General features: G+C 40.2%; 4 protein-coding genes across 7 annotated transcripts; 1 reads left to right on the top strand and 3 right to left on the bottom strand.

Annotated features, from left to right (window-relative positions):
• Positions 1-35,335: 35,335 nt before the first annotated feature.
• On the top strand, positions 35,336-71,998 carry B4GALT6 (beta-1,4-galactosyltransferase 6). 4 transcript variants are annotated; one of them, XM_051610458.1, is made up of 9 exons: positions 35,336-35,703; positions 51,498-51,614; positions 51,958-52,071; positions 58,629-58,753; positions 59,367-59,450; positions 61,005-61,192; positions 63,621-63,743; positions 64,607-64,708; positions 67,344-71,998. In XM_051610458.1, the coding sequence occupies exons 1-9, from the start codon at positions 35,589-35,591 to the stop codon at positions 67,489-67,491; spliced, it is 1,116 nt and encodes a 371-aa protein (XP_051466418.1). In that variant the 5' UTR covers positions 35,336-35,588; the 3' UTR covers positions 67,492-71,998. The 4 variants fall into 4 exon arrangements, with proteins under 4 accessions (XP_051466418.1, XP_051466417.1, XP_051466421.1 ...); XM_051610457.1 differs by having other exon boundaries at positions 35,337-35,703; positions 59,334-59,450; XM_051610461.1 differs by having other exon boundaries at positions 35,337-35,703; positions 59,334-59,450; positions 64,607-64,686; positions 67,344-67,441.
• Positions 71,991-78,635, bottom strand: LOC127380875 (transthyretin-like). The gene is made up of 4 exons (XM_051610462.1): positions 78,517-78,635; positions 76,645-76,775; positions 73,922-74,057; positions 71,991-72,308 (listed from the first exon to the last, which is right to left on the bottom strand). Exons 1-4 carry the CDS (start codon positions 78,583-78,585, stop codon positions 72,201-72,203), a joined length of 444 nt encoding a protein of 147 aa, XP_051466422.1. The 5' UTR covers positions 78,586-78,635; the 3' UTR covers positions 71,991-72,200.
• Positions 78,636-79,990: 1,355 nt separating this feature from the next.
• On the bottom strand, positions 79,991-87,883 carry LOC127381777 (transthyretin). Its single transcript, XM_051612503.1, has 4 exons — positions 87,707-87,883; positions 86,791-86,930; positions 82,115-82,250; positions 79,991-80,268 (listed from the first exon to the last, which is right to left on the bottom strand). Exons 1-4 carry the CDS (start codon positions 87,773-87,775, stop codon positions 80,161-80,163), a joined length of 453 nt encoding a protein of 150 aa, XP_051468463.1. The 5' UTR covers positions 87,776-87,883; the 3' UTR covers positions 79,991-80,160.
• Positions 87,884-107,298: 19,415 nt separating this feature from the next.
• On the bottom strand, positions 107,299-124,628 carry LOC127380800 (desmoglein-2-like). Its single transcript, XM_051610281.1, has 15 exons — positions 124,566-124,628; positions 124,035-124,070; positions 122,957-123,091; positions 121,706-121,864; positions 121,297-121,441; positions 119,986-120,146; positions 119,023-119,157; positions 118,687-118,872; positions 117,479-117,738; positions 116,048-116,190; positions 115,391-115,618; positions 113,982-114,212; positions 112,832-112,960; positions 111,498-111,826; positions 107,299-109,439 (listed from the first exon to the last, which is right to left on the bottom strand). The coding sequence occupies exons 1-15, from the start codon at positions 124,626-124,628 to the stop codon at positions 108,417-108,419; spliced, it is 3,363 nt and encodes a 1,120-aa protein (XP_051466241.1). The 3' UTR covers positions 107,299-108,416.
• Positions 124,629-144,179: the final 19,551 nt, after the last annotated feature.

Genomic DNA, 144,179 nt, shown 5'->3' with positions numbered 1-144,179 from the left:
ATATATTACTTTTCCTTGTGAAAATGTCTTCAGGCTCCAGATGTCATATGTGTCTATTGGCAAGCATTTCTTTTGTTATGCCCACCAACTGTAACAGGCTTACTTGTGGATTAGCTGTGCCTCAGGTGTAAAATTAATTCAGGAGCACAGCCTGCTGTTCCAAACAAAATTGCAACAGAAGGAAATGTTGTTTTCAAGAGTTTGTCTTTTAAAGATTTGTAGAATTGGTTAATGCTGTTTTGTCTTTTTGGGTTTATTTTGAGACATTTAATCAATACTTTGTCATGTGTAACTTCTATTTTGTATTTTCAGTACATTGCGGTATACAAATGGCAAAGTCAGATGATCGTGTCTGCTAGTGTTCAAGGAACCAGAGATCCCTAATTAACTGATCTTATTGTGGTAGCAGTTTTAGCAATTAATTTTGAGCTACAGACCCATGAACCAAAGCCTTCTGTTTTCAGCTTTCTGGATTTAAGAAAAATAAGTTTTTGCAGAATAAATGTATATTTTCACTCTTTCCCCACTCACAGCTAAATATGGTTCAATGCCTAAAGTGGAGTGTGTGTGTGCAGGTGCTGCAGGCCTGGTTCTTTCATCAGTTTTTCTGCCTGACTGTAATGAGACCCCACAAGATGTGGGAAGATAGTTGACACTTTCTTTACGGATGGCTTCTTAATGCACCAGAGGTGACTTTCTGGAAACACTGAATTTGCCACCTGTTTATCAGGTATTGCTCTTGGCTGGAAAAGAGCAGTTCTCTGCCAAAGGCAATGAGGTGCCTTTCATCTGTACCTGGCTTTGTGAGCATCCTGAGATAAATTTGATGCAAAATCCAGGAAATGTGTTTAAAGCACTTCCAGCTCACCTAGCTGAACAGTTGGGTGCTCTGTGGACACCACCAGGCTGAAGCAACCTGTTGTAGCTGCAGCATTGATGGCCCCTAGTGTCTGGAGGCAGGTGGTCCTAGTCAGTCTGTGCACACAGTGTTTTTCCTTCAGCTGGGTGAGACCAGGCTGCTCAGCTGCACCACACCAGGGGGTGACAGACAGCAAACCCTGTCCTCCAGCTGAAGCAGTGGAAAGCTGGGCTTACAAAACAAACAAGACCGTTTTTTGTCACTGTTGATAGAGCTACTTTAGTGCTTCTTTAGTGCTGTAAACTGCTTCTTTCCTTTTCCTTCTGCCAGTGGTCAAACATGTTTCTCATGCAAGTTTCCAGGAAAACAGAAGACAAATGTTTTGCAAAGGTAAGTGGCTCCACTACGAGGGCTCGTCCTTTCACACTGTTATAAGGATTATTTTAAAATACATGGAAGGTAAATGAATTACACTTGGTTTTTGAGCTACTTCCCAACTATAATTTTCTTTCTTGTATACTTTCTTTTGTTTTCTTTATTTCCTTACATGGGTGCAGAGCTGAGGGGATTAAGAGCCAATCCTGAGTCATACCCTCCCTCCCTTCCTCACTTCCTCCTCTACCTCCCTCCCTCCCTTCCTTCTTTTCCTTCCCCTCCTTCCTCTCATTTTCTCATTATTTCTTTCATTCTTTTTTTCTCTCTATTTCTCTTTTTTTCCTCTCACTCTCTTTCGCTCTTTTTGTTCTTTTTTTTCTATTTCATACTTCTGTTCATTCCTCGTTCTGTCATTCTTTTAATCATTCATTTGCTCATTTTCTTGTTCCTTCATTCTTTTATTCATTCATTCGCTCATTTTCCCATTCCTTCATTCTTTTATTCTTTCCCTCATTTTCTCATTCCTTTGTTCTTTTATTCATTCATTCACTCATTTTCTCGTTCCTTCGTTCTTTTATTCATTCATTTGCTCATTTTCTCGTTCCTTCATTCTTTTATTTGTTCATTCTCTCATTTTCTCGTTCTTTCATTCTTTTATTTGTTCTTTGCCTCATTTTCTTATTCCTTCATTCTTTTATTCGTTCTTTGCCTGATTTTCTTGTTCCTTCATTCTTTTATGCATTTGTTTTTGCCTGATTTTCTCATTCCTTCGTTGTTTTATTCATTCTTTGCCTGATTTTCTCATTCTGTCATTCATTTGTTCATTGCCTATTTTCTCCTTCTGTCATTCTTTTATTCATTCATTCACTCATTTTCTTGTTCTCGTTCTTTTATTCGTTCTTTTCCTCATTTTCTCTTTTTCTCATTATTTTTTCATTCATTGCCTCATTTTCTCGTTCCTTCGTTCTTTCATCCTTTATGACAAACCCTTAATGCTGCACCCAAGCTATCAGTACAACTCCCTCTCTCTCCTTGCCATGTTCCTCTCACACAACTTCGGGCCAACAAAATGAAACTGATACTGAAACGCGCCCCGATCCCTTGTGCTGCAGCACTTCTGGAATGGTGCGGGTTCCAGGGCTCAGGGTCACTGAACAGCCGCATTCTGAGGTGAGTTATTAGAACTCATCGTCTTTTCCTGTGCTCGTTAATTACAAGGAACAAGAATGTTGGCAATTATACACGTAGCACAAGAGAGCGACAGGGTCGCAGGTTCACCAGAAGAAGATCAAACCCCCCAAAGCTTTCACACACCTGCACTCACATGCACTCTATGTAAAATACACGAGTGGAAACTTTTCTGTGCCCTCCAGTCTCCCTCAGGCCCTGGCACAATCTTTAAACCTCTTGGCAGAAATGAGTGTCACTTTATCTAATCAGCAGTGACAACGTGGCAACTTCTTGCCTATGACAAAGGCCTGAATTTCTGTTCTCAGGTTAAGGATTCTGGTGACATGGGTAAGTCTGCCAGGAGTGGAGAGAACTGGCACTTCTGTCTAACTTGCTCAGGTGGGGGTGGTGTTGACCTAAAGAGCTAAATGCATGAAAAATCTTTTGTTTGTTTTTTCTCTCTGCAAATATTGCATCTCCCCAACACAACAAGTCTTGGTTCAGCTACACCACAAGCATCTCTTTAACAGGGATGCAAAAATGGCTCAAATTAGAGAAATTAGGACATGTTGAAGCATCCCATGTGTATGTCAGAATGTCAGTTATGACCTTAGTTAGCTTTAACTGTATAGGTGGAAATAAAAAGTATTTTGCAGGTTTCTACAATTGTTAGACAGCTAAAGCCCTGAATTACATGAACAGAAAATCTCTCTTTCAGAAAAGAATGGAGTTTTTGTCTGTCCGTAGGTTGTGGTTATTGCTTGAAATTATTATTGTCTTTTTAAATAGCTCCCTGCAGATGGATTTTGTAAATTCAACATGTGGGATTTCTGAGCTACTTTCTATAAATTGCTGAGATTGAAGAGTCTGAGGTACAATCTTTTTGCTGCCAACATTATGTTGACCAAGGGTGACAAAAATGTAAAAATATGCAACAATTCTACTGTCTTTCATTGGATTATTATGTAATTCATGTCTTTGATTCCTGTTTATCTTCTGACAACTGTTGCTAGGAAGATAATTTAATCCCAGGAATTTTTCAATAAGATTATTAATATTGTCTCAAAGAGAAACTGTGACTTAGAAAGAATAATTTAAGGCAGTGAACTTTGCTGGTTTCAATCTGCGTTTGTGCAAGTCATATAGGTTAAGACAATGTGTCTCTATTTCTCATTGAAAGGTTAAGAGACAAAAAACCATTTCATTGTATTGGAAGGACTTCTTTTTCTACTTGGTAGTTCTTGCATTCAGACTTCCTGTTCCTTTTTTCCCTTAGCAAACAGCAAAAGAAACATTTTTATGTAATGGTACCTCATTTCCATAACTCTTCCAGCTGCAAATCTGAAATATTTCAGTGGTTTAAAGAAGACAATTTCATACACAACTGGGCATGGGCTATTCCTGACCAGTCTATTTTCTGGCATATGTAATGAAAATAATGATTAGACTTTTAAGAACATACCCTGCTCCCCCTGCCCTGCACAAAGAGCTGTGCCAGTTGGTATGGAGATGCCTCCTTCCAGAAGGGTTGGGTTCCACATCTGTACATCCTTTACATGCTGTTTTAGGAAATGTAGCACCTACCCAACGTGCACCAGAGGAAATCTGTGGCAGTGAACATGAGAGGAGACCTCATACTGCATTTTCAATCACTCTTAGCAACCTCTAACACTGTGCAGGTAGTTGAGGAGAATAATTGCTGTTGTCCAACAATATTTGGAAGTAGAAGTTCTTGAAATGAAGAAAGTCTTTGCCCCTCTCTGGCTTGAGACAAATCTGCCAGTGATATCTACCATTGACTTACCATCAACAACAAATTTGTGCTAATTCCTATTGTAAAAATTTAAGTACAACTCTTGAGTTTCTACATAAAATATTAATAGGCTAGAAACTCACCCTCCTTTACTGCAACACTATTTGTCCCTTCCCTTTCTTTATCATCTGTCAACAATATAATGCTCATGGGAAAGGAGTGGTTGCACAAATTAAGAACTGGACAGAAATGCAAATTGAAATTTTAAAATTATACTGATTCAGAGATTCCATATAAAATAGTATAAGCTTCATTCCTTTTATTAGGCATTCTTTTACATCTCTTCAGTCATCAGTTAGTACAACGTACATTCACTTGTACAATAATATCTTAGACATTGATTTTGGTGGCACAATTGTTTATGGTACTCTATGCACAGTTTAACATTTCTGCCACTCTTTCTTGTTACCATAGTCCATGGATTATGAAGAAGAAACATTTCATCTGTCATAAAACTGGCCATGAAAAAAAATTTTAAAAAGTTAAAAGAAAGCTCTAAGTATGTGAATGTGTCACTGTGCTTAGTTCAATTAACTTCTGGTGCCTGTAACAAGGTGGGCTTTCACTAGATGAAACTGAATTTTATCAATATTTTTTACATTAATTTTCTCTTAAAGTCTTTTTTCCTCCACATTTCCTGTCAACAGCTGTTCCCTTCAACAAAAATCAGATGGGTTTATTGAGATTTCTTTCATTGGTTAGTTGATTTAAAGTAACTGATTTTTATCATTATGGATTTAAGACTTACACATTTTCTTTGACTGAAAGGGGAACAGGGGGTAATTTCCAGGAAAGAGACACAAACAAGGGTGAGAATTTCTTCAGCAAATACATCAACTACTGATTTGTAAAAAGAGTATCCAGGAGGATGCAGGAGCTTAAAGTAATGCTTCACAGGAGGAAAACTTGAGGAATTTATTGACAGTTAAACTGAATAGATCTAGCTGGGAAACAGCCATCTTCTATCATGGGGACTTAAAAAGGAAATGAATGAGGATTGAAAAGCAAGGGCAAAAAGAAAAAAATAGGGGAAAAGATTATAACAATGGGCTGACTGTGTCCCTGTCTTCTTCCTCTTAAATGTTGAATTTGAGTACACACTGTCCTACCAATGTTAGGTGCATGTTGTAGGCCATCACGTCCCCACCAAAATAACAAGTAGAGGAAGAACCCTAAGGATCAAAGAGCAAAAGGAGACAGCGAGAATCCTCCTCCAGGCAGTTAAAAGTGGACACCCTCCTGAATTCCCTACTATCATGCCCCCGGCAGTGCTCAGTCCCCCTCCATCTGCAGAGCAGTGGCACCATGTAATGATGTTTAATTCTTCTGATATACATAATTTGAAAAGAGACGGAATTATCTTTTCTGGGAAAAAAAATAAATTAAAAAAAAAATGAAATCAGTTAGAGCATTGTTTCCTGTGATTAGTCACTGAAGTAACACAATGGTCACCAAAGCTGAATAACATTGCTTTTGTGCTTTCCTGGAATGGCTGATAAAATAATAACATATCATACATTTTCAGTAATAATTTTCAGACAATATTCAAACATGCTAGAATTTATGAAATCTTTGGAATTTTGGGAACTCACAGTTGCTGACTATTTAATGAGACTCAACAGACAACTCTGGGTAATGTATGAGTTCCTTGTCCTATTAATTACTTAGCTCCATCTTTTTTATAGATTTTTTTTTCAGAACATTGGAACACTGAATTAGCTGCAGCTGCAGTGAACAGAGATTGCAGTAGAGTAAGAATTTAGCTTTAAATCACAACACAAAAGATAGGTAGGTAGCATTTATGGTAGAAAAATGCCTAATTTCAAATAAATTATTTGGTGTGTTAGAATGACATCTAGTGACTGGTTCAGGTTCTAATGCTGAGTTATAAAAATAGAAACAAAAAATCTACTTCAATATTCTGATTCTTTCTTTGCTGCCCCCTAATGAAAGACATAAATATAAAGAACTGCAAACCATACGAAGAGACAAAACAAAAAATAAATTCAACTTAAATTACAGTTAAAGGTAAACAGTGCATTAGTTTAAGGGGAGAAAGCAATAAAATACTTAATGTTTCTGAGCCTCTGGGAACTCAAAATTAGGATTGCATCCCACTCTTCAATACAGATTTATTGTTCACAAAATAATCTATTTTATCTCTATTATACAGAATATAACCAGGGAAAAAAAAATGTTAAAAGTCCCTTAAAATAGGTTCCTGATCAGGAATGGAAATTCACCTACGTTCTGAAAACACAGTTGGACAGCGGTCCAAAGCCTGCCTTTTGAATGACCATCAGCATTCCTCTTCCATTCAACATAATCATCTTACTGACTCACAGAGTGGGGTGCAACAAGGGAAGAGTTCATAAGGTATCTCATGCATATTTAACATTAAGAGGAGAAAGTCTCTATTTGGTCAATCCTAACAAGGTGCAAACCTTTTTTTTTTTCTATGTCTGATACTGGAGAGAGTGCTACAAGTTCTTGAGAAAATAAATTTGAGAGAAAGATGGGATGGTACAGAGCAAAAAAGGCATTTATGTCTCTAAAAGTAGAGACAAACCCAATCTTAAATTTGTTTGAAGATTCAAATTATTTTCATTAAGTATATAATTCCATATATGGCTGAAAAAGATTGCACTGTGCTTTTCTCACTGAAAACCACAAGCTCATTCATTACATTAAAGATTTTTTCCAGTCACGATTCTTCCTCTGAACAGACATCAGACTAAGGTTCCTAAATAAGGAGAATACATCCTTTAAAGGATAGGACATGCACAGAGACAAAGATTGTTCTGATTCTCAGCTTCATTGCAAATGAAAAGCTGGCTCTCTGATTGCAATGTTTAAAAGCAAACTGTGAGAATATAACAAACATCTAATCATTACATGTTCATCTGCATAAATGTGTAGAGAACTGAAACAATAGTGATGAGGTACAAATGTCAGTCGTGATACGCTAAAAATCACTGTTAAGCATTTTAGTGCTCATCAAAGTATGGGGAAAAGAACATGTGAGGGAGGTGGTGTTTTCTGATACCTATACGTGGTGTACTTATGCCATAGTGAAAATGTTTTAGGGATAAATTTATAAGGCATAGGAAAATATGCTGAAGTTACGAGACTATGAGGATTGGTTTCATATTCCTCAGTTTCTCATAATTACAGGCAATGTTATACTATCCTTCAAGCTTTGAAGCACTCAAATATACAGCTACACCAGAGCATTTCACAGGTGCTAAGACTGAAACATAAGTTATTTGATGGCATTATAAAAGTTTTAGATTTAGTACTTTTCCCTGAAACTAATAATCTCTGTGGCATCTAAATTTTACCTGGGATCCTTCTTAGTAGGTAAAATATGTTTTTCTTTCTGGCTTTCCAAAGCCTTTTGATAACGCATCATTACTCTTGTTCTGTGATAAATCTCAATCTCTTGTTATTTATTTAACAATGTGGAGATATTACTAATCACTATAGTGGCACTGGTATTGGCACTCTTGGGGTCTGGGGTGCCTTGGTGATCAAGACTACTGTCTTGTCTGCTCAGCACTCTCTGGTTAGAGGAACACTTTGTGAAACAGCTGTACAAAATCCTTGGAGAAGCATTCAGTTTCTGAATCCCATTTTGTCTTAAGATCCTAGCTACTTGGCACTGGAAAGACTTGGATGGTGAAGTGAACTGCATGGTACAAACTTACTTATCTAGGGACTTCCTGTGTTTCCAGTGTGAGGCAACAAGAGTGGAGACTAAATAGTGCATGACACACCGATGCAGCTGCTAGAACAATCTGGTATTCCTTTAGTGGATCTAACCCTTACTCTTTCTATACTTCAGATCCCCTTTTCAGGGTAGAGGCAGTTGTAAAATGCAGGGGTATTACTGATAAATATGTTCAATATCACAATACACTTGCATACAGTAAGGCTGGAGAACCAATATGTGCTTCAGGTAGAAAGCATTCTGCATAGTCCATGCATGTGATTTTTGCTTTCACCTTCATTAATTTCCTAAGAAACAGCAATGAATACTACAACTTGTGAGAGACAAAGAATTTACAAATTAATAGGCAGGAACACAGACAATTAGATATGAACTGGAAGCCTGTAAGGTATACATTGGGATTGTCTGTATTTTAATGTTTGGTTTGATTGACTCTGTGTGGGCATTGCTTACAAAGACAATCAGCCACATAAAAGGTCAGAAAATGTCAGATACGGGATCTGATTCCCACAACATATTAAAATCTGGTGATACGGATACTGATAGGGAATCAAGAGTCTTCTAAATGCTCTTTTTAATGTTTACTACACACTGATGGCCAAATAATTTTTTTCTACAAAAGCCCAATTTGTCTACACAAATTCTAAAATGCGTGTTCAGCTGGGTATTTGCATGGACTGGCTGGCTTACGTAGGGGTTTCATTGCCATAATGAAACACAAAGAATCACAGAATCACAGAATGTCCCTGGCTGGAAGAGACCTCCAAGATCATCCAGTCCAGCCTTACACCTAACACTGCAAGCTCACCACTAAACCATGTCCCTAAGCATCAGGTCCACATGCCATTTAAATACCTCCAGAGATGGTGACTCCACCACTGCCCCGGGCAATCTATTCCAATGCCTGACAACCCTTTCAGTGAAGAAATGCTTCCTAATATCTAACCTAAACCTCCCCTGGTGCAGCTTGCATCCATTCCCTCTGGTCCTATCACACGTCACCAGGGAGAAGAGGCTGCCTCCCTCATCACTCCAGCCTCCTTTCAGGTAGCTGTGAAGAGCAGTGAGGTCTCCCCTCAGCCTCCTCTTCTCCAGACTGAACAACCCCAGCTCCCTCAGCTGCTCCTCACAGGACTTGTGCTCTAGGCCCTGCAGAAGCCTTGTTGCCCTTTTCTGGACATGCTCCAGCACTTCTATGTCCTTCTTATAGTGAGGAGCCCAGAACTGAACACAATACTCAAGCTGTGGCCTCACCAGCACTGAATACAGGGGGACGATCACCTCCCTATTCCTGCTGGCCACTGTGTTCCTAATACAGCCCAGGATGCCATTGGCCTTCTTAGCCACCTGTGTGCACTGATGGCTCATGTCTAGTTGACTGTCAATCAATACCCCCAGGTCCTTTTCCAACCTGCAGCTTTCCAACCACACATCACCAAGTCTGTAGCTTACCATGGGGCTGTTATGACCCAAGTGCAGGACCCAGCACTTGGCCTTGTTGAACCCCATACAATTAACCTTGGCTCACTGATCTAACCTGTCTAGATCCCACAGTAGAGCTTCCCTACCCTCTAGCAAATCAACACAACCAGCTAGCTTGGTGTCATCTGCAAGCTTACTGAGGGTGCACTCAATCCCCTCATCCAGATTGTTAATGAAGATATTAAAGAGAAAAGGCCCCAATACTGAACCCTGGGGAACAGCACTTGTGACCAGACGCCAGTGAGATTTAACTCTGTTAACTACCACCCTTTGGACCCAGCCATCTAACCGTTTTTTTATCCAGTGGAGCACCTCTGCTGTGAAGACAGGCTGAGAGAGTTGGAGCTGTTCAGCCTAGAGAAGAGAAGGCTCCTGGGAAACCTCATAATGGCCTTCAAGTACTTGAGGGGGGCCTACAGGAAAGCTGGGGAGCGGCTTTTAATCAGAGAAAGTAGTGATAGGACAAGGGGTAATGGTTTTAAACTCTTCACTCTAAGGGTGATGAGGAACTGGAATGGGTTGCCCAGGGAGGCTGTTGATGCCCCATCCCTGGAGGCTTTTAAGGCCAGGTTGGACGAGGTTTTGTGCAACCTGGTCTAGTGGTAGGGTTCCCTGCTCGTGGTAGGGTTCCCTGCTCATGGCAGGGGGGTTGGAACTAGATGATCTTTAAGGTCCCTTCCAACCTTAATAATTTTATGATTCTATGATTCTTTACAGCTTTTGGTGGTTTCATGGCCACTTCATCGCTACCCACCTGAAAGAACAAAAGCGGGTAGTAATCTGAAGGCCTCAGCAGGGTAGGAATATTCCTTGTGATGTCCTTTATCTGGGCCCCAGGGAGACAACAGACTTCCCTGTGAAGCAGCTTCAGTCTGCATGTTGGTCCCCCTGCGCCTCTCAGCAGGGAATCACCCACCACAACGACCCACCTGTTTTTCCTTCCAGCCTGAGCAGTGACAGCTGGTCTAGCCTGAACTGGCCTTGATGGCACTTCTGGCTTATGTGAGTTTTCCTCACCACCATCAGCTGCTTCCTCCTGCAGGGCCCCATACCTATTCTGGAAGGGCACTGTGGGCAGTGGGAGTCTCAAGGGAACATGCCTGCCCTGTTTGTGACCCTGGGCAGGGACCTGTTCCCATTGTCCCTCTTATCTATCTTGGGAGGGCTGGGAAGCTAGCTGAGATTGTAAGAAAACCTGTTCTCCACTGATGAGGTTTGCCTCCTGAGCTGTTTTCATGGAGATCAGGCTTTGAAAACAATCATCTAGCTCCTGCTCATTTTCCCCGATACTCATCAGTCTGCTCATTTTCTCCCTGAGCTCCATCACTTCGTTCTGCAGCTGTGCCACCCAGGAAAGCAGATCATCCACCTGCTCACACCAGTCACAGCCGTGGTCAGAACCAGCCCCTGCTGCAAGCGAAAGGCTGTGGCATTCCCAACAGTCTGTGGCCTGGATAGCCACCTCCTTCCATGGGGGCACCCTCTGGGTACCTACACCCATTTTGTTGGGTACTCGAGGCACAGTCTTTCTCTGCCTGGTAGACACCATTACTCCTGGACAAATCTGGCAGTTCACAGAGTCCCACCTGTGCCCACGAGCTGCCCCTGAACTGCTACAGAACCATGCGGTGGTGCTGTCACCTGCTGAGCAGCGCGGTGGCCGACCTCCACGGTGCTCAGCTACGAGAATGGAAGGCTCTCAGTGGTTTTCTCCACATTTAAATAGCCTTTGGTAGCTCCAGCATGCCCCCCTGCTTACGTAGGACAAGCGTAGACTACAAAAACACAGAGGTAAAATGACACCAAGCTGAAACTGAGGATGCAGTTTCTCATTTACCTACCTAATTGCTGGATACTCTGGCCCTTCCGCCCACTGCAGTGCCCAGCATTGCACTGATAGCCAACCTGACATTGTATCACACTCCATTTTACAGTACAAAAGATTTTAAATAAAAGTTAGATTTGGAAATATAGATATAATATTGAATATATATATATAATTGGTATAATGTCTTCTGAGGAATTAATCTCTAGCCAATCACCAACCATGGTAGCTGCACCTTGCTGCATGAAAGCAACAGATGGGCTATAACCCTGCACCCTGCTGCAGAGCAAAGAGGTAAGGTGCAGATGTGGTGGTGGTGGTAGTGGAAAACAGTATGGATATAGACAGACCAGTGAATCTCTCTTTAAGCTTGTGAAACCAGATAGGTCTTCAGCCGCCAGAGAAAACTGGCTATTTCTGTCATGATCCCTTGTCCTGGTTTGAGCCAGGATGAAGCCAATTTTCCTTTTTACGGTTTTTTTTTTCCTTCAGTAAGCTTTCTTTTAACTAGCAACAGTGTGTTCTTCTAAAGCTGATAAGACAGTGGAATGTTTTTCTAACTGCTGGAGCTCCAAGGTAGCACCTTCACTCTGGTGGCTCAGACACTACGGGGAAATCTATGACCACCCCATAAGAGGCTGAGTTAGACAGACAGCAAAACTGGCCAGAGATATTCCATTCCATATAGCTAAGTAAGCTCAGAGGAAGGTCAGAGATCACAGAAGACAACTTCCTTCCTGCTTCTTCTTCCCTTCTCTTCCGTCCATGGCCGGCATCCGGGGAGGACTCCGTCCATCCATCACCATCCACCCCCAGGCTCAAGCTCTCCTGACCCTCATCACTCTCCGCTTTTTCTAGCAGCAGCTCTGGAATTTCTCAGGACTGTTCCAGCTCAGGGGAGTGTGGTGGGAGTTGCTGGGGGTGGGGGGAGGCAAGAGGCTTTTGCTCATACCTGAACATATCTGTATATAATTGTATATATTTTCTTCTATCATTACTGTTTAATTAAAGCTGTGTAGTTCAGTTTTCAATCCAGCCAAGTCTCTCTCTTTTTCTCTCTCTCCTTCCCTACCTGGGTGGGAGGGGGAGGGGATCAAGATCATTGTTGTCGGACCTGAGTCAAACGGTGACATCCCTTCTTCAGCTAATACATATTTTTAAAAAAATATTCTGATACTAGTGTGGGAAACTGTTCTTTTCTTCCCCACAAGCAAGCACACACAGAAATGTGACTCATATAACAGGAGAGAGTCTCATGGGTTATTTTCCTTAATTATTCTAAATTTACCAGTTTTGTATGTTTATTTGTTTGTTTTCCTCAGACAGATGCAAATCACTGAGCTACTGAGAACTGGAGATAACAGAATATATGCAGAAGGTTCATGTTAATAAATAATGAGTTGACAATCTAGTGCTGGCATAATGGGTGGGTCTCTGCTCTCTGCAATGCCGTGCTGAGATAATCTAGACTCTGTGTGGGCATATAAAGCTAAAATTAGGGAGTTTTGACTGCCACAAAGAGCAAATGAGTGTGTTTGTCTGAGTTATCTCTAGATAGTTCACAATGAATATTTATTTCCTTCACCCAGAATCTGGGGTAAATCTATTATCTTGCCAGAAAATTTTCTGGCAGTTCAGGTCAAGTGCTGTTTTATTATATAATTTGATCTTGCATTGCTAGATTTTCTATATAATAACTGAAAGGAAATTAATGATCTGAACCCCTTTTATTCACTGACCATGGAAAACTCTTATTGCAAGAACATTACACTAAAGTAAAAGATTGCTAACATCCTGGGTTTATGATATATATTAAAGACATTTACATATTTTTCAGCTTTTTAAAAAGGAGAACAAGATCAGTTCCATACCACTGCAGTACTGCAAACCTATTCTGCTTGACCAGCGGGCAAGCTGCCCAGCTGCAGTTGTCTTAAATCATGACTTCCCACTTTTTTAACTCAGGTGGGAGCCATTTGAAAACCTTCAGAGAAGTTAGCAGCAACAAATCTTGTAATACACAGCACATGCTAAGCTGTACAGAATGTTCAGCACCACAGTTTGAAGCAATTCATAAGTGACTTTCTAGTTCCTGTGTCAAGTAAAAATACCACAATTGGATCTTAGAAAACATCTGTCTTTATGAAGTTCAGCCAGCAAATGCAGATTTGTCAATTAATTATAGGTATACCCTAATCAGACCCTGCATTGAGCTGCTCCCTGAGCTTCATCTAGTGTTCAGCTCTTGAGCCATGCCCAAGCATGGTTTTGGACAGGTTTTCTATGACTGAAATTCAGGGTTTCTCAGTATATTATATCTGGATCCACAACAAATGTGTAAAAGGAAGTTTAATTTCTGTCTTCTTTTTTCTCCCTCAACCTGCCCAGATATAATGCTGTGGCATTTCTTAACTGAAATACAGATGAAGAATGTGACACTCTCTATGAATAGTGATCATCTCTCTGTATCTGATTTTTAAGTCAGATTGTTTTATTAAAAAATAGTGGGGTTGAAAGTGACTGGGAAGTGAACATGTTTTATTCCCTTATAATGACTAAGAGCAATCCTTGCAGAAGACTGCAGCATTTAGATGTAATCAAAATCCATGAGCCAGCTTCTTGAAGACAATCACAGCTGGTAGCTTCCCTTAAATCTGATACTAGAATTAGCTCTCATACTTGCTTGGACTGGTGATGAGGACCAAATGAGAAAACTTTAGCTGACAGATATTGATTCTGTTGTGTACTATGCATGTAAGAAAGATAAAGCCAGATCTCTCTGCTTTGTAAGTGGGATGAATATGATGTTCCTGCTTTCCCTGGCAAACAGGAATATACAATTACTAAAACAAGCAGCACCTTGCACAGCTGTCTGTTTTTAATATTTCTGTAATTCCTATTAAAACTGAGTAACTCTATTGCAGGTATCTCATATCTACCTTGCAACGTTAAACAGAATTAGAAGATCTTTCCCCACAGAGCATAAGCAGAAGCACAGCTGCTCCTTGCTCTCTGCTCTAATGGAGAGGGCATGAAGGGGAGATGCATTCTTCTTTCATTTGAAATTGGGAGTAATTCCACAAAAATTAATGGAGCTCCCCAGCAAAAGATGGATGTGGAAGAAGAACCTGGCCCAGAGGTTATAAATTAAGTGTAAGTGAAATTCAGAGAGAGTGATTTGTGCAGCAAGAAGCTATATAAAAAGAAAATGTACTCTACTCGACTGGCTGAGAACAAAAATGAATCAAAATATTAATGAATACTGCAGACTAAGAAATAACTTCTGCTTCAGTGCCTCTTTGTCTTTCTTTCTTCTGCTAGTTTCACACTGCTTGAGGTTATTGACAAAGCTAACTGATATCTTCTCTTCACACAGAGGATTAAGAGAGCCACTTCAGACATAAATCATAATATCCCTGAACCTGAAAGGAAAGAATATACTAAATACTTATTTTAAATTAACTCTGAATTATGACTCTAACTCATTAAAAAGAAACCCCACCATTCTAAACATTCTTCTTTTTTTTTGAAAATTCCTAAGGTAATTACAGGTGATACTGTAACTTTGTTGTTGTGGTGTATGCCAGATATTATACTCCATTAATAACCAGTCATCTCAGCTTGCTGGGAACAGGGAAGCATAATAGGCTGTGAATCAGTGTTTCTAAAAATAGACCTAGCCATCCTCTTCCCCCTCAACAATAAGTATAAAAAGTTCAAAAGGATGAGGGTGATGAGGATAAAGGAAAAGTAGCTGAATGGAGAAAAGGGGCATTTGCCAAAACAGTGTGTTTTTTCTAGAAAGTGGTTCTTTCTTTTCTGCCTCTCTTGCCTGCATTAAAAGGAATGCCCTGTGCTGATATAATTGTTGAAGTGGTGTTGAGATGATAAGTTGTATAAACTAGAAAGACGCAGTAAAATACAGAAAATCAGAAAGTTTCTTCAGCTGGAATTGATTTTTATGGAACAATTTCTCTGCCGTGAACTGCTTCTAAAAGAACAAACAACCTGAGAAAATATGTGATGTACCATTTGCCAGACAAAATACCGAATTATTTTCTGGTTTATTTGATTTTAGCAGAGCTTTTCACCATGCTTTCCCCATTTGACTGTACAGTTTATCCACTTTTAAATTAACAAATAAGCTGTATCCTCTTTTCAGCTGAAATAAACTCATCCTTGTCAAACCCAAGCACACAGCCGCTATTCCAGAAAAAAATAACCTTGTCTTTCAGAGAAATAGAAAAGCATGTGAAAAATAGGGGGGTTATTTGCACTGCTACTGAATTTACCTTTAAATAACTCAGACACAACATGGAATAACAGACTCCAGAAATAAATTACAAATAAGCAAATTATCTGTATTTGGGGAATTTCCTCCAATTTCTTTGAGAGGGAAAAAAAAGCACAACCAATTTATATGAAAAAAGGGATTGTAGGTAAGCATTGAGAACAATCTACTTTGTCAGCTGATAGTACTTTTCTAAAACTTAAAAAAACAAGAATGAATTTATGGCTGGTCTATTTTTTTAACTTTATTTCATATTTGCATGTACCTGATTTTTCTATCTGTAATTTAGAAATAGTATTCCTATGTCTGGTTTTCAGTGGCTAACAATTGTGTTTTCTTCATGACATGACTTTGCTGAGAAAAATTTGAATGATGAAGAAAGAAGTTTTTAAAAAATCAGAAGACAGATATGAAAAAGCAAAGCACACTGTTTTATCTTTTTTACAGGGAAAAAGGTTGTCTAGAATATTTGGGATTTGGTTAACTTTATTTTTATATTTACGGAATCATAGAATAATTTTGGTTGGACGAGATCAACATGTCCAACACTGCCAAGTCTCCCAGTAAACTACATCCCTAAGCACCACATCTACATGTCAATTAAACACCTCTAGGGATGGTAACTCCACCACTTCCCTGGGCAACCTGTTCCAGTGCCTGACAACCATTTAAGTGAAGAAATTTTTCCTAATATTTAATCTAAACCTCCCCTGGCACAACTTGAGGCCATTGCCTCTGGTCCTGTTGCTTGTTATTTGTGAGAAGAGACCAACTCCCACCTCATTACAACCTCCTTTCAGGTAGTTGCAGAGAGCAAGAAGGCCTCCCCTCAGCTTCCTTTTCTCCAGGCTAAACAACCCCAGTTCACTCAGACATTCCTTACAAGGCTCATTCTCCAGACCCTTCACCAACTTTGTTGCCCTTCTCTGGACACACTCCAGCACCTCCATGTCCTTCTTGTAGTGAGTGGCCCAGAACTGAACACAGCACTCGAGGTGCACCTCACCTATGCCAAGTACAGGGGGACAATCATTGTCCCAGTGCTGCTGGCCACACTATTTCTGATATAAGCCAGGCTGCTGTTGGCCTTTTCGGCCACCTGGGCACACTGCTGGCTCATATTCAGACAGTTGTCAATGTCACCAGGTCCTTTTACTCTGGGGAGCTTTCCAGCCATTTTTCCCCACGCTTGTAGTGTTGCCTGGGGTTGTTTTGACCCAAGTTCAAGACCCAGCATTTGGCCTTGTTGAACCTCATACAAGTGCCCTCAGCCCATCAATGCGGCCTGCCCAGATTCCTCTGCAGAACCTTCCCTACCCTCAAGGAGTTCAACACTCCCACCCAACTTGGTGCCATCTGCAAACTTACTGAGGGTGCCAGTCAATTCCCTTGTCCAGATCATTGCTTAAGATATTAAAGAGAACTGACCAAAATACTGAGCCCTGGGGAACACCACTTGAAGGCAAAAATTCATACAAGGAAAACATACAAGGAAATTCTAGTTCCTGCACTGTGTATGAAAATTACTATCACAATGATATTTCAATTTCTGTTTGATAATAATGTGAGAAGTATAATAAGCCTGATAAATTTGTCTTTTGCTCTCTCAATACAGATTTGGGGCTAACTTAGTGAATTCAACCACATACTTAGTTCTGAGAGTACAAAGTATCTCCAGCTAAAAATCTTCACTAAAAATAAATACACGTGGGTGGATGTATAAGCATATTTTAATGCAATGATATCTAAATGACAAATAAACTAAGTATTCAAAAATCTCATGAAGATCCATGGAGTTAGGGTTAGCAACATGATTCTAATAAATGTTGATAAGAGAGAATTTTCTGGTCAGCTTGCAAGGCAACCTACTGCACTCTTCTGTAATTCAATTCAAATGGCCTCCTCACTTGCTGTCTTAATGTATTACAATATTTCAAAGAACTCTAATCTTCCAAACCATGTATCTGAGAATTTTAAAGAAAAAATCAGGCATATGTCTTAGTAATTATTACATAAAAAAAAAAAAAAAATCCTGCCATTTTTAATTATGATGTATCCATTATCTGCTAATAATTTTCTTTTGGGGAATGAATAGAAAGATATTTGACATACAACTAAAGTAGATGCTTCAAATTTGCAGGTCAGTTGCCTGTTATTGGAGTTTATAGTTAATTTTTAGTCTGGCTTATTACTAAAACCACCACCTTTCCGCTTCATTTTAAAGAGCTAGCATTTCTGTTATTGCAAATGTAATTAAAATGAGTTACCTAGGTTACAAGAGATCATGAATAGGTGAAATCTAGATGATACTTTGTGTTGGGCCATTAACAACTGGTGCTCGCTGCAAATAATTCCCATAAAGTGATTTTAGAGTCTTTTATGCTTTCAAGTGTGTCATGAGGTTATGACGTGTGACCTGTGACGATGAACTCAGTGTTCTTTCATGCAACTCTGCAACATTAAATTGGAATCCAACAAAATACATGTTGCAAATAAAACAGGCTTTTAGAAGTGGTACTGCAGTATGTTAACAGTAGGTGAGAAAGGCAAACTGAAAGCAATTGATGGATGTAATTGGATAAGAAGATGCTGCAAAAGAAAGTTCCCATTCTATTGATAGGACTGGCTCTAGAATGAATTTCAGTCAACATATAGCCATTCTCAGCTATCACATATACAATATATTTTGGTTGGTTTTAATTTTCTCTCATCCTTCCCTTAGTCTTTCCGAAGAATCTGATGTTCTATTAGGAAAGTAAAAAAATTACAGATGTGAAAATCCTAAGCTCAGAAGATGGGAATAAATGGCTAATGTTTAAACAAGTTGTCTAGGCTTTACAGTGAGTAGAAAGTCAGAGAGAGAAAAAATCCAAAGCACTTCTTGAAGGTTATTTATCGCATTCTAAGTTAGATATTTAAAGTATTTCAGAATTCTAAAGCAAGAAATATAAAAATTCATTCCCTTGTTCATGGAAGAAGCAAGTAACATAGGTATGTTTTGCATTTATGCAAGCTGAGTGTAAAGAATCTTTAATTTAAATACTTGTCTCTGTCTCCATGTGTTTCCTGTTGACCTACAAGGCATAAGGTATTGGAGTCAGGCTGCTGGTTTCACATTTATTATTTACCACTAAATAATTTCTAGTAGTTTGCCTCTTGGAGAAATGGGATACTTTTCTTTCCTTCAGCTCTCTTTTCAGCTCTCTAGTAACAGAAGGGTCATTTTTTATATTTTTTATGGTCATGATTTTGGTTTATGGTTTTGATGGCTTTGATGTACTATTCAGGCAATATTTTAATGTAAGGACCAAGTATATTTCTATAGATTGAAAGATGGCTATCCTATTTATCCTGATGTTTTGCAGAAAAAAATGTTCTATTTATTTCTGCTGGAAGCTACAATAGCATATAGCACAATGATGTTATTAAGGAGTTCACCCTTTTTGCCATACAGTACGTTCTTTTCCCCATTTTTTCTTCCTAATGTGTGTACTGTCTCTATCACAATTTTTCTTCTTTCTCACTGGGAAGCATTCTGTAATGACCATGATAAATTACACTCCTTCCCTCTTCTTATTTTTAAAGGCTATTCGCTTCTATTCAGACACCGTGACATTTCATTGTTTTATAAGCTGAGGCAGCAACAAATATTGACCCTTGGTAAAAAGTGGATTTCTGATTGTCTTCTATAATCTGCTGAATAGGCTGATGGATTTTTGGCTTACTGGAACTGTGACACTTCCCAGCAGCTGAGAGAGTTTCAAGTCTGATTTCTGGTTGTCTGTCAGAGCATTTAATGCTGCATCTAGGAAATGTCTCAAAATGCAGTATTTGCAGAAAATAATTCAACACTTACCATAGAACTTAGGAAATGACAGATAAACGTAATCCAATCAAACATTTAGAAATGGAAGCTAATATCATGCCTTTCCGTCTGAAGATCTCCATGTGCATTATGGCAGTGTCATGACGTCCATTTTGTAGGCCAGAAGCTAGTGGCCTGCAAAAGAAGCTGGTCAAGGCTGAACTACCCACTCAAGGATTGAATAACTTCCCTACAATTAGTGTCTGAAGAACAGATTTAAACTTTTATTGCATTATGAAGATGTGATAGTTATAACTCAGAGTTTGATGTGTACTTCCACAGCACTTTATGCTTACTTATGATGAACCCAAGTCCAGATTTCAGGTTTTTTTCTAGAAAAAAACCACCAACAAACCAAAACAAAAAACACTACTGTGTTATGGCTGGAATTTATTATAATAAAATTACAGTATTTTAATAAAATAAAGGGATGGTAGGAAAATCATTAAAGGAAAATCCTTAAGCTTTTACTAGTTGTGCAATTTTTTGTGAATAATTCTGGAATATCATTTATACCTGCTAACCTTGCTGATTTCACTGCACACATAAGACTGCATTCCTGGCAGGAGTAAGTTGATTAAATAGTAGGATTTAAAAAGAAAAAAATTTTATCAGATATAAATATGTTTGTTTCTTCCTCTCTCACAGTGCCTATTTAATGACAGAAATATAATCTTATTAGAGAACAACAACAAAAAAAATCTGAGACACTGTGATTGTTAGACACATTTCAACAGTTATATGATACCTAAAGTCTGTCCATTACAAGGGCAATGGACTAAATGAACACTCACTGTCACTTAACAGGTCTTGGAGCAACAAAGATTGTTTCCAAGAAAAAGGAAACTTAGTAATGCAAAGCACACGCACGAGAAAATCTGCTCCCTTGTTAGATCCTACAACTGAAACGTCCGAAGCTACCTGTCCTTCTCTTTCCTGGACAAGCCATCTGGAACAGAATAAGCAAGACTTGAATCACCGGCAAAGCTGATGTGCTCAGTTTGTACCCTGAAAAGAAGCTGACAATTCCAAGAATTATAAAGAAGCCTTTCTTGCCACTTTGTTTCAGTTGTTTCACCTCCACTTCTCATTTGCCTGTTAGTGTGGTGCAAGTCTACTTCATAGGTGTATACAGGAGGTTTTATAGCAAGAGATACCTGAGCAATGGTTTGGAAGTGTGGTCATGACTAATGGACATGCAGGAGGGGGAGAGACGAGTAAAGTAGAGGAAGGTGCTAATATGCCTGTGGCCCTTTCTTGTCTTTGGTGAAGGACAATCAGTTTGTTTGCGATACGGATATGGCAAACCACCTTACAGCACACTCTTCTAGCCATAGAACCTAAGCACAAACAGAAACATACTATCAAATGAGTCAGTAGAACCTCCTGAAATATAAAGTAGGCATTTAAAAACGTATTATTTTGTGTAGCTAGCACTTCTGTATTCAGATATGGGAAATTCCTGTGTTATCTTTTGAACATCTGGAAAACTAACCACAATTAGATGTGAAGTTATTGCACTTCCTCAACCTAAACCAAAAGATTGTTGTAACCTCATCATCTTAGCTAGGTAAGGATGAAACAGAATTGATGCCTAGATGCCATGTATGGATTCTTGCATCTGTCATGGTTTGACTCAGGATCAGCCATTAAACCAGCAACAACAATGCTCTTGATCCCCTCCTCCTCCCACCCAGGTAAGGAAAGGAGAGAGAGAAGGACAGAGACTTTCTGAATTGAAAACTAAACTAAACAGCTTTAATTAAACACTAATGACAAAAGAAAGTATGTACAATTATATAGAAGTATGTTCAGGAATGTGGAAACCCCTATCATTCCCCTCACCCCCAGCAACTCCCAGGGCATCTCCTGAGCTGTGAGCAGTTCTGAAATGTCCCGGAGCTGCTGGAGAGAGCGGCAGAGCAGAGAGGAGCTGAGGGCAGAGTGATGAGGGTCAGGAATGCACAGACCTAGGGATCAAAGGAGATGGAGAGATGGAGTCCTCCCCAGATGCCGGCCACGAATGGAAGAGAAGGGAAGAAGAAGCAGGAAGGAAGTTGTCTTCTGTGATCTCTGACCTTACACCGAGCTTACACAGATATATGTATGGAATATCTCTGGCTAATTTTGCTGTCTGTCTATTACACTCCTCCCCACGGGGGGTTGTAGAGACGACTCTTCTGCTCTAGGTAGCATCTATGCTGCAGATTCATGACGTAGAGCAAAGTGACCTTGATGTCTCAGCAATAACATGAACATTCCATTGTTATCAGTCCACTACCTGGAAAACATGCTACTAGTTAAAAGAGAGCTTACTGAAGGGAAAAAAAAAAAAAAATCAGTAAAAGGAAAACTGGCTTCATCCTTTCTCAAACCAGTACAGCATCCTATTTATTTTTTTGGTCTTCAGCAAGGTAATCAGGCAGACCCGCAAGCCCAGAGGAAAGAAGAGCCAGAGGATGGTCAAACTGCTTTCAGGGACTAGATGAGGCTGGTCTAAATGTGTTTGAAGTTATTACCTTTTGTATTGTTTTGTTATGTGTGCTGAGTATAATGGTTTGATCTGATCTTTAATCTCTATTATATTCAGTAAAGCTACAATAATTTTAGCCTTGGACAATACAGATTCTTATTTGCTGATTCTTTCAAATAAAAATATTTAAAAATGAACATGGGATTGATCTTATCACAGAAGTCACAGTATGGCTCATGGATTCCAAGAACACACATAATCATAGAATCATAGAATCGTAGACTGGTTTGGGTTGGAAGGGACCTTCAAGATCATCTAGTTCCAACCTTTCTGTCATGGGCAGGGACAACTCCCACTAGACCAGCTTTCTCAAAGCCCCATAATGTTTGTTAATACATTTGCAAGTTATTTAGTCCTGCTTCCAAATGTAAGACTTCATCCTTATTGCTCTGCTCTGGGGGCAGAGCTTCATATAACTTCCACTGAAACTTTGGCTCTCTCTATCCCAGATCTTTGAGCTTCATCATGTGGCTCCTGTATGTGCGACAGAACTTCTCTGTTATGCTAAAAGCAGTAAACGGTTCACAAATTTAGGCTCAGAGTTAAAATGTTATTCTACTGTGTTCCATTATCAGAGTGTTTATTTCCTTGATTAAACTGCTGTGATTCATCATAGTGTGAAATTTTAAAATGTCCGGAATGGTTGGGATTTAATTAGCTTAACTGTGCTGTAAGGACTAGGTCAAGAAATAAGGTGGATACATTTGCTTCTCTGTGTCAAAAAATTCCTCAGCTTCTGTGGTCAGCACATTGGGTGTTACTGGAAGCAGAAATTCAGACAGAACCACTGAGTCCATCAATAATTATTAAATGTATCATCTCCTGTGACTTTGGCTATTTTTTTCTCAAGCCAAATTAACATCAGCCCCCTACAACTCCCTGTGGCAGTGACCTCTAAAATTTAGTTTTGCATTGTATGAAAATATACTTCTTTCTACACATATTAAACTTGCAGCATGATCCTTTACTTGGAGAATTCCCAGTTTCTGTGTTTGAAGGAAAAAAATGAATAATTATTCACTAATTACCTTTTTTCTAGCAGTCAGATTCCTAGCTGCAGTGCCCTGACCCATTTTGTTTCCTTTTGTATGAAAGCCACTCTCTTTTTAACTTCTCCTTATACCCTTTTAAATGATACTGTCTGGAGGTGCAATGATCAGTACTGCAACCATGAATTTATCCATTGAAAAAAGAGAAGTTTTTTGATACAGTGCTTAAAAAAATACCTGCATGGACACAAACATTGCAAGGTTCCCTGCAGGACTGTAACAGTCTATTTTCTGGATATTTTCATCTCTACCTTTCTGCAGATCCCCTATGCAACTAGGATCATGAGAACAGTCATGGAAATTTGATAGTTCAGTGCTGTCTTTTAGAGCATTTGGGTCATTTACATTCTTTCTAGACTTAGCTGAACATAAGGAGCTCTAAAATCATCAGTTAAGAATTTTGAACTAAGCCACACCAAATATAGGAAATACCAAATACATTGAAAAACAAAACTAGGACCAAAAAAAGGAAAAGAAATAATTAGAGACTTGAACTAGCAGACCACATAGATCTTGGTAAACTGTGTCAGCATTGGTTGGTTGTTCTGTGCAGAGTTTCTGCAATGTAGTTTTTCCTGTGAGTTTGTGTTTGTTTTCCGCCGCAGTTGCATTTTTTTTTCCCCTAGGGAGTTTGAACTGAATTGGAATCTTTTATTCAGGCAATCAGCTGGAAACTACAGGGAGGGTACCCAGTGATGTGAAAAGCGTAGCTGCAGAAAACCTCACTACGAACAAAGTGGTAATTCCTAAGTAAATCGAATAAAGGTTATCCTAAGTTTAATACAAAAAAGGCAGAACAGAAGGACAAAAGGTATTAGTAACAGAAGTGGAAGGTATCATGAATGCAAAGAAGTTCTCTCCCTATCACAAAATATCTTTTCCAGATTGCCTGATTCTGACTGCATGTGCATTTGGTGCCATGTTACTAATCCTGAATTTAAATATAATTTCATACCCATTTTTTTGTCTGCTTGATTCTCTCTAAAAGTGTTCTGACATGTAGAATTTATTTCCCTTTTATACTTTAATTTTATCATCTTACCAGTTTGTATGGAAGTGCTTGCAATATCATTCTACCAAAAGATTTTGGGGAAAAAAAGTAGTAGCTCAGAAAATGTTCAGATTCAAAAATTTCTCTAAGATGCTGTTCTTACTTGAGCTTTTTTCAAAATCTTTATTCCTAAAAAAATTTAAATATATTTAAGACCTGGCTGTTGTTGGTTGTATTTGAGAAGACAGAAAACAGTAACCACAGCTCATAAGCATTTAATATCTTTATGGCTTTTAATGTGGGCACTTGGAAAAATTCATCTTGCCAAGTTTTTCCCTTGTGAAAAACTCTCTGGGCAACAATAAACAATTACTGCATCTAATCAGTTTTTGGCAGATTGATTTCCACAACAGTTTTCGGCTGTTCTTATAAAGCATATGGAGCTTCATGAACTTAATTTTTGCCGTTGTGTTTCAGATCAAGATAAATTACCAGCTTTGAAAAGTAGATGAAAAGACTTATATTTTTGAAAGCAGTAGATGTTAACATGTCTGTGTATCTATGTATAAGTACCTACAATGAAAGCATCAAACGCTGAATGTAGGACAGACATAAATTCCTGATGTGGGGTTTATTCACACTTTTTTCCATTTATACAGACCATACGACAATCTCTTCAGGGACTGGGACTTCAAGGCACCATTGCAATACCGATAATAAATAATGGGAATAGATGGCTGTCCTAAGACTGCCTTGGAGTTGTGTAGGAGACTTGTTCTTTGTTGTCCTTGGGGTAGGAAGCATAGCACTAGCAGAAAAAAAACACCCTGTAGTGAGCCATGGAGCCATCAAGAGAGTAGTATGGTCTTAGACAGGTCTCAGGTTGCTGTAGGTTATGCCAACGTCTATTTTAGCCTTTTTTGGCCTTGTTTCTTGTAACTGATGCTATGGCCTGGAGACTGAAAAGGAGGTCTCAAGGCATGATGCAGCAGATCACCAGTAATCTATAAGCAGTCAGACATACTTAGAAATGCACCGCATGGAAAGTTACCCACAGAAGTAAGGACTTTTAGCTAACTCTTACAGAGGTAAGCTAGAATTGTGAATCGAAATCTATTTTAAAACTAGACCTAAATATGATTTTAAACCAAAACAAAGTAAAAACCCTTCCAGTTTGGTATTCTTATGTTGTCTGGAACATTCACTGGAATTTGTAACTATTTCTAGATTTTCGAAGACCGGATGTATGTTATAATGTCATTTATAATAAATATAATTTATAATAAATATAGTATCCTTTCCCCCCAGAATGTCTTACTTCCCCAAGGAGTAACTGCAGTACTGTTCTAATCTTTAATTGTTTTGCCAAATACACTTTTATTGTCAGTTCCTGAAACTCTTGAGAGGTTGACACATACTTGGTGGGGGCAGTATCTTTAGAATTTCACTTGTTCTGAGAAAATAGCTGCATTTTTTTCAAATACTTACTATATGGCAATATTTGGGAAGAAGTTCATGCCTATGACTGAGAAAACAGATGGTATAAAAAGCCACTATTTCTCTTTCAGAATACAGATAATTTAAATTATGACCAAATGGTCTTGCTGTTTTTCCCTTGAAGAGCAAGAGAGATGAAGAGTTTTGGGGGTTTTTGTTTTCTGTTTATTCTACATAAAGAACTTCTTCCTAGGTTTGGGAGAAGTTCAACCTAGGAAAGACACTTTACACAGGACATTTTTATGTTAACAAATTAGGAGTTATTTACATTATAAGCAAATAATGGAGATTTTGTAGTGGGAAGTATAAGCAACAAAAATTCCAGTCAGCATCACCACCTCTACACAACTGTCAGTATATGACCCTCTGTGTAAATGAGACTGTATTAATGAAAATACCTTTATTCATTTTTAGCACTCCCTTTTTGCCTAGCATAATCAGAAAAGTAGCAAGATGACATTTTAGGAAATTAGACTCTATTATTTAGGCTTGCAGGACACCAAAGAGTTTTTCTAAGGACAGTAGCATTGTTTCAGCTCTTAAGAAGGTTCAAACTATTTAAACACTGTCTCTCAAACTAAATAAATCTGGTATTGAGAACTGAACAAAGAAGTGGAATTGCACAAACCATAACATTTGCTAAAGCTATCCATGACTTTTGCAATTTCTAAATGAGACCATGATAGAAAGCTTAATCAGAAAACATGTCTTCTAATATGTAAGACTCTGCATTCACTGAAGTCTGTTTAACAAATTCTGATTGCCTTTTTTTTTTTTCTAATTGCAGTAGAAAGAGTTGGACCAGATTGTTTCTATTTATATGTGCACAAGAATGGCAACTGAGGATAAGACTTTAGTCATGAAAAACAAAGCAAAGCAAAAGTTCTTCGCCTTCCACACTGCATGATTTAGTTTTGTACTCTGATTTTTTAAAGACTTGAATGACATTTTTAAAAGTGAGGTTAGGGAAGCAGTCCAAGAGCGTAAGCTTAGCCTGCAGTCTGCTCTTAGGATTTCTTAGTTGCACTCCTTTTCCAGAAATGTTTTAAGGAATAGCTATGACTCCAAATGTAGCAAATAGAGGTTTCAGACGAATTCTGATGTCAGTAATTCAGGCCATTTAAGTTCTGATTTCCTGAAAACTAGTATTTGATGTTCATTAGTGGTGATTTTGTCTCCTTTTGCATTTATTTTTCCCCTGCAGCAGTTGCAGTGGAATAACACTTGTGATACCCAAATAGTAACACTACATTTTAATCTCTCTCTTCACACTGCACTTCTACAGCAATAAAAATATTTTTACTGGCACATTACCCTTGCTATGTAGATTTCAAACAACTATGCAAGCACAATTTTAAAGGACTAACACAAGATGTCTAACACATGGTCTAACACAAGATACAGTATTTTCTACATGAGATGCTTACAATGATAGGTAGGCATAGCAAATAGTAATAGCCATGACACAGAAAAAAATACAAATTGCCTAATCTGAATACAATAATCCTAATTAGATTCACTCCTTTTAAGATATGTGACAGCACTGGTTAAGACGACAAATGTTTTCCCAGAGTAATGATAGATTATTCCTGTTTCTGGATATCTCATGTACCTCTGACAACGTGGTGAATAATCACACAGCCTAGTTAACTGACGCTTCTTATGCCAACAGCAGAGTCTCTAAAATGTAGACCAGGTGCTTTTTTCTCTCAGCTGATTATGTGAGAAAGTCTAAAGTGATGTGGTGGGATTATCCCCTCTATCTAATTGCACAGGTCTCTCTTTACTGTCTTTAACTAATACCAATAAAGGACTGCCTAAGAACATGTGTTCTGAGGCTCTGATCAGGGGGAAAGGCAGGAGGCATACTCAGCCACAGAGTTTGCTGATGTGTAATTATATGATAATGATTAATCTGATCATACGATACTCTGAAATGTCAATCCCCTGCTCCTACTGATTTTGGTGACAGACTGAACTGTAAACCCAAAGGTGCAAACGAATTATTTTATTTCTCCTTTTATTTGTCCCTGTCAGTACTACAGAATTTTGTTAGTGATAAAAACTTGCTGCTCTGAACTGACTCTGAGAAACTGATTGAACGACTGTGCTATATCATTGGAAAGATAAGGCAGCTAAGACTTCCTTATGATAGATTTAATCAAAGCATAAAAATGACAAGAGTTACAGGGCACCAAACTCTGAACACTGAGAGGCAAGAGGCTGCAAACATGCTCGTTTTGTAGTAAAATGAATGCACAGACATACAGACATTTGCCTGTTCCTGAAATTCAGCAATTGCCAAAGTGTTGCCTAGTGTCTCTCTGATACTCCCCTAAAATTAGGGATATATGGATTGACACAATCTGAAAGCAGATTCTGAACTTCAGACACGTTTTCCAAGAAAAGTTTCACCTAAGATGGTATGTTCCAATATTTTGGGTTTGATGAACTGTCCTTCTGCTGGCAGAAAATTTGTGAAAGGCTCGTCAATGGGAATATTTTAACTTCCATTTGTTGAGTTTGAAACTTCAAACCTCCTTAGTTACATGCTGTGTTTTATTTCATAAGATATTAATATGGCATGCAATATTTTATTATATATTCCTGTATCTTGACTTGATAAAACTCGGTGTTACAGCTTCACTGAGGAGTTTTGCATCTTTTATAGTTATTGGTAGATGGACATATATGAAGGCTAGTGAATTATTTTAATGGAAGTAGCTTTCTAACATTTAAAATTAAAATTTCAGATGCAACCCTCTCTTCCAAAACATTTTTTTCTCATTTAATTGTTACTGAGAAAAATTACTTTATTTTGGGTTATCTGTGGTGTTAGAACAACCTGAGATCCTAGGGTGAGCCTCTTCATGAAAACGAAGTTTTCCTCCTTCATGGATTAGCTCTAGAAGTGATTCATACATTGAAGATTAACATTAGAAAGTGTCACCTTTCTTTGAAGGTAATCTTTTCCAAAGTAGTAACTGAGGCTTTCTATAAGAAATGGCATCTGGATCTACTTCAAACCAAAAAAAGCAGTATCACCTAGAAAGGTAGAATGTGAATTGATATGTGAATCCAGTTATTACTTATTAACTTAACTAAAGATAAGAGTATGATTTTGCAAAATACCACAGCCTGGGAAACATGTGGAAAGAATGCTGGAAACAAAGAATACAGGGCCTTAACCAAATGTTTCATTTTTTTCTTTAGTCCACCTGTGAAAGAAAAAATTTTCACAACTGTTTTCGTTGGCTAATACTCTGTTATGGTAGTGACTAGAACACACTTGCAGACTTATTTTTGCATATAAAGTTCAAGAGACTGCAGTTATTCAAAGCGTTTCAGGTCCCAAGCTGTGCTACCAGAAAAGTCCAAAACATTCTCAAAATACTTCCAATTTGACATTCAATAATGGGATTAGAATTGATGTAATCAGATCAGGTCATATGACCCCAAACTTAAGTGTATTACTCTAGTTCTCAGTATTTATTTGGGTTTTATATAGTTATGTGCCACACTGAAGGACACTAAGCTTCCTTGCTAAACTACAATCTAGATCACCCTGACACAACTTGATTTAATCTTTAAAAATTGTAATCAATCTTCACCTTAATCTTAAAAAATATTAGTATTTTAAAATCTTACACAGACTGCATTTTCTTGGAACTGTTGGGCCTGATCTCCTGCTTCTTACCCTGAGCTTCTTACCTCAAGGCATTTCAACTCCTTGATCTCGCAAGGATTACGTACCAGTTATTGTACAAGATTCTGAAATACTGCTGCCCTACATTAAGAAAGTGTTATTAATAAAAATGAAGCTGCCAATACCAACAAAATAACTGCTACATGTAGGATTAATAGCGAAACCGCCTGGCGCTCATTTATTGATTTTTATTACTGCCATTTCAGAAAACAGAAAAGGCAAGGGAGAAAAACTAGAGCAGCAAAGGCAAAAGATTTTAGAAGCCAAACCATGGGGGAGATTTAATGGAATTCTTTGTGATGAGGATGAAGCTGATCATACACTTTTGCCTGTGGCTTGGGGGGTTGCTTTGAACCAAGGGAGGGTTTGTGGTTTTGCTGCAGTTCCCCAGGCTTGCTTGAGGAATAGATGGTGTGAGTGGGAGAGAGTTCTGGTAAAAAAATGTGAATGTGTTGTTCTGCTTGATGGGCTACTAACTGCAGCCGAAATAAGGCAGTTGGGTTGCTGAAAGTGAAGACAGAGTGACAGTTAGCAACCAGACAGCAAATAAACATTACTGTATTGGAATTTAAAGGTAGGGTGTAAGGAAGACACAATGATGTTGCTGTTAATTATTAAACTTGCAGGAAAAAAGAAGGCAATGCAAAAGTTGCAAGACTAAGGTGGTACCCTAGTACTTTATTGTTGATAAGAAGAGTTTTAAACAGATAAAAGAAAAGCTGTGACAGAGTCATGCAATCTTTCTGCCTCAACAGTACAGAATATGGAGGTAGAGAGATAAAACTTGGCAATGTGCACAGGCGTATTAATTGGAGGAAAGACAGACTCAAGGTAGATCATGACACAGAAGAGAATAAATAGCACTAGTTAAACAATAGTTTACTACACTTGATTCAGAGACTGGATATGAGGAATAAGAAATAACATATACATGCAGCTGTAAATGAGCTGGAAAACAAAATGTGGGATTTTAAATCAGTATTGCAGACTGTAAACCTGGATGTTGTATGGACAGCACATTCATACGTGTTTTGTTGTAACTCCCAACTCTAATAAATTATTTCAGCAGAATTCTACCTTCTGCTTCCTTGGTTAGTGGAACTTCTGACACAGCTTCAGTGATGCTTGTGTCAGGCTCAAGTTCTACACTTGGTGAGTACAGTAGTTTAAGATACTTTTGCTTCCCTCGAGATCTTCTGGTATTCCTTTGTGCCTGTTGTCTCACAGCACTTGCTGTCTGCAATTAAAAAGCCACAAATGGTTTGTGGTGTCATTCTTTCAAATAGATTCCAGAAGTGACCCAGATGAAAAATCATCATACCTGTCCGTCTTCTCCTATCCAAAAAATTGCTGTTGCTTTCCTCCAACAAATCAGTGCCCTGGTGCTGTTAACAGAACATCATCATACATAACTGTGCCAATGCAACATGGGATGCCAGTTAGCTTAGTTTCACGCGTGTACTTCCCATGGTAGCACTTGTTGGACTTGATGAAAAATGTGATCTTTTGGAATGATTGACAGATGTGCTGAAGAGGGCATTGATTATTGTAGCTTTGGAGACACTGATGGTTTTGCAGTTGTTGCTCTCCTAAGATCTTGATTTTGTGTTTGCTGATCCATAGAAAATTCACTTTTGGATGGTTAGACTGAAAAGAGGAAATAGGAATAAGTTTTTAAAGTATCATCTTTTTTCCAGAATAAGATATATTTATCTAAAACTTCTCCACATAATTCCATTGCAGGATGAAATACAGCAAAGAGAAATATACACTCAATGGATCTTCCTTTTTTTACAACAATAACTTGCAATATTGTGGCTTATACAAAGGACTTATTGTACAGTAATCTTTTTACTGACAAAAATAACATTTAAAGAATCATTGAATCATAGAACCATAGGATGGTTTATGTCAGAAGGGACCTTAAAGATCATCTAGTTCCAACCACCCTGCATGGGCAGGGACACTTCCCACTAGACCAGGTTGCTCAAAGCCTGATCCAGCCTGGCCTTGAACACTTCCAGGGATGAGGCATCCACATCTTCTCCGGGCAACCTGCTCCAGTGTCCCACCACCCTCACACTAAAGAATTTCTTCCTGTTATCTAATCTAAACCTACCCTCTTTCAGCTTAAAAGCCATTCCCCCTCTTTCTTTCACTACAAGCCCTTGTAAAAAGGCCCTGCCCACCTTTCCTGTAGCCCCATTCGGGTACTGGAAGGCTGCTCTAAGGTCTTCCCAGAGCCTACTCTTGTCCACGCTGAACAACCCCAGCTCTCTCAGCCTGTCTTCATAGGAGAGGTGCTCCAGTCCTCTAATCATTTTTGTCGCCCTCCTCTGGACTCACTCTAACAGCTCCATGTCCTTCCTGTGTCGGTGATTCCAGAACTGAACACAGCACTTCAGGTGGGGTCGCACGGGAGCAGAGTAGAGGGACAGAATCACCTCCCTTGACCTGCTGGCCATGCTTCTTTCAATGCAGCCCAGGATACAGTTGGCTTTCTGGGCTGCAAGTGCACACTGCTGGCTCATGTTGAGCTTCTCATCAACCAACACCCCCAAGTCCTTCTTCTCAGGGCTGTTCTCAATCCATACCCCACCCCACCTGTAACTGTGTTTGGGATTGCTCCAACCCAGGTGCAGCACCTAGCACTTGGTCTTATTGAACTTCATGAGGTTGGCATGGACATACTTCTCTGCAAATCAAAGAGGTGTCCTTTTTTTGGGGGAAAGAGAGGATTCAGGCCTGCCAACCCATCTGGATAGTTGGAGTTCTCTTCCTCCAAAACAAGGGATTCTAAAACCTATTTTATACCTATTGTCAAGGTGGGTCTAGGTCATAAATCATGTGTTGATTGGTTATTAGCTGGCTATTAATGCTTCTTAGTTAAGAGAGGCATAGGGGAAAGCCAGTGCTCTCTCTTGATGCAAATTTCTTCTCTGGTGTCATTGCTGACGTTTGATTTCAACTTATTGGCACAATCCCCGGCCACAGAACTTGCATTCTATTTCAGAAGTCACAGCAATTGCTGGCCTTAAAATTTGCGGTTGAGCCATTCCACTTCTGACACCCAGGTCACAGCTTAGCTTAGCTAAGCAACTGGACCATTCCTTCCACCCCTACTCCTTGCCTGGTGTAATGTAAGCCGACAGAACATCTTGCTGTCTTGTCCAAGCCTGTGTGCAAGATAAATGGCCTGCATCCATTCGTAGGAGGTAGGCACACTGATCAGCTTGCATTCTTGTTCAGTTACAGTTGCTCTTGAAAGAATCAAGGCATCTATTTTCTCACATACAGCTATCTTCTGAAATTCCATCTTGATACTCTTCCACAAATGTTGCTATTATTCCACAGATTTTCTCACGCTCATCACAGTAGCATTTAAAGTTTTACAGATGTGCACCTAAAGGTCTTAAGCAATTAAAAAAGAACCAATACTGTACAGCTGAAGACACAGCACTTGCTTTTTAGTTATGCAGACACAGTGATATGTACAGCACCATTTAATGTCCCTCCCCACAAAAATCAGGGCCTTTCTTAAGCTTTCACATAGCATGGATCTCACGTCTCTGACAAAATTCTACGAGTTGTCATTGTACTGATCTTCTAATGCTCTCTGTGTTCACAGCACAGTGCACATTTTTCTAAAACAGGATCAAAAACACTTATGAAAGTGGAATTCTGGAAAAGTATGTTTCAACAAATACTCAGTTACTGCAGTTAATATAGAAAATCAGTAGCTATGATATATAAAAATAAAGCATTAATAATACTGCACCAGATATAAAATAAATTTTACTTTAATGTGAGGCAGCAACAAGACATAAAGATACAGCACCTTTTTGCTTCATAAAACCAAGCTCATTTCCATAGGGACCATAATGCAGTCAGCTCAGGCTTTAAACTTAGCCATATATGTATACAGTAGTTCAAAGTTGTATTTTTATATGTAGTTTTACACACAGTAAAATAAACGACATATGTCAAGTTACATAGCCACTACTGGAAACTCAGAAACAATTTTGTAGACAAAATGCATCATACATAGACCCATCTATCTGATACCTATTGCAATGACACCCATCAGAATATTGCTGACTAATCTCTGTTTCAGAGCTGAAGAAGAATTTCCTTCTCTCCTATGGAAACCCTTACTGGGAAATTCTTGTGTCTATGCTCTGCATCAAAGTGACAATCAGGAAATGTCATGATGTGGCTACAGATTGTTACTGCATTCTACTCTACACAGAAATGCTCCTGTTCAACAAATAGCAAGACTGGAGGATAAAGGAACCTCTTTTTGACTGTTTAAGTAAAAGGTCTTGTAAGTAAGCGTGGTTTTGTTCTCTCGGTCACTTATTTGCATCACCACTTCACTGATTAGCCAGTAATTATGTAATTCTAGGTCAGACTTTTACATGCCAAGTGACTTAGGCTTTTTACAATTATGATTAAAAAAATACAGAAATGGAAGCCTGAACGGTGTTTGGAAGCTGTTTGCCTGTAACTGAAGAGAAGGATGTGATAAGGTCATCCCCTTGTCTTAAATGACTCTATTTGACCATGAGCTGTGGTGGGTAAAACAAACTGAAGCTATAAAAACCATAGGGCAAGCACAGTGACTGAGACCAAGTCGTATGTGAGGGAGAGAGGAAAGCCATTATCCACCTCCATTGTTTTTACCCTACATCTGAATAAACGGAACACACGCTAACGATACAGACCTGGACTATTAAACAACCAGATTCTGCCATCTCAGGTGCACTCAGGAACGTCCTGGCCAGCTGCCAACCCCCACGGCGTGCATCTTCTCATTGCCGACAGCATTCTGCAGAGGGATGGAGAGATCACCAACCTGATCCTATCACCTAGCAACTTGTGGTAGGCAAAGTTAGCTGCTGCAGCAAGCAAAGCCTAAGAGCAACCTGACGTGCTTGTTAACAGCGTTTAAAACACCTTTCCGTGCAGTAGGCACGGCAGCAAACTGCTGCCGAAGCGTGTAGATCGCCACGCATGAACTCAGCGAATTTGAAAGCACCGCTGTAGCCAAATCTTCAGGAAGTACTTTCTTATCCGCCCCGTGCCATGCCGCCGGAGCTGCCAGCCCCGGCTCAGCTTCCAACCGCTGCGCGCCGAGAGCGGCCGAGGCACCACACGACGCGGCCACCCCCGGCAGCAGGGGCAGCACCCCCGGCAGCAGGGGCAGCACCCCCGGCAGCAGGGGCAGCACCCCCGGCAGCAGCGGCAGCACCCGCAGCGCCACGCCTGAAACGCGGGCACGGCTGGAGCTCGCCGAGCTCGCGGGAGGCCCAGCGGCGGTCCCGCGCGCGGAACCCGGACCCTTCCCCGCCACGCCTCGCAGAAGGGCACGGCGCGGGGCACGGCGCGGGGCACGGCGCAGGTACCCTGGGGCAGACGGGCGGTCCCTGCAGCGACCCGCCCCGCCGCACCTCCTGCCCGCCCCGCCCCGCTCGCTCCTCCCAACGGCCCTTCCCGCCCCGCCCTCACGTGACAGCCACGCGGACCCTGCCGGACCCCAGCCGCCCCCCCCCCCGCTCCTCCCCGCAGAGCAGCCAATCGGGAGGGCGGGCTGGTCCTGGCCGGCCTCCCATTGGCCCGCAGCGCCGCCGCCGCCGCAGCCGCCGGGTGGCGGCGTCACCACCCACTTCCCCCCCCCCCCATCCCAGCCCAGGAGCCGGAGCGCGGGGCTGGCGCGCGGCCGCCGCTCTGCAGTCCGGCGCGCGGGGGGCTCGCGCACGCTCCAACCGCCGCAGTAGCGCGGGGCCCGCGGGGCGGGGCGGGGCGGGGCGGGGTCGGGCGGTCCGGCGGCCGCGCGCTCCCCGCCGGTGCGGCAGGAGCTGGGAGCGGCGGGGCCGGGCCGGGCTGCGCGCCGAGGTGACTGCCCGCCGGCAGCGGGGATGCTGGTGCTGCTGCCGCCGCCACCGCTGCCGCTGCTTGTGAGGGGGCAGCAGGCGGGAGAGCGGGCGGCCGCGGCGCTCGGCGCTATGAGCAGCGGCGGGAACGTCCCCCTCGGCCCGCGGCGGCGCTAGGCGCCCCCTCCCCGCTCCGGGCGCCACCTGCGAGCCGCGGCGGTCGGTGGGTTCAGCCCGCCCAGCGGCGCAGCGCCAAGGGAAGGGAAGCAAACCCCCTCCGTCCGCCCGTCCGCGGCAGGGGCAGCCGGGCCGGCCACAAAGCGCCGCCGCCGCCCGCCCTTCTGGACCCGCGGCGCTGCCCCTGCCGGCCCCCAGCGACCCGCCCGCTCCCGGGGAGGCGGCGGGAGGGAGCGAGCGGAGCCCCCTCGTCGCCCCGCTGCCCGATCCATGGGAGGAGCGGGCCGCCCCCCTCTTGGAGGCGCCGCCGCGGCTGGCCGGGACTGAGCGGGGCGGCCGGCGCGGAGGAAGGATGCCACTGCTGCGGAAGGTGCTGCGGGTCTCCAATCGCTCCATGCTCGCCTTCATCTTCTTTTTCTCCTTCTCCTCCTCCTGCCTCTACTTCATCTATGTGGCCCCCGGGATCGGTGAGTCGGGAGCCGCCCCCCTCGGAGGTGGGGGGGGGGTGGGTTGTGGTGTGTGTGTGTGAGGAGGGCAGGGGTGGGCGCCGCGGCCCGAGGGCAGGGGCGGCGGCGGGCGCTGTGGGGCGGCCTGGGCGCTGCGCACCCGCCTCGCCGGCCTGTCACGCCGGGCACCGAGGCTGGGAGGCTGCGGGCGGCTCTGGGCGAGGGGCGTCTTGGGTGTGGAAACGCCATCCCCTCTCCCGGCAGCTCGGGGACGCCGGGGCGCCGGGTAGCGTGTTAATCTCGCATCTCTGTTCCTGTTGATTTCAAATGATTTAGAGTATTTATCTGCCATCGCGAGGTAGATGATAAATGCAGGTCTTCCTTCCCAAGCCGGAAAAGTGAAGCAGAAAAGCAGCTCGCTGTTTCATCATGTTATAAATTAAGGGTAGAAACCAAGAAAGAACTCCAAAGCTGCCTGCTGGAGTCTCACCAATTTGAGTATTTGCTGTTTACTTCTGTCAGTGGGATCTCTTCACAGGTTTTACAGTTTGTTAACTTCTGCTTCTGACATAACCACTTCAGAAGGGAGATGAACAGTTTCTTTAAGAAAAGCGATGCAAAATAACTGCAATATGCTGTTTTCCTTGGTTAGCTCTTCTGCTGTTTCTGGGAGACCATCAGGTTTTTTTTTCTCACTGGATGAGCCTTTCAGAACTGGTTAGCTTTACCCCTGGTCCAAGGGAAGCAATAACCTGTGTGGTACCAGCTCTGTGGTGTTTAGCTGTGTTGAGTGTCTCTGTTGGCTGGGTAATGTTTCCTTTTTTTTCCAGGGAACATTGCCACTTTTCTCTGCTCTTCTTGCTTATTGGGTGCTGCCTAAATACTGGTAAAACTGTCTTTGTCCTCTATACTTAAAACTCCTCTCTACAATCATTACTACGAAATGTCCACCTTAATTTGACCACAGAATCTGCAGGAATTGTTTCCTGTTAACTGGTGTCTTTTTACTCTGTTTTCCTCTTGTTCACAATCTTTTATTTAGCTCATAAACCTTTTCAAGGTGCAATCACTTTTGCCATACTTACTTCATACAACGTTGACATACTTCTCAACTATTATTACAGTTCAAGTAAATATAAAAAAAATTAGGGAGCATATAATGGGTTGATGTCCTTGAGTTTCTTGTCTGTCAGTGTTTCCCCACTGAAAGGATGTAATTTAGTCTTTAGAGAGAATGCTGCTGCTAGGGTCCATTTAAACATCTTTGTTCTATGACACACTAGTGCAGCATCTGAGTACACTTTAATTAAAAGCAGTTGGGATATGATTTAGAAAGCAAAGTGCAGATTCCATATCTTTGTAAGTAAGTGAAACTATTAACATTTTACATAATGTATACAGCTGGATTTTTACTTCATTATTTATATGTTTCTTCTTCAACAGGTATCTTCTAGATACATCCTCTTCTTACTAAACAATGCTTATGCATTGTACCTTGTTCAGAATCACAGCATCTAGTGATGAAACGTTTCTTTCCTGACTTTACCTTGTTGCTCAGCTATTTGGGTTTACACGTTTGTTGAGTTTCCTTTTTACCAGGAGTGAAATGAAATCAGCAGTATGCACCAAAAGTGTTCCTGGGGTAGGCTATTTAGGTCTTGTCAGCCATAAGGGAAAAATTTTATACTCAAACTGTTTTCTTGCTATCTTAGATTTACATGCTGTGGTTAGCCCTCTCAAGCTGTTTTAATGTTACAAAAATCTTAAGTAGCTAAATGAGTTTGTGGATTTACAGCTCTTTCCAGCTACTGTTCAATGGTGTACTGCCATAACTGTGTGCAGTTATGTTGCCAACTCATTCAGTTTAAACAAATCAAAATCCTGATATTGGAGTTATTCTTTGTCTGTGGGACCTTTTGGATTCAGATTGAGATGCTACTGTGCTGGTCTTATTGGGGAAGGGAATATAGCAAATGGTAAAGGAAAGGCTAGTAGGACAGTCTGACACTGGTAATCTAAGCCTCTAATCTTGCAGACGTGATACTGATTTTCCTAGAATTTGCTTCTGGAAACGTTACTGTGTAAAGTGGAGAGAGAGAAGAACATTATCTTAAAACCAACAGGCATCCTGGGAGTATTCTTGGGGAAAACGTAAGTTGTAAGAGTGGAAGTTTTTTTAAAAAAACAAAACAATATGTGAGATAAAAGAATGGATAGTGAGATGGATTAAGAACTGGCTACACAATAGAGCCCAAAGAGTGGTGATCAGTGGTGCAGAATCCAGTTGGAGACCTGTAACTAGTGGAGTCCCTCAAGGATCAGTGCTGGGTCCAGTCCTGTTCAACATCTTTATCAATGAGCTTGATGATGGGACCGAGTGTCTTCTCAGCAAGTTTGCTGATGACATGAAGCTGGGAGGTTTGGCTGATTCACTGAAGGCTGTGCAGCCAATCAGGGAGATTTGGGCAGGCTGGAGAGCTGGGCAAAGAGGAATATAATGAGGTTCAACAAGAGCAAAGGCAGAGTCCTGCACCTGGGAAGGAACAACAAAATGCACCAGTACAGGTTAGCAGGTGATCTGCTAGAGAGCAGCTCTGTGGAGAAGGACCTTGGGAGTCCTGATAGACAACAAGTTAACCACGGGACAACAACGTGCCCTTGTGGCCAAGAAGGCCAGTGATATCTTGGGGTGCATTAAGCGGAGTGTCTCCAGCAAATCGAGGGAGGTTCTCCTCGCCCTCTACCTGGCCCTGGTGAGACCTCACTTGGAGTATTGTGTCCAGTTCTGGGCTCCCCAGTTCAAGAGGGACAGGGTTCTACTTGAGAGAGTCCAACGGCAGGCTACAGGCATGATTAAGGGACTGAAACATCTGCCTTACAAGGAAAGGCTAAGAGACCTGGGGCTTTTTCAGTTTAGAGAGGAGAAGACTGAGGGGAGTTTAATTAATGTCTATGAATAGATGAGGGCTGGGCATCAAGAGGACAGGGACAAGCTCTTTTCACTTGTGCCCTGTGACAGGACAAGGGGCAGTGGATTCAAACTCGACCACAGGAAGTTCCACCTCAACATGAGGAGTAATTTCTTTACTGTGAGGGTTACAGAGAACTGGAACAGGCTCCCCAGAGAGGTTGTGGAGACTCCTTCTCTGAAGACTTTCAGGGCATGTCTGGATGCCTTTCTGAGTGATCTGCCGTAGTTGGTGTTTTGGTTTTTTTTGGTCTTGCTCTGGCAGGGGTGTTGGACTCAATGATCTTTGGAGGTTCCTTCCAACTCCTAATATTCTGTGATTCTGTAATAACACACCACCCCTAAGTTTATAGGCAGATGATTAATCTAATAACCCTATGCTGTATGCTCATGCCAGTTGCATATTGCACTAGAACAGAGTATTTCAGTGTGCTTCCTCCTTTCCACTGAGTGTGATGAATGTATGTGTAGAGAGGAGGAGGACTTAAGATTGCTTATGGAAGTTCACCCTACCCAGCTTTTCATGAAATATGTTCTGCAGTTAAGTCATAAGTGGTTGGGATCTGTCATTATTTATGTATACAAGTATGTTTTAGTGAAGATACTTTGTTTCATCAAAACACTTTGGGTTGGAAGGGACTTTTAAAGGTCATCTAGTCCAACCCCTCTGCAGTGCACAGGGACCTCTTTAATAAGATCAGGTTGTTCAGAGCCTGATCAAGTCTGACCTTGGATGTCTTCAGGGGTGGTGCCTCCACCACGTCTCTGGGCAACCTGTTCCAGTGTTTCACCACCCTCATAGTAAGTAACTTCTTCCTAATGACTGATCTAAATCTACCCTGCCACCTTCATCTCGTGCTCCTTCTCTGGTACGTGAAATGAGAAGATACAAACTGAAGTTTGTGTCAGCATGGAAAAGAGAAGGCTCTGGGGAAACCTTCCAGCAGCCTTCCAGTACCCAAAGGAGGCTACAGGAAAGCTGGAATGGGTTGCCCAGAGGAGTTGTGGATGCCCCCTCCCTTGGTATGAGGGCATGAGGGGCTCTGAGCAACCTGGTCTAGTGGGAGGTGTCAGTGAAGGAGGCCTGTGGTTCTGTAGCTTCCCTGAAAGTTACAAGTACCAGTATGTTCTGAAGTTGGAGACTGAAAAAGCTAGCTGAGACCAGTAATATTTGTCACCCATAAGTTCTTTTTCAGTGTTGTAGGTAACTGTTGATAAGTAGTCAATGTCTGGTGCTGACAGCTGACACATATTAGGTTCAAGTTTGTGTCATGGAAAGGATCCAAAGATGAGCAGAATTAAGATCAAGTACAAGGCAATAGTGACGAAGAAAGAACATTTGCTAATTTTATTTCACTGCCAAGCCAATCTGAGTATTGCCAGAGGATTTTTTCTTTGCTTTTCCCATTTTCTGTCAGAATTGTAATGGAAATCACTTTGGACCACATAACTGGTCTCAGGAAATGATCTCTTACTCCTCACTGAGTTCTTCCTTTCTGCCTGACTTCAGTGGAGAGTCTTCACTAAACTGGGTGGGAGAGTACCTTGGAGCTCTCAGTATTGCAATCAATTGCAGTCTAACTTGGCCAGCTTGGACATGGTGACCTTTTTTCTTCTCATAAGAACTGGTTATGAAACAGCGCAGCAATAAGGGAAGATGCAGTCTGTCTTTGACATCAGTAATTAGAAATCCTGACCTGTGAAATCAGACTGAGGACAAAAAAAAAGCTCCTGTTTTCTTTCTTCTGGTCTTCTGCTCTTCTTATTAAAACTACTGCTTCTCAATCTACAATCCTAACCAAAGGGTAGCTGTGCAGGCTAAATGGAACTTGGGAACATCTCCTTGTTTCAGCTCACAATTTGATATCTGTTTCCTACTCTGTTATTAGGAAATTTTCCTAAAATGAAAGAGTAATACTATTCCTTTTTGAACTTGTGCAAAAATGGAGGAAAGGTCTGAAAATGCTAGGAGCAAGATAGATGGTTGCCAGCGCTTCCAGGTGCTGAGCCTATTGATGTGAACATAGTCTTTTTGCTAATATTCTTTGTTCCTGCCATCTGTGGTAGTTGTGGTTTTTCTAAAGACTTGCTCCTTTGATCATAGAATTAGACTGACCTCTGCAAGTCATCTGATCCAACCTCCTGCTGAAAGAAGATCCTACTAGATCGGATTGCTTAAGATTATATCCAGTTGAGTTTTGAATAACTCCAGGGATGGAGATTCTGCAGTCTCTCTGGGAAACCTGTTCCAGTGACAACTGTAAGAAATTTGTAATATGTAATAATGTTCTCCCATCTTTTCCCTTGTGTTCATTGCCTTGTATCTTTTCTCTGTGTGCCTCCAAGTGTTCAATTTAATCTTCTCTGTACACTTCTCCTGCATAGCTGAAGATAGAAGAAATGTTCATCCTTCCCTTAGCCATTTCTGCTGATGACTGAACAAAGTCAGTTCATACTCATTCGTCATCTGCTCTATCTTGGAATGTCGCTCTTCTACTGGGATCCCCAAACGGGACACAGTGCCCCAAATACAGTTTCACAAGTTGCTGACTAGAGAACGGTTGCTCCTATCTGCTGGTTTGCTGTTACCAATAATTGAGCCCAGGTCTTCAAGGCAATAGGTTTAATGCAACTTGAGGGCTGCATTGAAATAGAAATGATACAGCTAGCCTGTTTAAAACAAAACAAATTGTTTATTACTCTCCTCCTTTGGTGCTGTCTGGAATGGGTTTTGCAGTATGTGGTAGGTGTTGATGGGTTTTTTTGCTGCTATAATCTTCTTTTCTCCTTTCTAGAGGATTGTTCTCCAGGGTCTCTTACAGGTTTCCAGAGTGAATGAAACTTGTCTGTCCCTTTGTTTCACAATTTCTGCAGGGAAATGTTTGCGCTACAGACCTGGTTGTTATTTGGGAGCTATTTTCAGCTGTATTCCTTCATTAAAGTTCACCTGTTACTAAAGGCTTCATTTGGAGTCAAGAGTAATTTCATTAGCTGCACTGGTCTTTTGTTTGCTTGCATTGCAGTTTTTCACTTCAGTTCCACAAATCACAACCAAACCCTTTAACAGAAAAATTTTAACCAACTTTGTGATTAATATGATCTTCCCTTTTTTTCTTGTGTAAAGAAGCATATGAAGTTTACAGTTTTTTGTTGTGGTTCCTGGTCTCTCTCCTTTCTGGCTCGCCATTAATGTCCTGGTTTGGGACAACACGACAACAAAGGAACAGCCCTGTAGCCACTCACTCAACTTTCCCCCCCCAAACACACACACACACTCTGGGATGAGGAGGACAAAGCTCATGGCTTGAGACAAAGGACAAGGAGGGCTCTTCACCAATTAAGGTCCTGGGCAAAACAGACTCAACTTGGGGAAAAATAATAGTTTAATTTCACATCAATCAAACACACACAGGACACAGACAACACAAAGAGCAGGGCTTGCATATGTTACCCCACCCTCCCTTCTTCCCGCCCCCAAATCGCTTTGTTCCTGGTCGGTTTCTCTCCCTCCTTCCCCCCAGCAGCACAAGGGGACAGGGGATGGGGTTTAGAGTCAGTTCACAGGCTGGTGGTTCTTGCTGTGCCATCCTCCTCAAGAAGAAGGATTCCTTACAGTTCTTCCCTGCTTCCCCATGGGGTCCCTGCCATGGGAGAGAGTCCTCCACGAACCTCTCTTTCATGAGTCCTTCCCACAAGGTCTGGAGCAAGCTGCTCCAACGTGGTCTTGCCACAGTCATGGGCTCCTTCAGGAATAGCCAACTCCCCTGGTGCCCCTGGGGTCTTCCAAAGCTGCATAATGAGAGTCCACAGGCAGCAAATCCTCTGGCCACAAAATCCAACTTCACTGGCCAAGTTCACCCCTCCTGATGCCTTCAGGGAATGTTCCACCATGTTCCTCCATGAGTGCAGGGGTACAGCCTGCCATCTCGCCGTGGGTTGCAAGGAAACTTCTGCTTGGGCACCTTCTTCCCTTCCTCACCAACCACCAGCACCGCTCCTTCAGCACAACTCCTCCCTGAAGTGCCTCTCTGCTCAGGTGTTCTGTTGGTTCTTTTGTATGTTAGTCGCTGAGGCGCATCTATTGTCCCTCTAATGGCTCCTTGGCTGGGTTTTGGAGGAGGGTGAGCTTCTCAGCTTCTTACTGGAGCCACTCCTGTGGCCCTTCCCCTGCTACCAAAAACCCACCAAACCAGAACTATTTTTCTGCTTGATCACTGATTTCATGTGATCAGAAGTTCCTTGGTATTCTGATTAATAGCTTGACCTCATCATGAACTTAAGCAGTTTCATGGATAAGTTTTCTGCCTCATTCAGGGAGGTGGGAAAATTTTTCCAAAGTGTTGGTCCATCACAGTCATTCCTAGCACCTGGTACTGAATAAATTATTGCAGTTCAGTCATTCATTACTGTTTTTCACTTTTACCAACAGATAAGTTTTGACTATGTATTCATACTTCTTTCTGAATGAATTATTTTTTGTCTTTATCTGATAGTTTTCCTAAGGCCCTTAGGTATACTTAGTCAGGGAACTTGCCTGCATAAGATTTTGTGGAATATTCATTTAATGATAATGCTTTTAGCTAGAAAAGGGGGAAAAAAAATACGGGCACTTACGGTGCGCAGCTAACTTTCCAAGGGCAAAGTAATTATGAGACCTTATGTGAAAGGAGTTTTCACTTAAGCCAGACAGTTATTTTGAATGTGTTATTGTTTTGTGTTGAAAAAGAGAAACCGTATGCCCTGAAAACATTTATTTGAACTATGGTGCTTTACTGACATGGCCAAACCTTTAACCATTTCTACATAGATTCTTCTGAATAGAGTGCAAAGATTGGTTTCAGGACTTTCAGATACAAAAGATGCTTTTTTTGCAAGATATCCCCAATGATCAGTTCATTTCCTTAAATTTGCAGTGGTCCTTCTTTACCTTCATTGAATTATGTTTGCATTCTTTTTTAAATTTAAATTATGATGGTACTTAGAACATTTGGTTAACATATGCTACAGTTTTCTATTTTTCTCACTAACTGAACTCATTAAAACAAAATTCTGGAAGAACTGGCAAGGCTTAGGCTTAAAATGTCACTATAAAACCATTTCATTGTTGATGTCCAAAGTGGGCCTGCCTTGAACAGTCTTCATTGGACAAATGTATTGATGAAATTTAATTACAGGTTTTAAAGTTGAGGTTGAAGTTTTATGAAAACAGTAGGAATTTAAGGAAAATGTTTACTTTCCTTGTAGAATCTGCCTTGAGTGGAGGCAAAAAACCAAACAAAATGAATTCAAGTATTGTCATGTTGGTAGTTACAGCAATGCTGATCTTTTAATTTCTGTAGGATACTGTTTCAGAATTAGCTATTGAATTATTTCTGACTTATTATGTAATAAACTAATAGCCTGAGATTGGAGAATAGAATAATATTAAAAGTTAGAAATAGTATTGAATGTAGTATCATTTATCATGCTTAAAAATATTGCTAGAGAAAGAAATTTTTATGTGAATTTCTTTTTTTTTTTTTTTTCTTCACCTATAAATGAACACTTGATCAATGAGATTTCCTCTTGTACTGGCTTGAACAAATATGAACTGACATGTATTCAGTTCCTCAGACCTACAGTCAGAGGACTGATCCATTTGGCACATCCTTTGTGGCAGTGAGTATACAGAGATTGTCTAAAGTATTGAAGAAACACCACCACTAAACCCAGTTTTGAAGTGTCTTTATAGCTCATACCGATTCATCCATCTGCACCATATGAATGGTTCCTATTAAACTCCAGAAATAGTAGTAGTTTTTGGTATTTTCAGTAGATTGAGTTCATCTATATCTTTCTAATCTACTTTCCTTACTAAGGGGTATATATATGCAGACTCAAATGCCATGTCATAATCCCTGTGAAATAAGTTTGGATTTATTGTTAAATTACAAGTTCTGCAAAACTGGTATTAAGTATTCAACAACAAATCAAGTGAAAAAATGTTTTGAAGCATACTGATTTTTTGCATTTTTCATGTGTTTTAAAAACAACTTCTGATTAGCAACTAACATGTAAATATAAATAAAACTATGGAAGTTGAACACTTTCTATAGGATTTATCTATGCTTGCTGTAATTTTTGGATTGTGAATAGGAACCATGGGTATCATGCTTCACTACAAAATTGTTTAATTACTCTGTTTTACAGACTAAAGTCCCTATTCATGTAGTTGTGGAAATATTCCTAGCTCCTAGAATTGTGACTGAGCTCTACTCACATTTAGATTTATTTGTGGAATTTAATTTTTAACAAACGTGTGTTAATTTGCCATGCATGAACTCTGCCAATAGTGTATTTATAACTCATAGATATAACCTTGAGATGAGAAGATATCTGTGTGGGACTTGTTCTAGAAATGTCCCCAGGAGATTATTCCCTTTTTACAATTAGTAGTGGAGAACTTTCTTTTAACCCATTCAAATCCATGTCAATTTTAATGCAATGTGTTTGGACATGCTTTTCAGAAGTCCTGTCAAAACAGATATTGACTAGCAGATGAGGAACTTTAGGGGCAATTGTCATTTAGCAAGACCTATTTTCTGTAAAGCTCTGTTTATTGCATTTGAATTTTACAGTGTTTCTGGATTCTCTGTTAAGTATCTCCTATCTGAGCTTCTCAGAACCTTCCCCCCCCCCGGAAGATCAATGTATAATATTGCTACACTTGCTCTGATGATTTTTCATCTTGCTTTCCAAGTGTGTGGGATGTTAACTTTTTTTTGCTAATTGCCTTGAAAGCGTTCTTGAGATAATATTTTTTTCTTGTGTGTTTTTATTTTCAGGTTTGGGGTGGTTTTTTTGTATGATAAAAACTGCATTTTTAAATGAAATTTGTGATATCCAAGTCTGTTGATATTTTCTTTAGCATTTAAGAAATCACAGTTTCTAATCTAATTAATGCTTTTCTGACTATGTTGTTAAAATAGTCACAGTCCAAACGTCCTGCTGTTCTTCAGAATGTTAGCCATTGATCCAGTTTTAACTTCAGTTGTTCTGTTGTATACTTTACTACTTTGATTGCTTCTAAGTGCGTGGCATATTGGTTAGGTTTTGCTTTGGTGTATGAGTACAGGATGATAAATTACTAAGTTTCTATATAAAACTGAGTTTTGTGCTTTTTACGTGAAGCTAACGAGTGGTAAACTTCTGTTGTGAGAAATGGTTTATTTTTTGGGGTACTGCTCAGAAGGAACTTGGTTCCGTAATGGTGAGTGGTCTGTGAAAGAGTAATTTTTTTTTTTCTTTAAAAAAAGTGTATTTAGTCCTCAGGTAATAAATAGTGGGAAGCTACCTGATGTAGAACATTGAGCCATTTTAACAGGTATTCTTATGTTTTAACAATTAATACCTTTCCCCCCTAAATAGTCTTATTTTCAGTCTAACACATAAAACTATTAATAACTAGTGAGCTCTAAAAACTGGAGAGAAAAAAAAAATCTGATATTTTTAACATATTCTGAAATGCAGGATGATCCCTTTAATGCCCTAATATGCTTTATCTGAATGAGTTTTAAATAATGCCCTAAAACCAGGACTTTTGATGACTGATGTGTTGCTGTGTGTCTGTGATACAGATCTGGATCAATTGCCAGTGAAAATTTCCATCTGAATTAAATATGAGCTCATGCTCACATTGCAGATTTTTAGGTGGAACATTGAGTATGATATTTATTCCAAGGTGTCCTATATGTGTGTTGGTTTGTATCCTGCACTGCACTTCCTATTTGTTAAACTGTGTGACAGTCTGGATTCTATATGTTCCTTGAACCAGAAGTGCTGTTTCTTGCTGTAGACTGTATACAGCGAAGGAAAGAGAATATGAGGCTGTCATTCAGTACTGTGGCCTTTTTCATGTCCCCATCTCATTGAGCAATGGGTCCACATTTTTCCCAGACTTCTTTTTGTCACCTATGTAATTATAGAAACTGTTCTTGTTTTTGACATCCCTGGCCAGAATAATTTCCATTCATGCTTTAGCTTTCCTAACTACATTCCTGGATACTCTGAAATTGTTTCCGTATTTCTCCTGCATTATCTGTCCTGACTTCCTTCTTCTGCATACTTCCTTTTTATGTTTTGTATTTGTTCATCCATGCAGGCCTCCTGCCATTTTTGCCTGACTTCACATTCACTGGGATGGAGCTCTCTTGAGCTTGAAGGAAGTGATCTTTGAATATTATCCAGCTTTCTTGTCCCCCTCTTCCTTCAAGAGCCTTATCCCATGGGACTCTTCAAAGCAGATCTTTGAAGACGCCAGAGTCTGCTCTCTTGAAGTCTGGTGTTATATGCTCGCTTTTCCTTCTTTCTGCCCCTAGGTTCCTGAGTGCCAGCTTTTCATGGTTACTGCAGCCAAGACTGCATTTAATCTTCAAATCCCTAGTGAGCTCCTCCGTCTTGATGAATATGAGGTTCAGCAGACCACGTCCCTTCATTGGTTCCTCTATCACTTGAGTCAGGAAGTTACTGTCAATGCATTCCAGAAACCTCCTAGAATGCTTTTATCTGGCTGGGTTGTTCCTCCAGCAGATATTAGTGTGGTTGAAGGCCCCCATGAGGACCAGGGCCTGTGAATGTGAGGCTGGTTTTAGATCTGTCTGTTTGGGTCATTATCAACTTGTTTTTCCTGGTCAGGTGGACTATATTAGATGCCCACTATAATGTCACCTTTAATCCTAATTTATAAGCTCCCAGCTGGCTCCTTTTCCATCCCCAGGCAGAGCCCCTTGCACTCCAGTTGCTACCTCACGAAAAGAGTAACTATCCCTCCTTGTCTTCCCTTCCTGCCCTCCCTTTTATCCCTCCACTACAGCACTGCAATCATGGGAGGCATCCCACAATGTGTTGTGTAAAAGGGTATGCACCTGCAATGAGGCTGAGGAAGGCCCTCCTGTTGAGTCACAAAGTACAGAAAGGACCCCCTTGCTTTTTAAACTCCTTCTCAGAGAGCAGTCTGCATGCAGCTGGATCCAATCCTGGTCCTATGGCCTGTGTCAAAAGGATTAGGTGTGTGCAGCCACCTCTTATAATCAACGTTGCCTGTCTCAGAGGTTTGCAGAGGACTTGCTTGTGTGCTGATGGGTTCCTAGCAGGCTAATGGTGCTATTAATTAACGGTGGGGGAGGAAGTTGAACCAACACTTGCTCAGATGGAGCCTCCTTCTCAGCTATGTTGGCACAGCTCTGGCTATCATTCTTTGCCTCTGGTTATTGTTGGCTCAGCCATCTGGCTACAGGACCTTTGCTCTATCCCAGCAATGACATGAATTACCATGGTTGTAAATACTTCGAAACTGCCAAGTTACAGACATCTTCCAGCATCTGCACTGGAGAACCCATGGTTCATCTTTCAGCCCAGCTCATTGCCAGAAAGAGATAAGTACACTAAGTTAGCCTGCTTTCCTATCCCAAAGCTGACACAAGATAAGCACAACAATTTGAGACAACTCTGGCCACCTTTCCTGTACCATATGTCATCATAATCCTGGAACTGCACACAGATCCCTGAAGTCATCATGTTTATACCCCACAGTGCATGCGTTAGTAAACAGGCACTTGCAGGGCACCCAGTTTCATTAAGCGTCATATTCATGGCAGCATAGGTAAGGTTTGTGGAAAGCCATGCCAAGCTTAGGAAAGACTACCAATATTGAAGTACCAATGACAGCTTAACAGGGGATAGTCATCAGACTTCAGCCTTCCAGGGATTCTGCTGTCAGTCTTGTTCCCTCACTACAGTAACAGAAAAAATGTATTTCTCTGTTATGCTTCTGGCCATTGTGGATTATATCAGTTGCTTTGTTGCTGACACTTCTGGTTGATGTGACATGTGAACTGTGCTCTTTTTCACAGGTCTTTACTGACAAAGTTGTGCCAGTAGATGAGACCCAGGTAGCTGGGATAAAAAGTGCACAGAAAGAAAGATTTTCCGTTGTGTTTATGTGTTTGGGTAGAGCTGGATAATGAGTTAACAAACAGATCAGAAAGAAAGAGGACACGTTGGATTGGGGTAGACTCCAAGAATAGCTTGATGAAAATATGTCAAGGCTAGATCTTCCTGTTGGTAAAAGCAGCTCTTGAACACCTACGCCAAGGTAGCAGCAGACTTTGCCTGGTTGTTTTTTTTTTTAAATTCTGACTTTTAATGATATTTGCTTAAGAGAGAAATGCCTTTTCTAATTTTGTCCCTCACAAGGGCCTGGTGTATTTGTTGTAATTTTTCTCATCTTTGTCAAAAGAAGGAAGTTGTCCTTCAACAAAGTGGAGATGCAAATGGTTTTGCAGGAAATCTGTTTTATCAAGATTTATGTCTGCATTATCTGGGCAACAGTAAAGTTTCTTATGGGAATTGAGAACAGTTGTGGCCCTCCTGAGTTTCTTGTGAACTTGTTTGAAGGTTCTGGTCTCAGTTCTGTACTGGATCAAGTTCCCAAGACTGCACCAGTTACTTGTTTGAGTAGATTTTCCTAATATTCCTTGCAGTATCAGGAGCAATGCTTGCTGGCTGCACAGTATCCGTAATTTCTGTCACTGTTGTGTGTAGTGGCATCTGTCTAACAGCTGAATTGTTTGCAGTGTATGATTTGGTGGCAGCGAAAAAAACCTCCCAAGGCGGGTGAACATAGAAGAAAAAGCACTGATCTTGCTCATTGAGTAAAGTGGTGTCCTTCTTAGGAAGTCTGAAGATAGGGACTTGTAGTGTTGGTTGATGAAAAAGGAACAAGAAGCAGCTAATGAAATTATTATGGGTTATCAGGAAGAGGTCTAAGCATAGGTCTTTGGAGACACGTTTTGGTATTTGTGACCAAAACACTGTTGATAGATACAGTGTTTTAGCTGTTGCTGAACAGCACTTGCACAGCTTCAAGGCCTTTCTGTTTTCTACTCTGTCCCCCACAGTGAGTAGGCTGGGGCTTGGCAAGAGGTTGGGAGTGAATGTAGCTGGCATATCTGACATCTAGACCAAAGAGGTATTCCATACCACAGAATAAGGTTATACTTGTTCACAGAATTGTTTTTATTGTAAAAGACATCTAAGATCATCGAGTCCAGCCATAACCTAACTCTACCAACTGTTATCCTGACTTTGCCAAGTCCAGTGCTTAAACCATTCCTAAGCACCACATGTATAACTCTTTTAAACACCTTCAGGGATGGTGACTCAGCCACCTCCCTGGGCAGGTCTATTCCAGTATTTAATTACCCTTTCAGTGAACAATTTTTTTTTCTGATACCTAATCTAAACGTCCCCTGGAGCAACTTGAGGCCATTCCCCTCATTACATCCTCCTTTCAGGTAGTTGTAGAGAGTGATAAGGTCTCCCCTCAGCCTCTTTTTCTCCAGGCTAAACAACCCCAGTTCCCTCAGGTGCTCTTCATAAGACTTGTTCTCCAGACCCTTCACCAACTTTGTTGCCCTTCTCTGGACACGCTCCAGCACCTCCGTGTCCTCCTTGTAGCGAGGGGCCCAAAACTGAACGCAGCACTCAAGGTGCAGCCTCATCAGTGCCAAGTACAGGGGGACAACCACCTCCCTAGTCCTGCTGGACATACTATTTCTGATACAAGCCAGGCTGCTGTTGGCCTTTTTGGCCACCTGGTGACACAGCTGGCTCATATTCAGCCAGCTGTCAATCAATACCCCAAGGTTCTTTTTCACTGGACAGCTTTCCAGCCTTTTTTCCCCAAGCTTGTAGCATTGCCTGGGGTTGTGACCCAGGTGTAGGATCCAACACCTGGCCTGGGCCCATTGATCCACCCTGTCCAGGTCTCACTGTAGAGCCATCCTACTCTCAGGCGGATCAGCAGTCCCTACCAACTTGGTGTCATCTGCAGTCTTACTGAGGGTGCACTCAATCCCCTCATCCAGATAATTGATGAAGATATTAAAGAGAACTGGCCCCAACACTGAACCCTGGGGAACACCACTTGTGACCATCCACCAGCTGGATTTAATTCAGTTCACCGCAACTCTTTGGGCTTGGCCATCCAGCCAGTTTTTTACCCAGTGAAGAGTACACTGGTGTAAACCATGTTTAGTTAGTTTCTCCAGGAGAATGTTGTGGGAAATAGTGACAAATGCTTCACTAGAGTCCATATAAACAATTAGCCACAGCCTTTCCCTCATCTACTAAAAGGGTCACCTTGCCATAGAAGGAGATTAGGGTTGGTAAGCAGGACCTGCCTTTCATAAACCCATGCTGGCTGGGCCTGATCAGCTAGTTGTCCTGCATATGCTGCATAATCACACTCATGATGATCTGGTCGATAACCTTCTTTGACACCAAGGTCAGACTGACAGGCCTGTAGTTCCCTGCATCTAGTTCTATAGCGAAACAGCTGTTGGTGGTGAATGAGTAGAAGTGTATTTTCACTGAAAGTTTTGTTAATTAATGAGTAAAAAATGGACTGTTCTATGGGACTGAAGTATTTTCCGGACATTTTTTGTCCTATATTTCTATGTTGTATATGTAGATGCATGTATGATTGATATATCTACATGTGAAAACCTTTTTAGTGGTAAAACAAATTGTTTCTTGGCACTGTTGGTAGCTTTTTGTAAGTTAAAGAGAAATGAAAGCGTCATACGCAGTGTGTTAATGTTCTGTCACTTTGACTTTTTATATAGACCTTTTTGTTTTGAATCCATTTTATTCTTTTCTTAGTGTTAGGTTTCACTCTTTGTGGAACTTCATCTTGAAGAATTAGTCTTTGCTAGCCATGGATTCAGACATAGTAACAAATATTGAACCCATTATAAATGGATTTTAATATTTTAATTCAAATTCAAAATTGCTTTTGTTTTACCAGCAAACACGTATCTCTTTATGATGCAAGCTCGTGGTATAATGTTGAGAGAAAATGTAAAAACAATAGGACACATGATCAGATTGTACACTAACAAAAACACTACACTGAACGGCACAGGTAAGAATATTTCTTATTTGATTTTATTTTTAAAAAAGGCTTTGTGCGTGGGAAAAGTGTCAAGTCTTAATGATGTATCTTTATTATGAAAACCTAGACCCAAGTCCTACTTTTTTGTAACTAGTGTGAAGGCTAAAAAGTTACTGTTTATCAGTTCACTCTAGTAGGAAATATTTGTCATGGCTATAACAAAGATAATTTAATTATTGTTCCTTTAGTGCAGTAAAATGTTTGGAATGCTAGGAGTTTGTTACTTACAAAGTTAATCCTCTGACCTGCATGATGATATGTTACAAATTCAGTGCATAACAAGTTTTTACAAAAATCAATTCCTCTTTTTAAGATTATCCTGAAGGAAACAATTGTAGTGACTCTGTTGCTCAAACAACAATGTATCTTCCAGAAAACTTCACTTACTCTCCTTACCAGGCTTGTCCAGAGAAGCTGCCTTACATGAGTAAGTTCTAAACTGACCCTAATGTTTATCTAGTAAATTGGATTGTATTTAAAACAAAATACAATTTTATTGTAAAAGATAGTTGTAAGGAGTCCAAATGTAGAGCATAAAATAATTAATAAAACACAGCTGAGAACTGACAGTAGTGCTTAGCAGAATTATGCCTATAACTATTTTGTTCCTAAACCTTTTGGCCTCTTTACAAATCAACTAATGTGTTTTAAATTTTATTTACAAATAATTTTATTTTCTACAAATTCAATACTAAATGTTTTTGTTAGTATATGCTTTTAGAAAAAGTACCTGTTCAGCATTGCATATTTTGAGGGTATAGTCAAAAATTTCCTATCTGGTACTGGTATTCCTAATACAGAGACTTGTAAGTCAAAAGCTAGTCCTCAAATCTTCATCAGTTTATCACATTTATCTCAATATAGAGGAAACTGAACAAGATGCTGTAGTGAAGTGAGAATTAATGCAGGTAAGAAAGGGCGAATGCCCTGTCTTAATGAGGAATTAGTACTTACATAACAAGTGAACAGTTGTGATCCTCAATATCACAGGCTTTCAAACCCAGCTATTTAAAATCCCAAGCTATTAAATAGAACTTGATTAGGTAACCCTAACTTTATTTGTCTTTAAGCCTAGATTCTCAACCTATTTTGTTTGAAAGTGTTTAGTTGCAGAGGACTGTCATGCAGAAACAAGCTGAGTTGAGTACCTCAGCACCACTACACTTTGGTTTGTTGGGTTTTTATAAAATCTGTAATACCACAGCCATCTTAAGTAGCAGTATGCCAGTGTATGTAGAGGGTCTTATAAGCAAGTATTGCACAATTAAAGCAGTTATGCAGACTGAGATTGGAGGTATTATTTTATGTAATTCAGTGTCATAGAATCATAGGGGTTGTAAGGAACTTAAGACCATCAGTCTGATCCCTCTGCTGCAGCAGGATCACCTAAGACAGATCACACAGGAATGCGTCCAGAGGGGTCTTGAAAGTCTCCAGAGAAGAAGACTCCACAACCTCTCTGGGCCCCCTGTTGCAGTGCTCCATCAACCTAACAATAAATAAGTTTTTCCTCGTGTGGAGGTGGAACTTCCTGTGTTGCTGCTTGGTGCCATTTCCCCTTGTCCTGTCACAAGCACCACTGAAAAGAGACTGGCCCATTCTTGACATCCACCCTTCAGATATGTATAGACATAGTCCTTTACCTGATATAATAATGTGACTGAAAGGCTGTTGCCATGACTTGATCTTCTTTATGTAGACAAAGAATAGCTTTTTTAGGGAATATTCTTAAAATTTATTAAGAACTGTACATTTTCATGGGAATTTCCCTTTCCTGCAAACTTGCCATTTTTCAGATACAGATAAAATTCTGGGCATTGCTTACTATCCTCTACCTTGTAGACAAAGCAATCCTTAAAAGTCAAGAAGTGTTAGGTAGTTCAGTTTTGAATATAAAAAGAAAGAGGGAAATCACTTCTGGTGGTTACTGCTTTACCTTGACCTTCACCACTGATTGTTTGTTTGTTATTAGAGACAGTTCTTATATTTTAAAAAATTGCAGTCCCTTGGCTAAACCAAAATTCCTTCTTAGAAACCGCTATTGAGTTTTCAGCTTTTTTCTCCATGTTAGCAGTTGTTGTTAGATTATCAGAGTTGCTATAGGAAGCAAGGGATGATTAAGAATAAATATTTTTTGTGCTCTGCATTTGGAAGAAATCATAACTTGAGTCAGTAATCCATGGAATTACTTCAATTCTAGTAAATGTTTTGTAGACAGGCATTATTATTTTTTAGTGAAGAACCAATAGTAGCATTAGTATAGATCTCAAAAGTAATTAGTTAAAGGGAAATGTCTCATTTGTTGTCAGAACGTACCAACTCAGAGAAGAATTAATAATTCTCTGTAAATGAGTGTAAATATGTTGCTAGAAGTGACTGTTCATTAGCATCTGGCAGTATCTGTTATGCTAACTTTTTTTTTTACTTGCTATATTTAAAATAAAACAATTGAACTGCTGATTGGTAAGAGAAAATTTGAAATTTGTGACACCTTCAGACCTTCCAGAATTCTAACCTCATGCCTATTAGGCTAATACCTAACTTAAGCTGTGGGTTGTCATTCTGCATGAGCAAGAAGTATTTAACACTTACAGATCCAAACAACGTTGCTGACAGCCGTAATGAATTACTTGTCATTTTTTCTTTAAAGAAAAATAGTAGATATTTTTAGGCTAATCTAAATTCCATTGTAACTAGCTTTTTCATCTCAACAAAGTTTACCCAATGAAGAATACAGAAACAATGCTCATTATCTGTGTTTCTTTTCAAGGACTCAGAATTCTAAACTTTCTCTCTTACATTGTGAAGATACAGACATATAGCCAGAAGTATAAATCAGTTGCTTATGAATTTAAATCATGTAGAAAACTGTCTTAAGCCAGTAGCAATTAACCATGGTGTTATAGCCTTATTTCAATCTGTTTCCCTCCAGAAATAGGGTTTGACTTTCAGAATCATGTGGTCATTCTCTTCTGTAACATTGCAGATGTAAACAAATAAACTAAATGATTCCAATAGTACATATTGTATCTACGTTGGGAAACAAAAAATACAAATTTGAAAAATGTCAACTCTGGATAACCAGAGAAACAAGAATGATGATTATGCTGATTGAAAAATGCATATAAGTGCATATAAATTAGCATTTTTAATGAAGCTTTCAAGGGATCTTGCAGTTGAATTCTGCCAGATTAGTTAGTTCAAAACTGTATTGGCTTCTGCTACCTGTTCTCCTTGTGTATCAGTCTGCTGCCCAGGGATGGAGGGATGAGGCAAGCGAGAAGGTACTGAGGTACCTTAGTAGTAGGTGAGCCTGCTTGTAGTATGTTGTCTTATATCATTGATGCAGATTTGTTTGCACTGACAGTTATTTAGAGTTGCAAAAGTAGGGATGCATTCTACTCTGCCATCCTTGTTATCTGCCCCACAAGTTATATGTAATTCTACCAGAATGAGTCTATAGATCCCCTTATTGCTGTTCTCTTTTCCATCTTTTTTGTTAGTAATACGTTTGTGCTTGTCCTGTCCTCCTGAACTTAATAGAGAAATACTAATTTTAATAGACAATAGTTCACTGCATAAGTTACAGTTCAACGAAGAGACATACGTCTCACCTTTTGGTTTTCATGTATATCTTTTTGATCCCCATCTGTGTATTTAATTATAATCTAAATAAAACTTATCTGAATATTATTTAATTCAATGAAATGTTGTAGGTGATCCTCAGCCAGGGAAGAAGATTCTTGAATCACATATAATTTGACCTCATAGTAGTCTAAGTTTGTTCTAGAAGTCAAATAGTCTTCTTTACATCAACTTGCCAAATTTGTGTCATGGAAGTGTTATGTTAAAATAATGCTTTGTGCGAAGTACATATGCTCTTAAAATAGGACAAACTAGTGCCTTTTGTGTGTGAGTCAGTCTTTCAGGTTACAAACCACTGGCTGAGCACTGCTGTGCAAATTCATAAGCAAGACATCTGCTTTAAGATAGAAGCAGTACAAAAAAGTAATTAGCATAATTTTAATACTGACTTGCAAAGTAGATGAAAAGCAGGTCAGTTTTGCAGTTTTATGAAAGAAAACCCTTATGTTAAATTTTTTAGGCAGTCTGCTCAAGTCACTTCATGGTTTGTCTAAGAACTGGCACTTAATGAGCTATCAGAAATATCCAGATCTTCTGGTTACATCACACAGTACACTGGGGTTGAATATGCTTAAACTATTTAAAATAGTTATGAGAAAAATCTGTTTTATATTTTTTAAAAAAAGTTATGAGTGGAGGAAGTTCTACTGTCTCTAGAAGTAGTATCTTCTAGTATTCCAGCTACTGAATAGTTAAGCTTTTCCCAATACTCAGTTGATACTCAAAACTGTATTTGCTTTTTTCTTCCCTCCTGCAAGTTTATCAGATTTCTCCTTGCCCTTCTTGCTGCTTGGAAAAAAAGTTGCTTACCATCTATGTACCAAATTATTGTGTCCTGGAAAAGACTTATGTTTTTGTCAGTCTCTTCCTTTGTAGATGAACCAATACATTTAGTTTTTCTACACTGTATAGTTTCTTAAGCTCTTCTCATTCTTGATTTTTGTACAAAGTATACAATACTTTCTCGAATTCTGTATTCTTTTGAAGCTTCATAACCAGCTAAAACCCTGGTTATATAACAAACTAGTAAATACTTTCTCTGTCTTTCATACAACAGTAGTTAATGTATTCCAGAATGAGATTTGCCATTTTTGTACAATTGCATTAGAGTTTATTGTCTCATATTAATAGGTAATCCATTATAAACCTTCAAAAATACCGCAGCATAACCAGTTCTTTCCTGTTTTGTATATGTATGCTACATTTCTCCTTCAGTAACAACTCACACTTTTAAAAATTGATTTCATTCTGTTGATTTCAGTATGTGTCTGATTTGCTGAAATTACTTTTTCTGTTCAAAATACTTTCTGCTTCCTCAGCTTTCTTTGTGGTTTGCATAAATATATTTAACTGCAGCATGCTAGACAGTAATGGAGGTAGTGAATGCTAAGCCCAGGTATTTACTGAGATGCCTTTTCTTGCTCCCCACCAGTGACAGGGAAATACTGCTGATTTCTGTTTGCCCATCTCCTATGTACTTTTGATAGTATCAATATTTCAGGGTTTATTATAGCTATTTTTTAAATGGTGTGGAGGGAATTTCACCATGCCCCATAAAGTTAGAAGCACGTTATATAAGTACTGGTTTACCGTTCCTCCTTTTAAATTTTTTATTTATTTTTTTTTAATTTTAACTGTAAGCATCTGATCACATACAAACTTTTCTCAGGAGAAAAGCACCTGATTACTTTGCATTATGTTGTTTTCTTCCTTTTCTGGTGTAGTAACTGACCCTTTATTTATCTTCTTCCATTAGATTCTATAAATAGAATGAAAGGTTCTTGTTGCTTCTCTGTCTCTTCATAGTTGAAATTGATTTAGTGATTTATCTATTAATTTACTTAATTTGTACATGTTTATGTATACTGATCCTTTCTTGATTGCCATTGTTTCTACTTTCTTTAAAATTTCTTTTTCAGGCTACTGAAGAGTTTCAGATACAAGCATAATGATAATCTAAGCCTGTAATTTTTATTTAAAGCTCTGTAGGATTAGCTTGTTCTGGTGCATAGTTATACAGCTGTTTTTCAGCAGCTGTCAGGTTTCCTTTTTCTTCTAAAATAAGTAAATAAATGTGGGTTGGTTTAAATACACTCTTAAAAGATCTCCTTAGTGTGCTGTTCCTGGTCCTTTTCTTCTTATAGTTATCTTTATTTTATTTTTTTTTAAGTTTCCTTATACATCTATAAGTATTTCTACATTTAATAATTTCCAAAACTAAAGTAGCTCTTGTGTTATCTTCTGCTTTCTTCTGAAAACAATAGTTACTCTTAGTATGCTCCAAAATATCAATCTTTACAAAAGATTTAGAGCGCTAGTCAACTCAGTGTTATAACATAAAGCAATCTTTTGGACACAAATAGGATCTTTTGGCTATGGGCATAGGGCATAAAATGTTACTTCTTTCATTCACTTAAAAATCCAACTCTCACCAAGAGTTAAATTTTTAGACAAAAAAATTAAAATATGTTACGGTGTTTCTCAGATAATTATTGCAATATTTTTAGTTGATGATCTAGTGTAGTAATTGCTGAAGAACAGCTTGAATTTCTGGTTAATGAGCATTATACTACTCCCCAGATTTTCTTGACTCTTGTTTCTGCTTCTTAAGGGCATTTATTGTGAATCATTATTTCCAATTTTTAATATTATACACATACATAAGCTAACAACTGACAACTTTTAGCTATCAACTTAGTGTAAATATGTTCCCACAATAAATACTAACCTGATTTTTTTTCTACCTTACTGTTGCTATTATTCAGTGTCTTACTGAATTTCACTCTCATCAATAGCCGTTAGCAAATGCTTTTCCCGTTGGGCTAATTAGTTCTATCTGCAGGTAATTCTCAAATTCAGGTACTGGCTGGATGCATTCAGGGGTGAATTAGTGGATGAAAGCTGTATCTGGAATTTAAACTGAGGAAGTCTGTTGAGTGTAGTGATGATGCATTTTCTATTTTTGTGGAAGTGCATGTGAGAAGGTACTGAGAATTTGATCATAGGTTCAGTAGTGCAGGTGATGTGGAATTGTTAACAATGGCACTTGAAAGGTGACTGATTTTCTGGGATAGATATGGAATCAAATTACTTTGCTTGTTCTGTGTCCACTGGAGTAAGTATTTTGCTATAGAGTTTATAGAGGGAATGTTTATATTGGGAAATACTGAAATTAATTCTGTAAAAATTTAATATTAAAGGGATAATATACATTTTCTTTTTTATCTGTAGGTAGTGTAACTACAGTTTTCTGATGCTATTCGTTGTATACCTTATAGTGTTAGATCTGTTGTCATAACTAAAATTAACAAATTCATATTTTTTTTTTCCTCTATTTAGGAGGCCTTATTGATGTCAATGTGAGTGAAATTAGTTTTGATGAAATTCAGCAATTGTTTTCAAAAGATTTAGACATTAAGCCAGGAGGTCACTGGAAACCGAAAGACTGTAAGCCACGATGGAAGGTGAGATGTTGCTTTTCTTTTTTTTTTTTTTCCCTGTTGGTGTATAAGAACAGTTCACTGTTGCAAGCACTCAGTCTTTCACTGCTATGTATTTTATATAATATGTTATATGTTATATGTATTAGGCTTTCTGTGTTCAAGAACAGACTAAAGCTTGAAGAAAAACTTGAAAAGGATTGTAAAGAACTTGTAAAGGTTTATTAACTGTTGTTACAAAACTTTTTATATGGATGCAAACTTGTCCTATGTGTATGTTGCTTATAATTTATATATGCTTATAATATAAATTTATATATTTGTAATTAATATATGCTTATAATTAGAAGCAAGTGAACATAAAAGGAAAATCGTATTTATAGTTTCCCCAGATTTTTTATTTTTTAATAATTTGAGTAAAATTCTAATATGCTTTTGTACCAGGAATGGAAGTGTAAAACACTGAGCAAATTTAAATGTAAAAGTTGAAAAGCCTGTGTAAGCCATGGGAAACTTGATCTGTATTGAAACATTAAAATTTACAAGTGGTAATATAATAGGTATATATATATATATATATATATATATATATAATCTTTTTAAGGTGGCAATCCTTATTCCTTTTCGGAATCGCCAGGAGCATCTTCCAATTTTTTTCCGTCATCTGATACCTATGTTGCAGAAGCAGCGTCTGGAATTTGCCTTCTATGTTGTTGAACAGGTAACAGCATTTACTTGAAAAATAACTCTGTAAGATTCCTTACTAAAGAGGATTTGATATTGTTATCAAGATTTGGATTAATCCAGAATTTAAAACTTGTTACTCTGCTGTTCTAATCCTTTGAATGAAAAAGGAAACTTCAGCTTCATTCTCCAGTTTAAGCAGTGGCCAGATGCTTGTTGCTTTTCTTCAAATATGGGCTGATATTTTGTAGGTTGATAACACAGCCTCTGAAACTATTGCATTTAAGTTTTTAAGGACAAAAAAATGAGGCGTCTGTGTTCCTCAGGGGTCAATTCTAGGGCCAATGCTGTTCAATATAGTTATCAGTGATGTGAATCAAGGAGTTCAATGCACCATTAGCAAGTCGTTTGATGATACCAAACTGAGAGGTGCTGTTGACTCTCTCGAGTCTTGCTCAGATAGATTGGAGCTTTGGGCTCCAATTAATGGGGTGAAAATTAAAAAGGTGAAATGCTAGATTCTGTACCTACAGTGGAGTAAATCCAGGCACAAGTATGAATTGGTAGAGGAGTGGCTGGAGAACAGCCCTGCAGAAAGGGCTCTGGGGGTGCTGGTCAGCTGCAGGCTCAGTAGGAGCCAGAAGTGTGCCCTGGCAGCCAGGAGGGCAAGCCACACCCTGGGGCACACCAAACAGAGCATGAGCAGCCAGTCAAAAGAGGGTATTGTCTTGCTATGTTTAGTGTTGGTGGGACCTCAGCTTGAATACTGTGTACTGTTATGGGACCCATAGTTTAGGAAAGGATGTGAAGGTCCTTGAATGCATCCAGACGAGGGCAACAAAGCTGGTGCAAGTGCTGGAAGTCATGTCCTGTGAAGAGATGATAAAAGACTTTGGATTTGTCTAGTTTGGAGAAAAGAAGGATGAGGGGTGACCTCATTGCTCTCTACAGCTCTTGAGGAGGGGAAGTGGAGAGTGAGGTGCTGAGATCTTCTCCTGGGATTGAGTGATGGGATGCAGGGGAATAGTTCAAAGCTGCACCAGAGGAGGTTTAGACTGGACACTAGGAAGCATTTCTTTACCAAGAGGTTGGTCAAACACTGGAACAGGCTTCCTGGAAAGGTTGTTGAATTCCCTTAATATGCTTTAACTTTTGATCAGCCCTGAAGTGGTTAGGCAGTTGAACTAGATGATTGTTGTAGGTCCTTTCCAGCTGAAATTGTCTAGTCTATTCTGCACTGTTCTATTCTAGTTGACTCATTTAAGAAACAACAAAACATAATGTTACTTTAATTTGTATCAGTATTTCTTTAATTCATAATGTCATGCTATATTAATACAAACCACCTGTACTTTGATACCTCAGAGTTATTTGTGCTGTAAGTTGCTAGTGGTGTTTTGTGTAAGAGGGGAGAACATCTAGAAGTTTTAAATCACAAAATACAGTCGATGTATTGCTCTGCTTAGCTAGAGGAATAACTGGCATCTTTGTTGATACTTTTGGGTTTTTTTCTGGGGTAGAGGCTGTAATACTCATAGTATTGAAATTTTTTCTCCATTTTTACAGTGCTTCCTTTGTTTTCTTTTTGAAGACAGGAACACAACCTTTTAATCGTGCTATGCTCTTTAATGTCGGCTTCAAAGAGGCTATGAAGGATGCTGTTTGGGATTGCATAATATTTCATGATGTGGATCACTTACCTGAAAATGACCGAAATTATTACGGATGCGGAGAAATGCCACGCCATTTTGCAGCAAAGCTGGACAAGTACATGTACATGTAAGTAATTACCTATATTGCTGTTGGTTTTAAAGTCACAGAAACATTATTAAAGTGAGTGATTTTTGTGACAGTATGTACAGCAGATGATACCAATAAAACAGCCTCCTACTGTGCTATTCACATCAATAAATATCTAATTATTAACAGGAAGATTAAAGCTTATTCTCTATGTTTGATATGTTGCTAATTTGAAGATATTTTCAGTGTTGAACTTGTTGCAGTGAGGTTGACACTGAAACAAAAAAAAGGCTTTGTGTGTCAAGGGGAAGAACTTACCTTGCTTATTAGAAATCTTTTCTGGCTACAAAAATCTTTGTGATGGCTATTAACAAAGATACACAGATAATGTGTGGCACAGTACCACTGGAAGAAGTTTCTTCAGTTTCTCACAAATGTACAATTTGTTTTTGCTTTGTACTGCTTTTTAAGCAGAAGATTCCTTACTGCTAGTCCATTTTGTATCTTGTATTCAGTCTCTGTTGACATACAATGAATATAGTGGGTTTTGCAGTTGTGTTACCTTCTTTCTTTCTGCCATTTTACATTAATGGTGTTTTACTTGCTTTTCAACACTGTCACAGTTTGACTCAGGATCAGCAATTAAACCGATTATAATAATGCTCTCCATCTCCTCCCACTCCCACCCAGGTAGATTGAAAACTGAACCAGACAACTTTAACTAGATACTAACGATAAAAGAAAATATGTACAAGTATGTGTAGGAATGTGCAAAACCCTGTTGCCTCCCCCCACCCCCAGTAACTCCCAGGGCACTCTGCTTAGCTCTGGGCAGTTCCAAAAAGCTGTGGAGCACTGATGGAGAGAGCGCCAGAGCAGACAGGAGCTGAGGGGAGAGTTATGATGCTCAGGAATGCTCATTTGATCTAGGGATCAAATGAGATGTATAGATGGAGTCCTCCCTGGACACTGGCCACAAACAGAAGGGAAGAAGAGGGGTTTGACCTCTATGGTCCCTGAATTTATACTGAGTGCCACATATGTATGTAGATGGAATAATTTGTTTTGCAAATTTTGCCATCCATCTAGTCCACTGCTCCCTACAGCTCTTCTGCTTCTTTAGTGTCTGAAGCAGCAGATTCAAAAAGCAGAGCAAAGTGTCCTTGATCTCTCAGCAGTAACTATAAACATTCTGCTGTTATCAGTCCACTAGCTGAGAAACTTGCTGTTAATTTCAGCAAGTGTGCTGCTTAAAAGCGTTATCTGAGGAAAAAAATAAATAAATCAGTGAAAAGAAAATTGGCTTCATCCTGGCTCAAACCAGGACAAACTCAGCTGTTCTGTGACACTCTTCCAATCACTTTACAAAAAGTTGTAGCTCATTGCTTGCTACATGTATGTATTTGCCATCCTGAAATTTTATTTGTGAAGCTGATGAACTTGACAACCTGGTGAACCTGACAAATCAAAAGCAATGCATTGAAAACATGAATCTGTGTGTGTACTTCAGATTGTCAGCCAATTAGCAGTTAAACTTTCAAAGATCTTGTATGTATTTTAAAATATGCAAATAACCACACATAAATATATTTATTTAATCTATCTTTATATGTATCTATAAAATACTTTATCAAATATTTAAACATGCAATAACTTTTATAAAGGTATATAATTTTTTTTTAAAATGTAAGTGTGTAAAATAAATGTATATGTAAATGCATATTTATAAACCTTAAAAATAAATAAATGTTTGTATACAAAAAATCGCACGTGCACCACACACATACATACATATGAGTTAAAACATCAAACACTTCCATTAGCTGCCATATTACAGTTGTTTTTATTTTTGGTTGATGGTTGGTTTTAAGTTGTTGTTGGGTTTTTGTTGGTTATTTTTTTTGGCAGGTGTTTAGGGTTTTTTGGGTTTTTAGATCACCTGCTATTTCAGTTAAATGTTGAAAGGGATATATAGTAACAGCCTTCCCCAAAAGCTGCTAAAATTTGGTTGAATCCTGTGTTTCCACAGAGATCAGAAATTGCATTACTGTATTTCTTTCTTTCCCCTTGCATTCTGGAGTTATTTGTCCTTCAGTGTGGCATTTGTGTCCTAAAGAATGGTAAATCTTATTGTAGACAGTTCAAACTTGTTGAAGGTTCCAGATTTGGGAGCATCTCCTGAGAAATTCTAGATAGATTTTGATAGATTTTGTTTCATGTGCTGATACCAATTTGAGCTACAATTTAAGAGTACCCTTTATGCAACTCAGACACTACTGTGAATGTTTTGTTTAACTTCCATATCTGTTACTTAATGCCATTGCAATCAGTTTCTCTTATTGAATACATTAAGCACCTGTTCATGTTGTTAGTTTGGACTTCTTGGTTTTTTTGAAAGGTACTCTTCAAAGAGAGGGCTACCTATCTAAATTCAGCTAATAATACAGAATATGTCTCTTTTTTTCAGTCTTCCATACAATGAGTTCTTTGGTGGTGTAAGTGGCCTGACAGTGGAACAATTCAAGAAGATCAATGGGTTTCCAAATGCCTTTTGGGGATGGGGTGGAGAAGATGATGATCTTTGGAACAGGTAATGTTAAGTGCTTATGTCTTTCTCATTGTTCTGTGGTATCCACCCTTTGAGAGCAGTTAAGTGTTTTTCCTATCAGTTAATACCTTATTTCATTTGTTTTGAATGAACAAATTCTCATATTTTTAGACTTCACGGCAGAAGTATCAGAATGTGCCATTTGAAGGGACAAGTATGGTGTTCTTTTTTCTTGGCCAGGGGAGGGGCAGGGCGGGGCAGGACAGTTGACAGGCTTTTGAGAGATAAGTCTTGTAACAAATAGCGGCAGATAACAGAATTAAGCATGTTTAGTCTCATTCCTCCAAGTCTTCTGTGCATTGCTCTTTTATTTTAGTTTACATCTCTTCTTGGTGCTACCATCCCACAGATGCGTAAACATGAGTTTAAGTATCTTTCATATTTTAGGAGCAGTGTTTGAGAGAGGGCTTCATTTGTGACAATATTGGTATTTGCAAATTGGACAATGAATACAGTGGTCACTGTACTAATAACTGCTCACAGTAAGCAAGTTATTCAGTTAGAGCTGTTGAGACAAAGTGTTTACATGAGTTTATATGAGATTTATTATAAAGGAAGAGTTTGTGTTTTTATTATTTTTTCTTACTATTTTTGTATTTTTACTCTGTTGTGCTTTGAGAACAAAGCAGGAAATACTAAATATTAATTATTATTTCTCACTTTATTGGTTTTGCCAGCTTTTTTAGATGTTGGTTAGGAGTGTTTTGGGTTTTTTAGGGAGAGAACATAATTGAATCCAAAGACTTAGGTTTAAAAGTTTTTATGTGTATTTTTCACTTTTGCTGTGACTTGTAAAAACATCTTTTTAATACTCTTAGTACAAATATTTATTTATTACATGGCAGGGTTCACTATGCTGGATACAATGTAACAAGACCAGAGGGAGATTTGGGGAAGTACAAGTCCATTCCTCATCATCACAGAGGTGAAGTTCAGTTTTTAGGACGGTAAGAAAAACAGAGAACTCTTCAAATATTAGAGCTAAAGATGTTAACTTCTTTCTTACACACATACAATCTTCTTCACATGCTTACTCAGTACTTATCAGTGTTACCCCCTCTTCACTGCTAAACTTTATATTTTCTTATACACATTATGTTTGCTGTTCAAATATTCCTTATTTGACTGTGAGAGAGACTGAGTTTGTTTGTCAGAAGATGTTATTGTCATAATCTTTGATGCGGAAAGTTTTTGTTCCTTAATAGTTTGGGCATTAGTGCTGGCAGGGCTCCATTAGTTGGTTTAATTTGGATATTCTGCAAAAGGAAGTAGTACAGCTAGGGAAAATGACTCCAGCATGAAACAGACTTCAAGATCCTCAAGGATTGGTTTAACAGAATCACAGAATGTTAGAGGTTGGAAGGAACCTCCAAAGATCATTGAGTCCAACACCCCTGCCAGAGCAAGACCAAAAAACCAACCAACCAAAAATACCAGGGTAGATCACTCAGAAGGGTATCCAGACAGGTCTTGAAAGTCTCCAGAGAAGGAGTCTCCACAACCTCTCTGGGGAGCTTGTTCCAGTGCTCTGTAACCCTCACAGTAAAGAAATTACTCCTCATGTTGAGGTGGAATTTCCTGTGCTCGAGTGTGAATCCATTGCCCCTTGTCCTGTCACAGGGCACAAGTGAAAAGAGCTTGTCCCTGTCCTCTTGATGCCCAGCCCTCATCTATTTATAGACATTAAACTCCCCTCAGTCTTCTCCTCTCTAAACTGAAAAAGCCCCAGGTCTCTTAGCCTTTCCTTATAAGGCAGATGTTTCAGTCCCTTAATCATGCCTGTAGCCCTCCGTTGGACTCTCTCAAGTAGAACCCTGTCCCTCTTGAACTGGGGAGCCCAGAACTGGACACAATACTCCAAGTGAGGTCTCACCAGGGCCAAGTAGAGGGCGAGGAGAACCTCCCTCGATTTGCTGGAGACACTCCGCTTAATGCACCCCAAGATATCACTGGCCTTCTTGGCCACAAGGGCACGTTGTTGTCCCGCGGTTAACTTGTTGTCTATCAGGACTCCCAAGGTCCTTCTCCACAGAGCTGCTCTCTAGCAGATCACCTGCTAACCTGTACTGGTGCATTTTGTTGTTCCTTCCCAGGTGCAGGACTCTGCCTTTGCTCTTGTTGAACCTCATTATATTCCTCTTTGCCCAGCTCTCCAGCCTGCCCAAATCTCCCTGATTGGCTGCACAGCCTTCAGGTGAATCAGCCAAACCTCCCAGCTTTGTGTCATCAGCAAACTTGCTGAGAAGACACTCGGTCCCATCATCAAGCTCAACTTCTATTTTTGAAGAAGCTCTTTTTGTTCTCTTTTACTTCCTTTGCCAGTTTAAGTTCTCTGAGGGCTTTGGCCTTTCTTGTTACCTTCCTACATATCCTATCAATGTCCCTATAGTTCTCCCAAGTGACAAGTCCCTTTTCCCACAAACTGTAAAGGTCTTTATTCCATGAGACTTTCTTCAGAAGACCCTTGCTTATCCATGCATGTCATTTACAACCTTTATCTGATTTTTTACTTGAAGGAATGCACCTATCTTGGGCTTGGAGGAAGTGGTATTTAAAAATTGGCCAGCTTTCCTGGGCCGCCTTTCCTTCCAGAATCTTTTCCCATTGGATTCATGCAAGTAGATCTTTGAAGAGTCCAAAGTTAGCCCTCCGGAAGTCCAGAGCTGTAATCCTACTTATTACCCTACTTCTTCCTTGTAAAATACTGAACTCCACCATGATGGTTTCTTCCTTCATGTTTCATTCTTTCCTGAGATACAAGTATTATTTCCTGCTTACATTCACGTAAACTCTTTATTTTGGGGTTCCTTTCTTTTTCTATGAAGATGAAAAACAATAACTGGCCAGTAGGTTCTGGCTGCCCTAGATTGGAATAATAACCAGATAACAGCAGATGAGCTACACCTAGAAATTAGAATGTGAAATGCAAGATTAAAGGGTATATGGTATGTGTTTTCAGATAAATAGAAATACTGCTCGGTTCTGTTGGTAATGAGTGTCTCTTTCTGGGAACATCTTTCATTTCTGCTTAATTAATAATTTATAGTCACATACAGTAGGCATGCATAAATATGTGGTATGAATCTAAAATGTATGTATCTTGAGGAGGGGAACTATTTTTTTAATCACTTCAAATTTAGATGTTCGCAAATGCAGGAGTCTCACAAATGAATGGAAAACTGTTCCAAGATTTAAATGTAAAGTTATGATCAGTGAAGTTTGGTAACTCTTTTCTGAGCTCCATAGTTGAATTTTGTAGCAAAAGTGCATGAAGAAATTTAATGTTGGTTTAAAATCTGTTTAGTTTGGGACCATGAAAAGGTATACATATTACATTCTTTCTTTATTATTTAGTCTTAGTGTTAACTTGTGTATGTGAACATAAAATCCAAGTGTGTTAAAAAAATGAAGTGGCTTGCATTTAAAGCTCAGGTAGGTAATTTGGTAATTTCAAAGGACTGAGAACTAGTTTCTGAATTTGAAGCTGATTTCAAAATGAAATTACTGTTACAGTATCTAACATCAATTCAGTTGTTTCTTGCAAATCTTTCTCATGTTTTCTTCTTCCAACTCCCTCTGCAGATACAAACTTCTGAGGTATTCCAGAGAACGTCAGTATATTGATGGGTTGAACAACTTACAATATACTCCTAAAATACTTGTCAGTAGATTGTATAAAAATATAACTGTTAATCTCACACCAGAACTTGCTCCTGTTAGAGATTATTGATAGAAGTGGAATGAAAAGCTACCCTACCAGAATAAACTTTTAACATTGGAAGTTACTAATAGACACTAAAACAATACAAAACCAACAAACAGCAGCTTAGAATTAGAGATATTTTACCATGTGATGATGCATATTTGGGATGAGAAGTAAAATATTTATGTGTACATTTTGTTCTGAAAAACAAGCCAGCAGCTACCACTCAGATGTTTACAGCATGAGACTACTGTTCAAGCCTTCATTCTTCACATTCTCTTATCTTAACTACTCAACTAAATAAACTGCAGAAAACAGACTTGTAGGTTCCCTGGAAGTAGGGACAGAGGCCTCTTCCTCCAGGAATATTTTTATACTAAACTGTCCCTCCTCCCCTCCCCACACTGTATTTAAATGAATGCTTTTGTTTATTTTAAAATGTGTTTTGTAAATATGTGATGTAAATTAATGTGTGTATATATTGCTTTTAAATTGCTCAATATTTTAGGCTTCAGTATGCATTTGAGCATGTTCTTGTTTTGAGTTCTATAGGAATGTTTTCATTAGCATGAAAGAACAAGTGTAAAATCTAAGTATGCTTAAAAAAAGGTTATACCTTATGTGAAATGAAGGAAAAATTAATTGTTGGCCAGCTATGACTGTAAACTGTTATACTAGTTTTGAGCTCTAGGCCTCCTGCATATCAATATACAGAAACCAATTGTGTACATGAACTTGCTAGAAAGAAAGCTTTTAATTTTATTTATTGCCATCAAAATTGTATTATACCCTGCCATCTAAATCCTATTTATATGCATATTGCATGTGTATTATGGAAGAATCTTGCAGTTGTTGCGTATTATGATCTACAGGAACTCTGAGCTGTTTCCAGGTGTGCCACTGGTGTCCATGTCAGGGATTTTAATGCCTAAAACAATGTGTCTGAGTGCGTACAGTATTTTGGTATTGTTATTTTTTAAAAAAATCCTAGTAAACAGCACTTTTTTTTCCTCCAAAATCAGAAGAGCCAAAAATGTGTCTTCGTTGGAAGAATATTAAAGTTAGATTTTTAAGAAAATAATAAAACATAGTTCTTATAGTTCTAATGCTTGCAGTGTGAGAATTTCAGAACCATGGTGCTGGTCCGACTGTTCTGCTGATGATGACTGATGGCATAAGCGGAACTGAAAGCAGGCCAATACCAAGTGCTTTTTAAAATTCCACTCATTATATATTAATCAATATAGCTACTTAAGGGCCTATTCTGGTAGAGTGCTGAGTGCTTCTATGATGCACTGAGAATCCTCAAGTCTATGACTTTCAATGAGATAGAGGTTACACGGTCCCACGAGAACTGGTCCTGTCTGTTTCTCTGTTTTTTGTGGTGTTACATGTATGAGCAACTAGCCTGTTTCCTTGGCTTGTAATGAAAAATGTATCTTCTTATTTTCTGTTTGCTTGTAATGTTATGCTACCTAAAAGTATCCCACTGCTAAGCATTATTATTTTTTCCTAATATTTTTTTACATCCTTTATTAATACTAAGGAAAAGGACTGGATAATTTATTTTCTACGTTAATGCAAAGGTACTGACCAAGACGTACTAGACTGTTTTGTTTGTCATAGTTACTCAGCTCTTTAGGAACCAAAGACTGACTTCTGCTTCCATGAAGAATGGAAAGCAGAATATAATAAGGATTGTCTATCTATAGAGTGTTCTGTAAGAGTGTTGACAAAGAATACTAACTTTAACTCATTACTGTGTGTGCTGCCACAGATGGTGTGGTGCTTTGTGTATATGAGTTTGTTTGCCATAAACGTCTTTTATTTCTTTGACAACCCAGCAGCAACTTTTGCCATTAGCCATTTTTCAGTAAAGGTGTTAGCTTAGTTGTAGGCATCGCAAATATTTAGTAGATATGTAATGATTTAATTTAAGTAGTTGAGAACAATTGTAAGAGATACTTTAAGCTGTATAGGAATTACCCTAAAATCTACCAGTTAATATAATATACTTTAAGAATGACGTAATGTAATGTCAATAACAAGAAGTGAGTGAAAAGTCAACAAAACATCCTTCAAAAGCATGCTTAAGTGGTTTGATCACCTCCTGATATATTTTTTGAAAACTCAGTGTAAAGAATACTCTGAAGCATATGGATAAAGGCTAAATAGCTAGTACATTGTCTGAACAATTATATCTTCAAAATAAAATTATCCTTATTTCATAACAGACAAAGACAATTCTTTAAGGACTGTTGAATACATTTTTAAATCCCTGATGTAATTTTGAAGTGATTTCTGGTTTTCAGTACAAGTTCACCTGCAATTTAACATGTACTATTATGAGACATCCTTTGGTACCGTAGGTCTGTACTGTTTTCTGAAGCATGCTTTTGTGCCCATTTGTTAGGCATTCTGTGAAATTAACGTGCAGTTTTAAAAAATTCTAAAGCATATGTATGTGCATATACATACTATATTACACATATGCTGTGACTGAACTAATATAACTTTACAGCTCTCAGTGATTAATCATGTATAGTCTTAGAAAATTTTGATTTAAACCAGTATGTGAATGGATTATGACATATAGCTGAGTTCTTAAAAAGTTTACATTTTGGTGCTGCGAAGTGATGGATGTTGAAGTATGAGTTATTCACCAACACTTGTTTCTAAATACATTTTATCACTTTGGGAAGTTTTAAAAGTTGCCATCTTTAAATTTCATCAAAATAGTGTTTGTATACTACCTGCTTGAACTCAGTGCTATTCTGTAGTGAATTTTAACATAGACAGTGCCTTCAAACAAAATAAATGTGATGCAGAACTAAGAATTGTGCACATTCTGTTTTATATTTTCATGATTCTTGTAAAATGCAGAGAGAAGCTGATTGCGTTGGCTTTTGCATTGCTGACAAGGCAAGTTAAGGATGTTTTCTCTTCAATGAGTAAATATGGAGGGAGAAGAAAGAGGGAGTATTTTACAAGATTCTGAAGGTCTTGCAAATTAACAAGTGAAAAACATTACACAAATAATAAGAGTAGAATCTGGTTGCTAAGATACTCATAAGCCTATTTGCTGTATTTCAAATTTAAGCAGAATATAAGATAGAAAATTCATATTGCAATAGGCAGTTTATTGAAAAGCAGGTGCAAAATGTCCTTTTTCTTGGATCTTGCCAGTGTATTTTTCCATCATGTTTACTAATGACTGTGTTGCAGTGGGTTACTAATGAGCCAGTTACTTAAAAATATTGAAAGGATCCATTGCATATCAGCAAGAGGAAGTGTACTTAAGATTATTTTATTTGTAGAGGTATGTAAGATAGGCTTAATGAAAAATGCACTGAACCAAATGCTGGGAATTTCTTGTGTACTGTCATAGTTTTGATTTTTTGTTCATGAAAATGTTTGTACTTTTTTATCATTGTCTTTTATGAAATATAATGTTCTAAAAATTGTGTTGGCTTTTTTATTCTAAGGTTCTCTAGAGAAACATCCTTTGTGTTTTGTTTATAGGCAAAGTGTGTGTTTTTCTAATGCACAGTTCCTCAAAGTAACAAAAGGCACACCTGGCCAGCAAATACATCAGGTTAGACTGTGATAGGATCATGCATTAAGCTAACAAATTGTTTTCCCTTTATTGGTATTTATATGCATTCAGCTTTTGACTTGATTAGGCTAAATGACTCAATGATTTTGCGTACTTTTTCAAGATAGGATTGCTGTTCTGTTGAATCTCCTAATGGCTCCTCTGTATACTTAATTCTGTTTAGGAGTAATCCTCCTTATATATGCATTACAAATGAGAAATAGGATTCATTTTTATTGCTCCTGACATTAAATAGGGACCTGTTTTTCTTAGGAAATGTTAGTTGTTACTCATGTTTTTTTCTGTGTTTCTTACATTGATTACAAAAGTGTCCAATGGTTAGAGGTATGCAGGTAATTTTGGGGAGTACTTCAACTGGAGTCAAAGATACTTGCAGAATTTTATGAAAATACACAAATAAACTTCAGGTTTGTTTGATGGATAGGCTTTTCTGCAGCACTAGGTACAGACTCGCCTTGGAAGTGTTATGAGTTATATAATATATTGGAAAGCAGGAAAGTAGACATTTTAAATGTGTAGCCTCCTTAAATGTTATTCTGTGTTTTGTTGTGTTTAAGCTGCCTTTGCTTCTGTATGTTAAAAAACAGAATTGGGGGGTGAGTTTATCTCATGGTTATGTGGGGCCCTGGGTAGCAGTCCGATGTGACTTCATCTGTTGTGAATTTCAATAATAAAATAAAGATGAGGTGGGGGGTGGCTTGCATTTCCTGTGTACTTACTATTCATGAGACACTTTTCAGATTGTTTGGTTTGTTTCCTGTGCAAGAAGAAATGCAGTTTATTGACTTCATGAAATGCTTTGGTTTATTATCAGAATCCCAGTAATTATTTTCAATTATTTTTCTTTTTTTTTTTTCCTAAGACTAATGTGTTTTTTCAAACCCTAAACTTTTATTTAGAAGATCAGTACTTACAGAATACAGAGTACTTTTATTCAGAAGAGTATTTGAAAACAAAGACAATACACGTGCTTCCCAAAGTTAAGGAAGTGGATAAACAACTCTTACTGTTAGTGGTTCATTGTGAAATCTAAAGCTGTTGATACAGTCAGAAACCTAGATCTTATCATTTATGGAAATTTTAATTTACATGTCTAAATTTTCTTGCTTAATATCAGCTTCTATTCCACTGGCTCACTAACTACTGCTGTAGTTGAGTAAGAATAGGGACTGAGGAGAACAGCAATGAAGTAATGTCGATAACCAGAATCATTAGCTGTGAACACCACCTGGAAAAACAAAACAAATAAAAAGCAAATGAGAAGTGATTTCTAGATACAAGCCTAGATGGAATCATTGTTCTCATTTTCTCTAACTTTCCACAAAACTTTGGAAATACTTTCTCCATCACTGTTATCCATGACTGCCTGTCAAAGTTTTTCCACTTTAAATATGCTTCTAAGAAGCACCCATGTCACATGATTTAAATTTTATAAAATAAATACTTATTATACAAATTGGGGTTTCCTTGTTGGTTCTCAAATGGCAACAAGATAATTTCCTTATTGAAGATCTACATCACACCCCATTGAGTGTCTTTATTAAAAATAAATAAATAAATAAATCAGTCTCTCAAGTATTTTAATATTTTTGGTGCCTTTATGAAATCCTGAACTTCAAGGAACAGAGTAAACATAGTGCTACCAGAACTATCACCAGGCCATAATATGAAGCAATGGGTTTATTTTAATCCTGCTTACATATCTAGTAGATAGAGAAGGACTGCGTTAGTCCTTTGGTCACTGTGAGAATAACCTTACACATGAATGATTTACAACAGCCCTTTTAACATCTTCCCCATCAGCTCATGTCCTGTCCTTTGATTTCTCCCTCTATGTAGTAGATTATTTTGTGTTGTGCGACAATGTGTGTCAGCTTTTAAAATAGACAGAGGCTAATAACATTCTGTGATGCATAACTTGTGCTGCTTTCAGTGTTATTAAAAAACATGCATGTGAAACAACTGGTGAACTGAACAAAACATGATCCCTACTGAGGGTTATTGTTAAGAAAGTAGACTCCTGCACTCTGGATTAAATTAATTTCTAGTCTGGAATATAGACTTTAGATGTTACCTTGATGTTTAATTAGTGTATTTGCATGTTGTAAATCTTTCATCTTGCCTTTTTTATTTCAGTTACTACAGAAGGCATAGACAATCCAGCATTAACCTCCATTACTGTCTTGAATAAGAATATAATCTGTCATCCATTTCAGGGAGGCAGAAACAAAATTTAACTTGGGTGCTTGTCATCTATTCTCCAAGGAGATGAGGAAAAGGAAGTTCAACACATGCGTGCTACCAAGCTGGTGAAAGGTCTGGAGAATAAGCTTTAAGAGGAGAGGCTGAGGGAACTGGGATTTTTTAGTTTGAAGAAGAGGAGGCTGAGGGGAGACCTCACTGCTCTCTACAACTACCTGAAAGGAGGTTGTAGGAAGGTGGGTGTTGGTCTCTTCTCCCGAGTGAATAATGACAGGATGAGAGGAAATGGCCTGAAGATGTGCCACGGGAGGTTTAGACTGGATTTTGGAAAGAATGTCTTTAATGAAAGAGTGGTTGGACAGTGGAACCTGTTGCCCAGAGGGACGTGGTGGAGTCACCATTCTTGGAAGTGTTTAAAAGAAATATAGATACAGTACTTAGTGACATGATTTAAGCACTGAACAGGTAAATTAGATTATGGTAGAGGGATTTAGGTTATGGTTGGGCTTTTAATGATCTTCATGGTCCCTTCCAACTAGGATGATTCTATACTATGAATTGAAGCCTAGACATAAAAAGTATTTTTTTTTATTTGCAGCTAAAGTGCAGGGGAAAAAAAAAAATAAAAAAATTACTCACATCAGCATGGTGATGGAAGGGATTCAAGCCCATTTTCTTCCAATAAGTGGCTGTGTCAAGCTCAATCTTGTATATCCCTGTTGCAAATTTTTCTTTAGTTATGAGCTCACGGAACTCTCCATTGTCATTGGTTTGTCTGTGTGATGGCAGAAGAATGCACTTTTGGTTAAAAGTCCAAGAAGAATGCAGTTCGTAACAACTGAACTTGAGGGATGTTATGTAGCTGAAGTAATATGATTAATACTTCTATTGATCTGGAGTGGCTTATGTCCATCTGTATTATGGATGCTTCAGAGCTTATCTTGGCATTTATTACTTCCACAATCACCACAGCAGATGGCTGCCTGCCATGTTGCTACTCTGTGTGGTGTAGGGGTGAGCCAAAAACTGGCATTATTGTTCATAGACTGTTGGCAGAGTCTTGGAAGTTAATTAAACAAACCCACTCAGAAGGAAAACTTCACCACTGCTGTAAACACTATGGAAACTATGATGTACTTACTGTGCAAGTAAGTAGTGTCAACTCTCAGTTTTCCCATAGTTTTCTTTCTTATTTAAATACATTGGGTTGTTTTATCATACGTCAGGTTGTTCTGTTAGTATGGATATTTTTACAGTTGGCTATCTGAAGTTTGAGATCTGTTGTTTGAAGTGGCTGTAGGTCAACCAACAGCGTAAGCTTATGGAATTCCATGTTTTCTCTATTGATCAGTTGGTTTTCCACCCTCAACAAACAGATGGTTTTGTTTGATTTTAAGATGCTATCAGTGCTATCCAAGGCCATATAATGGCTTGAAACTATAGAACTTTGAACACCAACCATCCTGGGGCTCCAGAACCAATACTGAATGCTGTCTGTCAAGCATATCTCTTGGTTGAAATCTCTGAAATAAGTTCTATAATACTAGGTTTTTGATTGGGTAGGTTATCCACAAATAACAATGCTGGTAGTGCCTGATTTTAGTAATTGCACACCACTGTTTTGGATGCTAAATCTTTTTCTGAACATATTTTGTTCAAATTACGTGCAGAGAAAAATAATGTTTTTTATATCATTGTCCAGTGCATTACTTAGGAAGTCATAGAACTCCTTTTCTATCTTACAAGATACCCTGTAGTGAGTTACCAGAATTTTTTTATCTGTTCAAATGTTTCTATTTTTTCCTTGTTGTAGACTTGTCATTGTTAGAGAACTTCATTTATCTAATAAGCCTTCTCAGCTAAAAGCAAACGTATCTTTAACTGGGAACAGTTATTTCAGAATGTCTTGTAAACATTCAATTATGTATAAATTAACAAGGCTGTAGAGGTAGGCTGATTTAGTAGTATCATAACTTTTCTCGTACCTGGTCTTAGAGTTATTTTGTTCTTTTTTTCAAATGTTAAATTTGTTTTTAGGGCTTAAGTCAACATCTAGCTATTCATCTGAGTATCTTTATATAAGCCTCTAAGCTCAGATTTGAAAATAGGTAAATTGAACACCCTCTTAATGGAAAATGTCACACATTTCCAGAGACAGAGTATGTGTGAAGCTATCTTCTCACTTGAGGGGTAGGAGGCAATTTAAGTAGGACAACACGAATAGATTGTTCTTCCCCACCTTGTACAAATAAGTGTGGCCTTCACTGTAGCTGTATTTTTCAAGGACACATAGGAGAGCACTCTCGCTTCTGCCAGCCCACTGCTCTATTACACCAAAGGTCCACTTACATATAATTTCTTGTGGACTTTCTGGAAATGCCACTGAGTGTGGGTTCTCACTACTGAAATTCCTGCACTGTGTCAGCTTTAGCCCTCATGAGCCCTATATCACTTTTAAAAAGTAGTATAGACTATTAACAGACCTGGAAAGGTCTCAGGTGACACTTTGTAACTATTTTGAGAGAAGTGTGGAAGTGGAATGTTGTTTGTTGAATACAGAATGTTTATTCTCTGTACCCCCTAAGAATTTTTCTTCAATTTCATTTCGGGTTATACTTTAACTAAATATAGATTTTGAGTTTTTAAAGTGTTAGTATATACTATAACTGAGGGCAATTAAAAAAAACCAACTAATCTATTCCTGAAATTCTACAATAATATTTTTTTTTTAAGACTTGACAACATTTAAATATCTGGAAGATATTTTTCTTATTTTAGATACAATTATTTCTCTGTGGGGGAGTAGGTGGTAAAGCTTTATCCCCAAATTTTCTCCTTTCAGTTGAGACTTGAAGCAAAGAATGCTATCAAATACCATATGGTAGGTGTTCAAAACATTTCCATGTTTTCTTTTTAGAGCTGTGGTGCTAGTATGAAATTAAAATCCATTTAGAAAGAAGGAAAATAGCCAATAAGGGTAGGATTCTCAGCCAGTGTCTTGGCTGCAAACAAACTAAACAGAGTCTGCCTGAATCTTGGAGTAACAATGCAGCAATTCATTGCTGGGTACTAAAAAGTAACATAATCCTTTGTAATGAAATTGAAGAGAAGCGATGATTGAATTAAGGATAGTTAAAAATACTTTCTTGTGCTCACAGTAATTATAAACCATTATAAATCCATCTGGTAGTTGAAACTATAGTACAGTTAAAAGACAGTCTGCAGCAAATTAATTCAGTAGTATGTTATCTTTCCTCCGAGTAAAAAAAAACCTGTTAGAGAATATGAAACTGTTTTTTCCACTTTTTGGCCTCTTCCCAGTGCCTTTCCCTTCTTTCACTCATTATTTTGATATGACTTACATTGTATTTAACAGGTCCCAAGATCCGTCTGAAGCTTCTTTATATAACTTAACTGGAACATTTGGAGCTGGACTTCCTCGGACTGAATCCAGAATTTTTATAACAAGAGGATGCTTGGAGTCAGGAGAGTCCTTCAGATAGGAAGAGAAATTTTATATTGTAAGAAAGGTATGTGATGGTGCATAATAAAGCAGTAAGGTATATTATTCTTCAGGTCTTCAGAATATACCATCAATATACCATCAGAATATATTCCATCGCTCTATCCTGCAGAAATGTAGCCTGAAGCTTTCTGGGGGCTTTATATGGTGGAAGCAGGTAGGAAGCTATCAGGAGCTGTCAGGAGTGTAGCTGTGTGCACTGAGGAGGTGCTGTGCCTGTGTGTGAGAACACATTTCTGTTTTTTTTCTGTGACATGGCTTAGCTACACATCATCTCCAGCATGAAGATGTAACAAAATTGTGATCTCAACAGATACATTATCAAAGGTAGCAGGAATGTTTAAAAATCTGGCAAAGTCTTTCTCTGTATTGTGGAGCATGGCTTGCTTTATTTGAGAGTCTCTGATACCTTGTTGCCATAGACTTCATATAATTCTGCTGTAAACATTATAACTACCAGACACAGACTCTCTCCTAACACTGTAGTGGATCAGATTTGTCAGCCCTTGGCAGCTATGCAGGGATAGGAGAGGAAAACCTTTCAAAGATAGGATGGCTGTAGTTTCACTTCTGGCGTGTTCATCACAAGCAGTGGTCATGCCCTGATATTGTACCTGTTCAAAGGCAGAGTTGAATCAGGGCCTTGACCTTCCATTACCTAATTCTGTAGATGAGAAGTGAGAAAATGGAGCTTTGTGAAAGGTGCTAAGTGGGGATGATCTCAAAATAGCAATAATTGATCTCCATTTAATCATTGCAAACTGAATAACGATGTAGATGGTAAAAACTAAGAACTCTGGCTTACATCCCCTCCTACAGTCTGGGACATACTGAAAATTCTGTCATGCAGGAACCCTGCCCTATATCAGACCAATGTATCAGGATGCTTCTATACTGCCTGTATGGTCAGGCTCCCTTTCTAGAGGGCAGATGCTCTTCACTAGCATTTCTTCTGAGGCCTTGGCAGGGCGTTGAGCCTATTGTCACCTCGTGTGATCCTGGCTTTTGCACTATGGGAGTTCAATTAAAGTCTGCTTCCTCACAAAGGTTGGTCAGGTATTAATTTTCCCAAAGAACAGAGCTTGAGAGGAAGAATGAGTAGGGGTGAAAAAAGAGACAGGTCTGTTCTTGGAGAATTTCAGGCTGAAGCTCCGGCATCTCTGGCTTGCTTTGCTGCAATAAATGAGCCTTCTGGAAGTGGATCCTGGCTTTGGCTCTCTTCTTTGCTTACATTAATGATTGCTGAAATCCAGTCCTGCTTGCTGCAGGACTGAGCTGCGTTGAGTAGCTCAGTAAGGGAAAAGACTAGAGAAGGCATTTCTTCAAAATGGATCTCAAAACAGGAAAAAAAATGCCTCATGATTGTTCGTTGTGTTATAAGGACTTTTAGTTACTTTATAACAAGCCCAAGCCTTTTTTTGTAGTGAATATGCTATTTTTTCCCTTTCTTGTTTTAATTCATTTTTCATATAGTCACTGAGTAATGCTAAGTGCCGCTTTTCTAACTGTAAAGATCTCTCACTAATCCCGAGAGGAGAAAGAGTAGAGAAAGAGCAGTAGGAGATAACTATTGTCAATACATACCATATAATAAAAATAATTCCAACAAGATGTAATCCTCTATTTTTCACTTACACTAATTGAAGGATAAAAAAAAAAAAAAAGAAAAAAAGCTGGGACTACTAAGGAACCTCCACCCTGAGACACTTACCGATGGTGACGCTTCGGAGAAAAATGCCAGGCCAGCTAAGAAAACAAGAAATACAGAATGAAAAGCCATTTTGCCTACCACTAGGAAGTCTCAGTGTCAGCAAGTAGAAACTGATGGAATCTGTGATTTTTATATCAAGACCTCTGAACTGCAGTAACTTATCAGAAAATCCACAGGACTTTCAACATGCCAATTCATGCTATTTACTTGGTAAACAATGAGAAAATTAGTAACCCATACAAACATGACCCTTGTCTGCAAAAATAAGTATCTTCTATCATTGCCTGTGGAAATAGTTAATACTGCCTAGCTCCACAGCAGTGACCTGTTTTCTTGGAAATAATGTCTATTCTGTGTTATTTTTTTCTTTTTATTGAGGAATAGTGTTACACAGATCTCATATAGTTGAGAACAAATTTCTTGTCAAGTCAGTAATCCCAGGTTCAGTGAGAATTTCTCTGTGGTTATGGCTTGGCATAATTGACTTACCCATTTCTATCTGTTAAGAGATTTCTCACTTCTGAGAAAAAGATAGGTGGTTAATCTGTGGGCTATCTAGTTATCTTATGCATTCTCCTGAGGGAAAAATGTTACTCTTGGCTTCCAGTATGATGACCAGATACCTACACACCCATTTCTGAAGCATAGGTAAACAGTGTTGTAAGCCCTATCACTTCATTTGTCCATTAGATTCAGTACAAATTCAGGACTTTCCCTGTGCAACTGCAAGATTTAGCTCTGACCAGAAAGATCAGCTTCATTTTAGGGAGATGTTACTTCTTTAAATTAAACTTTGTCTTTCTGATCTTTGGTTAGACGTGTATGCACACTCTCTTACTAGGTTTATCCTGTCACCAGATGGATGACAAAATGCAGAGTAGTTTTTGGTTTGTAGTTTGTTTCAGGTTTTCTTAATAACTACACCTGTATGAACATATTTCTGTCCTATTTTGAGGTCTGGGCATAGCCCTCTGCAAATCAAAGCTACTGGTTTTTAAGCTCCAGGAATAGTAGGATCCCATGAAATCTGCATGCTTTAAGACAGGTGCTGTGTTTATACTATTTTTGCACTGCTTACAAGTGTTGTGTAACTACGGTAGTGTCCAGAAATCATGGAAAAAACTAACTAAATAGTGAAATGTTAATTGCTGACTTTTGAAACTTGTGAATTCACTTGGTATGCAGTCATCCCAGCAAGCTTGGTGTGTAGAGATAAACTTCAAGGTTGGTGGCAGATGAGTGCTGATGGTTTCTGAATGGCGTGATTTCAGTAATGTGTTTGGTCATATTTTTAAAGGCAGCACAACTCATTATTTTGAGCCCAATGCATTTGGTGAGGCATTTTAAGGTAGTGGAGATAGATAACAGAACATATCAAGTGCCGTGCCAGGCATGTTTTCCAGAGGTCCTTTGCACTTGAATGGAAATCATGACACCTTAGGACACAATAAAACTTCATCAGTAGAATCAAAACTGTTTTAAAGTAACATTTTATTGACTTAAGTTTGCCAGGGTACAAAATGAAAAAAAAACCACACACTAATGTAGCAAAAAGTTATGCATTAGCAGTAGGAAAAACCTTCCTCCTGAAAGCCTACTATAGTTCTAGCAGAGGAGGGTGTTTGTATAACGACACGTACATGCTTATTCCTGGGGATCACTGACGACAGCAGTGGTTGAGTAAGAGAAAGGACTGAGGAGGGCAGCAATGGTATAGTGGCGGTGACCGGAATCATTAGCAGTGAACACCACCTGGAAGAGAGAAAACTTATGATCATGATGAACAATGTATATTTGAGACTACCTTATTGAGAATTAGGGAGCACACTCCATTTCCTCTGCAGAAGACTTTGCCAGTTTTGTCCAGTGAATGATCTTCCTCTTCTCAAGGTTAGTGTTCCCTCTTACTTTGTGATGCTGAAGACTGAGAAACTATGAGATGTAGACCAAAATCCACAGAGTGCCTTGGCTGCGGTGAAGCTAGGTGGAGATACCTACACCTGAGTGAGGAAAACTAGTTTGTGAAGTGGGTTAGGAGGATGAGGGGGAGGTATCTCAAACAACTGATAAGAAAGACAGAGGTGAAATCCTATCTAGTGAACTTAAATACACCCTCTGTGTGAGGTGTCCAAGCAAAGTAGGCAGTTGGAGCCCAAAGTTGCTTTCTGTACTTCAATGCCTCACTCCTGTTTTTAACACATTTGGTGGTGGATCAGTTCTTGCATTAAGAACTGAGTGGCTAGACTTGTCAGAACAAGGAGAGATCCTTGTCCTAAGATGGTTAAAATTTGCTGCTTTCCAAATCAGTCCCTGGAATTTGGGACACCCATTTTTCAGGAAAGTATTGTCACATGGCTTACGCTCCCACTTTATTTGGCTTTCTTTAGCCTAATATTTGAGCTACTTTTTCTGAACTGTACTTTCTATAAGAGGACTATCGACTTTCCTCCTACATCCTGGTCCTGCCAAAGTCTGAGATTCTGGGACATGAGGACTGCAGCCTTCAGTTATCCTGTATTCAGCCAGTCATTAAATTCTGCTTGCTTCCCAGGCTAATTTGTTGACCTACAAGCTATTATGCCAAAGGAAAGCACTTAAATACCATAGCTGGAACAGTCTCAACCAGGTGCTATTATGCAAAAAAAATAAGCCCCTCCATAGGCCCCAGAAACTTTCAGACAACCAAATGGTTAGGGAATAATTTTGAGGATTGTTTGTTTAACCTAAATGGCCCAAGCTGCATCTCAGTCTTTTAGGGACCTGGGCCTTCAGCTATTTCTTGTAGTCTTCTATAGAGCTTCAGAAACTTGTGGCTTAGAATGTTCTACAACACAACCTATAGCCATTCCAGACTACTTAATTTGGGGAAACTTAAATTTAATGGCAAATTATGCCTGAAGAATTTAAACAAATATTTTTGAAGTGCTAAGTAAATGTGATAGAATAGGGTGCACAATAAATCAGTGTAGGGAGGCACAAGGCATGATTATTTTGCTGCATGGCTTGTGAAATTTGAGTATGGATTCCTTTGCCACTATGGTTATTTCTTTATAATTGTATGCCTTTTATTTTCTAATGCATATTTCAATACTGAGCATTATTTTTAAAAAAGGCACAGCAGAGCAGTTTCTTTTCCCTTGTAATTACAGGTCATGCCAGAATTCAGGGATTTGCAGGTAACTGATATGGGAAACATATCTCTGAATGAAGAATAGCTTTTTCCTATAAAATTAGGGTTTCCAAATTCCTGTATTCCTTCAGCAGTTTTTTTCATTAGTCTTTTTTTTTTTTTTTCCTTGTTTCTTTTTTAAATACTGTAATTTGAATAATGTAGCCCTTTTTGAACAAAGGTCCCTACTGGTCTGAATGGGTGAATGAGCACAGCTCAACTTTGAGCTGTGTCAGTATTTACAGGGAAGTTGGCTACTTCTTTTGTCTTAGCTGGCTATATACTGACTTTATTTGCCCAATGTAAAGTGCCAGTGACCCATTTCATTGAATGATGCTGCTCCTTCAGTAGTAAAACACTGTATTTGTTCTTTCCAGCTGATGCCAGTACAAAGCATATACGTTGTTAGGTATATTTGCAAATACTTACATCAGCATATTCATGGAAAGGGGAAAGGCCGAGTCCCTTCCAGTAAGAGCTGGTGTCAAACTCAATCCTGTATACTCCTTCTGCAAACTGTTCTTCTGTTGTAAGCTCGTGGATCTCCCCATACTCTGTGGTTTTCCTGTAAGGATAAGATATATACATTAATATTCTGTACTGTTGTTTAGATGCTAAACAGAAACAGTCGATGTAGAATATTAAATAGCAAAGATGCTACACAGCCAAACTCTACACTGAATGGTTTCTAAAAATTTGAAATAATTCCCTCCTTCTTTGTAGTGTATGTTTCCATATTGCAGAGCCTGTCTTTGCTACCAACTCATCCATATACATCACAAATCACAGCTGGCTGGCTTTTTTGTTATTTCTGTTGCTACAGCAGGGATTATAGTTAAGGCCCCTTTTTTCATATCATGTTTAACTTGTACCAAGTGCCCTCTGGAACCAAATGTTAGTGGCTTAGGAAAAGGATTGTCATGATGAAAGGCAAGATGCCAACTCTCAAATTATAATTAATGAGAGAAATTACTGGAAAATTATTTGTTCTCTAGTTATTAGCACTGAGGCTCTAGGTTTTACCCCTACACACTGATGCGATTTTATGTGACCCTGAATGATTGTCTCTTGGAAAAGCAATTTTGCCTCACAAGATTTTATTAATTTGAATTACAATGCCTTGGTCAAAGAACAGGGATCTCTTCCACTGGGTGCTGTTAAAATGTGCAATAAGAATTCCCAGCTCAGAGATATTATGTACTCAACTTGTAACAAAAAACTGTGGGTAAATTAAGTTCAGAAGCAAGAAGGAAATATAGCTGGCATTGCACCCTATTTGTCTGAAAAGGAGCAAGCTTTGTATGACAGTTCTTTATATACTCAGCTCCTAAACCCCATTTCTCTCTTTTCCTTCTTTTTATTTTATTCCTGATTTTTTTAAGCTATTTTGTGTTGTTGTTTTGTTTTGTTTTGTTTTGTTGTTGCTGTTTTTTTTCTGCTGAAAAGATTTATTTAATATTTATTACACTTCAAAGCCACATTATGTAATTGAAGAAAGCCTTGAGTTGAACAACTAATGGAACTTTCCTGCTGTGTGGCGAGGAGTAGTTGTCCAGGCAGAAAACAAAATCTCAAGGAGAAAGAGACAAAGGGGAGAAAACTGACGTGTTTCTTATCAGAGACATCATCATTTGTGCTATTGCCATTTTTCTTTGCCAGCTGTGGCCTCCTCCTTCATCTTATTTGTCATCTTTGGCTAAGGGTGGTGAACGAATAAAGCCTTAAAGACAGAACTATTACTTAAATTAAGTAAAAGGATTGAAAATCCCATTTTCAGATTTGCTTATAGTTTAGCACTTTGAAGACTGACAAGTGTCTTACTGGTCCAATACAAGTGAAATAAACTGTATCCAGGGCAGACCAAGCCTGCAGAGAATCCAAGGCCTGTTTGAAATGTGGCTCACAGGCAATTTCTGAAGTGTATGCAGCTTTTTTCCTTTGGTTTAATTAGTACTTCCTGACTTAACCTATATTGCCTTAATAAAAGGCAACAGATAAAAGAAGGAAGGATTCATTGGCAAATGTTCTTGAAGATGTACTGAGATCCTGCAAAAGTGTTCAGAGTACAAGTTAGCAATTCACATACATCTGTTTACAAGCTGGATAGTCCAGACACAAACCAGTTAAAAGGAAGAATGGTGTCTGCCTCAAAATCTTTGTTCAGGTAAACAAGTTTTAATTTGAGTAAAGTGTGGATGCATCATGAATGATGCTTTTCCTGATGGATGCTGACAGAGTTTCAGACATTAACCATCCACAGTGGTTGGGAAACTGGAACCTAGAGTTCACTTGGACAGTCTTGCCCATGATCGTAGGTTAATGGCACTTTCTTAATTTTAGTTATTAGGTAGCAGCCATTCAATGCAAGTGGTCTTACAAGGAAACCCTTCAGGATTACTCTGCATTGACAGCCAACAGGACAGTGTGTGAGTCAAAGCCTGGATGGGATTAGGAAAAAACAGAGGATGCCCTGCATTCAGCCAGTGTAGCAAAATGCTACAAGTGATTCCTTCTGAACAGCACTCATATTTCTGTTTGACTGGGGAAATAAATATAGTGTGGCTGCTTGTCCTTAATAGGATGTGGACTGCTAACATTTGCTGTAAGATGGACAGTTAAAAAGCCCTGGCTCCAGCCTAGACTGCAATCCCTGATCCTCTTTTTCACTGTCTGCACCTTAGTTGTATATTGTGACCAGGTTAAACCTACACTGTCTGTGCAGTGACCTTTATGAACACTTGGGACGTGCTGCACTGTGATAAATTCTGCCCTCTGATGCAGACTTCTGAGAAAACATCTCAGAAAAACAAATTGCTAGTTTGGAGCTGTGTTTGTTTGTTGTTGTTGTTGTTGTTTTTAAAAAAGGAGACTATAGAGAGCCACTCCAGTTATGCTGCGGGATTTTTTTGTTTGTTTGGGGTTTTTTTTTTGTTTCTTTTGTTTTGTTTTAGATGATTTTTGACCTAAACCACATGAAAATTATGTTTGGTGAATGCATGATAAGACCTAGATTTCCAAGAAAATATGAGGAGTGAGAAGGTCAAAGCTAGTCATAAGAGGCTTCAGTTATCTCTTCTTGCATATTTTTGGCTGGACTAATTTTGAAATGAGCCTCTTAATATCAGCTGTTCCTATGGTGTCTTCCTTCCTGCCTTTTAAATACTATTACTGAAAATTCAATAGTTGCTAGGTGCCTTTGCTTGATTCACTAAAACGTGTTAGCAAACTAGTTGCAAACAAACAAAAAGGTACAAAATCAACTTCTACAGACATAAACATAACTTTTTCATATGCACCTTCTAGGTGCTGTAACTTAAAAGTATTATTAACCTGACAGGAGTAGTTAGAGATTTGTGTTCCTTGACTGTTCAGATTTTCATCTGGTTTAACCAGAAGAAAAAGACAGAGAAACTCTGGTTTTCCCAAACAAAAAAAATTGCTACCACATGTGAAAAAACAGTTCAAACAAGTGTCCTCAGTTAAAGTCAATGGCATAATTGAAAGCATCTTTGGTTAAAATGCAAGCCAGGGAGAAGGTCAAAATATTTACCTACAATATGAATGGTGGTTTAGTGTTCCTCCATTGCCTTCCCCCAGCAAAATGCTTCTCACCTGCCTAAGGTCAATCTTCTCAATTTATATTTAAATATAAGTTATTAAATTTTCTCAAGGGTGTACTGACCTCAAGTATCAACAGAACTTGGCTGAGAACTGTGGGATTCAACTCCTTGGGCTTGTTGGGAGCAGCATTGCAAACTAAACAAGAAAATGCTGTCATGCCCAAAAAGTGAGAGCATTTAATGATGATGTTACATTTATCTTATTCTTCTGTAAATTATATTTTATATTACATGTTCAAGAAAACTTGACAAAACATTTTAAATTAATGGTTTTCCTAATAATGACAGAAATACTCACTATGGACAAGATACTATCCTTACCACCACTTCCCTTGAAAACAGCATGTAATTTTTAATGGGGTTTCTCTGTTCATTAAAGTAAATAAATGTGTTACCAGAGTAATTTTCTTACAGATTAAGATGCAGCATTTGGGAATGGAGGTGTTTGTTTCCCCTTCAGTCTCCTAACCTTTCTTGTTCCTTTTCAATAGGAAAAAGTATTTTTTGTTTTGAGGTTTGTAAAAAAAGAACCCAAAACCTTCAGATGGAGAGAAAGGTATCTCTCTCCTTGTAGTCTTCTGTGTTTCTTTTTGCAGCTTTTATTTAAATAATACTATAAAAATCCTAGTAAAAGACAGTTGGATGCTCTGGTGGCTCCTGCCCATGCTTGTGATTGTTGTTTTGTGCTTGAATATCCTGGTGTTACAAGAAGTTCCTTTTGATTTACTAAAAAATCTGACTCAGTGTTTTTTTACAATGAAACTTAAATGCCTGAATACCTCATTATTTAAATTTTAGTAAACTGTATCCCTCTGTTACCTTTTCCCACAGACTTAAAATAATAGTATTATTGCCTGCCTGCCCCTCGGTGATGTTCTGAGGATGCTTTGTATATATTAAGCTGTCATTCTTGCAGAAGTTACGCAGTTGTATAGAAATGACCACAAACAAATGCTGAAATGCTTCTGTGTTATGTTACAATGGGATTCTAAAACTTTTTGTTCAAGGAATTTCTTCCAGCCAGCACACCTGTTTCACAGGAGAAGACAACCCAATGTGCTTATTATTTGCATGTGTACTGACAAAGCTTACAGAGAGGATCTTGTATGTGACTGCTGCAAATAAAGCTCTATATTCATTACATTAAAAAATAGTAGGTTAGTCTGGATTGTCTACAAAAAATCTGATAAATAGGCTTTAATTTTTTTTTTCCTGAAGCTAGGAGAAAAATACATTATTAAACCTATTCCCTTACAAAGATAAGATGAGCATCTCAAAATATTTTTGCAAGTAGCATGTACTTCAGTCACGGATAATTTCCACTTCAATCTGATGGCTGTTAGACCAGAATTCATGTGCTGTTAACACAGTGTGACACATGCTAGAAAACATACTGCTTTTTAAAATCAAAGCTATATTCCCTTTACTTCTCAATTGTTTGCCCAAGATACCTTGAAAATGGCTCTACAAGACCACATAACTTACCCAGTAGCAAAATCCTGCCAGCTTCCATCTGCAGCCTTTTTGAAGACTTTAACAGCTACGTTAGCTGCAGGGCTTCCTCTGACTGCATCCAGCACTTTCACCATGAGGGGGCATTTGGAATCCACAGAGCCATGGGAGACCTTGGGGAAAACAGGAGAGGTTGTTTAGGAGCTGTTCACCAGCCCTGTAAAAACCTTTCAAAGAAAAGATGGATTGTTATTGCAGAATTAATGTTGACTTAAAAGCAAGTTCTTTGCCAAATGGTATTGGAAGTTAGTTAACAAACATTTTTCTTAAAGCAGAGTATCTTAGAGCTTTATACCAATAGTTTTATTACACACACAAACAAGTTGCTTAATAGATTCTTAAGAGTTGCATATGGCCCTGGGAAAGTGTTATAAAGGATATCTTTTCAATGAGGTCATAGATAAGAAAATAGTAAACTATTAGAATTGTAGGCAGAGTATATTAGCCTAGGAAACCAGCAAAGAAATACCTATGACATTCGTATTGCTAAAAGAATATGTATTTCTTAAGTTTCATTGTACTATAAGGAAGCCTTAGTCATACTTCAAAAGTATTTTTAGTGCTTTAGATAATCACTTGCCTGGTGAAGAAGATAAAGCTACCTCTATATTGAAGGTATGGATGTGAGTCACGAACTGACAAACAGACAGAAATGAAAGGTCACACCTTCTAGATTCTTGACCTTCTCAGAATGTGCTAAGAATATATGAGTAAATGGCAAAAAAGGTAAGTTTTAAGAATTCTGAAGAAGCTACTTAAAAAATGGTAAAATAATCCTCCAGCAAAGCCAAATGGTTATAGAATTTCATGGATGAGAAGGATGCTAATCATCTAGAAAGTCTAGATTATCATTCTTGTGATGATTGAGTTTGAATAAAAAGAGACTCACCAGTGGTGCAGCTTCGGAGAAAAATACCAGTCCAGCTAAGAAAACAAAGAACACAGAGTGAAAGGCCATTCTGTTTGCTGTTAGTGAGCCTTGGTGCCAGCAGCTAGAGGCTGAGGGGATTTGGGATTTTATAGCCAATCCTACAACAAAACAGGCTGCTTATTGGGTGCCCATATGACTCCAAATCTGCTGATTCTGATTATTTGCTTAGTAAACAGTCCAATCCTAGAGTCAGTCCATGGATAGCACTGCCATTGCAGTCAATGGAAGGACTACAGTATCACTAGGGCAAAGAGAATAAGTAACGGACACAAACATGACCCTTGCCTGGGGAGATTAGGCTTGTAGAAGCCCTCCACAAAATAATGCTAATGACCTTTGTTTGCCTAGAAATCCAATCAGTTCTAGGAGATCTTCTTTACCTTGCCCTCAGATTGTGTACAGCAATGGCCCCATGATTTCTCTGTGCCTGCTCCATGTTTCTTCTCACTGTACTCAGTACTTCCTGGAGACCACTTCCCACATACAGATGCAGACTCAGTTTGTTCTATGTCTACCTCAGGTAGTGCTAATGGTCCATGCTGGGAAACAAATTCCCAAGCAGTTCCCCTGCTTGTTGAAATGGAGCTGTGTTGCTTTTTGAAGTCTAATTTAGATAAGATCTGACATCTGCCTCTAACCAGAAGTTCCTAAGGATTCATCTTGCCCAATCTTCAGGTGGACTTTGAGGTTTCCTCTTAGTCACTGGGAAGACACCTGGAGGGATCTGTCCCCTTTGGAAGATAAAGGTCTTTTAAAAAAAGCTAAATGAGTCCTTTCTTACTCCAGTTGCCCCAGAAGGAGCCAAGGCAACTAGCATGGACTGTTAGCTTATATTAATATCTAGCTAACGTTCCAGTTGCCAAACTCTTATTATGCTGGAAGTGTTGTTGTTGTGCTTTGAAATGTACATTTAGGCAAGAGTTTTTTCAGGGGTGGACTAAGACCCAACCTAAGCTGGGAGATTTCAACTAGGCATGTTGGTGTAGCTGGGTTTCTCCAGGTGCATTTCATAAAAATTGCCCATACTATATACCCTGTGCAAGTTGAGAGTCAAAGAAACAGTCCTGCTTAGCATTTCCTTCTGCCCATGTCCTAGACAACCCCGAGTCTACACTTCTGTTCTGAGGAGCTGGCACATTTAGTTTTTACTGATTTCACAGTATTCTAACAAAAAGCAATTTTGCCTCTTTCATAGCATGATGATTAGGGTCTTAGAGAGAAGTCATGGATGGTGCTCCCCAATGGCTTCCATGCCTTCAGGCTGCTTTATGCAGATGTTCCCTTTTGGCAAAGTTGTTTTTTGGAAAAAAAAAAATCTATATTACAGTAATCTGAACTGGGATGAAAGTGCCCTTTGTACTTAGAGCAAAGGAGGCTGATACGTGGGTAGCATTCTACACTCACTTTGCATGCACATCAAAGTCAATGCAAGGTGCCCAGCAATCTGGTTCTTGTGGGATATATTCAGATCTTGGGAAGGTAAATGCTGCTCTTAGACCTGTGCATCGACACTTCATGATTTTGCTCCCATTGTAAGTATTTCTTTGAAGCAGTAAAGCTGTGTGTGTCATGGAAAGAGTGTATCTGTATTCTAGTGCAAGGTGACTGTCCTGTTATTTGCTATCAGCTGTTCTGCAAGGAAATAATGCCAAGCAGCTAATGGTATTGGCACCTGCCTTCATGTGAAATTGCTTTCCTATGGAAGAATTACTTAAAAAATAATTACTTCTCTTAGGTTTTCTTGCAAGGTAGGAGTCTCTGAAAAATCATGTCTACAGGGACAGTATGTTTCAGCTGTGCATATTATCTGTTTTATGTTCCTCTTTTAGAACATTAACTTTTTGGCAGCTGTTTTTAAAGTGCATAAGGAGCACAGAAAATTCTAACCCCAAACATGAATTTTTTTCTTGTCCTTCAGTTGCTGTTTTTTTCAACTCTTGCCATCCCAAACCTAATCTGGATAGGGATCCTTTGGCTGTTAGCAGGGGCACCATTCTGAAGGGAGGTAAGATTTTGGTTGTCTGTGAATCTCCATTCACATATTTTGCAGATGATTATTCCTGTAATTTCTACGATACAAATGAACTTAGTGAGAAGGTAAGAAAAAAAGGCTTTATCATTTATCTGATCTGGAAGGCCATGGAGTGTTGAGAATTTATACAGAATTCTATTAAAATCCAATGTGAGCTGAGCATCCAATATGTGCTAGTTGAGTGTTGTCTGCCTATTGTTACTAAACATTTTCTGTGCGATGGGGTTCTGAAGCTTATAAACTGAATAACTTATTCCAGATTAAAAAAAAATAAGATAGGGGAATGTGAAATGACAAGGGGCTGAGCACTAAGGAGTAAGTGGTGCTGGGAAAATCTAGGCCTTCTGAAGGAGAAGAGAAGCTGCCTTGAAGACCAGGAAACAGGGCAGCTCCCAGAGACTGCTAGCAGGATACATGCTGCAAGGAAAGTGATGCAACACAGAGTAATAAAAGAAAAGCCCTGCTGTAAGGAAAGAGTAAACAGAGTCACTGAAAACTCCTCAGAAGGAGATACTTAGGTATCCTGGTGTGGAAGAAGCAGTAGGGTTACATAGCAAATGCAGAGATAGCATAAGACTATTTGGGGGCTGAGGGACACACAAAACCCAGAAGAAGGGGTCATCACCCAGCACACAGGGTGATTAGGGGGCTGGAGAAGAGAATGGCAGAGAGTCCCTGGTATGCACAGTAACCTCAGCAATCTGGAAGCCAAGAAGTATGAGACCACCAGTTAAGGAAAAATTCAGATAATCCTTAAATATGTAAATGCCTTAAGGCTTATCTGAATTCCAAATCAGTTGAAGTTCATCTCTGAAGAATTAGAATTAATGCCTATTTTTAATGAAGGCATGTTCCCTGCTTGGAAGCAATACAGTGTTCAGGTCAAGAACAAACATGTCCCTCTAATACTCTTGTTTATGTCAAGAATTTTTCCCACTGTACCATGGTATTTTTTTCTCTCTTCCACGTAGTCTCACACATTTATGCATGTTTTGCATAGATAAGCTCCTTATTCTCTGCTCCATTCCCTTATATTTGATTTTATTTAGAAAGCCAATGGCTTCTACATGGCAAAATGCTCAGACAGGCTGGAATATCTGACTCTTACCATAAAAACCTGTAAGCTTCTCCTGTGACATGGGAGTGAAAGGGGCTGAGAGATGGTAAGCCACTCAGTAATCTGGATAGATTTCCCTAACACTTTCCAAAGAATTAATGAATTCCTGAACTCTGAAAAAATCCCTTCTAAAGTACAGAGACCTGAATGTGACACCTTCTTTCACTTTTCTGGAGTAACATTCCATGGGAGCTTATAGGAAAAGACCTGAGATTTACCTCTTAAAGAGGTTTGCCTGAATTTTCTGAACTACAATAATGAACTCCTTTGAGTTTCACTCCAGGTGACTGCCACTGAGTTGCTGTGGCAGAGCTCTGGCACATCAGTGAGTGCTCAGTGCAGTAACTGAAGCTGAAGTCAGTGAGAGATTTTCTGTTGATACCACTATTTGCTAATTATATAAGATTTTTCCTCTCTGCAAAGCCAGGGATAATGCTTTTCTAATTAAAAAGTGTGCTCAGCGAGGTTCATGATTAAGCTTGAATTTCAATTTGTAAAGAATTGCATTAAAAGATAGTGGCATTTCAGGTGTGTGTGGTGTGTGCATGTATTTCAGCCTGCTGCCCATTTTGATTTCCTATGAGGAGTATGGCTTTATGTAGAGCTTTAATGATCATTCTCAGATTTCTTTGTTCATAGAACTAACACTGGCTGTTTTAATGGGAAGTAGGGAAACACTACTGATCTTAGACAGAAAAATAAGAATATCATCTGTATCTTGTATCCCATATAAAATCCAGTTAATTTGGAAACAAGAAAATATAAACTGTAAACAAAATTATTTAGAAGACAGTGGATTGGTTTGGCCTTCAGATAGAAAATCACCTTTTTTGATCATTTCAAGGTTATGTCTAAACAGCATCCTAGGACATAGCCTGAAGTCCAAAAAAAGAACCATATAAATAGATTATTGTTGCTTTCGGGCATTTGTCATGTATGAGCTCACCTGGCACCTGCTCATCTCAGCAGGCTTGTGCTCTGAAGTGTTTAAACTCCAAGGTCACTGGGCACTGATTGCTATGAGGTAGTCACTTCACTAGCTACCCCTGTTGTCCCTGTCATCCCTCTAAAATAAACTTCTGTTCTTCAACTTTAATATGAATTCATGTCTATGTACTAATCCATCGCTCCAGACAAATGATTGGAAAAAACCTCCCAGATCATTTTATACACAAAACTAGCTGCATAACCTTGTGCCAGCCCTGATGCTTTAACATTTCCTGATGCTGAAAGATGCTTGGAGCGTGCCATGAGATCAATGTCTTCAATTTCTTTGTTAGCAAAATGATTAGGTTTTTTTGGTTGTAAATGTATTTTTGTCCACTTCTTACAGTTAAAGGTACACAGTAAACCTGCAACATGATGCAAATGTTTCTGACAGCAAAAAACATGAACAGAGGCCACTATTTTCATAGGGTCTTGGCTAGGCTCTTTTGGGAGTGTATGACATTTTTTAATGGGAATCTCCATAAATTCTCTATTTATTCTCAGCAGACTGCTGATGTCAAATGAATAATTAAATCAAGACATGACAATGAAAATCTTCCCCTAGCTATTATGACCATTAACAAGATTCTGTAGAGTTAAATTATAATCTTTTATTAGGTTAAATATATATTTGCTAAAGCTATTGCAGCTATGTACTTTGCTCAGCATCTTGCTGTTCAAGATTGTAAAATGCTGAGTCTAAGGCACTTCATTCTAGGACCTGAATACAAATAAGTGTGTGGAAATGCCTGTTTTTCCAGCATGCAGGGCCACCTGGGTATCCACTTCAAAAGCTTCTTCAAATTTGCAGAGGGGCCAAATTAGCCATTGGTTAATGGCTAATCATCCTACAATGGCATTTAAATTACTCGGTTCTTTCTTTAGTGGAGAATAATAGACATAGATCACCGCATGAATTCATCTGGATGCAGCTTGGATGTGAACTGTCACTGGAGTGTCCGTGAGTGCCTTTACGCTGTCATGTGTCCTTGGCTGCCCAGCTCCTATAACCCTCTCATTGATCTGCCCCACCTCAGAGTAAGATCTCCATCTACCATGGAATATATCCACCAGGCATGCTGTTGAGCAGGAAGCTGCCAAGTTACAATGACGGTCACATTTCTCTGCCTTTCTTTTTATTAATTGAACCAGTGCCTGCTTCCTGCCAAAAGCTCTGAGGAAATGCTGTACTAATCATTTTATCTCATAAACAGCATTCCTGTATCTACCATGAGCTTCAATGAACTTTTGCATCAGCTTCTGAGTAAATTTACCAGTGTCACTGGTCTGGCAAAAACAAACATGTACTGCATGAAAATGGATCTGAGAGGGAACAACCTTGTATCTTTTGAGAGTTAGAAAGAAAAGGGTATCCTAAAAGAGCAAGAACAGGGAAGATTATGACCCTTATGTACAATACAGTAGTAACATTAGGATTTCCTTTTTTTGTCTTTTTGCTCTTTCTCAACTTTAAGAACAAGGAGAAAGTATATGACAGTGTTTCAAGGAGAAAAACTGTTGAAGAAGAGCTAGACAATTCTGTGCTGGGGAACCAGCAGTGTCATGCATAAGCAGAAAAGTTAATAGCTATTGTAGACCAGGTACTGCTCTTAGACTAGTTTTTCTGAGCCAAAAGCTGATGTGGGTAATACCTGTAAGAGAAGTGAAAGCTAATCCTGTGAGCAAGGCAGAAAATAATGTGGTGAAGGCATAGTACAAAAAACATGAGTAGCTCTTAGAATCCTCGTGCTACTCACCACACTGCCAGGAAATTGAGCTAGTTTTGTGCTACATGGGACAGAAATCTTTCGTACACTTTGAAATGCTGTGGGCTACATGAGTTAACAGGAGATTAACTGGCAGTCCTAACTTGGTATATTGTAAGGTAAAATCTAGCTTGTGTATGTTTTCATAAATGTAAATACATAAACTCTCTAGTATGCATTCTGTATGAAGTGCTGTCTGCCTTACACATAATTGCAAACACGGATTGCTGCTTTAAAGGATAAAAAAAGGCAACATGTATACTTCCTGATTAAGCTTCTGTGTTTATAACTCCCTTTTACCTACTGCCAGCCAAGCAATTCTAATCATGTAACAGGTACATGCTCAGGTTTATAGAGTGCAAGCTTGTGAACAGTTCAGGGCAGCACTTGCAGAGGATAAAAATAGCAGTTTCTTTACTCACTATGTCTGAACTTGGTTCAGAACATCTCTTGTAGCACAAAAATAAAATGTGTATCAGCTAAGGCTGCAACTTATCTGTATGTATGGCAGTTGTGCCTCTGTTCTAGATCTACAATCAAAGAGATTATAAAATGTGCGTTTTGCACTTAGGGTAGGGATTTTATCCTTGTCTGGATGTGCATATGTTCTTCCTGAGGAGCAGATAGCTTCTCTTTCTTGGTCTGCATAATATGCGGGTCCACCACACACAACTGCTGAGAACCTGTTCGATCACAGGACTGTTCAGGACTTATTCTGCACTCAGGGATGCTTTATCAATAACAATAATGAAGCAGAAGCCTGCTGTGTGTTTAGGACAAACTCAAGGAGAACAACCACCACCTTATGCAACAGGCCGTCTATGTGTCATGCAGTATGTAGTGTCCAGGGGGTGAAACAGTAGCTGGCTTACAGCAGCTTCTCTCTGTCACTCAGATCTCTGCTATAGTTAGGGAAAAAGATGTATACCTGTACTCAACTCAGAGAGGCAGGAATTTTGACTTATTTACTCCAACAGCTTGTTTTACAAACCTGGAGTCCACATAGTGATTTTAAATATTGTGTAAAACTGTGCAAGTGGAGTGATCCACAGACCTGGATAAGCATGGAGCTACTGGGGAATTATTCCCACTGCTCGCTGTCATGAGGTGTGGAGGTCTCAAGTGTCTTTCTATGAAGGCTCATTTTCCTTCCTTGCAGCAATTCAAGTCGGTATCAGAGCTCCCCAAAGGATCCCTTGATGCTGGATGTTTGTCCACGGAATGCTACATACCAATGACTTAACTGCAATATAAGCCCACAGATCTTTCATATTCAGGCAATTAGTCTAACCTCTTCTCCTTTCTTTACTCTAAAATCTATAAATTCTGTAACACACATTATGTTGTAGAATGTGCCAATAAAACATGCCTAGATTGTGTTTTACCATTTGGGACATTTTTTTCCTCCAGAGATTGAATTTGGGTTTTTTGAGTCTCTGAGGAATTCAGTGTTGGCCAGCTAAAGTAATTCAAGAAAACCTGGAGTCCTTGTGGTATGAACTGTGGTTGTTGTACTGGGCCTTCTACCAACAGTTCACAGACCAGAGCTCAGGGACCACTCCTGCTCCTCATCACCCCAACGTTTGTGCAGAGCTGACCTGTGGGCTGCACGAGGCCTCGTGCCCAAAGGCACCTGCCAGGAAGTGGCCTCCCTGTCTGTAGGGCAGCACTGTGGTCCTTTTACTACTACACAGTGCAGTGCACAGCATCCTGTGTCTTTCTGAAACTGCATCACAGCCCATAATATTGGAGCCACTGGAAACCAGATTAGGGAAATATGTGCTGGTAAACTAAGTTTGTTTAATCCTCTTCATCTCTGTGATTTTCCCCTTCAAGCATGTTTCAAAGGTATTTTAATCTCCTTTCATGTAGGCCAGAGAAGGCACCAAGGCTTGCAGCTTGTCCACACTTAGCAGAAACAGTTACCACACTGTGTGTTCACACACTGCCTTAAATAACTCTCAAGTGTGGCCAAACAGACGAAGTCCTTAGGATTGCTTGAATTCCTCAAAATGCTTTGAAATGTCAGATCAAAATCCTTACGTAACCCTTGCTAATTAGCAGTCTCCCCCAATAGAGGACAAAAGACTTACACATTCTGGATGATTTTCTTTATTCTGCTTTCCCTCACACAATTTAAAAGATTCCCTCTCTCCTCAGTATTAGACTTCTCTGCTCTATTGGCTACTACTCTGTACCGATGCTTTCCCATGAGCTATTGGGCTCCTGGTGACAAGGAAGAAGTAAAAGCTTTTTTTTTTTTCTTTTTCTTTAGAGATGATATGCTTCAAGTAGGTGCTTTAGTCTCTGAAAAATGATAATAGAAGCATAGCTTGAGATGAGCAAAACCAGCAAATACCTCCAGCCCACGGCTATTGCTTGGGGGAATATTTAACTATAGAAAGAATTGTAGAACTTTTATTAGTATCAGCTTGATGAGTCTATTGAAGTTCCTCTGCAAGGTACAAAAAGTCCCATAAGAAGAAGAACATACAGTAATTTTGCTCCTTCTTTGTACCATGGTGTGAGGAAGGCTGTAAATAGCAGGAAAAGTGTAATTACTAGTCACACTCCTTTCTGTTGAGCAATTACCTTTTTATTGATTTTTAAAACTCAGGGGTGGGATGCAGAAGTTGGGAAAAACTAAGTGGTGAAAGCACTGAGCTGTACATGGTTTCTGATGCTTTTTTCCCTCTGAAGTGGCATGCACGGCCTCGTGCTGCATACATGCAAGTGGCTTGTGGATGATGGCCTTGTGTTCTCCAGAGGTCCAGAAGTACTTTAGTAATATGTGCCAACATGGGTGCAATTGCTTCTTGGCCTCTTTTGAAAGCCAGAACTCCTCCAGCTTTCCCTTCACCCAACCACCCAAACAAGTAGAGGAGAGGTAGTAGAGTGCCCTGTTCTGTCCCTCCCATTCTCCTTCCTGCCAGCTCCTTCCCAAGGGGACCCTGCCCCATGGCCCTCAGCAAGGCATCCAGCAATCATGGAGCTCTGCAACACCCTTGGCCAGACTCGTGCCACCTCAGTTGGTTTGGCCTGGAAATAAATGGCTCCAGCAACTCGAAGCAGAGTCATATCATGGTACAAAATGACTCTGCTAAACAAGGTTGATGGGTCTGGCAAAGGCAGGTCATGTCTGCTCAGTTTCAGAGCAAAATATCACTGTAAAAAAAAAAAAAAAAAAAAAGCCATGTCCTTGGCTGAAGATAAACAAACCCAGCAAAGCAAGGTTAATCCTTTTAAAATGTAAATATTAAATTAAACTTTCATTTTAATGACACCCTTGGGTCTGATGCCCTTTGCCTGGAATACCTCCCCTCTCTCCTCTGCTGCTGAGCTGGGATGGGAACCCATCCCTTCCACAGTATGGGGAACAAATTGTTCAAGGTGGGAGGAAGCTGTCGTAGCTGGATTCTTGTCTCTCAGGATGACTACACATGCAAAGAAAAAAGCATCTGAGCAGGACTATGGAGGAGAATCTGCTGATGGTTTGAACAGCAAGTGGGGCATGGAGTCTTAGCAGCTGCTCTGAGGTGCAGCTGAGCCTGGCTGTCAGGCAGCTTATAGCATGTCTGGGGGCCTCTCTGCCCCCAGAATCATAGCAACACTGCAAAAAGTCCGGCTACTCCAGACTTTTTAGTTAAAAAGCACAGGAGAAGCAAAAAAAGGTAAAAAGGAAGAAATGGTAAGAAGGAAGAAATGGTAAGAAGGAGACAAAAAATTAAAAAAAAAGAGGCTGAGATGTAAAGGCACATAAATCTAACACTTTCAGTGATGTTCATGAAACCAGCTGAACCTAGAAGAGGGCTGAGGTAGGCTGGCACTCTGTTGAGTCCAGAGTGTCCCTCAAAGTTATCATGATGAGGGCCAGTGGCTCTGGGTAGGGATACAACACTCCCTGAGCATCTCTGTGACATTAGGAATCCCCCAAAAGATGTGATGACTATTGTTTTTATTCACCAGTTAAGAGTAATTTCTAGTGCAGCAGTTTTGGCCCATTTGTTCCTTCTTCTACATTCCTCCTGCTTACAAAGTATGATCTTAATGCAGTCCATGGGTGTAGTTGTTTGGATTAACCTTGTGTTTCTATGAGTGAAGTTTGCTAATTCTTATAAACAATTTTATTTTCCCAGCTGAGCTGGACTTTGGACAACTTGAAATTCAGGTGTCTGCATAATAGTGCTGAAAAGCACAATATAACCAGTACCTGGGAAGCCTGTTATGCCTGCCCACAAAGGGACCTTTTCTCTTCTCTGCTCAGCAAAGAGAGGAATTTTAAGTCACCCTGCCTTTCCATCCTCGGTTTGTAATTCTGTTGCTAAGTGGCAACAAAAGAAGATTATCGGATCACAGATTAGCAGAAACCTCTATTCAGTGCTCTTGTGTAATTATACATTTCAGTTACTTATTTGATAACTGATTTTTAGCTGCCGTGCTCCTACCCTACCCTTACTCCTCCATAGACCTGTTATCCTCAGAGGCTGGTCAGGATCCTGAACAACTGGCCCTTCCTTTCCATGCTCACCCTCTGGACCCTGGGGTGGCTCTGAAAGGTAGCAGGGTACCCTGAGTGGCTTAGAAACTAATGTCCTACCCTAGTGTTTCTGAATATTTTGTTTTGGGTGAAAGCAGGAAAGAGTGTATAAAACAGTGTAGGGAATTCAGATCTTTCCGAGGTCACCCATTCACTTCCTTCATTGAGAAATTCCCTGTTTCTTTTTCTTTCTTGGCAGTCATTGCAGTTCCACTCTCTCAAGAAAGCAGCTGGTCAAGCAGCTTCAGAAAGTGGAGGAAGAAAAAGCCTGAGTGGCCAAGGTAGTTACTAAGTGTTAAGGGTGAACCTCTAGCAGAAGTTGCTTAGAGTGGGGTTTGAGAGGGAATCGGTGAAAAGGCACAGAAAAACCAGGAAATAGCACAACTGGCTGGTGTCAGGGATGTAGACAGACAGGGAGTCTGAGACCAGATGTCATTTGTCAGCTGGGAGGAGAGGATGGTTGTGCACAGCACAAAGCTTGAAGAGCAACGGCCTCCTCATGTAGGAAAGTGGTCAAAAATTGTTGTAGATGATTTTCAGTTGAAAAGCTGCACCAAGGAGAACCACAAGAGGAAGAGGAGATAGAAGGGCAGAGCTGGGCAGGGACCTGTCCCTGGGACTCAGAGGGAGGAAGAAACATGAGCTGAGCATTTAATAAGCACAAGGAAGGGGAGGAGGAGAATTGCTTGGCTAAAATGGAACTGAAAGGTAGGATTAGCAGAGGGAATGGTGAGAAACGGAAGCTGCAAAACAGCAGAAAGGAAGGATGTGTGGAGGGACAGAGGTAAGCAAAAGGATACACTTTGAGGAGTTGATGAACACAGAGTGTCATGGAAATAAAACATGGAAACTGGAAGTAGCAATGTATAGAAAAGCAATTATCTGGGCAGTTCAATAAATCTGCTTTCCAAGCAACTGGTATTTTCAATGTCTTTTATGCTTCAGTATCCCAGGGAAGCAGCAACTCAAGAAAAAGCAAGGCTGAAACAATATTTTTGGGGCAGTCTCTGTGTTTTAAACTATAGCTGGCATTAAATATGCTGTCCATGTGCCTACTCAAGGCCTTGTGTTTGATGGACATCCTGCTTTACAGAGCCCCTTGCAGAGGAGACTTTGGGCTTTTTTCTTTTTGTTTCAGCTTTTAGAAGGATACAATATGCACTGGTCTTTTTTCTGAAGAGCTTGTGTAATACTCCACTCTGTGTCACTCCACTCTGCCCTAGCGTTGCATGTAATTTCTCTTTGGAGGTAACATTGCTGTTTTCAAACAGGACACTGTGTATGCTAAGATCAGTTTTAGCTCAGTGTCCACACCAGGGTAGCTAGTGACTACAGTAGTGAGTCAAATAATGGAACTCTTGCTGGGATATGCTAATTCATCTGATCAAACACAAGACAAACACTCACTTTGCAATTCTTACCCCAGAACTTTAGTTCTTACCCCGTGTATGTTATGCATCTCCTTCAGACTGGAAGAAGAGCTCCTCATCCTTAGCAGCAAGCAGCAGGAGGTGTTTGGTGCCCTTGCAGCTCTTTTGTTTTGGCACAGCACCCTGGATGAGGACAGGAGGCTGCTTAATTTCTTTCCTTCCCATCTGAGTCCATCTGGATCTTCAGCTCTGAGACACTTTTTTTTTTTTTTTTTTTTTTTTTTTTTAATTTCAGTCTGAAAGGGTAGCATTCACTTCATCATGGCAGTGCCCAGGGACTGCTCCAGAAGTACAGGCCTGGGACAGCTGGCCATGAAGAGATGGTGGAAAGCAGAGAAGCAAACAGGCAAAGGGACCAGTGTGTACTTCTGAACAGTGATACACACAGCTTCTGCTTTTGACTGCTGCCCCCCTGAGCAGTCTGCTTTTGTTGAAAAAAAAAAAGGTTTTGACTAAGATCAGGTAGGGCCCTTCATCTGAAGTAATTCTGGAAGGAGGAAAAACATCATTCAAAAATAGAAACCATTCTGTTTTCACTCCTACAGACATCCATCCTACTGTCTTCATGATTACTCATCTGTGTTCTAAACTTCGTCTTTGACCAGAGTTGTCAAAAACGGAATTCCTTGCATCCATGAAAAATAAATGAGTAGGACCCTGGCAGCCTCGCTATTTGTCAGAATATCCAGTTACAATAAGGTGACTAATTTGTCCCTGACCTATGTATGTCCCTATATGACTGCTGTGATTAACATAGTAACTCCCATTAGAATTGCACTTGCCTCTCATGTCAGACTGAGTTCTGCTCAAAAGGAGGAGGAATTGCTGGACTCTCTTCTTGTGCCCTTGCCTAGATGCTGAGGAAAATACCAAATGAATGCTGAAGGAGCGAGCACAATAGTGCCCTCATAGCAAATAGGGTCTAGTCCTGACCCTAGGCCAAGTCTAGTTTCCTCTTACAATTCTTTCAGAATAGTGGGATGGAAAGGGTGAGCCTCTAAAGAAAGAAGCACTGATAGAAGAAAAGCAGCTTGCTGTGGAAAACCAACAAAGCAAGGACAGAGAAAAGGGTTGAAAATGCATACAGTGTTGCACAACACGTAACAAGCTTTCTGCTAGCTTTCTGAGGGAGGGAACCTCCTGTGCTGCTTTGTATAATTTTTTTCTCCAATCCCAACTTAGTTTTTGCTCCTCAAAAAAAAAAAAAAAAATCCATAATATCCATTCTAAAGATGTCACTGATCAGCTGTTCCCTTTGATTTACAGTGATGCAGAAACCATCACACAGTGAACTGAAGTGCTGGGATGTCTTTCCCCCCCCGCCCCCCTCACCCCCCATAGCTTGACTGATCACCTGTACAAACCTAGGACACAGGTAGAGCTGCCTCAGGTTAAAATCATGGAAAATTGAGAGGAAGAAGAATGAAGGAAAAGAGGATGGATATTCTGGAGATTTTGCTTGGGAATTACTCAATGATAAGACCAATAAGGAAACTTACTGCTCCCCAAGGACACCTTTTGTCAGCTGCACTTCTCTTTGTCAGGTTGAGTATTGTTTTTCTTTTCATTACAAAAAGTGTCAAAACTTCAGAAAGAAAAATGCCCTAAGTGCTTCCTAAGGGATTCATCCTTCAAGAAAAGTGTTGAGATGTTGCTAGAGAACATCTTACTTAAGACATCAATGACAAAGCTGGGAAACCATTATTTGGAAGGGATGTTTTACCTACATGAAACACTAGAAAAGGGAGCCTGTATTGCACTCCAGGACCTTGTTCTTTATTCTCGCTGGGTTTAATGAGCACAACTGGTTCCATTTGAGCACCAGTAAAGATAATTTTTGTTTCTAACCAAGCCAAAATTCTTTCAGATGCTCTGGAAAAGCCTCGCTGGCTGTCGAGGCATTTTTTGCCAGCCACTCTGCTGCCCATCCCTTGCAGAGGCGTCTGTAACGCCTCGTTTTTCGGGTACCTCCGTGCGCCCCGGCTAGTACTGCCCCTCTCAGCATCCCTCAAGTCTCGGGGCATTCTGGCGCGCCTGAGGCTGGGGACACCCGCGGTCTCCGGCTGCCACCTGGTGGCATCAGGCACCGCATGCTGTCACCTCCCAACCCTGCGTTTGGTTGGTTGGTTGTTGTTTTTTTTTTTTCCACCAACTCCAGGAAAATATCCTGCTGAAGGCAGGCAGGGATGCGAGCCTCACGCTTTCCAACTGCAGATGGAAAGAATTAATGGTTCTGCTTCGAGAAATGCGTAACACCCTTGGTGCCTCCAGGGAAGTAGCTGGTCATCTGCTGGTAATAAATATAAACCAGTTCTCTCCTCCGCCACACCAGGGAAAATGCCTGCCATTCCTCTGTCACTCTGATGCAGAAGCTTATCTGTAGTGGCAGACAGAGCCAGCCACAAAAAAAAACCCCAAACCTAACAATCATTCTGTCGCCAAGGTAAATCAAAAAAAGAAAATGCTGAAGGCAGTTTTCCCTTGTCTTGGAAAGTCTGGATTTCTTTTGTAATGCTCTGCGAAAAAAAAAAAAAACAAACAACAAACTTAATGCACTCAGATAGGTTAGATATTGTCAAACTCCAACTCCTTCAAACAAAAAAGCACCGAGTCTGCTGGATAAGTGGGTGGCACAGTGGAATATTTTGATTCCTGCTGATCCCTTAATCTGGCTATAGAACAGAGTGGGAAAAGGTAGATGTGGGAGAACAACACAGAGGGGTTATCTGAGGGGCAGGGTTTTTTGAAGGAAGCTCTCTCTGCAATGAACCGGGTGGTGCTAACTGCTAATTTATTTGTGGTACAAATTCCTTCCAGTGCAGCAAACATTCCTCACAGATTATTTCTCTCTAACACACAGCACATAATTTTGTAAGTTCAGACTGACTGGTACATTCAGCATATTGTTCCAGAAACAACTTTTAAAATAACAGCTTATCTCCTTCTTCCACACCATCGCATACTGTGTCATGTTGTCCTTTTCTGCTAATCAGCTGATGCAATAAATCAGCTTTCAGGAGCCTAAAATTATGTTTGCAGCAGAACCTCACTGCTCTGGAGCTTTCTACCTCAAATTATTTTCTTGCTACTCACACCAGATCACATCAAGAATGTTGCCATTCCATTCACGTGCTTCAAAAATGCTCTTCTTTTTGTTTTGTCATAGGGCAGAATACTCCTCCTCAGTGAAAAACCTGAACAGGATTTCTGAAAAACAAAGACATCCTGGGACAGCATCATGCTCTGCCCTTCTTGGATTTTGCACTGTGGGTGTAGTGTCCCAGCTGTATCCCCTCCCAACTTCTTGCCCACCCCCAGCCTCCTTGCAATGTGAGAAGCAGAAAAGGCCTGGATGCTCTGCAACCAGTGTTCAGCAGTATCTGATGCATCTCTGTGTTATCAACACTGTTTTTGTCACAAATCCAAAATGTAGCACCATAGGAGCTACTGTGAGGAAAATAAACTCTATCCCAGCCAAAACCAGTACAATGGGATACCAGATTGCACTAGAAGTTACCAGTGGAATTTGTAGGATGGGGATTACAAGAAAATGGTGAGATCTTCGGTAAATTATACACTGAAATATCTCTTGTAAATGGGCCTTGAATGCTCAGGATTTTTTTAAACAGAACTTTTGCTTATATATCTCCTTTAAAAGACTTAAATATCTCCTTAATCTTTGAACAGCCAACTATACTTCTAGACTCATCTGGATTAATTTACAAGTCCAATTTTACTGTGCTTGCTTTCCCAGCTCCTAATACTGTTTTATGCTCTATAGGTGCAAGTCTAATTTTAAACCAGTTTGCAGGAATTTCCTTGGATTTGAAAGGAGGAGAACATAATGGGAGGGGGTGAAGATTTAAAGGCAACTCAGAATATTTTATTTTTCTATAATAAAAAAAACATTATTCTGAATGATAAATGGCAAAATGGTGAGTGGCCCTGCACACAGGGCGAGTCTCTCCCTGCCAGCACAAGTTGTGTGTTGCCAGATGTGAGTTACATCAGGTGCAATGCATCATCTGGGAGATGTGACTCCATCTCAAAGCTGATGCCGTAAGTACATAATTCCTTCTACCTGGAAGCTCTGCTTTTAGTTTTCTTTTCAAGAAAGGATTAAAAAGAGTAGTTGGTAATGCAGACTAAAACAATAAATCTGCCTTACATTGGAGAGGAGTTTTTCTCTAGGGGAAGAAGGCAAGGGAAGCAAGGAAGGCACCAGCTTGACCAGTGTGGGCATCAGAAGGCAGAGAAGGCAACCCGCCAGGCTGGAGGTTGCCCAGAGAAGCTACTGCAGTCCTGCCCTTGGTACCCAGCCTGTGCCCTCCTGCTGCCCTGTGCCATGTGCCTGCCACCAAGCTGCTCCTAGCTGGTCAGTGTCCTCAATCATCCTGTGCTCCACAGCTATTCCCAGATACCGTCTCTAGCAGGAGAAGGGTAGTCAAGTGATTTGGGAGGTTGAATTCCAGGCCTGATGGAGACCTGTCAGTTGGTACCAGCACTGTCCTCTCAAATTCTGTGCTCCTCCAGGGTTTAAACTTTAGCCACACTCCAAAGACATTGGATAACCATTAGCCAGGGAATCAATCCATGTTGTTGCTTAATCACTGGGAGGTGATATGTCATCCCTAAGTTTTATTTGCTAGAGATAACAGATCTAAGAGAAATACTCTGACGAAACATCTGAATCATAGGTCAGAAACCACCTTGGATCTGAGGTGGGAGGGCTATAAACACTCCCTCCTCCCCCGCCTCAGGGCTCTGCAGAACAAAGAACACCAGGTTGGAAGGGACCTCAAGGATCATCTGGTCCAATCAAGGATCATCTGGTCCAATCTTTCTTAGCTAAAGCATGGTCTACATGAGATGGCCCAGCATCCTGCCCAGCTGAATCTTAAAAGCATGCTGTGTTGGGGAATCCACCACTTCCCTGGCAAGTTTATTTTAATGGCTGATGATTCTAATTGTGGGTAATTTTCCTTCTGTCCAACTGGACTCTCTGCAGGAGTAACTTTTGCCCATTACCCCTCATCTTTGCCACACAGTTTTCCTCTAGTGAATCCCCAGCACCTTCTGGAGGCATTCCCACTGTTTGGCTGGAGATACTTTTTGTTATATATTATAAGGAATAAAGTTTCAGGGCATTTTAAAACCAGTGCTATCACTTTGTATGCCCATTTCAGTAACTAAAAGAAAATAATAAAGTAACTAGAGGGAACATCTGCACAATGCGAATCCTTCTCTCCCTGGGCTTTCCCAGCCATTTCAAGGCAACAATGGAAGGGTATGTGTGCTTGCAAGCTGTGGCTCCTGGGCCGAGGCCTAAACAGGCTCAGGTAAACAGAAGCCATTCTTCTTCTTGTGCCAATAAATTCAGGTCTGGCAGGTCCTGCAGCTCAGCCTGTGCTGGCAAATTTGACATGAAGCACTGAGAACCTACAGAACCTCAGGTGCCCAGAAGCTGACTTTCCAAGTTTGTGTGTTTCAAGATAGGTTCACAAACGGCACCTCACTGGCACCCTGAGCCCCTGGGGAACTGTTCAGCCCAGTCTCACCTCCTCACGTGCAAAAGGAGTTTGCCACCGACTTCCACCCCCCCTCCTAATTTTGACCCAGGTTGGTTCACTCAAAGGAGTGTGTTCAAAAGCCCGTGCTGGTGTCAGGCAGAGGGCACCTCTCCTACCCACAGGGCAGGAAGAGCAGATGGTTTTCACTGTTTTTTTTTTCTCACGGGGAGCTCAAAGGCTACCAGAAGGGACAAGGAGCCAGTCAAGGAGATAACCAGAGCTCACAGCTCTGCTGCTATCACAATGAGGCAGAGGGAATGATACATTTTTGGGATGTCTCGGGGCCATAAACACTTACCATCACTCTCCTCAGGAGAACAACTGATTTATTTAACTGATTTATTGTTGATAACCCTGACAAGCTTTAAGCCTTTGATGGTGGATGATGGTCAAATGCCCAGGAAAGAACTGAGCCTGGAAGAGATCATCCTGTCTTGCAAAGTCTAGCCTGGCTCCCAGTACATGCTAAGGCACAACACTGAAAACACATTCTCATAGGTGCTCGGGAGGGGGGCTCCACTTGCCCTCCTGCTGGTTCACATTTGTGGGCACTGACGTAGTGAAGAGCCAAAGGAAAAACACATCAGGGAAGAGCTGTCACACTGGTATTTCAGTGTAACTGTGCTCTGTTACTTTTAGATAAGAAAATTACAGACTTTGTCTTTACTTTTGAAGTCAGAACAAGGTACCTCTCACAAGGATAAATGCCTAGGGGCAGTCCTGCTCTCAGGGTTATCTAGAGGTCAGATGCTAACCAGGCGTTTGCATTAGTTTGGGTCTCTACATTCTGCCCACCAGCCACCATCACTTAGAAAACACAGCTCCAGTAGTAGTGACTCGTTTAATCTGATGGACGTTCTGCCAGCATTAGCACATGCTGATAGCTTCTGAAGTCTTGGTACAAGACTAAGACAAATAATTATTCACTCTTAATTAATCTATTCAAATAGACTTCTTGCAGCACTAGCAAATATGTCATAAAAGTTTATACATGAACAATACACAGAAAAGTCAGGATTTCTGTGACAGTAATGACTCTTACATTGTCTTCTGGATATTAACAACTATATGTTTTAACAACTATAAAATTGAGACAATATTTTATACCATATTGTTTCTAAGTATAAACAGCTTATTAGCTTGACTCAAAGCCCAGCAAGTCTATGGATGGGTTGCTGTTGTCTTGCATCAAGCTCTCACAGAATTCAGTGTGCTAGCAGAATTTTTTCACAATCTTTAAGATAGCAGGACACCAACGTTTATTACATCTGTAACTTTCAGGTATTCCTTCAGGCTGTCTGGGAAATCCCAATCCTCATTATATCTTCAAACTTATCATTTGCAATAGGTAAGTTAGTGTTTTCACCAGGGAAATGAAGAATAAATTAAAAAATACAATAAATAAAATATACAGTAGAGATCTTTATTTTAAGATTGCATAAAACCCACAAAATACTCCATTAAAAAGAAATAAGTTCACTCTCTCTAACTGCAGGAAAAAGTGGTGATCACTTAAAACTGCATGCTTGCTTAAAAGTAAATAAAAAACTTTAAAAATTAAGTTTAAGAGATAAATAACCAAAAGGTCCATGCAACTAAGTAGTTTGATTTGCTTGGAAGCACTCCTCCTCAATTAAATGTAATGGCCCATCTGTCAAGACTCATCCTGCGGACAGTAACTATAGTTCCTACTTTTTATTATTATGTTTGGAATCAACTTTTACACTCTCTTCAGTAAAATGAAATACACTGAAAGCATTTCTAGTCAAAGGCAAAACATATCAGTGGAAACCATAACACTGCAGCTGCAGGAAAACTCCAGGAGAGATAGAGGCAAGCAGCAAGCTCTGCAGGTGCATGGGCTTTGCATTACCATATGGCCAGCTTGGCTGACTTTACAGGTATGAGATGAATAGAGTACCAATGTAAAATACTTTTTTCTACTCTGACAAGACACCTGAAGTGTATGGCTACAAAATTAATGTTAAAATGTTTCACACTGCATACAAATAAATATTTACATGTGCAGATATACTTAGTGTCCAGCAGTGTGCAGCACTCTCTTCTGCTTTTGCCACATAAAATTACTTTTATTTCCATGAAGCTTAAGTGTTGCAGATTTATAGGGACCCTTCTCTTTTCTTGTCAGAGCTAAGGCAAGCTGCCATACTACAGCAGGACAGAGGCCACCCAAGCTCTTGTACTGGAGCCAGCAGAACCTTATGCAAACACACTCATCAGGCTGCATTTATATGCTTGTACCTGTGAGTCCACAGACAGAATGAAAATCACTTGGCTAACTGCACTTGTGAACCAGGTCCTACAGATGTCTAGGGGCCATAAACTTTGCCAGCAAAGCCACTGACTGAATCTCTGGCTCTAAAGCTAAGATCAGTTTTGGTAGTTTCGCTGAAGGACAAATTAGGAGCCAGTGCAAATGCTTGGCTTGTCCATGTCAGCCTAGATCCAGCCCAAGTAATTAATTTTTACATTGAGGTACTAAAAAAAATAAATGCATTTTTCAGCTTTTTTTGCTACTTGCTGTTGTTAACCCCTGTGCTAATACACAAGTATTGATTGCTTAAGGTACAAACGCTGATAACCTGAAATTGTGACATCCCTCCAGGAGATCAACACACCACTGCCCTGAGGACATACCAGCTTAAGTGGCCAGTGATCTTCTCATGAAGGAGAAACTTCTTAGCAATTCACCACGGTGTGGAGATCTACAGCTGCAGCTCAGGGGGAGCTGCCCTGGCCTGCAAGGCAATAGATGGCAAACATGCCACAAGAAACTGCTGCCTCGTATGAGGGACTTCAGCACATACACTAAATAAGCAGTTCAGAAACTTAACTTGTGCTTTGCACACTACTGTCCAACACTAGATTTTAGACTTTTTTTATGCCTTCCCATAATTATGCAGCTGTGGTTAGACGGTATTATTACACTAACTGAATAATTAAAAGCAACAACAAAAACAGCAAACAAAGAAAAAAATGTATTTCCCATATCCTTCCACTTCAAAAGCATCACTGCCAATGTTGCCTAAGAACAACAGCAGATTTCCTTACTAGCTTCTTGGTCATAATCCTTATTTATACAAACTACTGAAAGCGAGTCCATGTCATTCTGAAAGCTCCAGCAAAGTTGAGTCTCAAGAAAAAGCCTGAGGTGAGACGCATGCATTGACAGGGGTGCTGGACACCATCTCCCCTGCAAGGGGCCAGGCTACGAGCGTGTGTACTGTACTGTGCTGTATTTGGTGACCCTGGAAGACTTGCTCGTCATGGCGCTGGCAGAAGGCGGCCCTTCTAAGTTGGAGCCTGCCTGGTTGAGCAGGGAATCTGTGATCAACACGTGCTCTTGCCTTCCTGGGGTGGCACCGGCTGCCTGTTCAGCTCTGCTCTGCACCCCTGAGGCTGTCACCATTCTCTCATTCACCACTACGCTGTGCTCCTCTGCCAACGTGGGGAAGCTGAGTGAGCCCGGCTCTGCAGCAGGCACAAGCACCCTCTCCCGCTCCCTCACCACCACGTACTGGGAGTCAGGGAGATCCTGAACTGTCAGGGCTCCTGGCCTGGAACCCTCTGACTTCACCATCCTCTCTGTAACCACCACATTACTTCCATGTGGCAAACTGGGGATTTCCACCATAGCCTGTAAGCTTGATGCGGGTGCCAGCACTCTCTCTGTCACCACTATGTTCTCCTTAAACTGGGGCTCTAGAAAGGTGGCGGCTGAGCGGGCAGGAGCTCCTGCAGAGTAGGACGTCTCTGCTACAGTCAAATTGGCCTCAGCATGGGCAGTGGGAAGGGGCCGGGCATGGTGCTGGCCAGAGTGGGATAAGTAGGTTGTTTCCGTGACCACCTCCTTGGACAAGGTGCCTTCTCCTGTGCCATCAGCTGCATGCACCAGTGAGGCGGGCTGGAAGCGGCTGCGGGAGGCAAAAGCTTCCTCAGAGCTGGAAGCATTTTGCTGATCTAAGAATCGTGAGTTTGCGTCATTAAGACCGAAACCTGATTCATTCCTGTAGCTACTGTCTTTCATGTTGATGTGTCTGCCTATGCATATTTCTGCTAGAGTCTTAAATTTGTCTCCTAAATCGTCAAGGAAGTGGTCGTCAAGATCACCCTCAATAAAGCTGCAGCAGCCAATGGAGCCATGGGGGGACTCTGACTCTCCCTGGGAATAAACCAGGAGACAGTCATTTGCAGCCTTGGCTTCATCTTCATCCGCAAAAGAGAAAGCTTTCTACAGACAGAAGACAAAAGCAAACAAAAGTTGATTAATGCCAGCTCTAGACATAATAAATCTGAGAATCAGTAATGCTTGGTCAAAATGGTTAAAATAAGAAAATTTAACGGAACCCACAAAAACAGTTAACCAAGTGAGGGCAGTAACTAAAAATACTTTTTGCTTTTTTGTAGTCTGAACTTGACAGTTTACTTCATGAGAAGAAAAATCTGAGATTAAATTGAAAACCTTGAGTACTATCACCACCTGCTGCTATTCCTACCAGGAATGTTGCCATTTGTGATACTGCTCCATTCTCACATACATCTATTGCTTTTATTTTGGTTCAGTGAATGAACTTTAGCTCTAAATAGGCGCTCATGGCAGAGTGCCAAAACCCTGTCTGAGAATATCCTAACATTTAAATGCACATTCAATGAGTACAAGATGACATGTTATCACCTGCTATTGCCCTTTTTACTAGCATAGCCTGCAAGAGCACGCCCAAGGAGCCCAACGGCAAACTAATCACAAAGTTAAATGGCTTGATAAGTATGGGAACATAGCCCAGCACATAAAATTTTGAACTCCATGCATGCCACTCTGCAACAAGGAGGGTTCACAGGTTCTGACTCCAGTTGTTCCACGGCCAGCTCAGTCTGAAAGCAGCATCTGCACTGGAACTGCTGCCAGTGCTTGTTCAAATATCCAGGTACATGCGCTCACCAGCTCCAGTTCCAGGAGCAAAGGCAGCCAAATCCTCTGGGCCTGCTGAACCAGCTTCACAGAATACAGCTGCTGGCTTGTGCACAGAACCACTTTCTGCCACATTTGAAGTTATACAGTACATATTAGCTCAGGCATCTGTGTAATTATGGTACACATCCAATTGACACTGTGTGTTTATCTGCATTTAATCCTGGAAGTAGGCACATTACCTGAGACACTTGTACAAAAACAGCACATACCTGAAACGATTTGGTTTGGTTACCTGAATTACTCCCCCCCTATAACTTGAGTTATTTTAGCCTAAAAGTTGTAAAGAGTACTGTAGTATGACCTTTACTAAGCTCTCCTGCAGGACTTCAGTAGGCAGCTATGCTTAAAGCATGTCTTAATATTATGAAGTGCAAAGAGTGGAAGGAAAGCAGAATTGCTACTGTTTCATCTGTTCACCCAAGCACTCAGGAGACATACAAGTATCTTAAGCTCAAATCCTTCCCTGGCCTGAGGAGGTGATTCAAACCTGCACAGTTATTCCCCTGCAGAACCCCATCAGCCATCTACAGGGTGTAAAGATGTTTTATTTGTACAGGTGATGCTCCATCTGTACACTCCCTGGAATATAGAAGTGAAACTTTCACTCTAAGGAGCTCACCAGCCAAAGGACTAATGATGTGCATTAGGCAAAGAGAATTAGCTGCAATGAGTAGGAATAGCCTCCTGATCAATGCTGAGGTCACCACAAAAAAAAAAAAAGCCAGAAAGGGGATTGCAACATGTGCCTCATACGCTGCTGATGAGTGGCCTTCTACCCAGGCTACTGAGCAAAGAGACAAGTCCAGCATCAGCTACTTCAACAGCTACTTTGAAAATACAGACCCACCCTCTACTGTTTGACATCTCTGTCTTATCTTTCAGAAACCTGCTCCAGTTTGTAGCTGTGACTCATGGTGAGTCAGAGGTACCTCCCTACAGGCCAGTTTAATGTGCTTAAGTCCCTGAGATTTATATCTCAATCTTTCTTATGGTTTCCTCCTGAGCAAGGGGCTCCTTGGTCATTGCTGAATATTCCGGATCCTATTCCCAAGTGCCTCCCTCAAAAGAAGGGTCTCGTTGTGGAAGAACTTGTAAGCACCCAATGCTATAAGACTGAGCATTGTTGTGCTCCAAGTCCCACATGTGAGCCTAATTCAAAACTCCTTAATGCCCCCAACTCCTCATGCACACATTTGCCATTGTATCAGGACCATGGATATACACATACCTACTCATCTGTGTTTGTAATAATATGAACATTTCCCAATGCTAAGTGTAAATACCAAAATACTGTTAAGTTTCATGTCATATGCTTACGTCATTGAAGTAGTCTCTTAAAAATTCTTCATTCATGGCTCCTGCAGCTCTCACTGAGACTCCTCCTCCAGCCACCACCATCTTGCTGTCTACACCTGCCATGCTTTCAGCCCCTCCAGCTGCCACGGCTCCACAGTCAGCACCAGAAAGGAGATGTCTTTGTTCTTCCCATCTTTCCTTGGTAATGGTGTTGCAATGCTCTCTTACTTGAGAGGCAGAGCTGCCTCCTCCTGTTGCAGTTTCCTCTCCACTCATTCCTACTGCTGTTGCTGCTCCGCTGGTCACTCCTTTTTGGTTCACCAGTAGAGTGGGTGGGATGAGGCTTAGAACTGGCTACATAAATAACATGAATTAGGATGTGACATGAAAGGTGTGCTATCTAGCACACAGAACTCACCAAACCAGCAGTGGGGCTGGGTGGGACCTGGGAGGGTGCTGTCTTACGACTTGTTCGAATTTGCACTTGTGCATGTTGCTGCAAAGAGTAAAGGGCTTCCTGAAATAGGGTGCAGCTTCCACAACTGCATTCCCAGAAAGGATCATGGAAATGTTTATCTAGGTCATTGTTTTCTTGAAACTCAAGGGGCTGGGAGTGAAAGCAGGAAAAAAAACAACCAAACAACAAAAACAAACCAAAAAACCCACCCAAAAAAGGTCTGAAAAACTCCAGGGAGCTCAGCTGTTCCAATACAGACTCTGCCCAGCTTTCCTAAACATGAAGTGGAGGAGTGTGCACTGCCCACTACCTCTGTGGTGCTGCCTGGCCCGTTCTTCTTTTCTAGCAGTTTGGCTTCCCTGACAATTCTTTTATCACAAATTTATTGTGAGCATTGGCTCACGATCAAAGTCTTTTACCCTACTTCTGTTTCTTTGTTGCTGTGCAAAAGCATGCCAGTGTTGTGCTCTTGTACTTTGAAAACTGGGTTTTGTAGCATAACAAGAATGGGCAACCTTCCCTTGGCATTCACAGTTCCTTCTGCAGATTTGCACTTTTTTTCTGCTTTTTTTCCTTTTTTTTTTTTCTTTAAAGAATTTACTCTGTTTAATAAGGCAAATACACAGGGAAGTAATTTAAAATGCCATCTGAAACTTTAACTAAAAGCTGAGCTTCATAACCCATTCTTTTCCTGCTTTACCATGCTCCCAAAGCACGGAATAGAGTTAATCTTCCATGCATCCTTCACCAAGCCTTACAGGGTTAATTTTAAGTAATGTTCATGTGTGGTTAAAATCTGCTCTACAGCCCTGAAACGTCAGCCTATCATGTGGGAGAGACAGTGAGTGCCAAACTGAACACCTGGATGGAAATCAAAGAGCAATGCTGTTAGGGATACATGCCTTCTCCTCAGGAGCTGCCCCTTCACTGTTCCACTGACGTAACATGGCTTCGCTGTAGTCCGGTATCGCAGCAAATCCCTTTGCTCCTGAGCCGCAGGGACACAGCAGCAGTAACAATGGAAGAACTATGGGGAAACACAAGTTTGCCATTAACCACGTGGTGATGAGGGTCAAAGCATGCTCACACAGCCTGTACCAAAAATCGGTCAGCTCTCATTCTGAAATGTATCTTTAGTGAGCTAGTGAACAGAATGAGGGCTGGTAAAGTCTCAAAACACGTTCCTAAATGTTCAAGGTACTTCTTAGGAACATACGGCTGGCTGGTTTCCTAGAGAGAAAACTGACAAATAGCCTGTCAGGGCCTCAATCCTGCAGATGACCATACAGCCATATAGCTAGACTGCTATCAAAGATCTTGTATACTAAAACCAAGCCCTAAACATCATTGTACAACCTTAGGACTTCTGACTCCTCCTGTTCTTTTACCACTAGATAATGATGTGCACTCCACCTCATCACTTCTGTGACACCTCTAGAGCATTGCCTGGGGAACTCACTACAAGCCAGTTTCAGGAGCAGAACATAATCTTGTGGCATGAACTTCGTTTTGCCACAGCTAGATTGCTACAAGCCCAAGCAGTAAACTATTGCCATTTTAAACACAGCACTGGTACACATGGCCATACCCTAACTACAAGCATTCTTCTCTTATTTTCAGGCTTCTATTACGTCTTGCCAAAGAAAAACTTCACGTGCTGCTCAGAGCAAGGCACCAGACTTGGGTCTGCAGTGCGGGAAAAGAGAGTGGAAAGCACACTGCAGTATGAGTGGAAAGAGTTAGGGTTCACACGGATAGGCATGGGAACACTGAAGATTCCTTACTGCTTCCCCACCTGTTATTTACAGCGCCATAAACAAATATTACAGCTGTACACACTAATTTTAAAACACACCGCTCGAAATCCTTAGAAGGTGAAATGCTGATGTTACCAAAATTAGTTGGGGATTTGCCATGACTTCACACAGGCTAGGAGTTGACACAGGATATATCAAGATTATAAAACCTGGGAGCTGGTTTGTTTCTTTCCTGATGCCATGCAGACCGTATTTACACTGCTTCTGAGATAACGTGAAACAATTACTTACGCAGCAAAAGTAAAAACGCCAAGATGATTAGCGCAATCGCTCCCGGTCCCAGGCCCACTGACTTGGCGCCAATTATTTTCTCTTTGCATACGCCTTCCTCCGCACAGTTACAAACAGTCAGTTGCAGAGACTGTGCTTGAGCACAGCTGAACCCTTGGAAATCCTTCACTAGGATGGGAACTTCAGTTCTGCCCAGCTTCAGGTTTTGCGGTACCAGCTGTATGCTGGTGTCTGAGGCAGAAGGGGTTAAAGGAAAAGAAAAGTCAAATAAGAAATTAGTGGAGAAAAAGTTGACTTCTGTAAAATCAGGGAAATAAAACCTTCACGGCTTCCCAACAAAGCCCCCTCCAGTTATGTCCAGTCAATGCAACGGAATTAATTTTAATTAGCTGCTGTTACATCAGATATGCTTTCACTTTTATCAAGTAATTCATGCTGGTAACAAAGCAACCGTGCTCACTTACAGCCTCAGAAGAGTTTCAAACCAGCAGAGAATTATCATGGAAGATAGCCCAATCACCTATACAGCATTAACCTTCATGTCATCTGGAGTGCTAAAGGCTGAATTCACAAAAAAACAGCTTCAGTCTTTGGAAGATTAATCTGTTGCAGACCACAGGCAGAGACCAGTGACCTATTTACACCTACTCCTATGGCTACCTCTTGTCTAGGACGCAGCTAGGTGTGAGAGGCCCAGGTGATGTTCCAAGCTGGAGAACACCACCCAATTTGGAAAACCTATGATCCCTACAACTACTGCTAGTCTGGCTGCTAGCAGGGTGAGTAAAGCTAAGATGTTTTCTGGTGCCTTGCATCTACCTGAAGCATCTTCTTCAAGCACTTTCCCTGGCTTATACGAACGGAAATGTAGGAAGAAAACACCCATCTCATTTTGAAATACTCACTAAAATGGTTTAGGACTTCTAACTTATTTTTGTTCTTAGCATGCTGGACAATCTTAGATGGGTGACACTGTATTTCCCCTATTCGAGGTCCACTGTGCAGACATATTTATTAATTTATTTTGTATGGTAGAGCAACTGCAGCCAGTAGCACCATTAGATCTCCAAGCTCTCAGTTTTAACAATGGGTATGCTTTTTGTGGGAAGACAGGAATGGTTTGATCCCAGCATTATCCATGAAATCCTGGTAAGCACAGACAGGCTGTCAAACTGGGCCAAGATGGTCCAACGGAGGGAAGGTGGCAGGCCCCAGAAGATATGACTGTGCTTTTACAGCCATTAAAAAGAAGGGAACAGAATGTGAGTGACGTGTCTTCATGTCTGACGCCATAGATTTTTGTTGTTTTTTTTTGTCTGGATCAGCCAAACTGTTAGTTGACTGGAATTAACAAATTACAACACTAGGGTTCCAAAGAACTAAAAGTGATTAAAAATGTATTTTCTTACCATTTCTGGATGCAATTTTCCATTTTTCTGCTGTCCCTTCTGGCTCATCAATGACAGTAAAGCTGAAGGGCTCACTGTTTGGGTAACCATCCAAATCATGAGCAGTAACATCAACTGATTTTGCATCTAAACACACAGTCTGCACAGGGTTCACAATAACTGGGCAGTTATCATTCTCATCTTTAACTTGAAGGACGACTGTGCCTGTGGCTGTTTTCTGAGGAAAATCTAAGATTTTAAAACACGAAAAATTTAATTAATTTGAAAAGTACAAAAAATTAATCTTAAAATAAATAACTCATTTTTTAGGATCTAGAACTCTGAAGTCTGCTGATTAGCTTAGATACTAGCAATTTCTACCTTGACAAGGGATGTTCCTATCAGACTTGGTCTTTGCAAAACTTTTACAGAAAGTTCACCTCCATCCAGTCTAAGAAGAGAAATGGGCACCTCAGGAACCCATTTCAAGGTTCATCCTATTTCAGTGAGTAGCCCGTATCTCTCCTCCAAATATAAAGCCTATGGGAAACTGCACTAGGTGCCTAACTTTTAGGCAGTTGGAGAAAGCAAGGTTAAAGCAACTGTATTTGTAGAAAGGCAAACTATTGCCTAAACAAACAAATTAACATGAAAAAACCCAACAACTTCCCAACTTACCAGTAGTTACACCTAATATGGTGAAAGTGTAGGTACCATTTACTACATGAGATGATTCGTAATCAAGTTTTTTGGCAAGTCGGATTTCACCTGTGGTAGGGTCTATTGTGATCAAATTTGCTGCATCTTTTCCTTTCATGTATCTGAATAAAATTTATATAAAGATGTATACATTTATAATGAGGAAAACAACCATCAGCAGAAAAAGCAGCTTCACAGTATTTTTCCTCTTCATTTAAAGCAGAGATCAAATCCATAGCTCTGAGGTCTGACACTCCTGCCACTGGGATTGGTTTCAACTATAAACCTAAGATTATAAATCACATGATTGTTTTGGTTGGAAAGGACCTTTAAGATTATCAAGTCCAACTGTTAACCTAGTCAAGTCCATCACAAAATCATGTCCCTAAGCACCACATCTGCATGCCTTTTAAATACCTCCAGGGAGGTATTTACTCAATTAACACAACCACTTCCTTCAACAGCCTGTTCCAGTGCCTGACAACCCTTTTAGTGAAGAATTTTTTCCTAATATCCAATCCAAACCTCCCCTCACACAACTTGAGGCCATTTCCTTTTGTTCTATTGCTTGTTTCTAGGGAGAAGAGACCAGCTTCCCCCTCACTACAACCTCATTTCAGGTAGTTGTAGAGAGCGATAAGGTCTCCCCTCAGCCTCCTTTTCTCCAGGCTAAACAACCCCAGTTCCCTCAGCTGCTCTTTATGCTCTAGACCCTTCACCAGCTTTGTGAACCCACCCCAAAAGCTGAAACTTGCTTTTCCCTCTAGAGCCAGGATTTAAGTGTGGAGGCATAATAAAAAGTCATCTCAGGCAGTGACACCAGATCAGGAGAGGGAGCTGTGCTGCCAGTCATGGTCTTCTTCCCCTTCATCCCTGCTCCCAGTGAAAGCTAAGCAGCAGCCACCCATGAGAGACTCTATTACAGGCACTGGGGAGAGGGGTCCACCACTGGGTATGTACCTCTTCTGGTCTGCACCATTTGTAAAAGCCACAGTGCTGATCCAACATTTTAGCTAAAGAGCCACAATTCACATTCTAAATACACACAGGGCCTTATCTAATTTACACCCAATCTGTCCAACTGCTAGATGCTTCTGCATATTTCTCCCTAACATTTCTGCAGATGATTAAGTCAGACGAGTAAACCTGCTCTCAAAAGCAGACAGGCATGACCAACAGCATGAAAGCACAGACAACGTCAGCCCAAACGCTCATCTCTCACCACAGACGACCAAACAAGCAGCATTTTCAAGTCAGCTGTTTTCTGCATAATGGAGTATTGACGATGACGTTGTTTTAGGTGTGAACTACACATATTAGAAAGCAACTGTCTTTGAAATTATTTCACTTCAATATACACAATTTTACAATCAGATGTGATTTCTGACATAGTTAGACAAAGAATCTTACGTAATTTGCTTTGCTGTTTTTCCAGTGTCTTCATCAATGGCTTGGTACTGTCCAATAACCTGTCTTAGCTGCATTGTCTCACTTGTTTCAATGACTTTTGTACCACCAGGGAATACAGGGCCTTCCCGCACGTCAATCACTTTAATTTTGATTGGAATTGTTTGTGCTTTAAAACTGTGTTTAATTGACTTGTGGAACTCTGCTTTGTTTGTAACAACAATGCCCAGGTTTAGGCTTTGCATTTTTTCATAATCCAGCTCCTAGAGCAATAAAGAAAAAAAAAAAAAAGATAAAATCACTCAGAATTTGACAGCATCTAATGTCTGGATAACATTAATGCATTTAATATTTAAATAATATTATTTCTTATTAGTGCAAAGAAGAACTGCTGGTTAACATATTAGTCTCAATAAACAATGTTTCAACTCTTTAAAAAGTACACAAAGAAGATTACTCTTATTTTTAATGGATGACAACATGCATGTGCCTTTGCATTACTGAATTCAAACTAATTTGAGTTTGGTGCAGAGTCCTACCCACATATTCTGTCTTTCAGCAAATCAGTGCTCTGCTACCTGGCTCCTTTATTTCTTTATAAAGCCCATTTATTTACTTAATAATGCTTATAAATTACTACAATTATCAGTTTTCAGATACGGAAACCAGAGCAGGAAAAAAAAAAAAGGAAAAAGAAAAAAAAAAAGGTACTTAAGGCAATATGCATCTTCAGTTCTTGTGAACTAAAGGGGAGTGAAATGAATAAAACAGAAATTTTCCTTTATGGAAAATATTTTCATAATTTCAATTTATCGAAGTTCACAGAATAGTCTGTACCCCATGGCTCATGGAGTATGTGTTGCCTGCAACATTATCTGTGGCCATGAGAAATAAAGAAATTTAAATGGAGATCAGAAACGAGAGCAAAAATATGGGAAAGTTTATAGATATGTCTTAGCACTGTTGCCTGACAAAGAAAGTTTGGGGACTTCTGCCTGACTTGATATTTTTGAGATCATACAGATTGTAAATGGTAAAGCTGGACAAAATTATTAATTGTTGAAGCCATCAGCAAAGAATATGACAAAGGAGCAGTGTCCACCATGTAAATTTACAGTTTACACACTGACTGAATATAAGTAATTTGTTTGCCAACTTAAAGGGATATTTACAGGGATATTTACAGCACACTCTCTAAAGAATATACTAACCTTCACAACAGTCAAAATTCCTTCATTTGTTTGTGTATCTGTTACTATACGAAAAAAGCCACCTTCATTTCCAGAAACAAATGAGAAGTTTGCCAGCCAGTTATCAGAAAATTCTTCATCTTTGTCAAACACTTTTATTCGCAGAATTTCCACGTTTGCTCGGTTTTCTTCAATGCTTCCTTCAAACTGCAATTGAAAAATACCCTTCCTTAAAAAGATGTCACACTTACCTTGTTTCACCAGCACAAGAAAGTTTGCACAACTTTGTATTAAGCAACGGGATACTGGCAGGTGTAAATTCCAAAATATGCCAATTATTGTGATAAATGTACTTACTGCATGACTTTCAACCACAGGCAGGTTGTCATTGACATCCAAAATCTTGATTTCTAAAGAACATGTTGCAGCATTCCCACCTATTTCACCACCACGGTCTTTCGCTTCCACCACCAAAGAATAGCTGCTTTCTGTCTGCCATGATAAGAAACAAATGTTTAAACCAGGATAATTTTTTTTTTCCTTTGCTGTACTCCCTTTATTACATTTTGGCAGTCCCTCTTGTGGCCAATTATAACTCATTTTCTCCCTAGCTACTAGTAAATCTCACACACAACTACCTTCACAGGCTCTGCTGGAGTAAAGCTGAGGCTTGAAAAGGATTTGGGACTCTGCATCTCCCCCACAGTTAGACTGTGCTTACATGGCAAATAAAAAAATATTAAAAGCTATACACAGAGACAGGAGCAGTAGTAACCTGCATATCAGGATTGGGCTAGAGATACTGCTCTCAGCCCCAGAGCTAACATCCAGATCACCATCTGCTGGCCACTGAAAATTCATACAAGCACAGGTAAAGTTGCTAGTAATACATGGCTTTCAATGCTGTTTCACATCAGCACCCATCCTAACTGTTTCCATCATGATTTGCATCGCAGGCTACAAAAATCTAGATGCAGTGAGAAGTTTTCTCACAGTGATCTGGGTTGTCTTTGCCATATGATCTCCAACACAGAGAAATGACCCCTTGCTGTCCTGGCCGCATGGGAGGGACAGAAAGTGACAGCCATCAGGCTGGTACTTGTGCAAGAGAGTTAAAAGGGGGAATACAACCTTGATCCTGTCACCCCCATCCCAATTCTTAAAAAACATGCATTGGCTAGACAAGGCTTTAATCCTAAAGGAGGTGAAGGAAGGTAAAAGGCCCAGCTCTCCAACCTGGCAGGTGGAGCTGAAAGTGACACAAAAGGCACCAGAAGATTGCTATTGACAGATAAAAAAAATGGGATTTTTTTTTTTTACCTCTCTGTCAAGATTTATTTTTGCTACTCGAACCTCGCCAGTATTTTTATCCATACTGAATGCAGCACTAGGACTTTGGGAAACAATCCTGAAAGCAATTTTGGAATTGAGGTTATTTGGTTCATCTGCATCTGTTGCATTTATCTTCATTACAATTGTTCCTGGAAAAAGCAAACAAAATATAGCACGTTTACACTGCCATGCACTGGCAAGTATTTTTGCTGTTATGTCAGAGATAAGGATACTGTCGTTAGATGCACTTGCCTTTATTTATTTACTTAGTAGAGCTGAAGAAGCCTTCCTAAAATCCTAACAGCACATGTTAAAAGTATAACCTCTAACAAACAAAAACACTCCATGAACATATCTCTAACTCAAAGAAGTCAGTGCACCAGAATTACACACCAGGTTGAATTGTCACAAAAATTCTGTCAGAAAACTGTAGATACTGTACGGGGAAGAAAGACGTTTCTGAACAACAAGCTGCATTTCCCAACAGCATCAGTCATAACACACACTGGACCCCTTTGTGCAATACACTTGTAACTCATGGCACAGGATTTTGGTCCTTGGGGAAAGAGTGTACCTCAGCATCCAGCGCCTGACTTTGAACATTAGCTGGAATTCAGGCGAAGAAGCAATGACCATACAGTTGCTAGTGACTTGAAAGAGAGCTGAGAGACCCCAAAACCTCACCCAAGCAGACAGACAATAACTGGTTTCTTCAGATTATCGTCATATTGAAAGCGACACAGCGTCAGGTACTTAATAGGTTGTTTTACTCCAGCTTTTTGTATCTTCTGGGAAATAACCTGTTGCTCTTCTGTTTACTGACATCAATAGGAAAGCTTCCACTAACTTCTCTTTGAGGGTTAGGTCACAGCCATATGTACTTTAACAATGAAGTGCCCTTCCAGCCCATAGATAAAGCAGAGCTCTTCATGAGCATGGGAGTGAAGTCCCTCCCAAATAAACTGGGACTGCTAGGCCAGAAAGTAGACTGAATTACCCCTGCAATTCCTGCTGAAGGGCCCAGGTTGCTGGACTTGTGGTAGCTTTGATACCACACCAAAGATGACATAAGAGGAAGTGGTGTTCTCTGTTGCCTTTATGTGGATACTTCCCCATCATCATATCATGCAGCTTAGCCCTGAATAAAAACTTGCATTCACACATGGATAATGTGGCCTACACAAGCAAGAAAATGTTATTGCAGATATGCCGCTGCTGCAAAGGATGTATTCCTGTGTGCCTTGCATGTGTGGGGAAAAGCTAAATGAAAAAAAAATTAAAATTTAAAGATAGTTATACCTGTTTCACTTAATTCTTCAATTGAACCAACAAAAACTTCATGCGAAAATACTGGAAAATTGTCATTTATATCTATGACTTTAATCGGTAGGTCTATTGGCTCTTCCAGTTTTGCTCCATTCTTATCTAGTGCATGACCTCTGAGCTGGAATAATACAGACAGAAATAACAAGCAAAATACTGTAATATATAAAAATACATATGCTAAACAGAAATACATATATAAAAATACATATAACAAAATGTAAGCATTTGATAAGCATAAATAATATGCTTATAAATATGAGCATACATAGACATATAAATAATGAGAAACTGGATTAAACTAATTGAAACAAACACATTTGAAAAAAAGAATAATATATTGAATGAAGGACACTTGTAAGGAGAAAGTTACTGTTCAGCTTACAAGCAGCATTGGCGTCTTTTCTCTGTCAACTCTTCCTGTTATGTTCAGGTCTCCAGTCTTTCCATTGATAACAAATAATCCGTAAGGGGGTTCTGTTACTCCTTGACCAGATATAGTATAAGTCACCACTACCCCTGTATCTTCAAGATCAGAATGTATCTAGCAAGAATAAAACAGATCAAATAGTGTTTGGTAAATAAAACAACATTTAAAAATGCAAATAAAGTATTTTTGCTATTTTTATAATGAACAAAAAAAAAAATATTCAACACATTTTCATGCACTCTTTTGAGTGTAAGAGATATTGAAACACATGTAGGAAGATTCAGTTCTGTCTGGGGATCTTGTGCAGGGAGATGAGGAACATGATGGGCAGCCCAACAGCTGGAAACCATGGATTGGAGAGCTGCGTAGGAGAAGAAAATCAGGACTGCTTGAGCAAAGAGAGTGAGATAGAACAGAAGTGCAAGGGAAGGCTAGAAAACCACCAGGATAAGATAAGGAACTGGAATAAGGGGAGAAGGAAACTGGCTGATCAAATGGTTGGAGAAAGACTAAGGAAAAAACAAACAAGCAAACAAAAAAACCCAAACCAAACCAAAACAGAGCCTGGAACAGTAAGTTGAGCAGAGAAGACTGAAGTTATTTGAGCAAAGCCTGGGAAAAAAATGACTTTTTGAAGGAGATTAGACCCAAACTAGCAACTGGGACCAGGACTGAGGAAGTGATAGGGTGGAGGAAGAAAGGTCAAGCCTGGAGAGGAACAGGTAGAAAGGGCTGCACAGACTAGAGGTTATACCCTTCCTCTGCTGTCAGCAAGTATCTGAAACATCTGGAAAAGCACGTGTGCATTGTGCCAGCATCACCATCAAGGGGCAGCCCAATCAGAGGGTAACACCCTGGGGTTTTTTTAGCCCTGTTTCCTGAAAAATTAGGCATGCACAATCATGCTCCATGTAGACTCTTCTGCCCAGTCGCCACCAGCAGTTTTGGGGCTCACTTGCCAAGTTCAACCACAGGAATAAAAAACTCAAAGGTACTGCATTTCTGAGAGTTTTATGAACACTGGTGACTGGGAAATGAAAAGACTGAGCCAAATCAGTTTGCGAGAGCAACTCATCTGCTGAAGGAAGGAAACAGCAGGAAATTCAATAAATATTTGTGCATGCGTTTAGGGCAGTCACGCTCTTATTTTACATTTTTATCTCTGTTTTTATGAGTATTCTGTATTTATCTCTTCTCTGGGCTTACTCTAGCAATTGGATTCTTATAGGAATTGTCCTCCTCTTCCCGTATGAAAGCGGGAGGGACTGTCCATTCTCGCTTTTGTCTGACTAGGCTGTTGGGGTGAGACAACACACCGCTTCTGCCATTTCGATTATAAACCTGTGAAAAAACAAGGTTGAATGTCAGCATTACATTTAGCCATTTCAGACAAATGCTTTATTGCTGCTGTAGCTCAGACTTCTGAATGGCTTTTATTATTTCAACATCTAGTAACTTTGAAAACATGGAGCAACACTAGCTTTCCACACCACAATCTAAGAGCTGTCTGTTTCTCAAGTTATTTGAGGAGGAGAACTACACTGGTCTTTTCACCAAGCCAGAATTAGGTATGACAGGTTTTAAATACATGAGCAAGTTCCCATGACCAGGCATTAGTGAGAATATACCTGTTCTAGAAAATGTAAGTGCTTGTCATCAGATGTAGGAAGACGTTTGGCACTAAGGCTGTTTAAACAACCATTTCTGCCTTATTACCCTCCTAACCATCCCACCAATAGTTCCCTGTACTCGAACTCTACTCAACCCATCCACTGCCTCTGTTACCCTTACTCAACTACCCCTCATTCTCAATCTGCATGACACCCTCTGTCCTATCCAACTTAGCTTCTACTGTGTCTCTTGGCTTCCAGATCAAAAACTGGAAATATTTCCACAACTAATGTCCTCCATAAAATAATAGTTTATTTAATTTAGAGACAGTTAAAAAAAGTATCTACAAATTTAATATTTTAGGGGAAGTTTCTCAAAGTTGAAGACCACTTAGTTCAATGGACGCAGGGATCTATTAACTTACATCTCGGCTTTAATTTAATTTAATTTAATTTCAGCTTTTCATTTAGAAAGGTTGGATCAGATGACCCTTGAGGTCCCTTCTAACCTAGCATTCTATGATTTCATTATTCAGTACACAGCTTCCATGTTTCAGAAAATGGTAAATATCAAGATATTTATCAACTCAAGCAAGACATGCCTTTGACACTTGCTTTTTGCTCAGAGAACCCTTTTTCAGACATAAGCAAAGCAGTTTTCCTTTATTTCCTACCTTCACATAGAGTCCATTTCCGTAATTCAAACAGATCTGCAAAGAAAGTTATGATAATCATTATCAATTCTATGTCACTTTAGCAGTAGTAAAACTCAACTGATGTAACCAACCTCATAAGAACATCAAAACCTTAAGGAAGAGGGCATCTGACTCCCATAGTTATCCATAATAGCTTCCAAAAAATTTACCCATAACCATTCACATTAAAAACATACACTATAATTATAGAATTGTTAAATTTCTCGCTTTTCTCCCAGCAGTAAAGAGATAATAAGCAATCATTATTTATTAGGGTTTTTTTTAATAAATGCAGACCTAATAAGTAATTTTCAAATATCCTTTTCTTAGTGCTGAATAATGCATCAGCATTTCAAAAGGATGGGAAATTTATTGAAGTGCCAGCAGCACCCCGGAGAAGCTCCCTCTCCTGGGCAAATCATGGATTCTACAGGCTGTGGTGGGTCACCAGCCACGTAAGAGGACACCACAGATTAGATAAAGTGACAGGAGCAGCTCTCTACTTAGCACCTTGCTGGTAGGAGAAATGGCACACATACACCCCTTACTTAAACAAGGCGGAGACATGTTCATGCTAGCGAGGAAATCATGCTTGCTCTGTCAAAACCTGATCCATCAACAACCACCCTTGGGACTGCCCATATCTTCATGCACCAGGACAGCCCAGGCAGCTATGCAAGCCCTTAAACACAATGCTAGATGGAAGGAACTGGAGCCATCAGCCAAATTACCAGAGACCCTGTCTTTATGTCCACTCTCCATGCACCAAAGACTCCAAAAGTTACAAACCCTCTCAAACAGTGCAAAAATGAAGGTATTGGGAAACAACAACAAGCAAAAAGTAGGTTATTACAACAAGAAAAATCAACAAAAAGAGCTTCTGAGCTTTGTATAGAATTATTTTATTGTTCTCAGAACTATTACATCTGCCTACATTTTGCACCTTAGGTGATTTTTTTTTTTTTTTAATATTAATGCCAAAGACAAAACAGGCATGGAAAAAGTGATTCCCTACTGAAATAAGTCAGGGAGCATTTAGTTATATTCTCTTTGGCTGGTTTCTAGACTGTTAATTGGACTCTCCATATTCACCCCTCTGACTCACCCTTGATTCCTGTACTGATGACAGCACTTAAAAAAAAATAATTTAAAAAAATCTTATCTCTTTCCCACACAATGCAAAAATACAGTGGACTATGTTGAGCAACCTAGCAGACCACTGTTTCAACTTGCACAACAAAACTGTTTTACAAATGGCAGTTTTCCCAATGTATATATTCTGAAGACAAAAATCATCAAGCACTGAGTTCCCCAACAGATACATATTGTGATTGGACTCGATCTTAAAGGTCTTTTCCCATGAGAATGATTCTGTGATCTTACGCCTTAGACCCAGTTGTTTTAATGAATATTCTGAATCTTATTTGCTTTTATTAGTTATATGGATTTCCAAAATTTATTTTCATGATTAATGAGATTGTACCAGCAGAAGTAAGAGGAGAATTCTGGTTTATAGTCAAGGTTTTCCAACAGAAGCTGCAGCTCTTTTGGAATGTGAATAGCTGTCAAGATGTCAAAGTGAACATCCTTGTTTGTTCTTAGTGGTAAACTGAAGGCAAAAGTGTTTCTGAACCACAGTATAAACAAAAGTGTCTGAAGTTTAAGAATAAGCAAGTCTTCCACTGAGATGCATATGAAGAAAGCAGAGAAAATCCCATTAGTCATTTTAAACAGAAAGTCCTTCATTAAGATAACTGAAAGCAAAAATCAGTTTGCTTGCTTAGTAGCAAAGTAGCCTCAAAACATTCTGTTTTATTGCTACAACAGTAAAAAAAACTTTTGCTCTTGTACTTTTCAGTCTGTAGTCCACAGGTAATCACATAAGGGACTTCTAAGATATCTACAAAAGGTGTTTAAGAATGACAATTTTACTTATGAGAAGCAGAAATACATGTGGAAAAATATATAAAGGGATATTGCATTTTGATTGAAAATTTTTTAAGGTTCAAAAAATTTTAGAAAGGGGAAAGAACTTTTCAATGACATTTTTTTCAAGGAGAAAGGAAAAGTCACATATCTAACAGGTCCTGAATTATTATTTTCTTTTTTTCCTTTTTTTTTTTTAAATACCAGAGCCTTCTATTAAATGGGTTAGTAAGATCACGAAAGACCTGAAAGTCATTTGATGTGGATCATAGCCTTGGCACAAAAAAAAGACGTCTATTGATCACATCTGTTGATGACACATTGCTAAGAAAGCATTGTCAGCAGAAAACTGGATGATGGTTCCAGAAAAAAAAAAAAAAGGTGGAAAACCTGAGGTCTGAAGTAATAGAAATGGAATTAAATACCACAGGAAAGTATCAGGATTAGGCAAGAGGGCAGGGTAAAGAAAGGAGTGACTGTGTATAGAGAGCGCAAGGCTGCTCTTGTCCAAATTCACGCTCAAGTATAGTCAAAAGGTGACTAAAGGACACATTTTGAACGCACAGCTTAGTTTTATGCTGCAAAGATGCAGACTGAGCAGGCAAGAGGGTATGTGTCGGTATTTGCTACACTATGAAGCAGTAAGTCCTAGAAATGTGGTCTTTCACGCAGGCTGTGTGTCAGGAGATCTGGATCTTGCACCTTCTGTGAGTCAGGCTGGTGTTGAAGACCATGGGCAAGTGCAGATCTTCCACACTCAGAGAAGCAGGCTGGAGAGACCATCCAAGATTATCCACTAGTCCATCTCCCAGCCCTGGGGCGAGATGAACTACATTAAGTGCTTTCTGACAACTGTTTAATCTGTTCTTAAAAATGAGTGATGGAGGTCCCACAGCCTCCCTAGCTAATCTAAGGAGGTGCCTAGCTAGCCTTACAGATGAAAACGTTTTTGTTAATTTTAATCCTAATTTTATTATCCTAATTTTCAGCTCTTTGCAAGTTGATCATATTGCTGTTTGGATGAGATGCAGTTTCAAATTAAGACACACAAATCTACATGTCTAAATGAATGCTAAATGCCTAAGCTTCTGTTACTCTCAACAGACATAGAGCCAACACAGACAAAGGCATGAGAGAGCAATTCAATTTGCCCCAAAGACAGCCCACATCACCTATTTCTCTCTTGGATTCCACTGACAGTAGCTATGCCTGCTTTGTAAGCCCAATACGGGAGGATTTGTAGAGCAAAGCAGTTGCTGCTGAGAACCTAACATGACACAACCCATGTTTTGTGGTTGTAACTTCATACTAGAATTAGCCTCATCCCACAGACCAAACACCCAAGAGCACACGGATGCATCTGCCAAAGCAGTTTCACCCCAGAGAGATCAGATTCACATACTCCGCAGATCTGCTTTGAAAGCACAATTTGATCCAACCAAATAGGTGTGCTCTGCATCCCCATTTACCATAGCAGAAACTCAGACACCTACATTGAGATGTCTTAATCTCAAACTGAATCTTCCTCTTTGCCACATTGATAATACTCCAACGGAACAGTGTCATTCCCTTTTCTTCACAATTACCCTTCATATATCTCAAAACTTACAATGCATCTTACCTACTTTCTCTTCTCAGTTCTCAGTTCTTTAATTTCACTTCACAGATTTCCTAAATTTCGATTGCATTTTTTGGTTTTCTCTACTTTCTCCTGGGCAGATTAACTTTATTCTGAAGTCTGGTGTCCAAAATAATACACCACTTTGGTTCAACAGGATCTTACGTATTTCTCACCTGCTTTCATACCTCACCCGAGTGCTAGTTTCCCCCTGCCTTTTTGGAACAGTACTAAATTGTTGAATCAAAGCACAGATGATTGACAAAACTGTTACCATGTTTCAGCATGTTACTGGTGATAGAACCTAGGCTGCTTTGAATCACCTCACCTTTGTTATTTCTAAAACTAAGCATCATGTTAGGTTTTTTATGGATTTAAATTTTTTTTATTTATTTAACTTGTTTCTCAATTTTGTAAAACAACTGATACTGGCTCTGACATTACAATAGCGACCTAATGTATTCTGGACTGATTTAATCACACCCAGCCTATCATCCTAAACATCAAGGAACTACAATCTGACAAGACAGTCAGAGAAAAAATAATCGCTAGTACTTGCCTAGTAAGATTTGTACACCTGTCAACTCTTCTTCCACTCAAAAGCAGGAAGATGTCAATGTCCATCCCCTTGAGAAATGACGTAAGAAACTCCCAGTCTCATAAACCTCGATAGCCGTGCCCGCCTGGCGGGCACATGGCTCTGGCTGTGTGCCCTGGATACATGCCAAGCTGAGCCCAGCCCTAAGGGTACACTCCTGTCTGGTGTACCCGGACATCCCTGGAAAAGGGCTGGAGGCAGGAACACGGGGAAAGCTGCTGTGAGCTTTGTGATGTACCCAGGGTTGAAGACAGAGAGATGCAGCCTATGGGCAGGAAGGGAGCACAGACAACCAAGAAACACCGTCAGAAAAAACCAGAAAGAAGAATAATGTATAGTTCTCAATGATTCTAAGGTAGAAAATGCTTTGTGAAGACACTACTTTTAGACTGATTTTGTTTTTCAGTAGTTTCTAAAGGTTTTGAAGTTATCAATGCCATCTTTGCAGGCCAGAAGATCCAAATGACCCTAATCTGATGTTCTCAAACAAGCCACTAGATTTTCCACCACTTGAATGCCTTTGTCCAGGTTAGGGAAAAACAAAACAACCCAAAAAACTAACCAAACAAGAAAGACAAAATGCAGCAGTGCCTCTCTCTCCTGACACCAACCACTGAAGACAGCTTTATTTGCTCCAATATTCTACCAGATGAGGCATTTATGCACCAAACTAAGCTCACTCATAGTGTATTATACACTGTCCCAGCTTGAGCTGAGGCTGAGGATGATGAGGATTGAGGAAAAAAAAATCCCTCTTTTCTTCAGGCAAACGCAACTTCATCCCGAGCCAGTGCAAGCCCACCAAAACCAGGATACTGTGGCTTCAGGTGTTACAGAAAGAGTAATTGAAAACTTTTGTACAAGTTTCTGCATGTTTCCCATTGCTCTTTCAGGAAAAACCAGGACAAACCATTTCCCAACCAAACCGTAACTCCCAGCTAGCTGCAAAGAACTGGGTTAACTGTTGCTGGCTGACTTGTGGCCAACCACAACTCTAACACCGAAGTTATCAGGCAACAGGTCTCCAACTAACAAACCTGATTTTGCTGGAACTTGTGCTCAGAGAGCAAGGTCCCAAGCTGCAGCACCTGCCAGTGTGACCAACAAACCATTGCTGAACCCTTCCCTGCTCCTTGGCAGCTCCCTGGCACAGCCCATGGCCTGGTCTCCACCCTCCCCTTTGTCTGAACGGTGGCGACCTGACTTCCGCAGGCATCTCGCCAGCCTGGGAAGGTGAACAGCTAAAGAACCATGCAGCAGATACAAAGGAGAGCTTCCTGTAAAACGTCTAGAAAGCATCGGTCGGAATTAAACAAACCAGACTTTTTGGTCTCAGGTTCTTATGAAATACTTAACGTTTATAGCCTAAAACGCTATTTCACAGAATGGAAGCCCAGTCTTTGGGCTGATGACTCAGTCAGGGCAGGGCAGCCGAAAGCCTGAAGTGACTGGGATTGTTAAGGATTTGGTATCATTTACCTAAGGCAATAAAGACTTGCACTAAATCATACTTTTATGATCCATTTTCCCCACCTGGCACTTCTGCTTCCAAAAGCTAACGCAATTTATTAGCAGAGATAGTACGCTGAACATGAAGCACTCCTGTCTGCGTTCCTCTTCCCTCCCGGCGTCCCAAAGAACCCCACCCCTCCGAGATACCGTTCTTATCGAGCTTTCCTACCCTCACCTGCTCTCGGACAGCAAACGGCGACCGACTTTATGCGCGTTCCAAAGCACGGGAGAAAACCCGTTCCCAGCCACAAGCAGCGGCGGCGGGAGGGCGGCCAAAGCCCAGCCGGCCAGAGCTGTCCCCCGCGGCCACACACCAGCCCCCCGCGGTGCAGAGGCCGGGTGCGGGGGGTGCGGCCGCCGCTCCCCGCGCAGCTCCCGAGCCCCGTTTCCGCACAGCTCCGCGCAAGGCCGCGCAACATCCCGCGCCCGGCCGCGGGGCGCCGTCCTCCCGCCCCCCTCCCGGGGCAGCCCCCCGCGGCCGGGCGCGCCCCGTCGGGGCCCGGACTCACCAGCAGCGCCAGCAGCCGCCGCGCCGCGGCGGAGCCCCGCGACATCGCCCCCGCCCTCCTCCTCCGCGCTCTGCCCGCCGCAGGGTCACCTCCTCGGGGCCACCCGCCTGCGGAAATGGAGGCGGCCCGTGGAGGGGCGCGCAAGTAGCCGCGGGTGGGCGGAGTGTGCCGGGCGGGGAGCTCCGCCGCGCCGGGACGGGGGAGGTAGCGCCCAGCCCTTCCCGGCTTCTCCAAGGCTCGGCCCGCCCTCGGGGCGCCTGGCCCGCGGGAGGGGAGCCCGGGCCGCGCCCCGTCGAGCTCTGCCCGCAGCCCGTGGGGCGGGCGGCCCCCGTTCCCCTGGGGCTCTCAGAGTTGGGGTTTTATTGCCCCCCGCCAAGGAGAGGGAGGTGGAGAGTGTAGGCGGCGCGCGGAGCAACTGTGGCAACAAAACGATAAGTGAACGAGTAATTAATTGATAGGGGGGGTGAACACAGTCGTGTGGGGAAATAAAATCGTGAGTTGTTTTAGCATAACCTTGCCTGTAATTTTCCTTTTCATATGCTCCGAGCCATATCCTTCCTACTCTTATCTGGCAGAGATCTTTCCTGGATACACCTGATTAATTGATGCTTACAAAGGCACGACTGATTCTTTATGATGGTGAAACAATTAAATATACTTCCCAGACATCCTCTCCTCTTTGAGACACTTCCCTAATTAGTCTTTCTAAGATCACACTCAATTGCCTTAAATAATTTCTGAGGCAGCTGGTAATGAAACTCTGATACTATGAGGGCTTGGAGAGGGAACCAGTCTTTCAAATTACTTTATGACCCCTTACAACTGTTGTAACAGTGTATGATAAGTAATTCCACATTCTGTGTGATGTCGGCTGCAGCAAATATATAATATTTCTATTATATAACTATTAGAACTGTTTTACCTCACAATTCATTCTGAAGTTATGCGTATCTGTATGTTTGTGTTATTTATTTAGAATATAACCATTTATGGAGTTTGCTGATACCCTTGCGTTAATATAATTGTCTTATTTTAAAGGAAAAAAAGAGGCAGAAACAAAGAAACCTGTATACATTAAATGTAAATCCATTAAGGATTTCCTTATTCTTTTTTGTTTCTGTCACTGAGTCACTGTGCTGGACTGGTGGCTTTGTAGCTGAACAGAAATGGGTTCTTGCACAAGAATACCCTCTGAAATACTCTGAGGATCTGCTTCAGGGTCTCAAGGGCAGGGGTGTCATCTGGTACAGGTTTAACAGCTGAGGTAGCTAGTGCAGCCAATGCTAGTAAAAACAGTGTGAGTGACGTTCTTTTTTAGTAATTCCTGTTTGAGATGAATGAGGCAGAACATGTGTCGGAGAGCCTTGATATTACACTGCTTTTAATTTCATGTTTAGAAGTAGATTCTGATGCTAGCTGTATATTACATTTCCTAGCCTAATAGTTATGCATAACTTGAAAGTATTTCTTTACATCAAAAGGCTGCAAGAAAAGACCTTGATTTGTGACTTTCTTCTTAATCTGGAAGTTAGCTCCCTGGAATTCTGACAAAGGTTTTGGTTGCCTGTCTGACATAATGTTAATGAGGTGTTAATAAATAAATAAATAAATAAATAAATAAATAAATAAATATTTATGACTAGTTGCCAGTTTTTTAATGCTGATATGATAGAGTAAAAAGCTAATTTAATTCCCTTTAAAAATCCTTAGTACTGATTTCCCTTTGAAGTACCTATGTATTCTCAGGATAAATGAGTAGAATAATGTCTTTTTCACATGGTTCATGAGCCTCAGCGAGACAGAAGCTTTTCTGGAAATTATTTTGTCAGAACTTAGATGTCTGTTCTTATGTTGCTTGTAACTTTAACGTGGGTCAGCGACATCTCCTGCACATGCTCCAAGACCTTCAGTCATCATAAAAAAAGTTTGGGGCTTTACAAAACTTGTTTATTTGATCAAAGCAGAAATAATTTTAAACATTATGAAGGTTCCTCAGTTCCCTTGTATGGAAAACTTTTATTACTAATACTTTACAGAAATAATTTGCCTAATGTTATGAAATAAATGTCAAACCATATCAATTTGTTTTTAACACAGCTAGTAGCTGTGTCACCAACCACTGAAGTGAAATTTCTTTTTGCCTTGCCTCTACATTAACCTGGCAGCTGCTAAACACTCCTCCTCCCACAGTCAAGCCACAGTTCCACCCTTGCAATCCCTTGCACCAGAAGATCCATGGAGCATGGGACCTTTTTTTTCCCTCTGGAGACAGCAGCAGTTCAGAGTTCACAGACACCACAGAACAAAGAGGAAGCTAATTTATCAACATTCCTAATCAACAGGGGAGGTCCCAGGTGACTGGAGGGTGGCTAATGTGACACCCATCTACAAGAAGGGCTGGAAGGAGGATCCAGGGAAAATCCAGGCCTGTCAGCCTGACCTTGGTACTGGGAAAGATTATGGAGAGGCTCATCTTGAGCGAGCTAACATGGCAAGTGCAGGGCAGCCAGGGGACCAGGGCCAGCCAGCATGGGTTTATGAAAGGGAGGTCTGGCTTGACTAACCTGATCTCTTTCTATGACCATGTGACCTGCCTTTTGGATGAGGGGAAGGCTGCAGACATTGTCCACCTGGACTTTGGTAAGGTCTTTGACACTGTCTCCTACAGCATTCTCCTGGAAAAGCTGGCAGATCATGGCACAGACAAGTGTACTTCGAGGTGTTGGAGGGTGTCCAGAGAAGAGCTACCAAGCTGGTGAAGGGCCTAGAGAACTAGTCATACGAGGAGCAGCTGAGGGAACTAGGGATGTTTAGTTTGGAGAAGAGGAGGCTGAGGGGAGATCTCAGTGCCCTCTACAGCTACCTGAAAGGAGGTTGCGGGGAGGTGGGAGTTGGCCTCTTCTCCTAGGTGAATAATGACAGGACCAGAGGAAATGGCCTGAAGCTGTGGGAGGGGAGGTTTAGATTGGACATTAGGAAGAACTTCTTTACTGAAAGAGTGGTCAGGCACTGGAACAGTCTGCCCAGGGAGGTGGTTGAGTCACCATCCCTGGAGGTACTCAAGAAACGTGTAGATGTGGAACTTCAGGGCATGCTCTAGTGGCCAAGACTGGGGGGAAGGGCTTTTTTGTGGTTGTTATTTGGTGGAGTATGTGTGGTGTTTGTGTTTGTTTGGGGTCTTGCTGTGTGGGGGGGGTTTTTTGGGTGATGTGCTGTGTGGGGTTTTTTTTTGTGATGGTTTGGCTTGGTGATCTCAGAGGTTGTTTCCAACCATGACTATTCTGTGATTCATCTTCATTTTTCAAACCCTATAAGCAGCTGAGCCCTTCTTTGGTGCCTGGTGGAGAAAGGGGCTTTCCAAAGTGTGAAGCATACACCAGGATACTCTTTTCTTCAAGTACCAACATCTGCCTAAATTCTCTTGATAAGCTTTTAACAGCAATAAATTATCATCTAAAACAACCTAACTTTTCTCAGGAGGGAGAGTATTTGCTTTCAGGGATAATCAGTTGTCAGCACAAGTATTCTAGCAAGTTAGGATCGCTCCAAGTGGCCTCACTGTAAGGGACAGTGGCTTTGTGACTCCACCAAAACCTTGCCTTGTCCCCAGCTCTGCCCACCACTCCGTCATGCTGAGTAATGATTTACAGCAGTGCCAGGCAACTGCTGGCTTCCCTGGGGGAAGGACAGGGACATACTTTAGATCAGACCAGCACAGTCCACTTCTGCTTCTTACAAAAGCAAAGGTAACTTCACTGCAGCTGTGTTTTTGTTTGGTTGGTTTTTTGTGTTTTGTTTTTTTATTTTTTCTAGAAAAGTACAGTTTCATCTTTTAGACAAGTGATTCAATTAAATGAGACAAGTGCAGTATCTAGCAAATGGTGTTAAAATGTAAAATCCAGTGTATATTGTTAGCAATGAAAAATTGAAATTAATTTATGATTCATGTGAAGCTATTATGCAAATATTTCACGGTGTTTGAAATTATGTCAATAATCTTCTCTGCATTGTTTAAAGATTCTTTACTGCACCATGGCCCCAGCTGCCACTCATCTTCTGGGAAAAGATCCCAGTAGGAAGCAGTGTATCAAGGCTGCACATCATTATTTTAAAATTACATTTATTTATTAAAAATATATGGTGGATAATGCATATTCTATTAAACAAATGTGCACATCACAGAGGGAGTTCCTAGCCCTGGACAGCTCTTGGAACCGGAGCAATTGCGCTGGGTACTCTTACCAGCTTGGAAGTGCTGGCAAGACCAGGGCCACTGGGCAGAAAAATGACCAGACTGAGAAGTACATTAGTGACAGGGTTTGATACTTTGAGTAAACAGTTGGTACTTTCAGAACAGAGTAATTGTTTTTTTCTGTGTGTGTTACTTGTGGTTTTGATTCTCCAAGCCTCCTGTCATGTTCGTTAAACAAATTCAAGCTGTTCAGTCTCTTATAACCACCAGGGATAATCCCCTCCTTACTTTTGCTTTACCTCCTCTCTCTCACTCAGCTGCTTCCTCCTTATCTTTCTCTCTTCAGCTCTTTCCCCTATATCCACTCTCTTGTTTGCTGCCTGCCTGGTTTTTCTTTTCCGGTGTGGCCAGGTTGTTTAACTTTCCAGGTGCCAGCTGCAGCTGTAGAAATGGGTCCGCCTGCCAAGCCACGAGCTGAGGGATTGGTGGAGCTGCAAAAAAGCCGGAGCACATAATTGCCCTGAACACAGGCGTTTTGTTGCTGTCTGACAGCATGAAATACCGTCTTTTATGTGCATGAAACAAGGAGTGGCAGAGCAACTCTTTTGTTGTTTTCCTCTGCATAGCAACCGTGGCTGCTCTGAAGTTGTCTGTAGACTGTTTTTTCAGGGTTGTGTGTCTCTCTTGCTGGGAAAACTTAAATGACAGAGAACATTTAAGTAGATTCAAACTATTGCTCTGCTTTGCAGCAGAAGAGAAGAGAAGAGAAGAGAAGAGAAGAGAAGAGAAGAGAAGAGTACTAGTTCAGTTGGAAGGGATCTACAGTGATAATCCAGTCCAACTACCTGACCCCTTCAAAGCTGAAGCATGTTGTTAAGGGTATTGTCCAAATGCCTCTTCAACACTGACAGGTGTGGGGCATTCATCCAACTACCTGACCCCTTCAAAGCTGAAGCATGTTGTTAAGGGTATTGTCCAAATGCCTCTTCAACACTGACAGGTATGGGGCATTTGACCACATTTCCAGGAAGCTTGTTCCAGTGTTTGACCAACCTGTCAGTAAAGAAATACTTTCTGATGTCCAGTCTGAATTTCCCCCGGCACAACGTTGAACCATTTTGAGGTATCCTATCACTGGATCCCAAGGAGAAATGCTCAACACCTTCTTCTCCACTTCCCTTCCTCAAGAAGCTGTAGAGACCAATGAGGTCACCCCTCATCCTCCTTTTCTGCAAACTAGACAAGCCCAAAGTCCTTATCCACTCTTCACAGGACATGACTTCCAGTCCTTGCACCAGCTTTGGTGCCCTCGTCTGGATGCATTCAAGGACCTTCACATCCTTCCTAAACTATGGGTCCCATAACTGTGCGCAGTACTCGAGATGAGGTCCCACCAACACTAAACAGAAGGGACAATACCCTCTTTTGACTGGCTGGTCACGCTGTGTTTGGCATTTTTGCGGGCTGGTGTCGGGGGGGCTACTGGCTGTCAGGTGCTTCCGTGACTTCCCTTCCCACTGTGGAGAGGTTTGTGAATGAGACCGAGGGTAACACACGGTGCTGCCTCTCACAGAGGAACAACCACTGTGGGACCATATCTCAGAGGGTAGATTAGAAAACCCCCTCACCACGCTCACAAATTGTTACTGAGACCAATGTTTATTTTACGAATTAATCGGTTTATTAAGGGTCAACACAAACTAAGGGATCAAGGTTCAGGAGAGGTTGTCTAGTTGTATATCGGAAAAGGGATTCAAAGGTACTATGGTCTTATTAAATGCACACTCCGAGGGAGAGGTGTAGAATCAATGGACTGAAAGGGTAGGAGCTGAGCCTGGCAGAAAAGTTAGAGAGAGAGTGTGTGTGTGTGCGTTTACCCTCCTTCTGTAGCGGGTGGTTCCCGGGATGCGGCTGCCTGGGCTCGGCAGGAGATCCGTGGGGGGCCGGCTTCCCGGGAACCGGGGTGACCCCTCCCAGCAGCAGCAGCTGCGGCAAACACGGCTTTAGTCCTGAGGCAGGTGGCAAACACAGGCTGGGCAAGCTCCTACTGCGGTCCGGTTTGGTTTAGGCTGGGCAGGCAGCAATCCCTCGGGAGCAGGCAGGCCTCGGCGAGCAGGCTTGCAGATCCCCACGGAGCAGGCAGGGTCTCCGCGGAGCGGGCACAGGTGACCCCCCCTTTCCGCTTCTCCGGGCAGCGGTGGCGGGGCAGCCCCCATTCCCTCTCGGCTCCTCCGGACAGCGGTGCTGGGTTCCAGGCGGCTCCTGGTCCTGCAGCAGGGTCCCCTCCCCAGGCAGGCAGAGAGAACCAGCCTGTGGATCTTGCCCTCTTTTATAGATCAGAAATCACTGTTCGAGAAAGTACCACTGTTCAAATTAGCCAGTTAGCACTGGCCAGGTACATAGTGTGTCAGAGGCGTCTTTAACTTCTTGTCCATTTTTCTGCCAGTTATCATAACCCTTATGCTCTTTTCTTGCTGTGGACTTGTCTGCTAGAGCGAGGGGCCTGTTCCAGTCTGTCCTTGGCTAAATCAGCAAAAAGATGCCGCTCTTGCTTTGCTGGCTTGAAAGGCATTTTGTTCAGACTTCTGGTGGGGGGAGAGAAAACCGACGGTTCCCCATAGGTGTCCCCAGGGTGTGGCTTGCCCTCCTGGCTGCCAGGGCACACTGCTGGCTCCTACTGAGCCTGCAGCTGACCAGCACCCCCAGAGCCCTTTCTGCAGGGCTGTTCTCCAGCCACTCCTCTACCAATTCATACTTGTGTTCGGGATAAGTAGAAATATTAGCCTTTTTTTTTTTTTTTTTTGGTCCATGAATCTTCATCAATGCTGGACAAGCGGACTGTCTTCAACAGGAAGATTATTTTGAAATGTTGCAGCTTAGGCTATGGAAGCAATCTCTGCTGTTCTTATTGTAATTTGTCAAGTCCAGTATCAGCTGCAATGGTGCAATACAGTGTCAGTTTTCAGGGACTGTATATACAGGAAGGTGGCATTCCCTGTTTCAGAAGAAAAGAGTATTTATTAATCTGTGATTTTTTTTCTGCCCCAGTTGAGGTGCATGAGCTAATATACTTAAAATTATTGTGTATGCCTCTGACCTAAGTCAGCAGGTAACCTTAGAAGGGATTGGCTTCGCAAAAAAAGACATCTCCTTTTTAAAAGTGAAGAACACCATAGTCACAAAACCAGATATCAGCTGATATGAAGTTTAGGCTAGGAATTAGAATCAGCAGATTGATTGGGGCTTGGGGTGATTTTCAGTTGGAAATGCGGGGACAACAACTCAGCTGGTTTTTGGACAGATTTCAGTCAGCTCATAAAAGTGGTTCTATAGTATGTGTACCAGTTATCAGTGGACTGGAGATGGTAACAGAGAAAGTTCCTTCCAATTTTCATAGTCATAGAATAGTTTGGATTGGAAGGGGCCTTTAAATGTCACCTAGTCCAGCTCCCCTGGAGTAAACAGGGACATCTTCAACTAGATCAGATTGCTCAGAGCCTTTTCCAACCTGACGCTAAATGTTTCCAGGGATGGGGCTTCTACCACCTCTCTGGGCACACGTCCCAGTGTTTCACCACCCTCATTGTAAAACTTTTCTTCCTTATATCTGGACTGAATCTACCTTCTTTTAGTTTAAAACCATTAACTTTGTCCTATTGCTACAGGTCCTACTAAAAGGGCCGTAACTTTTTAAAGGCATTTGAAAGTTACATTGGCATGCAACGTATGCATCTGAATGCTAACTAAAGCCTCACACCTGGGTAGTTTCACTACAGAGCACCTTGTGGAAAAACACGTTCTTCACAAGTGTTGGCTAGCTAGTTGAGGAGTGTTTGTCTGTCATATCAGTAAGCAGCGGAGGACTGGCTGTTGTGCTAGGGTGTGTTTTTACTACATTTAACTCATGTTCTTAGTTGAGAGTGACCACAATACAATTCATGTGTGAAAACCTGTTATTATGTTAATGAAGGTGTTGCCAAGAGGATACTTTGACCTCTGGCTCTACTTTTAATTGTTCCAGTAATTAATTTGCACTGCAGTGAGGTTACAGACTAACCCATTCAGAGCTGATACCCTTCCAATACCTACAATGAATTTGTTACATGAGTCCATGATTAAACTCACAACCTTCCATGAAGACAAAGACCTAAAATAACTCAGTTTGTGGCAGCTGCAAAGAGCCATCTAACACCACCTGAAAAGCCTCAGAGCAACAACAAAAAAACTGTTCTCATCTTACACATGAACATTATGTCACATATGTCTATGGTGGTGTTCATCATAAAAAAGGAAAATATGTCAAAGAAATCAATTAAAGTGATACAAAATACCCGAGGTTGAAAAAAATGTATGGAATTGAAATTTGTTCTATCATTCTTTGTAAGATTTCCTAAAGGTCTGTTGTTATAGAACTTTGAGAACTGGCTTTTATAGTAGTAATTCTCATGAAGTTAGCTGTGATGTTTTTTGCACTGAGGTATTTTGCATAGCTAAACTATCAAAATAAATGCTTTATTTGGAATATAGTGTTATTTACACTAAAAATATTACTAATATTATGTAAAAATTTTATGCAGGATAAATAAGAATGCAGATTGAAGCAAGCAAATATTATAAGTAACTAATAATTATAATGGTAATAGTAATAAATATATTAATAAAACAATTCCAACTTAATTGGAAAAGTAAAAAAAACCCATAGGACACGGTCTATATACATATTCTTAAATCTTCTAAGTCTCTGATTTATACAGTGAGAAGGGCATTATGGACGAGTCACTTGATTCTGGCTAATAGAGATGAACAGGTCAATCTGAAGATAAAAGTGAATTGTGGTTCCTGTGTCCTTACAGACTCCAATAAACTTCAGTAAGACAGGATGAATCATAAGCCCAGAGGGTTCAACTAGATAATCTTTGAAGGGCTCTTCCAAACCAAACCATTCTATGATTCCATGATATTTTAAAGGTGCATTAAAAATCCTTATGTGCTCTCTGTGTCTACAGAGGAAGAGAAACTGCAAAAAGGAAGATTTAAGTGAGCCATCAGTTGAACTCTCCAGTAGTAATTCAAGAACTTGTATCAGCTGGGAGGCTGTTGAATCCTCATTACTGGAAGATCTTAAGATTAGGATGGCCATTTCTCAGGAAAGATAGCAGTCAAATTGATCCTATGTTAAGTTCCTTCTGTTTCCATTTTCAGGAACAGAAGACAATTCAACTGAATAGAACACAAGTTAGATGAGACTGTGAGGTCCAGTCCTTTTAAATTACTGGCTTTCCTATTCCATCCCTTCTGGTGATATGAGAGGGGCTGCAGGTGTTGTCAGGTGCTCATTTGTGATCAGGGATGTAGAATCTGACCCTGTAACTTTGTGTGTACTTGATTAATCTTGTAATTACTTGAATGGACGGTGCTGAGGTCTAAAGCACTTCCCAGAATTCCACTTTTCTGGTTTTTTCCTCTCTTTTCTCCTCACACCACACTCCCCTCCACTCCCCCAGGAAAAAGATCTACACACACTTCAACTTCTCTTTCTTTTTTCGTGTACGAATCAAAACAAGAATATGTATTGCCAGGATTTCACCATATTGTCTGATTTTACATGAACTTCACACCTCAGCCCCTGTTCTCCTGAATATAGCTCATGGGCTCATGCCTGTCGTCAAATACTAGTGTTATAGGTGTTTCACAAGTTAAAATAATTTAATCTTAATCTTTATTTTCTTTAATTAAGGAAATTATTTTAAGGATAAATAAGGAATTAACAAGCTATACTTTCAGGATCTTAAATTATATCAACTGAGTGAATGTAGTCACTATTTATTTCAACAGAGCTCTCGACGGAACGTGAAGCTAAAAAAGTCAGCAACAGTTTGATTTGTAAGGGAGAAAGATCTGCACTCAACATAGTTAACAGTTTTTTGGTACTTCAGTATGAGGGAAATCAGGGCATGTTGTATTCAGATATTTCATTATATATACCTGCAAGCTCTTAATTCACGGTGTGTATAATAAAGCCAGTGAAACTTTTGCTGACAGTTTTGTCTGCAACATTTATGGTGTGTGGTATGGCCCAGCTTGTGATGTTACCCTGAAACGCATTCATATGAAGTAAAGTGCTGCAAGTCTGTCAGACATTGGACTTGTCCTTTTTATTACCCCATGGGCTTGTACAACTATTGAAAATGCAGCCATTCCACACAGTTTTTCCTTAGAGAAATGAAATGTTAAGGATGATGTCAAGGTAGTTTTCAGACACTTCATATTTTCTTTTTGAAGTATGGAATTATATTCATAAAGACATGTACAGAGTTACTTCGTGAATCACAAATGGTGATAGAACAAAATAAGAGCAGGCTCTGGTGGGACAGGCGTTTGACACTGTCTCATATGACATCTTGGTCTCCAAATTGACAAGACATGGATTTGACAGATGGACCGCTTTGTGGATAAGAGATTGGCTGGATGGCCATAGCCAGAGAGTTGTGGTCCATGGCTCAATGTCCAAATAGAGGCAGGTGACAAGTGGTGTCCTTCAGGGGTCAGTATTTGGTCCAGTGCTCTTAAGCATCTTTGTTGGAGATATGGACAGAGGGATTGAGGGATCAGCAAGTTTGCTGATGATACCGAGCTGTGTGGTGTGGTTGACACCCAAGAGGGAAGGGATGCCATCCAGAGGAACCTTGACAGGCTGGAGAGGTGGGCCAGTGCCAGCCTCATGAAGTTCAACAAGGCCAAGTGCAAGGTCCTGCACCTGGGTTGGCACAACCCCAGGCACAAATACAGGCTGGGGGGAGAATGACTAGAGGGCAATCCTGAGGAAAAGAACTTGTGGATGGTAGTGGATGAGAAGCTCGACATGAGCCGCCAGTGTGCGCTGGAGCTCAGAGAGCAACTGCATCCTGGGCTGCATCAAAAGAAGTGTGGCCAGCAGGGCCAGGGAGGTGATCCTGCCCCTCTACTCTGCTCTGGTCAGACCCCACCTGGAATACTGTGTACAGCTCTGGAGCTCTCAGCACAGGAAAGACATGGAGCTGTTGGAGAGGGTCCAGAGAAGGACCACCAAGATGATCAAAGGCCTGGATCACCTCTGCTATGATGACAGGCTGAGAGAGTTGGGGCAGTTCAGCCCAGAGAAAAGAAGACTCCAGGGAGACCTTATAGTGGCCTTCCAGTACTTGAAGGGGGCCTACAGGAAAGCTGGGGAGGAGCTTTTCATCAGAGAAGATAGTGATGGGACAAGGGGTAATGGTTTTAAACTGAGAGAGGGAGATTTAGGTTAGATATTAGGAAAAAATTCTTCACTATAAAGGTGGTGTGGAACTGGAATAGGTTGCCCAGGGAGGTTGTTTTTGCCCCATCCCTGGAGGTTTTTAAGGCCAGGTTGGACGAAGTGAATATCCCTGAAAAGATATTTAAATAATTATCTGAGGTATGTGTGAGTGCCAAAAATCATGCTGTATGAAATACTGAGAAAAAAGATGTCAAAATATTAAAGCATAATAAAATTATACATTAGACTTAGAAGTAAAAATATAATTCTCATGTTAAAAGCAATATTTTACTGCATTCACATAAACCCTTTTGCAAAAAACTCTGTACAAAAAAAAATCATTATCATCATGAATACTGGCCTGAAACATTAGAAAGAAATTTGATTCAGAAAGCTCAAAATGTACTGATTTTACTTTCAGAACCAAAGTGGTTTTGCTTGGCTCAACTCAGCTTGACCTGTACTGCCAAACCCTGTGATTCAAGTGTCTTTTGCTCTCTTTCTTCTCTGTGGCTTGTATTCAGTGTTAATCTATAGCTCCTCTGAAGCACTGTTTCAGAGTTGCAGGACAGAAGGGTGTCACAGAAAAGGCCATCTAACGAGAGAGAACAATGCAGAATATGATGGCTTGAGGAAATTTTACTGTAATTCTTCTGAGACCTGACACAAATTTCCACTTGACAACCTAAAATGAAGTGTCTTAGCCAATTTGACACGGGAAATAGTTTCACCCTGGGATGCCATAACTTTCTAAATCAACACATTTTCTTAATTCCGCCCCCACCCCCAAAGAATATTAGAACTAAAATTTTCCTGCACAAACCAGCAGTTTAAAGGAAACTGCATTTCCCACTGATAAACTGAAAAAAAAATAATTAAAAAATCTTGAGTCACTTTACTTAAAACATGATGTTCCAAATGACCATTTATTGTATTTTTTCAGTGCCATTCAGAAATTATTACATATATCTAATATTTTTATTTATGAAAACACAGTAACACTGTAAAATTAATTATATTTTAAATAGAATTAAAATTATGCACTTGGTTACTCAATAGTGAGAAGCTTTTGAATTATGCAGTTACGTTAAGCAAAACTGTAGACTTATAAAAATTTTTCCTTAAATTGTGTGGTGTTTCTATGTTACTACTAGTATGTGCTGCTCACAAGAGTTTAAATACCTTATTTGTTACCACAAAATCAGGACTGAGTAACACCAATAAAAACTTGCAGTTCAAATGCAGTGTTACCAAGATAGACCCTTGACTTGTGGCTCTTTTTTCTTCCATGGCAGTATATTTTTCATGCTGCCAAGATCTCAATGAGCTTGTTGGCTTGTTGGCTCCTGCTCTACAAAACCCAACTTGAAAAAGAAAGCCATAGACTCGGTGTTGCACATTGCTGACACTTTAATAAGAGCTTTTTGATATAATGGTTTAGAGCAGGATTAATATAACTACTCAAAGTTTTCTTTCTTTCCTGAAGACCATTCATTCTTCATTCTTAAACAACATGATTAAAGGTGGACAGCAAGTGGCTTCTAAATTACAATTGAAGTAAAAGAAACAAAACTTATGTCTGTTAGTCAGAATTAAACTATATGCTGTTTCTAGGAATAAAGATAGAAAAGGAATTAGCACAGAATTTTTAGTGAACTATTTGTTCACATCTTCAAATAAATTTTTTGTCCACAATTGCAATAACCCAAAAATAACCCATATCTCACTGAGAAAACAATGTCAAGATAATTTGTAAAAATTACACAGCAATAGAAATTAATATTCAGAAATGCACTGAAAATGTGCTAAGGGATAATTTTGTGATTGCTGTTTGATATGAGACACCAATATTAAAAAATACTAGAAATCTTTAAAGAAATTTAATTAAATAATGCACTGTTTATCTTTAAAACATTGGTAAAAGATAGTACTAGAAGTAGACAACCTCTACATAACTGAAAGCTGTACTTTGAAAAAACATTTATCTATTAATTCTTACCCTTTCCATTTCTAGACATACAAGAGACCATAGTTAGTTCAGACACTCATACTTCACACAGCATTCTTGTTCAAGAGGGTCACAGAGAATTCAGCATATTCTTCTGAAGACTAGATATTACTTGGAAGCACAATTAGGAAAAAATATTTCTGATTTGCATAAGGTGATTATAGAAATATTTACACAAGACTTCAGTATTTTACATTAAAAAATATCTCTAATGGGCTTTAGCTATATTGCATAGGCTTCCTAAATGTAGAGAGTCATACATATTTAAAATATTTTATTTTTTATGTAAATAGGTGGTTAGCAAAATGAAAAGAATCTTGCCAGTAGTTTAGTGAATTTCTGCACAAATTTTCCAGATATAAAAGAGTACAATTTTGTATATTAGTCCATATGTTTTTTATCTGAAGAATGGTTCCAGAAACCATGCTTACAGTTTGTATGCAATGTATAGAAGAGACTAATCCCACTGCAGTCAATGCAATTTT

The sequence above is a fragment of the Apus apus genome, chromosome 2, assembly GCF_020740795.1.
Source record: "Apus apus isolate bApuApu2 chromosome 2, bApuApu2.pri.cur, whole genome shotgun sequence".
Taxonomy (NCBI): Eukaryota; Metazoa; Chordata; class Aves; order Apodiformes; family Apodidae; genus Apus; species Apus apus.
This window is presented reverse-complemented; position numbering and strand designations above follow the sequence as displayed.

Excerpts from the sequence above, each read along its gene's own strand:
- B4GALT6 (XM_051610457.1), top strand. The coding sequence starts at position 35,589 with ATGCCACTGCTGCGGAAGGTGCTGCGGGTCTCCAATCGCTCCATGCTC. Across the intron at positions 35,704-51,497 it reads CTATGTGGCCCCCGGGATCG|CAAACACGTATCTCTTTATG; the intron begins GTGAGTCGGGAG and ends TTGTTTTACCAG. Across the intron at positions 58,754-59,333 it reads ACTGTAAGCCACGATGGAAG|GTGGCAATCCTTATTCCTTT; the intron begins GTGAGATGTTGC and ends AATCTTTTTAAG.
- LOC127380875 (XM_051610462.1), bottom strand. The coding sequence starts at position 78,585 with ATGGCTTTTCATTCTGTATTTCTTGTTTTCTTAGCTGGCCTGGCATTT. Across the intron at positions 76,776-78,516 it reads TCTCCGAAGCGTCACCATCG|GACTCTCCTGACTCCAAGCA; the intron begins GTAAGTGTCTCA and ends TCCTATCTGAAG. Across the intron at positions 74,058-76,644 it reads TGGGACCTGTTAAATACAAT|ACAAACCAATGACAATGGAG; the intron begins GTAAGTCATATC and ends GCCATCACACAG.
- LOC127381777 (XM_051612503.1), bottom strand. The coding sequence starts at position 87,775 with ATGGCCTTTCACTCTGTGTTCTTTGTTTTCTTAGCTGGACTGGTATTT. Across the intron at positions 86,931-87,706 it reads TCTCCGAAGCTGCACCACTG|GTCTCCCATGGCTCTGTGGA; the intron begins GTGAGTCTCTTT and ends GTTTTCCCCAAG. Across the intron at positions 82,251-86,790 it reads TGGCAGGATTTTGCTACTGG|GAAAACCACAGAGTATGGGG; the intron begins GTAAGTTATGTG and ends TTATCCTTACAG.
- LOC127380800 (XM_051610281.1), bottom strand. The coding sequence starts at position 124,628 with ATGAACATGTCTCCGCCTTGTTTAAGTAAGGGGTGTATGTGTGCCATT. Across the intron at positions 116,191-117,478 it reads AAAACAGCAAAGCAAATTAC|ATACATGAAAGGAAAAGATG; the intron begins GTAAGATTCTTT and ends AATTTTATTCAG. Across the intron at positions 112,961-113,981 it reads GGCGTTTTTACTTTTGCTGC|TTCTTCCATTGTTACTGCTG; the intron begins GTAAGTAATTGT and ends GTTTCCCCATAG.